Source organism: Lonchura striata, chromosome 5 (assembly GCF_046129695.1).
Source record: "Lonchura striata isolate bLonStr1 chromosome 5, bLonStr1.mat, whole genome shotgun sequence".
Lineage (NCBI taxonomy): Eukaryota > Metazoa > Chordata > Aves > Passeriformes > Estrildidae > Lonchura > Lonchura striata.
Window position 1 is genome coordinate 3,145,233 of NC_134607.1, and position 144,179 is coordinate 3,289,411.

Sequence of the window (144,179 nt, forward strand, 5' to 3'; positions counted from 1 at the left end):
TCACAGAAGAGGGGAGCTGGCATCATAAATGAGATGGAAATTGTAGAGTGAAATTGGGGTGCTTTTTGTTTTGTGCTCACATTCCTTGGAGACAGAGCAATAATATCACTGCGGGAAATGGAGCCATTATTTTATTTTAAAAAAACCCACCTGCAATCCTCTCCTGCAGGTGGTGGTGATCAATGGTATTTTAAAGGCTCTCTTCCTGAAAGGGCCTGAGTGGCAATCCAGCTGGCTCTGCTGTAAATTCCTGCCTAAATTTAGGGGAGAGAGCAGGTGAAGAAGAGGGTTGCCAGGAAGGCCAGAGCTGTGCTCTAGGGGCCTAGGATGCAGCCCTTAGTGATGACTTTGACCTAAAAAAATGCTTAGATAAAATTATCTGAGACTGATGCTTTTAGTAGACAGTAATTTCAACTTTCAAGAGTGCTCTTCATCCCAAGTATGGGCTAAAATACAGATGAAAGAATTTTATAAATATATTTGAAATCATACATTCATTTCCTAATTTTTAACTGGTGCTCATGCAAAATTTGATTAATTGCTTTAGCACTAGATTTTCCAATTACTCTTTAAGTAATATCTTTACTATGGAGTATTATTTAGCACAAACTGGCATTACAGAACATCAAGTTAATTCTTCCACAGTTTGTTTTTAGTACGTGAACATGGATGACACGTGACAAAGTAATTTTTATTAACACAGTTTAAAAAACCAATTTCTTATTTGTGGTTTCTCCTGCATATCCAGCTTGACATGAGGGAAAACAAACAAACAAAAAAAAAAGCTTGGATGGTCTGCTATGCTTCAGGCTGGCTTGACTGAAGGATGGTGCCCATGTAGGCAACCAAAAATCAAGCTCAGCTTCATACTGGAATGCAAGAGTCTCCCAAGTTTGCGTGGAAGATGTCATCTCTGAGCTGTCAGAGCTTCAGTGGCAGGCTTGCCTGGCTGCCAAGCTTTGTGTTTTACAGTCCCTCAGGACTCTTTTCATGGAGGGGAGATGAAGAAAAGTTTGGGAGAAGCAAGCTCTGCTGAGGCAATGGTGACAACTCAGGGGTGCTGTGCTTCCCCCACCACTCACCTTGGCAGCAGCTGATGGCTAATTAGCAAATCCTCTTGGTGCTTGCCTGCCAGCCCTTGTGACTTTCCTACTCATGCTCACAGGTTCCTTTTAATATATGCCATTCTTCACTTTTCACTCTTCATAAAATGAGTTAGGAGCTTGCCTCCTCTTGCCAAGCTTCTCTGCCGTGGCAGGAGCAGTGCACAATCAGCTGTGTGTCCCTGCCTTGGCACCCCTTCCCCTGGGCAAAGCCACAGCCCCAAAGGTTTGCTTCCTGAGCCAGCCATAAGAGGATGTTTGGAATATACTGAACCTCTCTGATGCCCACACAGCACTAACAGGGAATGGTTTCTTGCTTGCTTTATGAATTGTTTAATTTAAAAAGATGATAGGATGGTGCATCTGGGTGTATTGGTTCACCAGAGGCTGATGTAGTTGATTCTACTGAAAAAGATACAGGGAAATGTTGTTATTCTCCTTCAGGACTGTGCTGTTTTTTTTTTCTGGGATAGAGATTACATTCTTCATAGTAGCTAGTATGGGGCTTTGATTTAGATTTCTACTGGAAACTGTGTTGACAACAGTATTATAGAATTTCAGATGTAACTTTTATTTTTTTCATTTGCAGCTGATGTTTGAGGCTTTTGGTTCCTTAGTTGGTTGGGCTATTGGTTAAATTTCTGCTATTTGCAGTAGTCAGTCAATGAGTCATACACAGTTTTATAGCTGTGCTTGCCTTTTATTGTACTTGTACCACTTGGTTTTGATCCCTCTGACCAAGTGGTTTTGATGTGCTTTAGTTTAGGGAGTGGCTGTACTTGGGATTCTGCTGCTTGTTCCAGTTTTCTTTACTGGCAGAGATGAAAGAGGCTGGCCACCACCTTGTTGGAATTTTAAGATTACTACAGGCTGCTGAATTTAAAAAGTAACAATGGGAGGAGTACTACTGGCACAGAATGAACTGCTTCAATTCATATTCCACCGATTTGCAGAGTAGGTGGTTTCCAGCCATCTCAAAAATGAAGTTCAAGGGAGCTGGGGGCACAACACACAGCCCTGCCAATTGCTGAGGAAAAGGACTTGAAATCTAGGACAGAACTTTATAAATTTATACAAGTTATTTTACACCACAACAGAGTAACCTTGTGGCCCATCCATGCAGTATCATGTGTAAGCATTTTTGAGGGGCTGAAAAAGCAGACTGGTTTGCTGTTTGCATCATATTGATATTAATCCATGCTTTAGGCTCCAGATGGTTGCTTACTGAAACTAAAAAGGAATTAATTTTTCTTGGGCTATATTTTAACCAAGGAGATAGTGGTACTTGTGTGTCCTGCTCACTGTGACTCAGAGTGAAAGACATCACCACATTTGGAGACCAAAACCACAGCTTCCTCAGGTGAGACTGGCAAAAACTACACCAATTCCCTTCTGGCTTTCTGTACCAAAATGGAGTGTGGCTAGTCTATGTTGTTCTGTGCATTAAATCAAACATGTTCCTACTATTATAGACACTCAGGACCCTGGCAATGTTCTTGAGATTCCCTAATCTCCTTTACATCCATTCTTTATACATTGGTGGCTTTAATTTTCCTGGCTGTTGGCTGCCAGGCACTGGAGGAGCTGTTGTGCTGTGGTGGGTTGGATTCCAGCACCCACCAAAGCCCCTCTCTCACAGCCCTGCACAGCTGGGCAGGGGAAAGGAAATACAACCAAGGGTTCATGAGTTGAGATAAGGACTGGAGAGAGATCTCTCATCCAATACTGTCCTGGGCAAAACAAGCTTGAAGTAGAGATATTAATTGAATTTATTACACTGGCATAAGCAGAGCAGAATAATGAGAAGTAAAATGAAACCTTAGAAACACTTTCTCCCCCACCCCTCCCTCCTTTCCATCTCTTCCCCTAGTGGTGCAGGGAGACAGGGAATGGGATCTGGAATACTTAGCATTACAGATCTAGAGCTACACTAAGGATTTTTACAAGGGGCAAAAAGGTGACTGTGGAAGTCCAGATTCCCTCTGCTCTCGAAACACGACAATCTTTTTTTGTATAATCATATAATTGTATGATTTTCAAAAGGAAAACTCTACTGATTAACACAGAAACTTTCTGAAAAGCTTTGAGGCAGACACAGATGCAGAACAAGGATCTGACAAAGGAAAGAAATGCCAATGCATAAGGCTTGTCAGCTGTTGCTGATCTGCAGAACAGAAGTAATTAACTCTCCATGAATAGTTAAATTTGAGGAGTTAAGAAGTGACTGTGTTCCACAGCCAGCTTAGCAAAATAACTGCATCCTGTGGGCTTTGCCATGAATTTGGAAATTATATCTGAATTTGGAAAGCTGGTCCCATAGTTCTAGTCAAGCTGTGCAAATACTCTGAGCACATTTAATATATGTAAATTAAATTAATGTTAAATCACCGTGTCTCTCTGGTAGTGAATAATACAGAAAAAGCAAATGGGACACACAGCAAAAGGAAGTGATTCAGCTTTCAGACTGAGTGCATGAATATTTCCCCAAACTCTTTGAATGGAGAGATTACAAAAGTACAATTTTACTTTAAAGAGCAAATATTTCATAAATTTTAAAATGGTGGCATTTTTGTGTCTCTGCTTAATCCTGTACTGCTCCAGCTTTAATGTTAAAACTTGATAATTTAGTTTTCTAAAATTAGCCTGCCAGGATATGCCTTTACAATTTGCTATTTTATCAATACTTCTTTAGACGTTCCAGGCCATAAAAATCAGCCCCCAAACTTGCCCTGTAAAGCAAATATTGTTCTTCCATCGAGCAAATGAATTACTGATGGAGGTTGGACTATTTTGGTGCAGGAAGTTCCAAAGTTTTGCAACAAGGATTAGAATCTTGTATTATAATCTTGTATCTCCAAGGTCTTAGAGCAGGCAGGCAGGTATAAAACTGAGGAATTATAAATGTTATAATGCTGTCAAATCCCAGGTTAAGGGGAAGTGGGGAATTTCAGTCCCTCAGAGTTTGTTGCACAGGTCAAATTGGCTGCTGGGTGGGGGCTGCAGCTTTGCTCAGATTGCTTTCAGCACTAGAAAGTGGCTCAGTTTTTGGTTTTGGGTTTCTATCAGGCTTTATTTTCTTTTCTCTTTTTTTCTTAAAACCAGTGGCACCAACATTGACACTCATGGACTTTTAATAGGAGTGAGTTAAAAGACAAGACCATGAATAAAAATTATTCTCTTTGGCTGGTTCTTAGAGAAAGCACATTAAACTCATGTTGAATGAAAAAAGAAAGTTGAGTCTAGGATAATTTCTAAAATAATGTCTCTTATCAATATTTTACACAAATTATGGGATGGAATTATTGAAGTGTGCAAATGTTGTTCTAAGACAAGGGCCTCAATAATCAAGCACACTTCTTTCTCTAGAGACCTATTTTTGGTGGTATTATCTGTTTTAAAGAAAAATTGATTGGCAATAAAAAAAAACTAGATAAGAATAAAAAGCTTTTCAATAAATCATGGTGTTTAGTTTAAAAATTTCCATTAGTAGAAGGACACACTGTGAAGTGCAAACATTTATTATTAGAGGAAAATTTAGTGTCTTGTATTTCAGCACACAGAAAGGGAAAAATGGGGGCTCTATTTTCTCTTTATTCCATTTCCCACCTTCTGCCTCCATATTTTCCTTTCTCCAGCATGAACCCTGTCCTATCTCACAATGTCTTCTCTCTGCCTGAGCTTGTGCAGTATTTTCTCTTCAATCTTATCAAGTATGAAATGATTTTTTAAAATATTCTCCTACAGCAGTAACTGTAGTCTGCCATAGGAAACAAACCCCGAACCTGAGCAGAACCACCAGCCTGGGTACCAGGAGTCTCTTGTTGCTTGACAACTATTTATCAGGTATAATAATGTAATAATCAGGACCAATGAACACAGAGGAAGCATTTATGAAAACATATCCAGTCCAAATTTATGCTGGAATGGTTGATGTAACAATAATTGGCAAGGGGCTTGGATGGAGGTGGGAGCTCCCCTGAAGTCAAGTGCAACCTGAAAATCTAGCAGATGCCTCAGAGTGGTTTATTTAAATGGGTAAGAGATAATAGATGAGGGAAGAAAAGCTAAAATCAACTGTTTGATCTGGTAGCACAGCAGAGATTGTCAGAAGAGCTCTTTTCTCTCTGGAGGTGCAGCATCAAGAAGTTCAGGTTTCTGTGGTGATGCCTTGGCCATTGTCAGCAGGAACAGAGGAACTAATTCAAATGGTTCTGGCACATTTCCCTTTAATGTGCTTCCTAACATTCACCTTCTGTTCAGGAACAATCACACTGAAAATTCTTGGCATGCAACCATTGAATTACATGGAAATTTCTGTTCCACAAGGACATTCTGTGTATTTCAAACCTGACACTGAAAAACAAAATAGAATCTAAAATCTTCCACCTTTTCTCTTGGATTTTGAAACTTTTCTGCACACTGGGTTGCTGGTAAAACAAAAATATGAACCCAGGTCTTGCAAAGATTGGCCCTTCCCATGGGAACACAAAGGCTTTTAATGCTCAGCTTTGCAGAGTGCCCATCAGTCACTGCTGATGTCAGGCTGATGCAATTCTCTGTGCAAAATTGCCCTGCTCAGGTGTGCTGGGAGGCCATCCACTTCAGAAGGAAATGCTGTAGCATTCTTCTGGCTCTGGAACAAAAGGTCAGAGCACAAGACACCTGCCCACACTGAGGAAGGTGGTGCTGGTGCTGCTTCTGGCATTAACCTCTCCTGAAACTGGGAGATGGGTCTGGACCCGTTTCTGGCGTGGGGTAGAGGGAGAGGGGGAAAATCAGCATGTGTCACAGGAACTCTGCTGCTTCCTGGTCTTTGGCGTGGCAGTCTCCACAGTGTTGTGTGGCCTTAATAAATTAGATGGTAGGCAAATGGTGTTTGAGACTTTAAAAGTCAAAGTGAAAGTTTCTAGGTATTTCTTTTTATTTGCCTTTGTCTGAATAGTAAAATACCACTTTTATTTTTTTTTTCCCAAGCAATGAAAATATTTCCTTTTCCCTGGGGCCCATTCCTAGGTGGAGGTGCTGCAGGACTCCAGTGGGGGGGATGTCTTTTGCTCACCTGAATATCAGCAGCAGACCTGGAGGCAGCTTTCTCAATGCAGAGCTGCTCATGTGTCAGAGGGTGAGAGGCTTGAGGCACTTTTCCTTTCTCAGGCTTTAAGGTCAGTTTGTATGGGTGGAAAATAATTTATTTCCATGTGCTTCCACCACCTCCTTATCAAGCCCTCTCTGAGCCTCTTGCTCCATCTGAATTCAAGGGACCAAGAAGCCCCATGGGGTGGGTGCTGCCTTCCCTGGGAGATGCTGCTGAGACATTTTCTGTCTCACAGATCCCCTCTGTGGCTGTGGAGGGGAAATGTGTGGGGTATGAAGTGCTGATCTGGCTGCTAAGGACCCTTTGCTTCTAGCTAGTAATGGTCAAGAGACCTTGTTTTGGCACTCTTTTTGTTTAGGTGGAATGGAAAATGCTCTGGGGTTTGATTATTTTGTGGATTATACACAACATGAATGGGAAAGAAGTGAGATCCCAGGAGAACCCTCTTTCATAATGAATAAAGCAAAATAGACAAAATTTGAGGTGCTCTGTTACTTTTTTTTTTCCTTTCAGCTACCTAAGTATATATGCACCTGAAATAATTGCATGATATGAGGGCAAACAATGAATTCTTCCTTTCAGAAATGGGGGAAGATATTTCTTTATTTATGTAGCTGGGGCCAGATTCATTCCTTTGATCATGAATTGCAGCTTGTCTGTTACCAGCATTATTTCATACTTCATCTTTTCTCATGTAGTTTCTTTTCCTTTTGATCTCTGTCTGTTACTTCTGCCAGTTGTGCTACGTGAGGAGAATAAGCAAACTTAAGACCTGAATTTGCACTGGAAAAATCACATCCTTCTAGCTGGTAAATTGATCTTGTTGGATGCCTTGCAAGTTTGACCAGGAAGCAAAAGCTTAGTAGCTGTCCTGGGCAGTAAAATGAAGAGTTTGCCTGGCATCTATCTGGCACCACCTGCAGAGCGTGACCCTCGCCCTTGGCTCCTTGTGCTCTAGTGCAAACCAGGCACACAAACCTGCACTTTCCAAGCTCTCAGGAGCAAATCCCAGAGAAGACTGGCAAACTCAGCAGCCTTTTTTTCCATCAAGAGCTCTGGAATGCTAGAAGCTGCAATGTAGATTTGCTTTTAACTTAAAGGTTAGGGCAAAAAGCTAAAATGTACCCTGTGTGAAACCTGGGGGGCCAAGAAGCTACAGAGACTTCTCTTCCTCCAAGCTGCTGTGGCAGGTAAAGCGAAATACACTGATGTTCCATTGTTTTCCTATTTTTTTATGTCTGTGGCTGGCTGCATTGATGATTCAGATCCCATCTTTTAGCTGTTAAAAAGCTCCTTTTTAATCTTTTCCAATAAAGATGAATTCCAGAGCACAGAGCTACAAAGCCTTCCCAGCTGAATATGTAAGTGTACTGAACACATTGATTTTTAGAAATTTAAACCTCTTTTTTTTTTTTTTTTTTTTTTTTTACCTCAAAATCACTGAAAATCCTGTCTGGAGAAGACTTCTTTCCTTCCTACCAATTGTATTTTACCACTCTTAGTGACATCAGTAATTTCATTCTACCAAAGTGTCTTTGTTTTGGTCAGCTCATTGAAATGCAGCAATTACCCTGTGTCTGTTGTGAACTTCTGTCCCCTGCCCATGTCCCTTTGTCTCTACAGCTGTGTGATTCCCCCCTGGCTGCTGGGAATCTTGTGTGACAATATTTGTAACACAACATTGGGAAAACACTGACCATCATTGCAGCTGCAGGTGACCCTGAGGAGGCACCAGACTGTGACCAAAGTGGTCCAAGGGCCCTTGTGGGAAGCCTTCAAGAAATTTTTTCATTGGCATTTGGCCATTTTTTTACCTTCAAGCTCCAGGTTAGGCTTAGCTTCCAAGTAGCTTATTCCTAGCTTCCTATTTTTGTGCCTTTGAGAAAAATTCTGTATTGTTTGCCCTTTCTTGTGCATGTTTTATCTTCGTGGCCATCTCTTCTCTCTGTAATAATGACTTTCAGAGACATCTCCCACCCTGTAATGAGAATTGATGGACAGCACCAGGTCTGGGCAGCACAGTGGGGATGTGAGGAGTGGAGAGCTGTCTGGAAGAGTAGACCAGGTTGGCAGAGACAGCATCAGTCACCTGCAAATGGGTTCTCTGAAAATAGCAAGGCATTTGAATTGAGGCTCCTTTTTAATGTGAATTTATACTTTTAGACAAAACCAGTATGGGATGACATTTCCCAACCATTCCATTGATTATTTGGCTTGGCACAGATGTTGTTTGATGTCTGCTGGGAGAAGCTTCCAACCCCTATGCTGAATGTTTCCCTCCTGTTTGGTGACTGGCTGATAAACATGGATGGGTGGGTGAATTCTCTTCATCTGGGCAGAGGGATTAGGTGGCTTGAAAAGATGGGATGTGGCAGGATTTCACTTCTTGAAAGGTGAGTCCTGAGTGGCAGTTCAGTGATGTTTAAAAGCTGTTTAGTGAGATTTCATAAAGAGCCAGTTTTAGGTATGTAATATCTAATATATGAGACTATTGCTCTCTTTTTTCTGCACTGTTAACATCCTGAGTGAAAACACAACCAGTTCCTTGATGGTGAAGTGTCAGGCAGTGGCATTGTATCATCCCCAGATGGCAGGGAGATCAGCTTAGTGATGTTGTATAAAAAAAGAAGTGAGTTAGCTGTCCTTTTTCATCCCAGGTACAGAGCTGGGGAGTTGTAAACAAGTTTCTGAAGAATCTCACAGGCTCTAAAAAACATGCCTGGGCAGTGTGCTGGGCTGGGGGAGCACAGGAGCAGCTGCCCTTGGGGGATGGAGGCTTCTGACTCCTGTGTGGGTCAGGCCAGTCTGTTGGGCTGGCCTTGGTCCTGTCGTGTGCCCTGGGTATAGATGAGGTGACCCACCAAGGTTCCTGCCAGCACTGTGGCTCTGGAGCTGCCTGCATTTACACCTCAACTTGTCTGTTGCATAGGATGTATCTCAGTCCAAGGCACTGGCTTTATCTGTTCCAGTTTGCTTTCTATATGCTGGTGGAAAACTGAAAGAAAGGGATTTTTGTTTGTTTGCTTGTTTGCTTTCTTGTTCTTGTATTTATTTCCCTTTGGAAGTGAAATGCTATTTAAAGGTGATCTCCAGAGGTACTGTACCTCCATTAAGATTTTGGAAAGTATGGGCAGAACTGTGTTTGACCTTGGGCTATATTTAATAAATTACTCCATAGCCCCCATGAAGTTATGCTATTACAGCAAATCCTGAGCTGAGAACTCATTAATGCTCCAGGAAATCTGGGCATGCACAGTGGATGGACAGAGGGACAGAGCAGGGGGTTTTGTCTGTGCCCCTTTGGGTACAGAAGCTTGTCAGGCTCTGTGTTACAGTGGAAACAGAAGAAAGCAAACAGGCCACAATGGAGACATGAAATTCTCCTTTAAAAACCCGTCTTTTTTGGGTAAATGTTTTAGAAGCTGCAGCTGATCTGTATTTTGTCATTACTATTGTCATGAAGCAACAGTAATTGATTTAACTTCAGCCTGCTGCCTTGCCTTTCTTTATACATGTAATTTAATCTTTAAAGAGCTTTAAATATTGATGCAGTTACACATTTGAGAAAAGAAGGCAATAAAAGGAGGAAGAAGAAAAAGACTAAGTGAAAATAAACCAAAGTAAGTGAAAAATAAAGTGGGTAGCAAATAGTGATTACCATTTCCTAACACTGTCAGCAATCTGGTATGAAAAGATGAAGAAGCCAAGAAGGTGATGATGATAATGGAAATCCTGGAGCCACATGGAGAATGCTGGACAGCAGCAGACTGCAGGGCATCTCTGCATCTCTCCCAAGTTTTGGGAATCCCATTGATCTGGGGTGCTGCTTCCCACCCCAGTGATTCCAGTGTACTTCCATGCCACCAGTAAGCCCTTAGTGGCTAAATATGATGGAACCATACACTGTCAACTCTGATGATGTGCACTGTCTCAACCCCTTGCTTGCTTGCCAGCATCTCATTTTCACGATTTGTTATTTTAACTGTGCAAGTGAGCCACAGAAGGTTCTGTATGTTGCTGGGAAAAAAACCTGATAAAATGAGACAGACGCTGCCATAAATAATAAAGCAGGAAGTCTGTTAAATAGAATTTCACTTGAAGAAAATGTGAGTATCTCATGCAGCATATATTGAATTTTTCTGTGGTTTACTGTGTTTATTTTGACCTGTGAAGCTGCTGGAGCCTCAGCTGGGTGTGTGTGTTGCAGTGAGGTCGCATGTGCACCCAACTCTGAGAAACAGCAGAAGCTGAATTTTTCAAGCAATACTTCAACATCTGTACTCTGACTTTTTAGAGGAGCCACTTATTGAGTTTTCCATGCAAACAAAAACAGTTGAGGAGTATTTGTTTGAACTCAAAGGACCCCAAATATTTTTTTTTTTTTACATAGATGTATTTTAGGAGAACAAGTCTACTTCTTGCAGTCTGCTTCCTTGCAGAAAACCTGCCAAGACAAAATTGCTAGAAGATGTTGTGAGGAGTAGGCCAGTTGCAGGGGAGGGTGCTGCAATGGAAATCCCACAGCTTCAGGGTAGGCTCAGATGTCTTGAGGTAAGAAAAGATGAACCATCAGCTTGGAATCCTTCCTGAGGGTAAATTTTACAGCACTTCAGAAGGTGCAGAAGAGCCTTGACAGATTTGGGAGCAATGTCTTGAGAGAGGCTAGAAGATGATGAATACCTTTTTTTTTTTTTAGTGGTCTGGTAATTCTTGGCCAGACTTTGGCATTCCTGAGAAGACATTCAGTGATTTAATCTATATTAAACCCTCAGGTTTTTGGATACACATCAGATGTATCTGATATGTTGCTGAATTGCTGCACTCTCAAGCAAAAGCAACAGCAACTATTACTGAGCAGAAAAGGAGGAGGTAGAAGTGGTATTGTAGCAATGATCCAGGAATAGAAGCAATATCTGAACCTTTTTTCAACCTGGGTGTCTGTAAGAAGGGGTTTTTTATGTTTGCCTTTTGGTTCTTGGATTTATTTCCTTTTAGAAGTGAAATGCTGTTTAAAGGCATTTGATGCTTTCCACGTGCACAGTACCTGCAATGAAATTCAAACAATATCAGGTCACTACTAGTTTTAGCTGTGTTGACGTGTTAGTTTGTCCAAGACATTTACATTTTAAAGTCCTTCGCTCTGTTGTTGTTTTTATATATTTTTATTGGATTTTTTGGTACTGTCTAAACCATATCTGTTATCACTCAGCCCTAGTACCTTTACCAGGTCATTTGGAGATGCTTGGATATTGCAGTGCCCTGGCACATTTGGGAATGTTTTGCTCTCTGTGTACCATTTTTCAATTGTTCCTTAGGGCCGGTTGGTTTGGATTTGGCAAGGCTTGTGCTTTCACAGGAAAACACCACCAGGTCCCAGTGAAAGGAAGCAGATTCATGTTTTAGGGTTCCTCTGATAACTGTTTTTACACGTTACGGGAATATTCCCACAGCTTCTGTGAAGTTTGAATTTCTTATTCCTTGTCAGCCTTTATACCTCTTTAGAACTGATCATCCTGAAGAATTTTCCTTGTAAGCTGATGTCGAAAAAAATCTTCCTTTATTTAGAAAAAACACTACTAAAAGTTTTGTGGGTCATAACATTTAAGACTGATCTTTTGATGGCCCCAAAAGGAAGGTGATGGAAAATACTCATCCATCCTGATTCTTGCACTAGCTGCTGACATGAGGAACACCCAGCCTGAAAACTTGAGCTTCTTTTGCTCCAATTAAACTTCCCTCTTGCTGTAACAGATGCACATTTTCTGTGGATCACCAAAGACAAGGACTTTAGTAGCTAAAGTTATATATCTGCTTGCAGTGCTGATCAGAGAACAGCTTGGTTTACTCTGAAAAAAAAGCTGAGATCTGGAGAGAGCTCCTGCTCCTCACACCAAGTTATGTATCTGCAGAGATTGTGTGCAAGAATCTATTTTATTTCCATTTTAAGCTCTAGAGGAAAATTTAATGTGGAACATACAGCCTGAAAGATTGGAGGTTTCTTTTTTTATAAATCCATTTTGGAATTTGTCTTTCTGAAAAAATTGTGATAGAATAAGGGTCCAGCTTAATTTTCATGAGAGTCTTCCAATTTTGGTAGAATTGAAGCAGCATTTTTCTCTGAAAAAACTCTGTTAAAAAAGCTGAATTCTCTTTGGTCCCTATAGACTTGACCTTATCCCTTATCCCTTATCCCTACTACTCAGGCTGGCCAGCATTTCTGCACAGCTTTAATTTAACCTCTCAGCACACCACAGACTTTCTCCACTATTCTTTGGTGCTCCTCTGGAAAATTAACCTTGCCTCTGGCTGTGTTTTTTCCAAAGATCTGGAAATGAGTCCTTCATAATCTCAGAAAGAAAAACATCACAGGGCCTGTTTGCTGGTGGTTAATTAAATGTAGAGGAACAAGAAAGGTCTTTTAAAAAGCACAGTAGTTTTTTGTTTTGTTTTTGTAAGGAAGGCTGATACTTGCAGTGTCAGCTATGAAATGACAGCAATTTTGCCCTGAAAAAAATCCATATGATGCCTAAGTAAATGGAAAGCTACAAGTAAAAAATAGTGAGCCAGATATACACAAGCTGTGTTTGATAGTGTACCAAGGAATTGGAAGGTACCTTAAAAACTGAGGCCAGATCAAGGTATGCTCATTGGTGCAGTCATGGTCAGCTTTTTCTCTCTGCTCTGCTTACAGATGCTCAAACTGAACTTCTCAGCTTTGATAGGTGCTGTTCCATGTTGGTTTTTCTTTTGTGGTGTATTGGTGAAGAACTTTAGCAAAACTAGCTGCTAAGGGGGTCATAATCCATCAAGGACCCCCAAAGCAGCCCCCAGACTGATTCCTGAGGCCTTGCAGCAAGAGGCTGCACAGGATGCAGCAGATCTTGCAAGACAGTGTCAAACCTGACCCCCCAGGAGAGGTATCTGGGTGTTCCCACCTGGCCCAAATGTATATTAATCCACAAACTCTATAGTTTTTTGGGGGACCCTCACCACGAAGAAGACAAGATAGAGAGGATCTATGGGATGCTGTTGGGAGCCACAGAGTGGTGATATTTTCTACTTAATCTGTCTCTGTCACTATCTCTCTCTTCGTCCACCTCTTTTCTCGTTCTCTCTCTCAGATTTACTGCTAAATAAAATCCATACAATCCATACTATTGACTTTGTCAGATGGTCTCAGCACTAATTCAGGCAGAGGCATCTCTAAAAAGTTTAATAACTGGATCTTAACAGCTACACTGGGGCAAGCAATTGCCTAATTAACATCCTGTGCAGGAGAACAGGAATTGGTTGGGGCAACAAGGAGTGATTGAGCACATTGAAGTGAAGGTTGTATTCTTCTGCAGAAGATTTTAAGGGGTTTGCTGGTATGAGGTGAAACCATTGGTAGCCTATTTCCCCACTGGTGTTATCTCCACACAAACCATGCAGGCAGCCAGCAATTTGATACCCCCAGCTTTTAATCCCTTTAATCTCCTTGTCTTCTGAGCAATGCTATAAATTAGCAGTGTACCTTTTTTCACCCCATCTCAATTTTTTTCCCTTTAGAAAACAAATTCAATTGGCTTTATTCTTCCAGAATGAAAAGCAACGTTGTGGGAATTGTGTTTGAATTGGAATGTTCCTTTTCTTGCTAATATGTTATTGCCAATATTTGTTTATTTGTTTGCTGTGTGTTAATTTTTTTGATTAAACAGAAAAATCCAGAGACAGCTGGATATACATTAATCTTGGCTAAAAGCTTTTCAGCAGATTAACCCTGGAAGGCAAAAAGGATGTGAACACAGCTGGAATAATGATTGTTTTCTATTTCAAAGAACAAAGCTCTTTATTTTGGGGATTCACACTGAGAATTACAAAATTATCTCCTCCTACTTTTTTTCAGGCTTGCCTTTATAAGTGTCACAAGAGTAACTTACTGTATACCTCCATTTCTGTTGAGTTGATGAAATATACTGCCCAAATCCTTCCTGTCCATCTCCTGGACTACTATTGGTATCTCTATTTTTTTAGGCATTTTATCTGTTTATGGATAATTTTCTGGGAATTCATTAGGCCTAAGACTAAAATCAAGGAGTGTGGGACATATGTAGAGTTTGGTGTTTGTGCCACACAATGTTCTTGTTGTGTCCTGTGGTTTCCATCTATTACTGCTTGGTCCTGGAGCGCAGCCAAAGCCCTCATGGAGGTATGAGGGGTAACTACTGAGCATCCAGCACCTAAAGTATGAGAAAAACCAGTCAGAGTTTCATTCTTGAGGCAGAAACTGAAAAAAGGAAGAGTAAAGTGAGTAAAAAAAAAAAAACAACAACCTTTTCATTTTGGACTAGAGCAGTCTTTTGCTCTCATGGTGTTGTGCAGGTGTGCCAGCAGGAACTACCTTGGGCACAAATCCTTTGGGCATTTCACACTGCTGACTTTGGCACTGAAATTTGCAGCATGGCCAGGGCTAATAATAAGAAGAGCCATAATAATGTCTGGTGAATGACTTGCTTGAGTAAAATCCATGGGCATGAGGGAGTTTGCAGCTCTGCCATGACTGCACTGGGGACCTTTGCCGGCTCTTTTGCCTTTGAACCATGCCAGACAGGCCCCTGTGCTGCTCAAAAACCAAAGCAAAACCCCAAGGACACCCCCAAATCTGAACTTAAAAGCAAACAAGCCCCCTCTGCCCATTGCTTTGATCCTGAATATTTCCACCTCCTCTTTTATGTATTTGTGACTTGCACGCTTGGGTCAGCCTCCAGAGGAGCTCATTGCAGAGGAGGCTGCTGCAGCAATTCCAGCTGTCTAGAAAAGGCAATTTGCACATACCAGCTGAGGATTCCACCTTCCAGCTGCTGTGGTGCAAGCAAGGAGCAGTGTCTGCAGCGACTGATGGATGCAGCACAGGAATGTCACAGCTCTGCTTGGGGGATTTTAGCTGTGGAAAGGAAGGTGATGCTTGAAAAGGGTACATCAAATACAGAGGTGACTTAATGACTCCTTTTGAAACTTCCTGATGTAGTGCAAGGGACAGATGTGTATCCATAGTGTGTGGAAGAGAAGAATGGACAAACATATTTAAATTACTGCAATATTGTTTGTTTTTAAACCAGTGTTTGACTGCAAATCCATATGGACTCTTTCTCTGTCATCTTCATCAGAGCACTTGAAAGCTTCATAAAGGTTTCCAGGTTGTTTCCTTGCAATGTCAGACTTGGACATATGCCTCCTTTTAGGGGCCCATACTGGAGTTGGTTTCCTTCCCAGGGGCTGAACTGGGCTGTGGTTTGGATGTGTGCTGCACACAGGGCAGGTAACACAGAGGTGCTGCTGTTATTGCTGAGCAGGGATTACACAGGGCCAGGGCCTTTCCTGCCCCTCAAAGGCCACACTGGGGAGGGGCTGGGGGTGCCTGGGAGTCTGGGAGGAGACACAGCCAGAACAGGGACCCTAGGGATGCTCCAGACCCTGTGACATCATGCTCATATGTAAAGGGGAAGGAAGAAGGAGCAAGGGCGGGGACATTTGGGATGACTTTGTCTTCCCAAGTCACTCTTCCACAGGACACAGCCCTGCTCTCCTGGAGGTGCTGAACACCTGCCTGCCCATGGGAAGCAGGGAATTAACTCCTCATTTTGCTTTGCTTTTGTGTGTGGCTTTTGCTTTCCCTATTCAACTGCCTTTATTCCCACCCATGAGTATCCTGGCTTTTATCCTCCCAGTTCTGTCCCTGATCCCACTGGTGGCAGAGGCTCCATGGTGTTTGGTTGCTGGCTGGGGCTAGACCACAAGAGGACCTGAGATGGTGAGAGCTGAACTGTGCGGCCCAAAGGCTCAGAGAAAGCTTCTGGCGGCCAAAAACCCACACGACCTCCAGTTGTGGTCTGGCATTGGGGTCATAACATGTGTCTGGCACATTCTCGATGACAGATTGATTTCTCAGAACATATTGCCAGGCAGATTTGGAGTGAGTATATTTTAGGTAAAAGAAGAATTCTGAGATGACCATCCAGGGGTGTTCTGTAGCCTGTTTTTCAACAGTTCATTGAAACACAAAGGATAATGAAAAGAAGTGAAAAATTTTGCTGCCTGTATGACATTGTATTTCCTGTTGAGCTAAATGTTTTGGGGAGAAATATTGCAATTGAATTTTAACAGACTCTTTAGCATGTTTTGGTAGGGACTAACTGCTGCTAGCTGAGGCTGCATATGCCTGAGCTCCCACTGCTTTCTGCTGGAGCTGTGGCTGCAGAGACTGGTAGGGGAGGAAATGTTCCTCTGCTTGACAGACAGTTTATAAAAACTGGATAAGTTGCCACTGTTTTAGAAGTCTTCCCCATTGTTTCTCTATCACCATTATAAGAAATCACTTGAGCTCCCTGGGGAGGGGCATCTCCAAGACATTCCTGTAATAACGAGTTCACGGCAAAATTTTGGCTTTGGTTTCACCATAGGCATTTATTTCCTTTGTGTGCTTCAGTTTATGGGAAACAGGGAAGAAAAATTTAGACCATCCATTTTATTCTTTCCTGGGGTTTATTAATCACCAGACAGCAAGCAATACTTCCTGTAGAGTGTGGTTATTATTGCTTTGTTCTTGCTTCTAATATAAATATTTTTGAGATGTCCTCCTAACTGAATATGTTTGCGTTAAATCAGCAGTTCTGTTCTGTTTATTGAAACCAAACTTTTCCTTATTGAGTATTGTTGCAGAATTAATTACCAGCCTGTTGCTGAATTCCTTTCTCTTCCAACGAGGGAGGATTAAAGCAGCAGATGCTGGGAATGCATCAGCCACAGCAGTTTTCATAAAGCTTTCCCCAAGGACTTAAATCTGCTGTTCTGTTATGTATGTGTCTTGACCCAGAGATCAGATGAAGGCATTAGAAGAAACCCCTTGTATTTACACCCAGGAAGTCCCTACTAGGAGGGCCTGACGAGAAGATTGTGCAATGTTGTGCAGGCAGGGCAATTTTCTTGATGTCCCCTCTCTGATACAGTCCATGGCAAGAAATAGCCCAACCTTTTGCTTCATACTCTGTTCTCTGAAAGCCCAGCTGTGATAGCGACCTGCTAAGACCTGGCTGCCACCAACTGTATCCCACCCCACCTCTCTGATCTGTGCCTTGGAGCTACAAAGCACATGGAAACCTTGTTCATTACAGCCCTGTTTGCACATACCCAAGCAGCAGCCTCATACCTCAGCCAGGCTCCTTTCCCAGGCAAAGTCAAACATCCAGAGATCACCTCGGCTCAAAGGGAGCCGCCACTCACCCAGGGCGTGTGAGCACATACCAAAGATGTGTCTGCAAGCCTGAAGAATGCTCTGGCCCAGACCCAGAAAGTTTCAGCCTGCTTGGCTGAGACTCTGGCTCTCCTTGGCTGTGCCATATCCCAGCTCGAGCCGCTGGCCTGGCCATCCCCAAGTCTGTCTAAGTTACATCATTAATTCCTCCAGTGCTGCTGCAGGAAAATGAGCTCCAGCAAGGAATGTGTGTGTCTGCAAAATGCTGCTGGAAGCCTTAGTGCCTACAATCCTATGGTTGATAAGAAAGGAGTTTTCTTAACACCAGTGGTTTTCCCATGGCCTGTTTTCCTGTTGTCTGAACACTGAAGACTGTGAGGGGAAGTTGAAAGTGTGTTCAAGTATTCCCGTTTTATTTCTGTCCTGAATCAGCCTCCTGAAGGGAGGCTGTAGACAGGTGGGGTTGGTCTCTTCCACTGGGCAGCACTGACAGAACAAGAGGACACAGTCTCAAGCTACATCAGGGAAGGTTTAGGTTGGATATTAGGAAAAAAAAATTCACTGAAAGAATAATAAAATACTGGACTTGTCTTCCTAGGGAGGTGGTGGAATCACCATCTCTGGATATGTTTAAAAAAAGACTGGACTTGGCACTTGGTGCTATAGTCTAGCTGTGGTGTTAGGGCATAGGTTGGACTTGATGATCCTAGAGGTCTCTTCCAACCTCACTATTCTGTGATTCTGTGAACAGAACGTTTGTGGTTCCCCTTTTCTTGGTGTATTGCTGAAGGACCCGAGGCACAGGAGCAGGTCCCCAGCAGTCAGAGATGCCTTGGGTGGGCAGAGAGCTCCCTGCATAGACTGGGAGGGGCAGTGCTATAGAAGGTGAAGCTGTTGGTCCTTGCAGAGAAGTCTTTGCATGGCTGGGTCTCAGAGAGGGTGGGAGCACCTCCAGCAGAGCAAAAACATTGCCTGCCATGCTTGGAGTGCTCCTTGTCTATGGGCAGTGTGGGGAGAAGATGTGAAAGGAAGAATGATGAGTGCAGAGCACAAACAGAAGTCACATCCTGTGCCACTGAGCTACAGCCTAGAAACTCCATAAAAATGGGGCTTAAGCAGTGCCTTTTGTTCATGTGGCATTTCTGTGGGTAGTATAACAAAACAAAATCTATGAGACTCACAGTATTGCATGATTTCTTTCTTTAGGGTGTGGGGCTTTAAAGGTTTTTTATTAGCTGGAGATGATTTTTTAAACAAACATCCATGCAGCTAGCAAAGAAAAGAAGAGATTGTGAAATGTCTTTGAGCTCCTCTATCTGCATAATAATAGCAGATCCAGCACAGGGATGCCTTGTCTCCTTGCTAGATAAATTCCCAACTGGCTTTTTCTGGTGGCTGGGGAATAGGAGGTGGACTGTGTGGTTAAAATGATAATGGAGTTTATACAGCAAACCCCAGCTATCACTAACTCTCTGAAGGTGGCATTTCCTACTGTGCTCCCACCCACCCCAGCAGCATTTTGCAACTTAAATTCTTCCAACAGAAACCAGGCATGCTTGGAGAAGGTGGCTTTGCAGGGAACAGTTTGATACTGCACAGTAATAGTAGTAATGATGCAATATTCTTAATTCTCAGGACAGCAAATACTGGAGAGCAGAGGAGGTAGGCCTCATGCTGGGCAGCAAAAACCTTGAGGTAAAATGGAACACAGCTTTTCAGACAGTTTTCAGCTTTTTCAACAGTTTTCAGTAACCCTACCTGAAAAAAAAAAAATTAAGCAGTAACTATAAGGCAGTCAAAACAAATAAAACTCATGTAATTAACAAAAAAATGCCTTAAATTAAATCTCTCTAGCTGGCTAAGGGGAGGATATTCTTAAATGTTACTTAGATCAAGCTTTTTTTGTTTGTGTGTTATCCAAGCCAAGGATTTAAACCCAATTGTCACTGCTAATTCTCACTACAGACAAAGCAGCAGCAGTAGCTATTCATACCTAATGTATTGGTATGCTTCCCCCCCACCCCCCAAATAATGTTTCTTCATTTTCCAAATTAAATTCATTGTTGGTAATAGATTGGGTGAATGACAGGGTTTTGTTTTCTTGGCAGTGAAAATCAAATCTTAGCTCTCTTTTCTATTGTGTGAGCAACCAGCAGATCAATGAAGTCTTTGCTTTCTAGTAAGAATAAACAGTTTAAAGGAACTGGCTGTGATGCTCCTGTTTCTTTTTGACTTAGTGATAATGGCAGTCTGTAAGTCAATATCAGCATTTTAACATCTCCCATGGAAATTCCAGAGGTATTTAATTTGCTCCTTGGTATATAAAAGCTGTTCCTGGTGAGCATAATGTGCTGAATATAACCCTTACTCAGTTACTAGAAGCACATAATAAAAATTGTTGAAACTTGGTGAGGGAGCTGTAACACACCCCATCCATTGATTTATGTCCTTTGTCTCATATATTTAACTGTTTTCACAACTGCAGGTGCAGTTTGAGAAGGGGATTGGGTTGCAATTATTTGTAATTTTACACATTTATGTATTTTTAAAGCTGCTTTTTGTCCTCTTTCTTTCTGCAATACCTTCCATAAACTTTAGCACAATGGAGTGCAATTGTAGTCTCTTAAGAGCTGCAAAACCCCTAAGAATTACTGAAGTGTTGCTTTAATGAAAATGATCCTTTTCTACTTTAGAGCTCATGAGCTTTGTCACAGACACTCCAGAAATTCACTCTGGCACACGAAGTAAGTGACATTACAAAGGATTTCTCATCCTTCCTTTAAAATTTGGCTTTAAAATCTATTTTTGACGGTTTAGGTATATTCCCACAGCACAGCTTCTAGTCTGAGGCTAGTGATCTGATGCTGAAAGGATAATTTCTAATGGGGAAAGGTACCTGCTGTGTATAAATGGCAGGACTTCAGTCAGATATCAAGGATTTGGGATGGGCCAAAGAGGACAGCAAGTGCTGGACAGGAAAACACCTGAGGAAAACTAAAGCTTGGGGGCAGCAGGACAGGGCAAGAACTCTTTCTGTAAAAGGAAATAATCTGTCCCAAGAGGTGATGTTGTGAAAAATGCTCCCTTTTACTAATGGGAGAGTTGAAATTTCAGCTCAGAGCTCTCAGTATTTTGGGAACATTGGCAATGATACCTCCTAAACAAGAGGTGACAAAGAGACTTGAGAGAGTGTTTAGAAAATCTAAAACTTTCTGGGGAAACTGTCCAAATCCTCCAGCCTGGAAGCAAAGAACAAACTAAACTCTGTTTGCCTCGAGTAGTGGGAAGATTGTTTAATTCTTAGCAGTCTCTCTTCAGTGTCCCACACTTCCTTCTTAAATATCTGTTATTAACAACTGCTGGAAATGGTGAAGCAGGCTAAATGGAACATGTATTGATTAATGCAATAGCTTTAGTGGTTTGTTTTTGGTTTTGGTTTTTTTTTTTGGTGGTTTTTTGTGTGTGTGTGGTTTGGCTTCTTAGGGCCTCTTCCCCCCATCTCCAAGTCAATTTTTTGGGTTAAATACACTGTCTTCATTTTACCCTTGTACAGACCATGCAGTTGTGGTACCTGGGGATTTCCTGCACAGGGAAAGGAATCCTTGAATTTTGAAGCTATTGAAATACTCAGAAGCTCAAATCTCTACAGCTATTCCAGACAGCCTTTGAAACACTAAAGCAAGTTTTATTACAGAGATTAGTTTACGTTACACTCATTTATTAAAACCTAAAGACATTTTTATAAAAACTACTGTATATAAAGACAAGAGCAGTGCAATAGCAGTGTAAAACACATTTTTGGTTTGCTTGGCAATCACTTGAGAAAGACAACATGACTCATAATATGAAGTCAGAGAATGCTGCAAAAAAGAGGACAGGATTAGACCAGAAACTAGATTAGCAAATCACTGGACACTGTTGATTTCAAACATCAAGTGTTATGGAAACAGTATTATCATCAATGTATCAATAAAGAGAAATCACTGTAACCCTAGAATTTCTAGTTAGCTTAATTAGCCTAAAATAGTCTGCTGACTATCAAAATAGACTACTGTACTGTATATATATTATCTTCTTAGTAATTTACTACTTTTGTAAAAGGAGGACTAGAAGAAATGCCTGTCTTACAGAAGAGAACTTTTGAGGCTGAGAAAAGGTGTTTCTTCCCAGCAGTGGTTGAGGTTTTGTTTTTGTTGCTTTATTTTTCATACACAGTCACAGGTGGTGGAATAGATCTGACTTTAAAAAATCATTTTGACGTGTTAACTTCACTGCTTCTTCAAGTGGACAGTCATCATACAGAAATTACAGCTGTAGTAAAACCATAAAAAACAGGTGTCTAAAATAGCTGCTACAATATGCTGAATTATACATTAAGAGGCCAGATTATTTTCATTCTGTTTTTTGTAAAATCCATAACCAGGCACAAAAGATGGGTAAATTACAACACCAAGTCTTGCACAAGCTTTATAACTCATCTTTTTATGTCCTACATTATACACAGCAATTACTAAGAAGTTGGACACAGTTCTCAGTGAAACAGAAGAGAGGAAATTATTTGGACAGGGGAAGGGGTTTCTGGAGCAGGAAGGTCACTAATAGCCACTAAGATAGCTGCCATTGTCACATGGGAGGTATAATGTATGCACTTTTGTAAGTCTTAATTTCAGATCCTTTATTTTTCCATAGATATCAGGATGGATATAGAGGAAAATACAATTATTTTAGTCCAGATAATTTCTTTTAGAGAAGGATTCCATTTGAACCAGTCTCTCTGCAGAAATAACTGAAAAATTCACTGCAGTTTATCTGGCCCACCATAATTTTGATCAAGTAAATACAGGGGGATATCAGAGCACAGCTACAGAGGTGGCTGAGGTGTTCAGGTGGCAGTTTTGTAGCCAGTGCTTCTCTCCAGTGTCCCAACACCAAGGAAGAAGGGCTGATAGAAATGATGGTAGGGAAATATCTAGTGCACTATTTCCCTTTAATTTAAGGCCCAACTAGCATTAGTCTTATTCAGAATATTTTATTCTGCTAAAGTAGAGAGTCTATCAGGTGATTATAACAACACAATTGATGAAAAATTGTTCACCAGCTACGACATGGATTTATCCATAAATTAATTGGTAGGCAAAATCAGCCAGAGAGTATCTACCTTATATTTACTGGCCCTGTATAGAGAATAAAATAAAAGGAAACAAACAAACAAAAAGCACATCCATTACAAGGTATACGTGTACTAGAAGTAAAGCATAAAACTGCTCATTAATAACGCACAATTCCCAAAGGGAAAAAAACCCTTACAAAATACAGTAAGTCACACAAACCAGTATCTAATACAAATTCCTTTATGAACATAAGCTCTTTCCAAAGCTCTCTGTGGCGGTCATCACCTCACAATGAAAGTAGGTGCTGGGAGAAGGTGAAAGGACCAAGAAGTTACTGCAGGGTGCACTGGTTACTGTGGATACTTTTTTGGGTGTCTGCAGGGGTTATAGATCTTGGAGCCAACGAGGAAGTGTGGATGTTGGCATGGATGGCATCACCTCCAGCTACTCGCTTTGCTTTGCTTTGCTTTCCTTTCCTTGGAGTGTTCTTAATGTGTAAGAGAGGTGTAACACCCCAGGTGCACTGTGGCAGCTCCCTTAGGAGCTTAGCTCCCCCTCTACAAGCTGGGGGGTGTGCAGGAGCTTCTGTGAGTGAGAGTGGGCTGTCCAAGCTGTCCTGGGACAGGATGGAGTTTAATGGCTGCAGGGTGGCACTCCCACCTGTGAATTTGTTCTTTTAGGCACTGCCTGCCCTTACTCAGTGATACCCGGCATGTTTAGTTGGTTTACAGAGGAAAGGGGCACGTGCTTGCTGGCATTCTACTCACACTGGGCTTTATTTGAAGACTGGGCTTCCACTCCTGTGGTTTCCAGCCTTGTTGGGTCCTCCAACACTGTTTACTCCATGGTTTTAGTCATGTACCATCCTGGACTCCAGGATGTTGAGTTAGCTGTGAACTAACTTAAATCAGTGAGAAGAGTGTCCCCTCTGAGTTCAACAGAAGACTGAACTTCATTCAGCCAAGGAAGTACAAAAGGAACACTTGATTATTCATTAACAAGGTGTTGTGGTTACAGGGTAAATGCAAGGTTATTTTAAAATTACTGAAGTTTGCAGGACAAAATATTAGACATGAAGGATTAAACTGGCATTACCCTGGCTTTGTGTTATGATTTCCAGATGAACGCCTCTGTTTGCTTGTCATTGCCAGGTTCTCCATGCAAATATCTTAAAACTGAATTTCACAGGATTTGCTCACGTAATTGGTACTGTATGATTTTAAGATAACCCTGTCCTGTGAAAAGTTAAGTCAATCTATTGCAACCCAGTGATCAAGTGCTCCACATGCCTCTGTGGCAAAGTCATTGCCTTTTTGGCTTACAAAGGGATTCTGCTGAGACTTGTGTGGGGTAAACTCTGCAGCCAGGCAGTGGCTGAGGAATTGGACTATTGCCTTGGAAAGCAGGGACAGTGGTATTATTGCTTTTGAAATATAGTTTGTTGGGTTTTTTTCAGTTTTGCTTTCATCTTCAAGGAGTATGGGGGTGGAATGGTTTTGCATCCTAATAAAGTTGCCTTCTTCAAGAACCTGAATTTAAGATGGGCTTGGACGTCTTAGCAGAGTCATTGCCAGTGCTCTAAAAATGTGCATTATGGTTAAAGTTACCCTGCAGTCTGACTCAATGAAAGGGCTCTGCTTACCTTTGCAATGCATAGGACACTATGGTTAACAGTGATGTGGATTGCCAGCATCTACCCTATTGTGACAAAATGTTCACCAGAGAACTTTGGAAAAACTCACATTCAGGATTCTGACACTTAGGCTGAGATTAGGCTCAAGTGGCAATTGATGGATGGGGAGGCAAAGAAAAGTTATCTACCAAAGGTTTGTCTTGTGGTCGTTTTCCACCTTTGTGTGGATTTGCCAGAGCAACGTAATTTTCCTACTGAGCATTTTCACAAATAGGATGCTTCCTTTCAGAGATAATAGTGTCAGTCTAGCATTAAAATATTGCTTACAGACTACTTTCTCCTGGAGACTCTTTCTATATCATTTGCCTGTAGAAGTTGTTTGAATGGTGTCTGTCTTCAGGTGACTTGCTCAATTTTCCTCTTGTAGTAGTCTTTCTCTCTCCTGCTTATCCATAATTTTTTCAGCTCTTGTAATTTAGTTCATTTCCTTGAAAGCTGCTCCTTGAAGTCTGGTCTTACCTCTCCCATCTTGAGGCACATCAATATAATTTTCTGGAAGACATAAAGCACAAATGGTTTCCATAATGTTTTAGGAGTACCCAACACCAAAGTATTTCCTGTAAAGAAAAACCTATAGTATTCTCAGTTGCAGATTTAGCTTGTGGAGGCAAGAAAGAGGAAGAAAAAGCATAAGGAAGAAAGAGGAGGTCTTAAGAGGCCTCTACCTTCCCTAGTTAGGTGTGGTCTGGTATGATCTGTGTGTGCTATGGATGGCTGCATTCTCCTTCTTTTGTTTGATTCTGCAGCCAGAGTGGGAGGCTAAGCTGGTTTCTCCCTATTCATATTAAACTGGTCCTGACTGCTTACTCTGACCCCTGTTCCTTTCCTATGATGAGAACATGTGCTTCTATTTCCACACATACACGTGGGTAAATAATATATTTATGTGCTTTCCTTACACAAGTGTTCTAAGTATTACGAAGCTTTTTGCTTGCAGCACTTTCTGGGCATTACAGCTGCTTTAAATCTTGTGCAGAGTGTGCACCTGGCTGTGGGATCCATCCACATACAACTCTGGCAAGGTACAGGAGGTCCAGCTAGGGAATGTTTTGAGGCAGACTAAGATCACTAATCATAGTAACAAATTAAAGAAATACATCTCTTTGCTCAAGCAGGTAACAAGTGCAAGATGCTGGGCTCTGCAAGGTTGGGTATGCAGCCACCTGAGACACAGCACAACAGTGTTACCTTAATTCAGATTGAGGCATTTTTCAGTGCTGTCAGCCAGGGTGGACCTCGAGACAGAAATAAGAGATTTTCTTACAACTCTGAGGATTTAAGCCTTCACCCAAAACGCACTCACATGAGACCTGCCAAGGTCTGCCAGCTAATTCCTTTCTAATAATCAATTAAACAGCCTTATTCATGTTAGAAATACAAAAAAAAAAAAAAAAAAAAAAAAAAAAAAAAAAAAAAAGTTTTGTTCTGTCATTGTCCTTTTTTGATACAGGTAGAAATGCATATTAACACAATATGCAAACTTGCCTCTTGTAAGGCTGCACACAGATGAAGTTTAAAATCAGTTGTTCATATCCAGAAGAGAGTCTCAGGAGACTTAGCTATAACTAATTAAAAAAACACCTGGGGAGAAAGAAACTGCAGACTATGAGCACATATCATGGTTTGCAGGCACCTCTGTCCTTCCAGCACCTTGAGTTGTTTCATCTCACTCTTTTGTAGATTGCCACGTCTGCTTCCCGTCCTGTGAAACACTTTACTAATCTGCTATCTACATAATTTAAATCACTAGACTGTTTGACAGCATACAGTTTGTTTTATTTAATCTTTGCTTTTAAATAAATGTTTAGAGATGAAGCAGATAGAGCAGGCATTTGTGTGTCCCAGGACAGAGTGCAATTTTGAACATGTCAGATCTATCGACCAGTTACTTTTTTCCTCTGCCTGAGTTGTCCTCAAGTTGCTGCTGGCCAGGTCCTTCTTCAGGTTAAGGTAAAATCAAAGAGTGTCACCAAAGTGAGAGTTACTAGAGTTCCTGGACCCAAAGACCATAGCAAAGTTCACGAATATTTGTCTGCAGCACAGAAGCTAAAATACCACTGCTGTGAGTAGCTTGGATTTGAGTAGCTTTGCATTTTCCAAGCTGGATGAGTCTGAGCCAAATCCACAGCTTCTTCCTGAAACCAAAGCCTGACAGAACAGCTGCTAGGCTAAAAGGTCCTCTTCCCCTACAAAAAATGAAGTGGGTGGATGATTGATTGATTGACTGACTGGGGGCTGGACCAGTAAGGTTGAGTGAGAGGTACTGCTCACACCATTTTGCAGTAGCAGGATCCCATTAAAATACCTGCATTTTCCTGATGCAGAGAGGTGAATGCTAATTTCCATGTGCAAGAAGTGTTATATTCCAGTCCCACAACACAGCGTGCTTGGCAGCAGAAACCCTGTGTTTGTCACTTCTGGTCACTTCTGCAGGGTTTTAATGCACAAAGAGCTGCAGCCTGTGCTCTGGAGGTGGCTCAGGTTGCTCCTTTTCCCTGGTGGAGGTTATTATCACTGTACAGCACCCCAGGCTGCCCTTGCTGCTCACTGAACAGCACCAAGACAAACCACATCAGCAGCGGGGAACTTCAGATACTGGGAAGAAATTCTTTACCATGTGTGGCCAGCACATTCTTCTCTCTCTCTCAGGATTTTTTCGTAGAGGAGGACAGAGAGAAGAAAGAAAACAATTTCTATTTCTGCTCCTTGTTTTTCCCATGTGGAATGTGTTTGGAGAATTGTTTACCTGGGGTGATTGCTTGATTGGATTCAGGTGGGGATTGTTTGAGCCTGATGGCCAATCCAACCCACCTGGGGCTGGACTCTAGAGAGGGTCACAAGTTGTGAGGTAGATATGGTAGTTAGAAAAAGTAGGTTTGTAGTTTTAGTATCTCCTTTAAATAGTATATTAATGTATTATAGTATAGTTATAATAAAGAAATCATTCAGCCTTCTGAATTGAGTCAGATATCAGCATTTCTTCCCACTGGGTTCACCTGCATTTACAATAACCATGAGGGTGCTGAGGCCCTGGCACAGGTTTCCCAGAGCAGCTGCAGCTGCCCCATCCCTGGAAGTGTCCAAGGCCAGGCTGGACAGGGCTTGGAGCAGCCTGGGATAGTGGAAGGTGTCCCTGCCCATGCAGGGGGTGGAACTGGATAAGCTCCAACCCAAATCATTCTGTGATACTGTGATTTTTCACTGCCTGACAAGGCAGCAGCCAGCTCCTCATTATGAGGCCTCTGGTTAAGTTGGTGTTGACATAAAACACCACATTCCTTTCAGGACTCACACACACCCTGCATCCATGACTTACACAAGCTGTGGCTCACAGTTCACAGAAAAGCAACCAGGCTCTGCAGCTGTTCAGGTTTGACTCTGGCATAAAATGGCACTACACTGTGATCTGCATCTGCCTTCCAGCCTGCCCAGTGGGACTGGGAGGAAAGTTTTGTTCTCTCTGGTCACAGGCAGAGCTGGGATGCCAGGCTAACAAACAGCTTTCTGCAACAAGAAGCCCTTGGTGGCTACAGGAAACAGGAATGTGCCCTTCTTGCCCAGAAATGGAAGGACGAGGGAGGACAAAGCACAATGCACAAGACTTCATAAAAGCCTCAGATTGAAAGGGAGGATGAGAAATTAATTGCAGGACAAGCACTAAATGAAAAGCCATTCAGTTGTCTAAATATATTTCAAACCAGAAAGAAATAGAATATAATCTAATCCCTCTGCCTGTGGAGTCTGCCAAAGAGCAGGGAAATAAATTTCACCATTTGACATCTGTAGACTCCTATGGCCACGTTATACAGAGCATGCACCATAATATCCAAAATATATACTGAAAGGTTGTTTGGGTTACCAACACTAATTCTTGAAAGTTACAAAATTCCAGAATGAATGCTGCTTGTTCAATCTCAATTTGGCCATCTTGTTTGCATGAAAGAAGTGGAAAGTCTCAGACTTTTTAGATTGATCTCCTCATATATAAATTTTTTTTTTTTTTTTTGGAGAACATCAAAATAGCTGAATGATTCAGGTTTTTCCAATGCAGAAGAAAGTTCAACAAAAATAAAAATTTACTTTTGGTTGGCTCAATACCAAAGAGATTGAATGTTCAGGATCTTTTGAACTGACAGAGAACAACTCGGCATTAAGCAGTGGTCCTGGGTGTTACCATCTTGCCACAAAGGAGCATTGGATTTGCCCCTATTTTAATCCCCAGGCTGAATTATCTCACTTTTGATGGGTCACAAATTCTCCTCTGGTCTAGCTGTGAAAGGCATCCCAGCACCTGCATGAGGTTCAGACGGGAGGAGGACCTTAAGTGGTGGCAAATCAATTTTGTCACAGCCACTGCTAAAAATGACCACCATCACTGACAGCCTCTGCTAATATTTCTAAATAATAACTGGCTCAGGGAAGATAGAATTCTAGTGCTTAAGAGTTTACACAAAAGTCAAGCACTGGAAATGTTCAGCTTGAAAAACAGCCTGAAATTTCAACTCAAGTACTCTCCCTACCGTAGCTGACAATTCTGCAAAAATTGAGAGAAATGTCAAAATATGTTTGAAAGCAAATACCTCAGGATGGTATTAAGGTTTAAATAGAATAAATGTGCAATACATGCCTGATTCATCAGAGTTAAATGATGTTGCCTTGCAGGTGGGAAGAAAACATTTGGATTATTTAGATTTCCTTTGCATTATGCTTACAAGGAGTTAACATCAGCACACTGTGAGCTCGGACACAAGGTGTGAGTGTCACCTGTCAAGCTCTTCTCCCTTCCACCTAGGAAATGCAGGTGGCAACCAGGCATGTGCTTATTTCCACTGCTCTCTCCCAGCTGAATCGCTTGTCTGTGTAATGGGAGCTAATTACCACCTAAGGGTATCATGTGTTAAAAAGGTGATTGCTGTCACCTGTCTCAGACACCCCAGAGTGTTTACAATGGATTACTAGTAAAAAACCACCTTGTGAAGCAGCTTTAAAGACGTTCCCATCTGAATAGTTTGTTATGAGTGCTGGTAAGTCTGCTTTTTAAATTGCTCATCGCTATTATTATCGTGAGATATTTAATTACTAAACAATCATCACATCTAACAATTATATAATTTAACATGTACTAGCTATACAGGTGCAGTTCTAGCAAGGTACAAGGGCTTCATGTGTGGGAATCCAGGGCTTCCCTCTGGCTGCTCTGGCAGGTCTGGGACCCTGGCAGGGGTCAGGAACACCCCTGGACAGAGCCCCCAGAGACACTGTCTGTGATCTCTGGCCATGGAAAAGAGTTTTCAATCTTACAGCATGAATTACCAGCTCTGAGTGTTTGATATGAGTAATAATTAAGTGTGGCATGGGTGCAAAAGTAAAATTTTAGGATTCTAGATAAGGGGTTCAAAGGGGACAAGATGGAGGAAATTGGGTGTGCCTTGTCCTTTTTCTCCTTCTTCATGCCCTCCATGTGTCACTGTGGTGTTGGCATTTTTCTGTTGGTTCAGGCTGGGGACACACTGTCCAACGTAGGTGACAGATATTGGCATGTTATTGTAAATGCAGCCCAGGGAGTTTCTGGTATTTAATGTTTGTAACATCCCACTGAGGGCAGAGCCCCACACGGTGCCCTGCAGGACAGAGCTGCGGCAGGGCAGCAGAACATGTTAGAGATAAACAGAATAAACAACCTTGGAACCAGCACAGACCAATTATGGCTTCTGCTTTGGCAGTGGGGCTGACAGACAGAGACTTTCTGCAATCTCAGAATCATCAATATCCAAGATTCCAACATTCATGTACCTAGGGTATTTATTTTTTCTCAGGGCCTACTAAACTTAATTTTCCTTTTAACCCTAAATCCCCATGATTTTAAAACCCTTTTACTATCAACACCGGTAGGCTTACTGGTTTGGACTTGTGTCTAGGGCAGTGCTGTAATCTGGAAGACAAATTGCAACCAGTCAGGAACTGGTTTTGGTAGAGCGCTATGGTCACACTACCAAAGATCTGGCTGCTCTTTTAGGACGTGAGGCTCAGGATCTGCTGGGATCCAAGGCCTGCCCTACAAATATCCATTTGCAGGAGGAGGTTTGGCACTTGCAGTGAGGCTGGAGAGCTGCAGCAGGCGAAGACTGGCCTCGTCCAGCTCCTTCCCCTGAACTGCGGCTGTTAGAACAGCAGCTGGCTTAACTTCTGTTATTAATACAGCTGCCTGGCCAGCAGAGCAAAGCTAAGAGGGAGAACTGGTTTCCTGTAGAGTCTCTGGAATATCTATAATTGTACAAATTAAATACATCTTTTGTCCCATCAGCTGGGTTGGGTGGGAGAGGAATGAAACCACACAGGATCCGATTTTCTCTATTTTTTTTACTAATGGCCGTATTTTACAATACTCACTTGCAAAGAGCAGTGATGTGAAACCAGTTGGGTTGCTAACATAAATAAATATTACTTACTGTAAATAATGGTTTCTGAAATAATCCTATGCTTCTGTAAATCAAGTGTTTTTTGATTAGTAGTAGTGTTTTTCATTTGGTAGTTCCTGAATTGGTTGATACTCCTGAACACTGTTCTGGAAAGTAAAAACATCCAGGAGAATTTCTGAGGTTTGTTTTTATTTTAAATGGAAATATGAAGCATTCAGAGTTTGATTTACAAGTTTTGAATGGAGGAACAGATGAAGGTTTGAGCACATAAACTGAAAGATGATCACTGAAAAGCTGTGGTTTTGCTCACTGAAGAGCTGCAGTCTGACTCTTCATGATCTGAAATGTTTTCTCCCTCCTCTTAAGGTTATTTCAGAAAGATACTCAAAATGCCCCAGGCCTTCCTAAGTGTCTTAAAAGAGTGGATGGCCATTACATGTAAAACTGAAAATTAGTTGGACTTACTAATTTTCCAGATATTTATGAAACTCTTGTGTCACTACCAGGCTGTCCGAAACAGATGTGTGGCTTGAGGCTGAAATTCATCTGGTTGATGGTTGATTAATTTTCTTGCTAATATGTGGCAGTCCTTAAGCAGCCAATACACCTGAACCAAAATTTCTTTGTATGATAAAAAAAAAACAAAAACAAAAACCCAACCCTGCTTTTGCTAAGTAAACAGTTTGAGCTGCTTTCAAGTTTTTTCAAGACCCCAAGGCACCATAATGCCAAGCTGAATGTGGGCATAATGTGAGAAACTCCAGACTTATTATGTCACTTGAGACTGTGCTCATTTTCACATCTTTTTAATGTAACTGGAGTGACCAAATAGCTTTAATTGCACCCCTGTCATAAAAGAAGATATTTAAAAACAGAGGAGCTATTGCTAGAGACAAGAGAGTATTTTTTTGTCTGCTGATTTAAGGTCCATGAGTGTTGCTTTGGAAAGGAGACTTACTGCTGTGTGTAGTGTAATTTAATGGCATAGATACTCCGATGGGTTTAACCCCACCTAACTGCAGACATCAGAATGGTAAAATGGGGTAATTACTAGAGAGTCACCTCGAGGTCCTTTATTATCAATAGAAAGCAACTCTGCAGAGCTACTCTATTCCTCCTCAGACAGGCTCCAAAAGAAACTGATGGTGCAGGAACCTTAGAGTCCCAAACCTAACTTAGGAAATGAGCAGCCCCACTGGCCCCAAAAACTGAATTATAAAAATGTGCAGCAGTGGCACAGATTTCTCTTAATGCCATCTTCACCCTACACTGCCACATGCAAATATACAAATGTGCAGCTCTGATTTACAATCCAGTACCACTGATGGAAGGGTTTCTGCAGTCTTTGTGTTCTGCTCAGAAAACTTCTTCCCTCAAGTTTATTCATGACCAGATTTGATGAACGCATATAACAAACACCCTGAAATATTCTGATGGAAAACCCAAGGCCTGGTGGTATTTCCTCAAACACAGCTACCTCTGGAAAGAGAAGCAGATTCTTATCCCACATCTGCATGGGGGATTTTTTTCCCCCTGCTGTCTCACAAACTCAGTAGCAGGAAAGGTGAATCTCTGAGGCTCATGATATGCCAAGAGATGCTGCGTGTTCCTGTGGGTGGGGTAAGAGATGGGCATCTCTGGAGCAGGGCTTGCTCCTCAATTTGTCCTTGGTACTGCTGTAAAAGCTCTTTAAAAAAAAAATCTGTGAACTTGAATTATTTCTGCATCAGTGCTAAGGACCAAGCTATCTCTGATTTCAGCTCATCCCAATTTCCCAAAAGCTGATGTCACCAGCTTTCAAAATCTGTTCCTAGAGAGTGGCTCTGATATCCCTCAGACACTCAAATATTCTCCATGTGTGCTGAGCTCTTGTACAGGAGTGCCAAACCATTCTTCTTAGATCCAGGAGAGCACAGTGGAAAGTACAGGAGGCTTTACAAGAGTGTGCCCTTGTGTGTTGAAATTCAGGTACATGATAAGAGAAAAAAGCCTCCTTTTGTGCTGACAATTTGAATTTAACAGATCCTCTAGAAATTGAAAGTGAGGTTTAAAAAAAAAAAAGGCAGTAAAACTTGGCATGTGATTTATGATATGGCTTATTAGGACACTGCTTTTCTCTGCTTACAGTCTCCTGATGCACTGAAAATACTGACAGGGATTTTTAAAAACCTACAAACATTAAAACTTTGGTTTACCGGTATTGCTTGATTCAGAAAGAAGAGCACTTATAGACAAGTCTGGTAACTTTTAAAATTTTTAATCTATTTATTTTATAAATGAAAGACAATTTAAAAGGCTGTCTGTGCAAGCTATACTCAGTATAATTCACAGTATCTTTACTTATGGGGATGGTTAATTCGAAGTTTTGCAACAGGTTTTGCAAGTTACAGCTAAGGGTAAATGCAATTCAGTTATACAGAACAATGTGGTTTGTACCTTTGCATTAATTGAACAGAAACATTAGTGAGTAAAGGAGAAATGTGGCCAGATGTAAGGAATGCATGTGTTTATTTATGTATATATTTATCTGGCCCACAATCCCTGTATATAATCTCTGACATTTTTTATATAGGTGTAGCTTTGTTTCTGCGTAAAATTAAAGAATAATCTACTGAGCTAAATGACAGTTCAGGCCAGCCTACATCAGGTGAATATCCTGCTCTTTTTGCCCTAACATCTTGCCATCAGCAAAATTCAGTCTCTTAAAATTGCTGCCTAGCATGTCCTGATGTCCAGCTGAGGCTAAAACCCAACCACTTGCATGGAAATTGAACTGCTGAAACATGCTGCAAGGGAAAAGGGGTCAGCCAAACAATAGATTGGAATATTCTGGTACCATTTGCAGAGCTTTGAGGAGCTGACTTCTTCTGAGGCTCACAGAAGCCAAGAAAACTGAAAGCCACTGAGATTTCAGAGGACTTTTGTTAATGCAGGACAAGAGTTTGTCCAGATTCTGTTTGAAAGAATGTGGCAGTGCTGGTTTAGAAAGCAGATTAAATGAGAATATTGCTTGAACTGGATCCCAGCTGGATCACCAAGAAATCCTCTGCTGGGAGGGTGAGTGCTGCAGGGACAGGAGGCAGAGCAGGGGAGGAGGAGGAAGGTGCCCAATTCCTGTGCTGGCCTCCAACAGCCAGGGAGCCCCTGTGGCTGCTGGAATTGCTCCTCTGCACTTCATTTGGCTCAGGCAGCTGCCCCTCCTTTCTTTCTTCCATTTCCATTTCTCCTGAGCATGAAAAATCTTCTGAGACAAGATGCATGTGCTGTTTCCCTCTGCCTTTGCCAGAGGCTCAAATTGCTCCAGCTGCACAACCATGTATTTAGGAGGGAGGAATCTGTTTCAGCACTTGAGTTTTGAGCACCAAACCTGTGGTTTAGCCCAGAGCTGCATATTTAGTCCAAGTTAAATTAGCTTTTTTTATTTACTTCCGTACAATGCAGGAGATTCTGTCATTTCTGGAAATAAAATGCCTATTAATGACATGTGAGAAAAAAGTATTTTTTGAAATAGTTATTACTTGTGCCAAGAGCTTTATTTTCTGCTCTCACTTTTCAGTGTTAAGGGGGCTAGTCTTCTGAGTCACAGCTCAAGAGAAAATATGTAGTAATTGCTGTGTTGAGAGCTTTCATTGTAAGATTAAACCAGTTGTGTTTCCTGCAACTGTTCTTTCTGTGTATATTTTTCTTTTCACAACTGAATTTGTGTGGCTTTTCTAGCACCAGGAAAATTTAAATTATTTACTTTAAAATAAGTTTCTGAAGATACTTCAAAGAACAACACAGACCTGCTTTTTAACATTAACAAATGTATCATCAGCTCAAATCATTAGCAGTAAAGCCTGTGAAATTTAATTTGGTTCCTTTTTGGCTTCCTGTTGTAGATCTAGGATATGTTTCCTTGCACATAATCATCCAAGCAATAACTTTTAACTTCGTTTCTTTGGAGTTAGGAGCAGAAGGGCAACACCCACAACACCATCATTGCTTACAGCCCTACACACTGGAAGTGATGTTAGAGAGGCAATTTTATGCAGAAATGCTTCTTCCCTCTTTCCTCCCCGCCTTTCCCATGTAAAAAAGTGATAGGAGAAATTGAGGTGTGCTGTGATGTGGAAAGAGAAGAGACAAGGACCCCAGGCAATTTTAGCAGAGTGTGAAAGGCAAGAAAACAATTTTTCTTCTATGGTTATCTGAGCTGTATGGCTGGTTTTACACAGAAGCATGTTTTGACACCAGCACTGGAACTGTGGTTTATTATTTTTAAATTGTCTTGCAGCTGCATCTAGATATGGGTGTGCTGGGGCATCAAATGTCCTTTGGCTGCAGCAGGAACTTTCTCATCAGTGGCTGGCTATGATCCCTGCAGATTTCTTGAGTCACAGAGAAAGAAAACAGTGCTTAGTGTGTGTCACAGGACTGAGGAATTCCGCTTGGTATGGCGTGGTTTGAATGATAATTTACAAAGCATGGCAATTTTTTGTTGTGTACCATTATGACTGCCAGCTGGTGGTTTATTCTCCTTTTGTTCTAGGTTACTTTTTATTATATGCGCCCCCCCCCTTTTTTTTTCCCCCTCTTCTGTGCACATTTCATATTGTGGATCTATTGTACGCTCATTTTTTAATGACAGAAATTTAAACTTTTAGAGCTAACCTGTGATAGCTGTAGCTACCATATGTGCACCTTAATATTAGAGGAGAAGCAGAAAGGCTGTAAGAATTCAGGAGGATTAATTCCACAGCAGCTTTTACATGCATACACTGGAACGGAGCCCATTGCTGGCTGCTCTCGTGTCCACTTTAATCTCACAGCACTTCCACGTGAAAAGTTGGGAGCCTGTTACATGCAAAAATATTTTTCATCTCTTTAGTGAAAAGAGGTTCTCTGGTTCTCTGAGCCCACAGAACCTGAGAGATGAGGAAGGACTGGGCAGGTGGTGCTGGGATGAGGCTTTGCCCAGAGATTCCCATTCTCTGGAGTGATTATGCAATCCCTGCACAGTCCCACTGGCATCAGCAGCTATTATGCAGCAGCTGCACAATCAGGCATTTATTGGAAGAGGTAGGGAAGGAAGAAGGGCCACATTTGTCCCCTGAAGTCCTGAATGACAGAGGGTGATGCAACTGGAGAAAAGCATCCAGTGGGCTTTGATGTGCAGCTGTTGATTTGTGTTTTCTGACTGTTCAGTGAGCATGATGAGCTTGCCATGCTGGGAAAATGTGATGCTTGGGTCATGCCAACCCCCCTGCAACTCCAGGCTGGGCAGAGGGGCTGGAAAGCTGGGAAAGGCCCTGGGGGACCTTGTTGCTCTTTAACACTATGACTGAAAACAGGTGGGGTTCCATTTCTTCTCCCAGGATAAGAAGAAGCAGCCTCAAGTGGCATCAGGGGAGGTTTAGGTTGGACATTAGGAGAAATTTCTTCACTGAAAGAGCTGTCAAGCACTGGCAGAGGCCGTCCAGGGCAGTGGTGAAGTCTCCATCCCTTCATGGAGGGGTTTCAAAGCTGTGTGGATGTGGCACTTGGGGATGTGGGTTGACAGTGCTGGTGGAATGGTTGGACTCAATGACCTTAAGGGTCTTTTCCAGCCTAATGATTCTAAGAAAACTGATGTTGGTGTGAATCTTCTGGGAGTGCAGCCTCACCCATTCTCCAGAAAAATGAGATTTTGGAAGGGTTTTGTTTTTTTAGGGTCCTCAATTTGGCCAGCTGTGCAGACCTAGCTTCCCATTCTTCCCACTGTTGCTTATGTTCCACAAGCTCCCTTGCCAATTTTGAAATCACAAGTAATGGGTGTTCTGCTGCAGCTCAAGACATTTCCTTGATCAACTGCCAACGTTAAAAGAAATGCACATTTGGAGGAGATTAATCCCACTGGCAAATTTCAGCTGGATAAACGACTTCTATAAACTCATCTTCCACCATAATGTCAAAAAAATTAATCAAGCCAGAATTCCAAGCAATTTCATCCATCTTAAGATAGGTGGAATGAATAACCCTCTGGAAATGCCTCTTTCAATGTGTTAGTGAGGATAACTAGTAGATAAAGACTTTTAGATAGCTAAATTGAGTTTAATCCTGCTCTTTATCACCAGTAAAGATTTGTATAATTAGATCTTCCAGGTATTGGATATTTTTCTGTCTTTGTACAGTCCTCTGCTCTCTGAAATCTCCTGGCCGTGAAGAATTTACAGACCGAGCTCAAATTGCCTTTTAATGTTCTTTTAGCCTCAAGCTTATTAAACTTCTTAGTCTGACAAACTTCCCAGAAGTCAGATAAGTTCTGTAGCTCTTCCTGAATGTTTTCCCATCTGTCATTTGGGTTTTTCCTGCTGCAGGCTCTGGGGAAGGTGGTGTTTCCCTCTAGCAATCTCACACTGTTTGTGAGACAACACTTCTGTACTTCTAATTGACATCTCCTCTCCGTGAGCTCCAGAATTTCAAGTTTGCTTGTTTAGCCATCCAATTGCGTGGGGAACTGATGGTGGGGAGTTACCTGTTGTATCACTGGGTATTTCAAATCGTTCTAGGATATTCTCTATCTGCAACAGAGCACTGGGGAGGGAGCTGTACTGGGTTTGCTCCAGGACACTCCCCAAAGCATTACAAATTTTTACACAAATTAGAACAATGGCAGAATTGCCAAATATTTTCAGTGTGGCCCTCAGTACCCAGATAATTTTCAATTTCCTCTGTTAAATGGAAGCACCAGGAGCTGACTGACTCACCCAAGCACTGTGTGGACAAACACATCACAACCTGTAAGGACTCACAGATTCCTACAGTAACAGCACTAACTCCAGCTACAGCCAGCAGCCTCTGAGAAAGATAAATCCAGACAATCCCCTAGCCCATTTTTACTATTTTTTAAACATTCCAGATGTTTATTAATTAGAATAAAGGGGGAAAAATTAACTGAGACAGCTGTGGCCCTCACAGGTAAAATTTATTAGTGTAACAAACACTGGAAGATGAGGACTTGGAATGGGAGGACAGGATTATTCCTCACCACATTAATGCTTAACAAGATGTTTTTTTCCTATTATCTAACTTGTCTCTCACTCCTTCAAAACCTGCCCCTTGCATCTAAGTATGATTGTTGGACTGCTTCAGTTATTTCTACTTTTGCTTTATGTATTGCTAAGGAAAAGACAGGAAGAGTCAACCTGAGGCTGAACCAACCATTTTTTTTCCTTTTTTTTTTTTCTTTTTTTTTTTTTTTTTTTTTTTAATAACACCCACAAAAATGCATCCCCATTTTTGTCTTCTTTTTCTTGTTCATGCAAACACTTGGGCTCTTTTTAATTGGGATGCCTATTTTTGTTATGCTCTAAGAGGTTTCAGTGAATATTTAAAAAAATAAATTGAGTCAAGTCTCAGTCCATCATGTAATTTTCTTTAAAATGCAAATCAGGCAGGTGTTCTTCTGGCTGCCATTAACTTCAGCAGCTTGAGAGAAGTTTGGGAGGTTTTTGGTGAGTGAAAGGCTGATCTCTGGCTGCCTTCCAGTCACAGTTTCTTCAGAATGTTTTTGGTGAAGCTGTGCTGGGGATGAGCAGGTAACAGGTGCTGGCTTCAGCAGCTCCCTGTGACTCACCACTTTCCAAAGACTGTGAATGCAACAGAAAATTACTTTTCCTCCCCCCTCTGCGTGAGTGACTAAGATCTGTACCGCTAATCAATGCAGAATATAGTTAATGACTGTTTAATTAATTCACTGTAATTCCTGATGATGCTCACTGCAGCCCCTTTTCCATGTGAGAGCCAGCAGTGATTTCCAGCAGACAGGAGGCAGCCTGTGTGGTGTGTGCTCAGCTCAGGGATGTGATCAGCTCCCTAATACACACAATTCCTGTAAATAGGACAACTCTGATGTACCCCAGCATCAGTTCTTCAGGAAGGAAAATTGTGGGTGGAGCTTGCTCCCTTCCAGATTTGAGCCCCACAGTCATTTTTCTCCTGTGAACTGCTGTGCAAACACCTTTCCATCTCTGCCTTTAACATTTACAGTCAATAGCTCTCTCCCCCCAGCCATTCCACCTCTGAGGCTGTCTGGAGCCTAAGTAAAGGCTCCCACTATACAGAAACACCAGGAAACAGATAACCCTATTGGCAAGTGAAGTGAGGTAGCTTATTTCCACACATAATCACATTTACACACCTTTTTCACCTTCCTGTATATTATGATGGGTGCCAAGTTCCAGCCAATCATTCCTCTGCTGCTGCTCTGTAGTGTTGTGCTGATTCAACTCGTCTCCAAATTGTTTGAAGAGATGTGCCTCACTTGTTCTGTGTTGGGATCATGTCCCCTGAGGTGGGACTGAAATTAGCAGTGTTTCTAAGTGTGTTCCAGTGACATGTCATATTCCTGCCATTTCATGTCTTCAGCTGGTTTTAATCTCCTCAGTATTCTGAATTTCTAAGAAACTTTCTATGTGGATTTCAAACTCTTCTCAGAGGTGTTTCTTTTTCCTGCAGTGAATAATAGGTGTCTATGCATATTTATTTATGACAATGTTGATCATGTAACTTCCCCAAAAGCTTTCAAGTGCCTGAAATTTTTTTGCTGATTGACATCAGTGTTCTCTCATGTCTCAGTGAAGAGTATAATGACACATATTTCAATGCTTCTTGATCTATTTTGCTTTTGAGACTTAAACAGACAAGATATATCTGATACCTTGCTGATAATGAAGATATGTGTCTAATTTCTGCTTCTTTTCTTTTAAGTTCTTTTCTTGAACAGTCCCGTGAAACGTCATTATAAAATCAAGGTCATACAGACAGAAGTGTTTTAGCACTTCTCTGATGAAATTACTATTGTGGTTGTTTTCATCATGATCTCATCAGGGGACAGGGACAATGAAAGTAAGGATGTGGTAGATTCCTCAGCTCTCACTGAAAATAAGTGTCTGACACTGTTACTATTTACGGTCCTGCCTTCAACATTATCATGCAAGTTTCTGATTATTCTATTAATGTCTGGTATCCCATAACATGCCATCATTTCACACAGAAATTTTAGCTTACTTAAAAGATCTTCTGCTACCCCATAGAAGGATTATTTATTACATAGGGCTTTTTGCTTAATAATAACTCTGAAAATAATAAATAGGTCAGCACAGGATCTTCAGTACTCCTTGAGTTTAGGGAGTTACTTGTTTTTTGACATCCATAATATACATTGAGAGTTCCTTTTCCAAGGTGAAAGAAGTGGCATCTTACTTCAGAGGCTCTTACCTTGTTTGTTCTTCTTCCTTCTCACTTCTATTAAAAGCACCAAATGTACATAGACAGTTGTTCTGCAGGTATTTTAAATAGTTCTCTGCAGCATAAACTACTGAAGCCTGTCTGTATTTTTTTTTTTTTTGTTTGAAAAATGGTTTCTGTCAGTTCAGAACAATGAATTACACTAAATCTCCTACTTAGAAATCCTCTTGCCACTTTGCATAAAGTAAGGATTATCTGTTTAAATCATTAACTCTAGCTCCTCAACACCTCCCTTCTTATTATTTCTACTCCTGCAAATACCTTTGGCTGATGCTAAAGTTTCTCTGTCCTATTCAGAACCCAAGTGAGGATGTTATTTTATTTTTCTGTGCATTTTTAAAATGTGTGAAACATTACTCAATTACTATTGAGCATCTGGCACCTAAGAGGATGCCAGGGGTAGGACTTCTGTAACTACCAAGATATTTACAGAGTCTTTTAAATTTTGCTGGTTTTTCCTGTGACAGAGGAGATGGAATGAGTTGATACAGTTTGGGATGTCAAAATCCTTCCTGTGTGGTGCTACAGTGTTGTGACATTATGCAGTGTAATTGTGGGCTTAACTGGAGTGTTCTGAATTCACATATATTGTATTCTGCTATCTGCTACTTCAGTAGTGTCATTCCATATCTGTATCATGGGGATGAGGTAATTATCTCACTGCAAAAAATTCTATCCAGAATTGATGAGAAAATGTAAATATGGAAGATGTTCAGATCTGGTTTCCAGTAATTTGACTAGATTTTATTTCTCAGCATGAAGAGTTCATTCAGCAATAGTACTCAGATAACCTTTTAACCACTCACTTTTGAGTGAGTTACTAGTTACTGTTTTCTCACAATTCATTATCATATTTAAGTTAAACTGCTTCAACTGTACAGTCCCTTTAAAAGAAAGATTTCCTTGAAGCTGATGAATGCAATAGTCCCAAATCAATGAAAAGGCTGAGAAACGGCTGAAATAGGGAATATCAATCAGCTCATATGCCATGAATCTGAAGTAAAGAATGTAGAGAAATCAATATGGGGTCTATAATTTATGGAGCCAGAGGAAAAGGAGAATATGGCATGAAATGAACAATGTGTGTTGCATATGTATCAACAAAAGCTGCAGTTTGTGTATATCTAGGTACACAAAGACTTAGATTGAACTGGATAAAAACCTTGCATATTGGCTTAACTTCACATGCTAACAGTGAACTTCTAAACACAAGGAAGAAGGGAAGCAGCCACTCAGTAACTTGAATTATTTAAATGCAAATGATACAGAACCAAAATCTCCCATTTTTTTGCATGTTGTATTGAGGAAAGCAAACAGGACTCAGAGCACTGCAGATTTTGAGGTGTTTAGTTGCAAGCCCACTGTGTGTTTGTGCTGTTGGTTTCCTGCCCTGATGTGCTGGTTTGGGCTGGGGTAGAGCTAATTTCTATTTTTACAGTTATGCAGTTCCCAGCAAGCAAGGTAAGAATATTTAGAGGAAAATACATTCAGCATTATCTGTTATTCTAACCCAATATATTACAAAGGCATTGGAGGCCCACAGATAATGGTAGATAAAGCCTTACACACTTACCTAATCTTTGTAACCAAACAGATTTTCCAGATGATGGCAATACCCAAGCAGTTCTTTCAAAAAAAGCACAGTATAAATATTAAATTATTTTTCTATCTTTTTGAAAAAAACTAAGTACTTATGCTCTGACTTGCTATATTTAGTCTAGCACAGAAGTCTAGGTAGGGGCTCTAAATCAAAACTATGCTTGGCCCTGTGATGCAAAATTTTGCATCTTTAAAACAGCATCATCCTGTTCCTGTTCAGTGAAGTAATTCTGCCAATGTGAAGTTGAGCTCTTACTTACCTAAAATGGAAGGAGGCAGCTTTTTCCCCCCCCCTTGTTTACTGTAAATAACTTGTACCAAGAGCAGCCTCTGCACAAACTCCTCTGTCACCACAAAGATGATTTTGTGTGCCCAGTGAGCCACTGCAGCACTAATGGCCCCTGACACAGGCAAGGCTGCAGCTCCTACAAGTTGCAGAAGGAAACACTGCATCCTGCTTCAAAACCTGCTACCAAAGCAAATTCTTTCACACCAGCAAAATATTCATGTGGTTTTTGTGCCGTTGTGGAGGACATGCTCAGTTACCTGCTGGCTCCTAAACCCTGACAGTATTTTTATGGGTTTTATTCTCTCTGGTGCTTTGGTAGTCATCTGAAGAGGTGCCAAGTAGCAGGTGAATAGCAGCAGGCTAGAAACAATTCCATTTGTTGTCTGAAAGACAAAGTGCCTCAGAGATTCACAGCAAAAGCAGATTCTAGCCTTTAATAAGAGGAAGCAAAATAGACTTCCCTTTGCCTAATCCATTCCAGCTGTGGGGAGGAAATAACAGGGGCTAACCCTGCTGGGCTGCTCCTTTCCTGATTCTAGCCAAGCAGCAGGTTTCTGAAACTGAGAGCCAGGGAGCACGTGTGTGATCACAGACACTGCCTCTGCCTGCTGCCCTGCAGAAAGGCACAGAACACAGAAGCAAATGTTGCACTTCAGGACAGTATTTATTCCCTGTGATTTGCATCCTTGATGGAGGTGAGGAGGAGCTGAGGGATCAGGTCTCCCTCTCACATCCCGAACACAACACAGCCATGGAGGACCTGGAGGAATTCTGCCAGGCTGCCCTGGTTCACACATCTTAACATGATCTTCCTCTTTAGTCTATTTTAATTACTATTAATTAACAATATTCCCACAGTTGTGAGAACAAGTTGTTTCAGCAGTCAGGATTTCGATCCCCCAGCTGGCAATATTCCATTTTATCGCCTCCCTGGCTTTTACTTTGCTGAGCAGTAGAAACAATTTGCCCGCTGCTTGTCGCGGATCCATCTCCAGCTGCAAAAGCTTGCTCAGGTCACCAGGCTGCAGGTTCTCCATGGGGCCAGGGAGTGGGGAAGGGCCCAGCTCGTGCCCTGGAGGATCACCACGAGGTGTGTGAGCTGTGGGAGCTCAGTCACTGCGGGCTGTGCCACGCTGGGCTTGCAGAAGCTGCATCCACCCTGACCTTCAGCCCACACAGGCCCTGGGCAGCCCCCAGGTGGGTTTCATACTGAAGAAGAAATCAGCATTAGTTGGGCTGTAAAATCCCCATGTTACATTAGTGCAAATGGGGTTGGATGCTGCTGAGGTGAATGATTTTCCTTCCTATCCTGGCACAACGCTGCAAGAGCAGCCAGCAGCTTGCCTAATGGATTCCAGACCTCCTTACTTCTAATAATAGTATGGCTATACATGGTTCTCTTTGTCTCAAGTAAACAACAAAGTGATCCACTGTGACAAATGCTTAAACATCATAAGGATGGTTCACAGAATCACAGAATAATGAGGTTGGAAGAGACCTCTAAGATCATCAAGTCCAACCTATGCCCTCACACCACAACTAGACAACAAGTGCCAAGTCCAGTCTTTTTTTAAACATATCCAGAGATGGTCATTCCACCACCTCCCTAGGAAGATAATTCCAGTATTTTATTATTCTTTCAGTGAAAAATGCTTTCCTAATATCCAACCTAAACCTTCCCTGATGTAGCTTGAGACTGTGTCCTCTTGTTCTGCTGGTTGCTGCCCGGTGGAAGAGTCCGACCCCACCTGTCTACAGCCTCCCTTCAGGAAGTGTAGAGAGCAATAAGGTCACCTCTAAGCCTCCTTAAGTGGGTTCTACCCACTCTATACTAGAATTTGCTTGATTTTTCCTCTGAAATACTCAGTTCATTGCCAATTCATAGCACTTAAACTGGGGCAAGGAAAGAAATGCTGAAAAAAAACTAGTTACATCATTTTTTCAATCCAGAAAAATTCAAAAACTCCTTTACAAGCTATAGGTTAATCCTGACATAGTTCTTGGGACAGTTCCTTGCACTGTCAGTTCTCTGCAGTACTCAAGGGATTTGTGAAAATCATTTTCCTATTATCATCATGTAGTGTTTTCTAGAATGGGCATATTTTTAGCTGTGTTCAGATGAATGTAGAACAGGAAGTTAAAAACTTCAACATCTGTCATCACAAAAACGTGAAAACTGGTTTGGAAAATGTTTTTAATGGTATTTAAGTTTTTTATGCCTGGGGGTATATGCATACCTGTCAGGATTCAAAGATCTATTCTGCATTTTCAAAATGCTCATTTGTACACGGGAACCATTCTTAAGGTATGACATCACAAGTATATATATATATATATACACACACACACAGTGTGTTTGTGAGATGCTAAAGAAAAATGCTTGTTTTCCCTGCACACAGAAAAGCTGGGATAAGTTTAGAACACATTAAAATGGCAACATAAACTGAAAGGTTTTTTTTTTTTTTTTTTTTTTTTAGACTGGAAACCTGGTGTGTTACCAAAGCAGGTGTCATAATCTAGAATAATGGAAATTCAGGTAGAAAATTCAAAACAGGTCTTTTAATAGATTCAGTGATTTTAAAAATGGAGATGGAAATTACAAATCCAGCAAGTGTTCACTTCTTCACAGATAGTATGGTTACATTTTGAGAAACAGTACTGAGGTCATTCATCAAATATAGACTGCAGCAGAAAACTAGACTCTGAAACTAAGCTTAAATTCTGTAGGGCAAAATTACCATATTTTCATCTATATAACCTGCAGATTATCTAACAGAGAAATAAATAGCCAGGCTACCCACTCCCCACTGTTTTAGCAATTGCTGTAGTACACAAATCTGTCATTTTCTGAGGGAGCTGTTTACTCAAAATCCTCTTTTGCATGCTAAACATCTTGCCTGTGATCACCATTGCCTATTGCTATTTTTTCTTTATCCAACTCAGACTGAATCATCTGTGCTCTTGGTTCAGAGGCTCCAAGTTCCAAAAGTTGCAGGTTACAAGAATGAAAATATAGAAGCTAGTGTAGTGTTCTGCATGCTGAAATACAGGGGATAAATAGGGTTTTGATAAGGAAGCATCTGCTTATTTCTTCCACTGAGCAAGGAAAGGACTAGAGGGAAAAAAAGGAACAATTTTATGGGAGCTGAGGGGAGCACAAACAGCTCATTGGGGAAGAAGTGAGTGTTACTGGAGTGGCTTATCAATGCTCATTTCCTGCCACCACAGGACAAGGAGTATATGGGATGTGCTCACCTGATCCTAACACACGTTGCCTGCTTAACCCTTGGGAAAAGCAAAGAAACAGAACAGGAGTCAGTCATGAGAGGTGACCAGGAACCAAGCCTTCAAGAATATTGAATGGTTTCAATTTATAATGTTAGGGCAAACTAATAGTATGTAAATTTGCAGATGCAGTAATTTTTGAACATGTACACACACATATTAAGCCAGGATTACTGTACTACAAATGTAGTTCTTAACATACATGGGAATTTTAACTGGAGACTGTGAAAGCAATGTGCAAAAAAGCTGGAAGAATTAGAGGAAGGAAAAAGGAAAGAGGGAGGAAAGGAAGAGTACTCACAACAAAGCACAAACAATTCTCTCTCAAGTAGCAGACTCTTCTGTCTGGGCAGGCGCTGCTGGAATGGTCCTTCAGCCTGATCTGCACTGGATGCATCCAGTGCCAAGCAAACTCCTCTGTTACTGAACTGACCACCACTTCTTTCCCTATTGCAACAAATCTTCAGCTCTATTTGCTCTGGACTTACACTTAAAATTAGGGGCAAATGATGAAATCAAAGGCCCATCACTGTTACCATCCCATCTGCAACCCTGTGATACCCGAAGCTTTCAGACCAACATCAGAGCTGAGGCTTCATGTGCTCCACAGCTCCAGGAACTGCTGGCATCCTTTTCACCCTTAGATTGCTTTATTTTGCCAAAACTCAACACTCAGCCCGCTGCAACTCTTTTAAAATACAGTGGTGACTTGGTACTCTCTCTGCACCCTTCCAAGTACTAATGCTTTCTTGCCAAAAAAAAAAAAAAAAAAAAAAAAAAAAGTCCCTGCCTTTCTTGACACCTTTTCCAGAGAAATATTTTACTTAGGTCTCTCCCTTTGCTTTCATTTTCTTTGCAAAACCAGTCCAAAATAATTCTGTGGCATTTTGTCCTGTGGCTGTATTTTATTTTTTCTATTTATACTGCAAGTTCTGCTTGCTCCCATAGATCTGCCTCCCTTTTGGTCCGAGGGGTTTTTTTTGGAGGTTTTGTCTTGGCTTCATAGCATTTAACCTTACAGTAGCCTACTTGCGTCACTCTGTCAAATGAGATCAAGCAAAGCTTTTTTGGTTGTGCATATAAAAAAACTAACCTGGTTTTTATGTTGTTTCTGTGTCTCATGCCACAAATAGAGAGGATTTGTGACATCTCACTTTGAAGCTATCCCAACGTCTCTATTTATACAGTCTTTTAAAACCAGAGCAACAGATACACATGGCAATTAGTCTTTGAGACCAGATTCAAACTACTTTTGTAGTTGATGCAGATTTGTAGTTTATTTGCATGACACAGTAGTAAAACTGCTCAGCACTGAAAGATGGCAGCACCTGTTTCTCCAAGAAAAGGATTAAAAGATGACAATATATTTCAGAGTAAGACATTACTCCTATGCAGTAATTCAATAAGACAGGTCATGATATAAATAATTATGTGCTAGAAGTGGTGCTGCTCAGCCTGAATTCACAGGCATTTCCAAACACAGGGGATTCTTCACACTCCAAAATAGGAAAAGAATATATCTCAGTATGGCTTAGCTTACTTACCAGGCAGATGTACTCTGAAAAGACACCAGGGGTGGGCTTAAAGCATCTCCTTTTAAAGTGTGTACTGTCTGTGATGTTGGAGGCTGGGGCTGAGTTTGAGGCTGTGTCTCTGGCTGAGGCTGTGTCTGTCTTGGGTCCTGAGCAGGGTTAATCCATCGGCTCTGTCCCTGTGTCATCCACTTGCCATGGATTCCCCAGCGGGCCAGGTAAAATTTGCAAATATCATAGTTCATTGAAGAGTAATATAAAAGGTCCAGTATCAGCAAGATCACCACAAAAAAGCCATAGATCCACACTCCCAACAGTGCACTGTAGTTGCTGTGAAAGGAAGAAAAGGACCAACAAAAAAAGTTACCTCTCAGTAGTGGTCACTGTGTTAGTTCATCAAGGTTGGTTGTTTAATTATTTATACATGGCTGAAACAAAATATTGTTCCAAAGCACGTGTCTTTAAATTTGAACTATTTTTTTTCTATATGAATACTGCTATAAGCATGTTTTTTAGAAACTAAAGCCACCTGTCTTACAAAACTTTTTGTCCTTCTCATCTGTCCATAGGCTTTCCACAGTGGCTGCTAAAGACCTCTTAATATGGCTGGTAATAAATTTTAGGAAGGAAAAACATTGGCAAAATCAGGCTAGACAATGCACTTCAGAGGAAGGAAAATATGTAGAACACTGAGATGTGTATGTTGGTGTACTTTTAATGTGTATATATAGATAAAGGCCATGGCAATTATGTGGTGCAGAGAGCTGTAAAGCTGTGACAGATGACTAATGGTATTAAAAGAGATGGGGGAAAAACAGGAGGAAAAAGTGTAAGGGGTAAAAAATGTGGAGGTCAAAAAGGGGAAGAAGTGCTAATGCCCTGCTGGAGATGAAATATTATGAAAAGAAAAATGACTGTCAGGTGTAAATGCAGTTTGGATTGGAAACTGTGTGAGTGGGGAGAATGAGATCAGAACTGAGATGGAAATAAATGTATAAAAATGAGAGTGTTAGGTAGAAAGCAAAAGAAAGGCTGATCTAGACCCATGAGCTAATGTGGAAGTACATGTACTGGACACTGTAAAACCAAGAGGAAGCTGAAGGGATGTTAGTAAAAACTGTCATTAGGAAGGCAGTCTCAGAAAAATTATATCCAAGTCATAGGTGGGCAACCCAAATCTGCATGGAGCTGAACTCAAAACTGAACACACACTCAACCATGCTCTCCTTTCACATCCAGTCAGAGAAACTTGGAGGAAATCATATTTTTTTAGGACATTGATCAAAATGGAAGTGCTGTAAGAAGAAAAAAAAAGGATGAGAAGACATATTATACATGCAAACCAGAAGGATATTATGATATTTTAAAAACATGTCCTCCAGCCTTTCTGGATCAAAAGATCTCAAGTTTCTGCTTTGAACTTTTATTTCTATTTAAACTATTGTATGACTCTTCCATTTTATGCTTTTAAAAATTCAGGATTTGAAACAAGAAATCAGAATTTTACTTTCTGTGCTGCTATCTGTCAGCACTTCAACAGACTGACTCTTCCCTTTGGGGATTGATTTTTCACTACACAGCTATAATGCCCTTAGATTAAAATGAGGTTCCACTTTAAATGACTAAGGAACAAGAGGAAGGTCCAAGCTGTCAATGGCTCTCTTCCTGTAAAACTTTAGGACTACACAAGCCTAGAATTAAAATTAAAAAAAAAAAAAAGAAAAAAAAAAAAAAAGGAAAAAAAAAAAAAAAAAGAGAAATTAGAACATTTCCAGAAGGATTAGAAGTAGGCAAAGTTCAATGTTCTGAAAACCCTTAACTCCAGTCTTTGCCTCTGCTAAAGACTTACACATGCAAGCCTAACTTCACACAACAGAGGGCAGATCTCAGTAATGGACTAAAATCTGCAGTTCAGACCCCTGAAAGTAAAACAGGATCTGGTTAATCCAGGCTTCTCAGCAGTGCTGTTCTTGAGTTCCAGTAGATATAGTCCTACTGGGGCTAAATTCCTCTATATTCTTCTAACATAAATAAAAGGCAAGCAAAGTCTGGAAAAGTCAAGAAATGCACTTGGACAAATCCCATTTTTGCTCATCATTATTGCCAATAGGATCCATTTTGCATACAGGTGAGCTGTATTTGACTCACACTAAGGAAACATATTTGTTTTGGCAACAATGTAAGGAGGCAAAAACATTCCTTCTAGTTAACTCAAGAATTTTTTTTTTTTTTTGTATTTTAGATATTTAATTTCATCCACCAAAATTCTGACTAGTGAAAATTAGAGCTATTTTGAGTGTTCCAAATTAAAGCAGCATTTTAATAATAATGCCAATATGTAAGTTATTCATCTGCTCCTCCTAAAAATACATCTGTTTCTCACAAGTACAAAAAATGAAAGGCTGCTTTATATTAATTAACAGACAATGGGACAACAGCACTATCAAAAGGGCCTTGTTAAAATAATAAGTAGTATGTTTAGTATGCAGAAGAATGAAGAATGTATTCCATACATTGATATCTTCTGTTTCTTCAGTTATTAAGGTGGTAGAAAATGGTAATTTTTCTGATGGCTACTAATAAAAATTAAAACTGCTCTGCAAATCAAGAAGATGTCCTCATTAGAAAATAAACAATCTTATTTACATGGAATAACAGTAAGGCCAGAAATATAGAAGAGAACTTGGAATCCAAAAGCTTCTAGGACTTGCTTTCATTTCACTGACCTGAATGATTTAATTGTCAGTTTATCCTTGCAATCTGGTTTTCCTGTTCTTTTGAGCAGAAGTTTAATTTTTTACTAAAACTGAAGTGTGAACAGATTCTAAATTTGTTGAGATTCAGATTTTAGGGTTTGTTCCATTACAGGGTGTATATCAAGTTGCATCCATCTCATTCATTCACTTTTTGAGACAGATAACAAGCTGGTTATGACTAGCCTCTATCTTTTTTAGGAGATTTTCTTGGGTTTTATGTGCAGCACGTGAACAAAAAATAACTCATTTGGGAATTCAGGTTTGATAAAACCAACAAATCTGAACAATTGCAGGCTGAATTCTACAGCTGCAGAGTTTAAATGTGGGCAGATGGTCACAGAAATAGTTCCTTCCGCTGTTCTACTTAAAAAGGGTAGATCCTTGGATTAGTAACAATAAGGGTTGACCCTAGGAAATGCAAAAACCAGTGCAATTTTTGTATCTACACTTTAAATGAGACTTCACCCCTATTTTTCTTTTATAATTATCTCCAAGCCTTTGTCCAATCCTGGGTTTTCCTGAGGAACCTGTACCTGCCATACCTGAGAGGTCTTCCCTGCCAATTTACACATTTTTCAACACTTGGTAGTGGGATTGATGATTTTCTTTTTTTCTTTCTTTTAAATATGACTTTCTGAGTGCTATTTAAACAAATACCATTTCTGCAGGGGACATTCAGTACCTGGGGGAAGATGTTCCAGCTATTCTGCTCTCACACTGCTTTGGGTGCCAGTGTTGGAATGAGGTGTGCAAAAGCCATTCCACTCTGACAAACCAGACTGAGAGATAAGGAAAAGCATGGATACACTACAGACTGACAGAACATTGCTCCAGTAGCAGATTAAGGACCTCTCTCATAGCAGCACTACTGATAATCCACCAAAATATGCACAACAGAAAACCTGACTGTGAAAACTAGACAAACTAGATTCAAGTGGATACTATTTTTAAGTATAGTTAAACAATTTCTCAAATGGTTTTAAGGGAAAATACTTTAGATTTTAGCGCTTTCCCTTTCTGTTAGATGTAATTTTTATTTCTATATTTAATACTAAATGAATTATTCACATTCAAAAATATTATAGACTGATTAATTTGCATGATTGCAAAGATATAATACTCCCATATTTTTCTCTTAGAAAAAACATATAAATATTGTATTACAGTAATGGAAAATGTAAATAAATGTGGCTATAGTTGCATTGTGGGACTGGTGAAAACAAATGTGCCTTTTGAGCTGTTCATATCAAAGAAGTCACAAGTCACTTCATTAACTTTTTCCCTCAACTGTATTATAAAACAAGAAATTGGTTTTGGTGATCGCTAAGAATGGCTAAAGGGAAAAATAAACCAAACAATAATATTGAAATAAACCAAGCAATAATGTTGAATCACTCTTCCCTGAAAACTATAATCCATTTTTTTAAAGTTCATTGCTTTTCCCATATCTTAAATTATTCTCCCTTGCCACAGTAAAATAGGTTTCATCAGAGTTTTTTTCAGTGGTGTGTGAAATTAGATCTAAACAAAGAGCTGACTTTGTCACTGTAAACTGAAGCCTGGATGCATTAGAATCCAAATGATTGTGTATGATAGATAAAGTCAGAGTATTACTTAAGAAGCTTTTTGCAATGTTTTTAATGCTTTAAAAACATTCTGCTCCTTCTAAAAACACCAGGGAGTTTTCTACCATTATCACTGAGCTCAGAGTGAGGAGATCTCTCTCCTGTCTCCTTACCCCATGAGTAGAGTTTTAGGAAGGAAGCAGCATCTCTTAATTTTCCTGCTGCTGACAGATTCATCAGAAGTGATATTTGAGGAACAGGGCAAGACCAGTTCCATTCCTGCACTTCTCTACACTGCAGCTCCAGAGGCTTTTTTCCTGTATCCAGTAGGATGTCACACAGCTTTTCAAAAGTTCACACACAGCTGATGCCCCTAGGAAATCCTGCACTAGATGGTAAATAGTCTGCTGGTGGTTCTCAGCCTCAAATCTTACACAACAAAAACTACACATGTACCTCTTTCTCCATCACAGTTCAACAAAGTGATTTTTAAAAAATGGTTCTATACAAAAACTAATACTCTGCCTTTTGCTCTGAATATTTTCATCAAAATGAATGCTGTAGTTGACAGGATGGCAAACTAATATTTTTTTTTTTCCGAACTGCTTGCATACACAGCAGCTCTGTGATGTGAACACCCCTGGATTTATTTCTCTGGGGGTGTGAGCACATGTGTAGATGTGAGTAGGCAAACACTGGAGGCAAAGAAATGTTCTGTGTCCCAGGGCATCTTTTGCAATCAGCCTGGACCTGTTGTGGTGAAAGTTGCTGGATTGTCTGGGCTGCACAAAAGGTGGAGAAAGTGGATGGTCTTTAGTGGGCTTGGTACTACAGCATGTTCCCAGTGTCATCTGTTCTCATGATCCCAGATGCACCACAAAGCCAAGACAAGGAAATTTCACCTGAAGGACATAACTGCACATGAAGTAACACAACAGTGTAGCTCCACACTGATTTAAAGATATTTTATATGGGTATAGTCTATTTTTGTCTGTCTTTGCAGGTGATTGACACTTGAACAACCAAAAAATTTAGAGAATACAACTTCCACATCTATGCAAGACTGACATTTCTCTGGGCAGCTCTGTGTGAGGAGTGTTTGTTAAGGAAGGTGATGCTTTGCTGACTCCACGAGCTCAGCACAGCTGCACACAGTGAGTTAGACCAGCCAGGGGTGAATACAACACACCAATTGACTGGCACCACAGAAAACCCCAAAATCCTATTGTAAACAGCCACCCATACACTGTGATTTCACCTGCCTTTAATCTGTCCCTTCCTTTTCCTGGAGGGGCTGAATACCAGAATAAAATGGCAGGGAAAGCAGATTGATCAGAATTCGATCTTGGGGATTACACCAAGGGAAATCACAGCAGATCAGTGTGGCCACAATGTCAATACTAAATAGAAAACTGACCACAAGGGACGACTTTGTTCCTGTAAATAGGTATTCAGTAACAAAGATCTATTTGCTACTTCCTACTTCTTTAAAAATAAAAAACTTACTGACATTTATTCTGGGGGACAGCTCTCAGCAGAACATGGAAGTATGCCAGGTAACAGGCAAGGAGACCACACAATGCTGGTTTAAAAGCAAATACATTCTGTTCCCCAAGGCTAGTGATTTGTTACAAGAAATTAAGACTCAAAAGCATCAGGGGTTCCAAATAGGGCATTTAGGTTGATATGGAAAATGTCAGCTCACTTCCTCTCTCTCACCTAAGAACAGCTTTGGGGTTTATTTTTACTGATGCACATTTAAACACAGTTTGGATTAAATTAGGGTCAGGGAAAAGACCTTTCTAATTTTTATATATAACTTTTTATTTGTCACATTTATATGCAGCTTTTACTCTCCTTGCAATGTTTATAGCCCATGTCAAAGTGAAGAAAGCAAAGCTGAAATACTTTCTTTAAGGAGCTATGCAACAACAAAAAACCTTTTAGTAATGATTTTCTGTATATGTAATTATTATAATTGCTTCCATCATTAAGTGCACCTCAGACTCTGTTATTAGACCAGGAACAGTTTGGTGAAGAGTACTTTAAAACTCATTTACTTACTTATGCATATATCCATCTGCATTCCCCGTTAAGTTCATTTGCATAACAGTCTGGAATTCTGTCTCATTGCAGCAATATTTAAACACTGTGTTGTTATGGTGACAGCAAAAGATGTAAGATTTATTGTCAGAAAGACGGGGGCAGTGAAAACCAAAGTGGTAGCGACCTTTGTAGTCCGTGTACGGCTCGCAGACCCGAAAATGCGCAGACAACACTGGAAAACAAAAACAACATTGGCTTTGTTGGTCACTTCTGTTATCTATATGTTGTTGACTCCAAAATCAACCTAATTGTTGGTTGATTTCTGAAAAACATCAGTAGTTCAGAACTTTCAATGTTTTAACATTTAGTATTTAAAGGTAACAGTGTTTAGACTTCTGTTGTATTTTGAATTTTGTTCCTTCTATGTTTTTGATTACCATTGTTTGCTTTAAGGGAAGGAAAGTAATGCCCTCCATGTTAAGAGGCACAAAAGTATTCAGGGAAATGTTTTCATACTACTGTTCTAGTTATAGGGATACCCATATCATAACACACAACAATGTTCATGCCTGATTCTCCTGGGATGACTTAATAAAAACAAAAAGTCTATGTAGAAATTGCAAAAAAAGTTTGAAGGCACTTGGTTTACTTGTTTCCTGATTTCTTTTCTTCTCTAAAGGTCAATCTTTGATATGGAATATTCTATCAGAAACTGTCATTACAAACAGTATAACAAATCTGAACAACTCTGAATTTAGAAATAGACAGAACTAATAAAATACAGGTGTTCTGGGAGTTCTTACATTTCTTCCTTAACAAGTTCTCATGTAAAGTGTTTATAACAGCTCTGAGAGCATTTTTCTTTTTTACAGTCGTGTGTCACACTGATTTCACTAGCACTTTTGCTGGGGGAAAACAGAAGCTGTCCATTGATACTCTTTTATCATCTTAATTTCCCTGAGCTTTTCAACTGTGCAGAGGGGCTGGGTAGAGATCTCTTTCAAAATGCTTGTAAGCAACCATATGCAGCTTCTTGGAGGACTTTCAGGAGTCAGTGTTTGGTTCCACACTCGCAGTTTGTGTTATGGTAGGCCTTACAGCATCATTTAAGAGTACAAGTACCCTACAGACACCCCAAAGGGCTTAAGCTCTGAGGAAAGTGAAATGTGGAAGCCAAGGCTGAATCCTCACAGCCTGTCTGATATCAGCACTGCTTTGGTCACCAGCCCAAAACACAGCCTTGACCCCATCCCAGCCAGACCCAGCACACAGAGAAAACACTTTCTTCATTTATTGTAATCTGTATCATTTCAGTTGCTGTCTTTGCTTCTCTGTGGATCAGAGAGACAATAATAAACAAAGTGGGATTTATTTTCATCCAATTTATCTTCTTCTTTTCTTCTTTATTATTTTTTTTTCCTTTGCTTAAATCCCCAGGTTTAAAGACCTTATTTCTATGGAAATACTTCAGATAAAAGCATTGCACCTGTAAAAGCCTTAAGTTTTTTGTTGCAAAGGTGCAGTTGTGTCTGGAGTTGCAAGTGCTAATTTTCAGGCTATTTTTGAAAACAGTTATTGAACAGTTGACACAGATGCTCCTCTCTCTGCTCCAGCTGGTATCTAGAGAATGGTCTGTCATGCTTCATCATCACAAGACTTACCTACTTCACCTTAAAAACTACACAGCCAGCAAATGTCGAACTTCTTTATCTGGTCACAGCTAGAGATCTGCCTAATTAACATTTTTAATTTAGATACTAAATTATTAAAGCCCCAAGACTCTCTGGATGGCTGGTGTTTATCAGCTTTCCATATGGAACCACAGAAATACTCACATGTATGCATTTTACCACATGTTAAATTGCTGTGTGGATATTAATTTCCTACTTCAAAGAAAAAAATGCTGTAATGTGCAAATAATCTGACGAGTTTTGCTTGTTAATATAAACCTTGTTGTCAGCACTGATTCTATAGGTGTGTTTCAGTCCTTTAAATGAGTAAGCACCAACATTTGCAAAGCCAATCTAAGAGTTAGTGGTCAGAAAATCAACTTCATAGCATGACTGCATGGTGCTCCTCCCTTTATTATGCATTCCTTGTGTGCCCAGTAAAACCAGTGAGTGTTCACCACCCCTAAAAAGTCACTGTGATCTTGCTAGTACTGAAATAAAATACCTCAGGTTTCAGTATTCTCAACTCAGAAATTGATTACAAAGATTGCTAATCTTAGTATACCAAAGACTTGGAAGTAAAGCAATATCTTACAGATGGAAGTCTCTAAATCTAGGGCACTCAAAGGGAGTCTTGCCATTAGATTTTCATTGCAGCTCAGGTTAAAAATGAGGTTGATGTAATTCCAGTGAGAGTAGCATCCTTTCTCCTCCACCCTCCCTATCATTCACTGCATAAAGCCAGTAGTTTTCCTTTATGGAAACTGATTTGTCTTGGACAAAAAAGAAAACATTGGCTGGCTGAAAAATAATAATACATTCCCTCCTGTAAAATGTGAGTTACCAATGACCTAAACCCCTTCCTGCAGATGACAGTGGCAAAATTCCACGAGGCAGGAGCAGAGTTTGGCTGTCATAAAAGACTTGTGATGATTTCAAATTAAGCTTGGACTCTACATGCTAATATAGGACATCAGATAATAAAACACCAATAGCCAAGGAGCAACAAAATGATAAGGAACACATTTACAAAGCCAATAGTTAACAAGGATAATAGCTAAGTTATGTAAGAAGTAAAAGATGTGTGTAATTGGTTTCAAATAAAAACATTGCACTTCACAAGCAGTACTTCTAAGGGAGGAAAAAAAAAAAAAAGTCTGGCTTTGAGGGAATGAGGGCTGGGAATACACCAGTGGCTGAATACAGCAAATTGCATACACAGTGAAGTCACAGTGTCCCACTCAGCTCCAACACAGGAATTTGTATCAGGAATTTGAGGAAATGGGCTGCAGGAGTGGGATCTCAGGACAGCTCTACTAGAAGACCCCTATAAAGAGTGGCAAAGGTATAAAAACTTAAAAATTGACAGAAAATACTGGAGCAGCTGGAACAGTTTTGTGATGTTTGATCTCTCTTTGACCACTTTTATTGAAGATTTGATAATTGAGTTCACTTCTACACCAGGGAAGTGGATTTTTGAAATTTCTTTAGCCTAGAGGAAGACAAGCAGCTCCAGCCCCTGTGCCTGATCCCAGTCCATCAGAGGAGGACTGTTCCATAATTAGGAAGTTCCATACATGGGGATTCCAGGAGAAGGGTTCTAAAGGAAAACAGTGATTTAATGTGAGCAGAGGAATGCTCTAATTGATAATATTATAACTTTGTTAGCAAAAGGGCTGTGTCAGAGCTAAATAATGAACTATCATTAGCAAGAATCAACTTGAACACTGCAAACAAGCAATGAGACTGTGGGAAACAAAACACATGCTTGCACTGACTGGTGAGGATCTGAGTATTAATATTTTATAAATGTTAAAGACACAGACTCAGTAGTAACAATTTTGACTGGAGCACCAGAATACTTTAAGAAACAGGGTGTCTGGTAAAGTTTTAACTCTGGTGGTTGGGGATGTGATGCACCAAAAAAGAATAAGGAGCAGCAATCGAAAAAAAAAGTCTTTTGTATTAAAAACTCCCTCAAGAGTGGAGGACAGAAGATACTGAACTAAAAACCTGTAAGATCAAATCTATTTGGACTGAAAACCTTTTAAAATTTTATTTTAAATATTCAGTCATGATTACAAAAAACCCCTAATGCCATAAATGACTTCTGATGAACGAATACAACCAATAATCAGAGCACTCCACTAATTCTCAGTCTAATGGCACATTTCCACACAAACCCTTTTTGTGTGCTAATAGCAAACATCTAGAGCAGAACTACCAAGCATCAGGAGAAACATCCGTGGTCCAGCCAATTCTGTAGATTCAGGGAAATTGGACAGATTCCAAGTCCAATCCTCCAGGTGCTTTACATTCTCTGGTGTGCACACAGAAAAAACACACACCTGGAACCTGGCTTGCTCTGCTTCCAGTGGATGGTTGTTTAGCAAAATGGATGTGTTTTATGGTGGTATAGAAATTATTCTTTTCTTTTAGGTGAGCTGAAAAAAATAGCATATCCAAAGAAATAAAGCTACTCTTTCAACTTTCCAGTCTGCTTTGTTCTTGAAGTGAAATTTCAATTCCATTTGAAATTCCAGTTTCCAGTTCTTAAATACAAAGAGGCTTCATTTATATTGGACCTAGATGATCTTGAAGGTCTCTTCCAGTCCTAGCCATTCTATGATTCTATGACTTATTTATTAGGCAATTAACAATCATTTAGTCTTGTTTATTTTGTAGGAAGCCAGTATTAAATTGCAATTATTTTTTCACTGTGTCACTCATCAGTAAAAGATAAATTACAAAAGTTACCTGCTGACAAGAGTAATGAGAGCAGAACCATCAGCACATTCAGGGACTGTTGACCACAACTTGTCATCGTTGGCTTTCATTGGTCCATTAGAGAATTACCTGTTGGACAAGATGCAACATCATGATTAAATGTCTGTTTTGTCTCCTTTCATTGTTCAAATGTTCACTTCCCCACAAAGCTTTGGTAAAATGAGATGGCTTCACACAGTAGGGAATATAAAATCAATTTTTTTTCTGGCATTTTTTTCCACAGCTTTTAAAAGGGAAATAAATTCTTCTTTCTATGATTAAAACTCCTTTCTCATTTCACCGTGGATATATACAGCTGTTTACATACTTTCCATTAACCCAGAGTAGAGATGAATCATATGAAGTTTTTACTGAATATTCATGTGTCCCCTGTAATCTACATCCAGCAGCACTGTGTTTGTTTTACTGTCACAAGAACAGGCTGTTGTGTTATATGTGTAGGGGCCAGAAAGGAATAAACAATAGAAAAATAAATTGGCTGCTTTGAAAGTCAATCTGTTTTACCCCATTAGAGGGTGCAGTCGCTCAGAAAGTGGGTCAGGGAACTGAGATGGTTGGAAACACTTCAAAAAATGTCTTTTCATTAGCATCAGAGCCTTTCATAGGATTGTTATTTGCTGTTTTCCAGGGACACAGGGTGAGGAGTTGTGGCAAGCACATTTCTCTCCCTCTCAGGATTTTTCATAGAGGTGCACAGAGAGAAATGAAAGAGAAAACAATTTCTATTTCTGCTCCTTGTTTTTCCCATGTGGAATGTGTTTGGAGAATTGGTTACCTGGAGTGAGTGCTTGATTGGATTCAGGTGAGGATTGTTTGAGCCTGATGGCCAATCCAACCCACCTGGGGCTGGGCTCTCAGAGAGGGTCATCAGTTGTGGGAGAGTCAGAGAAAGTAGTATGTAGTTTTAGTATCCTCCTTTTATATAGCATATTAATGTATTTTAGCATAGTTATAACAAAGAAATAATTCAGCCTTCTGAATTGAGTCAGACATCAGCATTTCTTCTCCTCGGATTTGCCTGCATTTACAGCAAGGAGTGATGCAGCCTGCCAAGGCTCTCCCTGGTGTTTCCCAGACTTTGGGTGAGTCCAAACTCCTTCTCTCCACCTTGATTCAGCACCAGCAGCTGCAGCAGGGACTGTCCCCGGTGTCACCACCGAGGGGAGCAGGGGTTGATGGCACTTTTCAGTGCCATCACTGATAAATCCATCTAACTCTGGGTCTCAGAGGTTGAGGTTTGCAGCATCCCAGACTCACGCTGACATGGCTGAGCATGAGTTTAAACTGCTTCTGCACAGAGGTGTCACATACAACAGGCAGAAGCCTTGAGCCATTCAAGTGCACAGAAGATGCAATCCTGTTAAGGACATGTTCTGGTTTGAAAGCAAAACCAGGGAGAGGCTCCAATTCAGAAATACAATTTATTAGGAAAAGGGAAAAGAAACAAAATACAAAAGGAAAACCACTGACAGTCAGAACACAACCTGACACCCTTTTTGGCCAGGGTGTTAGTAGCCATCCAAATTGGAGTGGCTGCAGTCCTGCTGGAGTGGCAGGTGTGGTTCTGCTGGAGAACTGATCCTGTAGAAGGATGGAGTCTCTCTCCATGTGGGAGGATCCAGTGGAAAACCCCAGCAGTTGCTCTTGGGCACAGCACAAGAGGTCAGTTGTGCCTCTGTGCATGACCCTTGTGTACACTGGGGCAGCAGGCAGGATGCTGCAGCAAGCTGCTGTGGGGAATGCAACTCCTGAGCTGCTAAAATTGTTCTGAGGTGTTTACAATGGAGCAGCTTGGGGAAAAAAAGAAAGGGAATGGCAATTTCTGTAAAAATTACGCTGCTCCCGACACCTCAAGAGACACATTTTGCCAAATGCTTATGAAATGAGCTGTATAGGAATATGCTGTAGCCTATAAATACTGCATGGTTTACTAGCTGGTGTCTGCTCCAACCCACTGAATCAAATGAAAAGGCCCAAACAATTGCACCTGCACATACCAAAAATGGGGAGGGGGTGAAAATGAACACACCACGAGCAACTGAGCTCTGAGTCACAGCCGTGGGCACCCCAGGGGAGACATGGAGCTACCTACGATGTGCTGAGAGGCAAAAGGCTCCTCAGCAACACAAAATGCTGTGTGTGGCACAAGCAGAGTCACCTCAGCATATGGATCACGAACCTAAAAATCAGTGTAATGTCTTGTGGTGGTTTCAGTTTGAAACTGGGCAGAAGCACCATGCTAGGCCTTGAAAACAAGTCCTTTAGAAACATAATACCCATAAAACGATGAAATCAAACAGAACTCATTTCAAAAACAACCTTATCAACACCTGGGCTAGGGAACATGACATTAAATAAGTATACCATATCCCCTGCTACAAACAAAATAAAGAAATACAATAGACTATTAAAAACCATCTTTAAGACATTAAGTAAAAAGCTTTCAAAAATTAGAAACAACATCTAACAAAAAGCACCTCATTAGTTTACACCCAAGACTCTACCAACTGAATAAACCCTACCCAATCTAAACACTGACATACAATAAACAGAAACAAAATCCCAGCTGTACATATCAGAGGTTTAGTAAGGAAAACAATTTAAATCAATTCTACCTTGAATACAGACAAACCCATTCATAAGGTGGTCTTTACTCAGGGACCAAATTATAGATAGTAGATAATACAGAAAAATAACACAATATAAACCTCAAGAAGATCTGATTATTAAGCACAAACTGTAAATAAATATCACTATTTCCTAAATATTTCTACCATTATCTGTGTGTAACTACATGTTGTATGTATATTCTGCACAAGAAATCATACCAATTTACAATGCTTGCTGCAAGCATGATTAACATCCAAACCACTGTATTTCTACCTTTAAAATAAACTAGTTCCTCTGGAGGAAAACAGTTTGAAACTTTAACATTGTAAAAAGAAAGTAAAAGTGTAATAAACTAGGAATGCTAAGTAGGAATATTTATCATGAATACTGAAAAAATGCATCCCATTCTTTCAGTAGGAATATCATATTAATTAGAAAACTAAGCAGACTTAAATTTGGAACTGTTATAAGAAAAAGAATAATAATGAATATAAGCCAGGGGTTGAGAATGGAGGCATTTAATAATGAAAAACAGCTACAAAGAACAAGCTATTGCCAATATTGATAAGAATAAAAGGAATTTGATATTTTCCTGAGTAAACCAAAGCTGCAGGAATTCTGGTAGTGATTCATTACTAAGGGAAACCTTGGCCTTCATAACAGTTAATTAAAAAGCGATCAATAAGCACTCCTGTTGTGTATCTGGGATGACAAAGATGTTTGGTATAGCTGAGACTATTAAATATTTCCATATCAGGAATAATTCAGGATGACATTAATGAGTTTATACTAAGGTTTATAATTTGATATTTGCATTTCTGTATAATTTGTACCTACTTATTTCAGCAGAGCTGGCTGGGGGACACATATATATTTTTTTCAGTTTGTTGGGAAACAGTGGCAAGTTTCAGAGGACCTGAAGAAATGTAAGAACATTTTCAAAAGTAAATTACATAATCCAGACAATCAAAAGCTTGTGAGCGTGATGTCAATCCAGAAAAAATTAATGGCATGGTTAATATGCATTCCAATTAACAAATAATTAGGGAGATAAATATAATTAACATGATCACCATAGGCTTATGGCAAAGTTAATTTTATTTCTCTCAGGGCTGTTGACTAAAGTAGCTTAGAGATAGTTATAATGTAGGAGATGCCTGTAAAATATCTCACTTTAGTATCATGCAACTTGACCAGGCGGTGAGAATGATAAAAAAAAGCTTTTTATCAATTGTGGAAGAATAACTCAGTCTGAAATCAGGTGCATGTCTTGGAAGGTACAATCTCTTAATAACTGAGTATAGCCTCACTGCTAATTTCTTAAACAGCACTGCAGGTGTGAATCTAGAAGCTTTTCAGGGAGGGAAAATTTATTCAATTATACCCAACAGAATGGGCAACATGAAATTGGCATTTTAATCCAACTCATGCAATGCTTGTATTTTATTGAGTGTTACCTGGGAGGATCAGAGTGGGGACCAGACAGTGAGAGCTGGACATCAAGAGCCAGCAGAGTGACAGATTCTGTGTAAATGAATACATACATAGGTATATATTTGTGGCAGTAGGGAAATGCTCAAATTTTATAACTTAATAAGCAATAATTTTATCGCTTCGGCGATCATTACACGGAATAAGACCTTTTTTGGAGGTCAGAAATACAAATAACTTCATTCCTTGACTATTTTGAGTTTTTTCATGCTGCTGTCTGGCTAAAGCCATCGTGTTTCATGCAGTACCACATCAGGTCACATCTCTGAGCTATCAGAGATCCACTCAGCCACTGGAAGAGATGTGCAGGACAACAAGTGATGTGCTACAAGGAAGAGCCTAAATCATACTCATTGTAGGAACCCAAATGTGCTTTAATTTATCTGCTTTATCCTGCAGATAAAACCTTTGCAGGATTTCCTGATGTCAGGACACACAATATAGGGGGCAGAAACATGGTAATTAGCAGTGATAAATAAATTATTATTTATTGGATAAATAAATTATTATTTATTACTGTTATTAATGAAAGGCTGATGGCATTTTAAAGTGAGAGCATTACATCTGAAGGACCGAGGAAAGGAAGATTTAGTTGTAATCTCTTTTTTGTTGTTCTTTGAGTAGAATTTGAGGGCCTGGAGGCTGTGTGATTATGTTTTCCTTCTAGTTCAGAAAGGCAGCAGTGAGAAGAGTTGTCTAACACACCAGTTTTCATTTTTAATGCACCATTCCAACCTTATTTGTGGTCACTGTGGAGGTAAGGATGATGCCCATCCTTTTCCTCCTCCTTTAAGACTCATACCCTCACACCACCTCCTCCCTTATGCTGGCAATCACAAGTATCTCTGCAGCTACCCCAGAAAGTAGACTAAAGAAATGGCTGAAAAAAATCACATTTTTAGAGGCTTTTTTCACTGTTTGTCCACCTCTTGTCCTTATTCCCCTCTCTCTACTATTATTATTATTATTATTATGCAAGCAGCTGCATGGGACTTAGTTGCAGGCTGGGGTTAAACCATGACACATGTCTAATCTGGAACAGAAGAAATGGTCCTCACTCATGATTTTTGAATAAGGATTCTGTCCAGAATCTTGTTTTCCCTCGCAGAAGATGGAGCCATGCATGATCCAAAGAGAGCACCATCCAAAGGAAAGGTGCTGCAATGTTATGATCATAGAAATGCATGAGCTCATTATGCCAGATTTTACTTTTCTGTGACATTTTAGCTCTCACTTTGTTCCTACCTACACTGCTTTGGTTATCCTCGTAGTTTTATCTCGCTGTCTTTTCTTGAAAGGAATCAGTGAATCACTGCAAAGAAAAGCTGCCAAGAGAAACAACCATTTCATGAGGGAAGATTCTGATGAAGGTATTATTTTCCCCTGACTTTGAGGGAAAGGAAAAGTTATGTTTAGAAGAGATGCCTGAAAAACAATGCACATTTTGCATTTTTCTGGTTATTAGGAAGAACAAAAGGAGCTAGAGCAAGAGAATTTATTGAACACATCAGCACTGCCTCACAAGTTTTCTCTCTGCCTAGGACAGAAAGTAGGGCAAGTCAGGAGACCATTTAATTCCTTTTTCTTGCCATAGGATTAAGAACATCTAAACCATTCTTATCAGAAGTTCACAGGATTCCCACCACCTTTTCTAACCTTCTCAGGCAATTCTCTGGAGTGTCTCTCTACCCTAAAAAGTTTTTCCTATGCCCAACTTGCAGCTCTTTTGCTTTGCTTTAGGCTCTATCAGCAGAGAATGATTTACCTACAGACATACTGGTTCTACCTCTTTGTATCAATCTTTTAATTAATACATACAAGAAGTGCTATCATATCTTCCTTTTCTTAGGCTGACAGCTTACACCTCTTGCAATCTTTCCTTAAAAAACATCTTTGTTGCACCTTCTATGTCCTTTCTTTGATCTGCCTCTATCCTTTACAGCAAGGTTGTGCAAGTAACTTCAGCATCCTTTTGTATTCAGTAGTTTGCATTTTCTTAGTGCCCTGAAAGTCCCAATAAACATCCCAAGAGCTGCCAGTTCTTCCAAGAGAAATAAAAACACAGCATTGCCAAAGTGCAGAGAGCCATGGAGCTTCTGCTAATTCTCAGTTACTCCCAGGACACACGGGTAAATCCTTATTAAATGAAGGGAGGCACATCTACACACAGGCAAAAGCACATGGGTAAAAATGCATCAGGACTACATGAGAGACAATGCTGGTGCATTGTGGCAGCAGGAAGGGGATGAGTAACACAACCAGTGGTTGAGAAAGCTGTTTAGAATTAGATGGAAAAGAAAAGGCTGTGATCCAAACCTAACCCCTAGCCCGGCCCTGCTCACTTCTCACATTAAAGAGGGCTTAAAAATACATCCAGTGTGTGCTCGTGGATGCCACTGCAATGAAATTACAGACTTATTACAAAGGAAGCACTGTAACTAGCATGAAAGAAAGCCTGATTATTAAGAAAACATGTGGTTTCACACTGCAGCAACCTCAACAAAATGTTTATGAGAAACAGATAGGTGTCAATTGGCAGCTGCCTTACTTGAAACAACCTATGAAAAGGAGCTGCTGGTAGAAAACCTTCTGGATTATGACACAGCTCTAGCATTAGCCAGTGCCTCTTCCCCAAAAACATCTCACTGACATATGCTGGAAGCTAAGCACATGAGTCTCTACCCAGCTGCAGATAAAAAAACCTTTGCAGTCAGAGCTTTAGTACTGCCAAAAGTGAGCAAATGTACATTACACTACCTAGGCCACAAAGTTCCTCCCCCTTATTTTACGAATTTTCTAATTGAAAATATAGACTGCTTTGTTTTATTCCACACTCCTGTGTTTATTATTTCCCACACTTGTTCTCCAAACAGTTATAAAGAGACAACATGCATGAATCCTAAAAAAATAAAGCTCTGAAATACAGCCTGAAGGCTAACCTGTGAACTTCAAGCTGTTATTAACAGGATGAGGCCAAGAAACCTGCACATGCCACAGTGTCACCTGTAAAAGCCACCCTTTCCTCCTCTTTTCTCCTTTTCACCAACACTATAGATGTTGTTTAACTTGCTGCACCTATTTTTTCACTTTTAGGAACTACCCCACAGCCCACATCATAAACATCCAAGCTGGAAATGGATTTTTGCAGTTCCCACTGTAAGCACAATGCACAGCAGAATCTGATATAGAAGTTAAAGGCTTCCTTTATTACAAGAGAATTAATTTTAGAGAGTCAGTGGTGCATTCAGACCTTATAATCACAAAATACTTCTGATGAGAAAGTTCCCCAAGACAGCACAAACTCTTTATTTACAGCCAATTTCTTAACTGTCTCCATAGCACTTGTGAAGATATTAAAGATAATACCATAATGTAGCTGCAGTGCAAATAAGCGATTCATTACATACTTGCATTTGGTAAAATAATTGTTTAATATCCTAGATTTATTTCTGATAAAGGTCAGAAAATCTTAGACTGTTGTCTGTCCTACAGCTGGCCTCACACTGTATACATTAGACCTCATTTTGGGGAAAAATACCTAAATACTTGGTGGAGACATTCAGATTTGTGAAAAGCACAGCTGCAGCTGATGATTTACTGATACTGGTAACTTAACTTCAGCTACAAATTAGTGGCAACTTTCTTACTTGTCATTAAGCAAGATTCATTCTGCAGCCAAGAGCTGCAACCTTCCCTAATGGTCTGAAACCGCTGAGATTAAAATAATTGTATTTTCTCATTTGCATGTACTTTATCAGCCTGAGCACAGGCAGCTGATAAAGGTTTGCTGTACCTTCTTTTTAGTGAAATAACTCAGTTCAGCTGTACACCTGGAATATTGAGTCAGCTGAGGGGATTTTGGACAACCCAACATCTCCAACCTGTGGGGGCTCAGCTGAGTGCTTTGCAAATGAATTCATAAATCTGCCAGGGTAAGACTAGCAAGCTGTGCATGGAACAAAGCAAGCTGAGAACACTGAATTTTCACCCTGAAATTATGAATGGTCTTGGTCTCCCATGAGGTAGGAATGATAAGGAAATAAACACAGTTGTGTAATAATATTCTAAGAGAGTTTAAGAAAGGGACAGGATACCTTTTTAACAAATCTGTATTGTTTATCAAGTTTCAGTTTTTAAAGAAAAGCAAGGCTCTTCTCTAGGGAAACTTCTGCTTGTGTTTTTTGAGTTACTTTCAGTACAGAACAAAAGCAAATGTGCTTTAATTTAAAATATTACCAAGTCTTAAATTAATAATACAATTTTCAGTAGTTTATGTGAAACAGTTTGTCCAAGTAATTCTAAGGATATTACTAAGAAATAAAAAGAGTTTTGATGGTAAGATTAGAGGTTTTATAACAGCCAGATTCTGCTTTGGAGCACAGCTCTAAAATTTATAAATGTGTGTACCTGTAAAGAGGGCAGTAAACCTGGCTGGTGTATTTTTAATATCCATTTGAGAAAAAAGCAATATATTAGCAGTCTATCTAGTGAAAAATGTGAGCACATTTTTGTTTTCCCCAATATGCTGTCAGCTGTATATATACAGAAAGCAAAAACTACCTATAGTGTCTCTGGGAACATTTTTTGACATGTTTTCCTTTCAAAATGGCCTCTTCTGAAAAATAAACCTTCCAGTGCAAAGTCAGTGACATCTAGATTTTCTTTCATTGCCAGTTTTTCAGCATCAATTATCAACATCTGTATTTAATCAGTTGGGTTTCTAACCTTCTGTCAACTCTGGGTCTGTAGACATTTTCAAATGTTATTTTGTTAAAAAGTGAAAAAATAGGTGCAGCAAGTTAAACAGAAATTGAAGTCAACTTAGAAAAGCATTAATTTGATCATATCAAATGCGAAGGAAATCAAAATTCTCATAAATGCTTTTTCCTCTTTCCATCAGCTTTAGAAAGGATGTTTCCTTTTACAAATACAAATTATTACTCCATTCCTTTACAATCTAATTAAACATTTCAAAATTCAAAAAAACCACTTTTTTTTTCCCTCATGAGGATCATTTAACCATGCCAACACAAATTGGAGCTTATGTGACATAGATGGATCTGCACTTCAAGTATTTTGACAGCATTATTCCAACTTTCCTAATGGCAACACCTCAATGTGCAAAAGGCAGGTGTTCTTAATTTTTAAAACCTGATACTAGTCCCTTAAGAAGAAAATAACTCTGAATTCCTGCAAACATTTTGGTCAAATCTTCCTCACTCTGTTGTTAAAGAAAATGATGAAAAACACCCACTGGAGTAAGCTGAGAAATCAGAGAATCGAGATGAAAGGCACCCGCAAGCATCAGCAAGTTCAAAAGAATTTGCCTCTCCTCTTACTTAAGACATCTGCAAATGTTTCACATACTGAAATGTTTCTCAGTAACATCACAAATGAAGGTTGCTCCTAGAGCAGACTCCAGCTAAGGAAAAAGGAAACTGTGTGGGAGCCTTAACTAAGGATTGTTGGAAAAGAAAAAAAAAAATGCACAATAGAAGGTGGGAGTAACTTCCTTTTCACCTGTTCTTTTGCCTCATTCTGACTGAACAGCCAGCCTCACCCTGCAGGAGAAAATGCCATTTTTCAATGCTGCACACATAAAAACATCAAAAAGCTGGTTTTAAGGGCAGTACATGGCTGTACTAGTGCAACCATCCTAGCTCACAGCGATGCTAATTAAAACCCCTGAATTTTCAACTCCAAGAACACTGGATTGTTAGCAAAAACTTAATTTTGAAAGTAACAAGGCAGAGAAACCAAGGAAAATGCTAGTGAATCCTTTGTCCTCTCCTCTTAAGCAGAAATACCTGCAGGACAAAAGAAAGGACAATTTTTAGTAGTGAGAACAGCAGGTGTGGAGGTTGCCAAGCAGAAGGAGATAAAGCATGCAGAGCAACAGAAAAGTGGCTTTCAACAATTTATCTTTTTCTTCTTCTTCTTTTTAAGCATGCAATCTTTGGAACTGAAAAACCAGGTAAAACAAAGCTGCACTGCTGCTGGTGACATCACATGGCCCCAAGCTTTGTTTCACACCCTTTGTTTCACAAGATGTAAAAACTTATTTTGTGCCTCGCTTGGGGTGTCTGCAGATTTTATACTGTGCACAGAGGTGGGTGCTAGAGGAGCTGCATCTAAAGGCTTGTAGAGAATTCCACAGAAATTTAGATTATTGGCCTGCTGTGGATCAAGCATCAAACTCCTCACTGAGCCCAGTGCAGCTGAGCAAAATGGAATGCACCAGAAGCATCAGCTGCAGACTGCAGCCTCAGTTGTTTAATATTTATTTATACATGCTCAGTGGGCAGCTTTACATCCCTCACACACATAATCATAATCCAGGGTATTCCAGCATCATCCAGGGTGTTCCAGCTACTACAATCAACACCACATTTTGGATCCAAACAGCTCCATCTGAAACACTTCCTATTGATAGGTGAACAACTGCAGCAACACACAGAGAACAGTTTGCCAGAACTTTCTGAAATGCTTCTTCTGAAAGGGAAAAGTGGCATGAATTTCCCATTTTCCTTAGAGACCAGTATATAGAACAGCACCAGGGGAACCTCTCAAATCCAAATGTTTGGTAAGTAAGGATGAAAGTGCAGCATTCAGCCCAGCAAAGCTATTTACCAGCAAGCAATACTGCAGTCATGCAGAGTCTGTTCCTTCTGACAGATATTTTGGAGTCCAAACAAATAAAAAATTAAAAAAGACAAGTGGAGGGGTGGCACTATTTCTAGTCACAGTCATAAAGGAGGAATACAATAGATTTGAGGCCTGTACATCAAGTTTGTAGACCTAATGCTTTAAACAGGAAACACCGATTTAAAAAGCCACGTGGAAAACAATAAGGGTAGGAGAAAAGAACTTCACCTATGAGAATACAAAATCACTTGATGTTTCAAAGATTTTCATGAAGTTTGTGTACAGAAGAGAGCATGGCTTGGGAATTCTGCTGCACCCAATTCAGTAATGGTCAACTCTCAAGTTATGTGCAGTGATGGCTCCTGGACTGATAAAGCTTAGATGTGCTCACAGGTTGATTACAACTTCCTGACAGGAACCAGATGCCAGCCACTGCATCTTTGAGATGCACTTTTACAAAGTCTCTGGCCCAAAGAACTGATAGTTTAATTAAGCCCCGGTATAATTAAATACACACCTCAACTTAATCAAAGATTGTGATGAAAGGATACAGGGATACCAACATCACTTTAAACCATCCTTGCTCATAACAAGCTTAGATATCTTTGAAGGATCACACCTAATCTCCACATTCAGACAGTGAAAAAAACAGCTCAAAATTAGGCAAAGATGCAAAATAAGACTGTAGAGTTTTAAATAACAAGAAGTATTTTAAAAATCAGATGCTTTGTTTCTGGAAATTTTAGCTGAACAACTGCTTTTCCTCTGCAATAATACTACATGTAATACAATTACATGCATTACTTCGTGAAAGTTGACATAAAAAAGCTCTTACTCAGACAGAGAACAGTTTCTTACATTCTCCTAATGACCTTTAGGGTATTTTACCAACATGAAATTAGTTACATTTGGTAAGCAGCAATTTTATTACCATATAAGACAGTTTTTAGCTATTTCCCTTAAATGGGGAACACAAAGCTGATCATAAAACATATTTAAAAAACAAAAAAAAACCAAAAAAAACCCACAAAAAACAAACAAAAACCCAACCAACTAAACAAAAAAAAGCTGGAATTACAGCATCCAAGGCAGGGAGGGCCCAACATGCTTGCAAATTTTATGAGCAGAGTGTTATTTTAATCCTGGTATCTCAAGGCATTTTCAAGGTCTCTTCCCAAAATGTTATGCCTATTGTAACAATACTTCTTTTGTCTTCTTGTCTAATAAAAATCTCATCTTTTTGGCAGCTGCCACAGATGGTCATTCTGCAATAATTTTCTTTTCACCATCCATAAGGCCTTTGATGCCCACTTGGTAATATACTTATCAGTATGGATCAAGTCACATAGCCCAGACAACCAATTTTGTGTCTTGGTACAGTAAACTACATCCAAAATATCCTGAATGGTGAAATCAGACCTTTGATATGACTGAACTGAATCTAATGGGGTCTCTGAAGAGCAGAGAGACCTTTTAAATTTAAAATTAACCCATTTCAGGTACAGGTAACAAACCAGAATTCCCCACAGGAAGAGGCCTGATATGGAGAAAGAAGGACTGAAATCTGCCTTCTTTATTTTATTTGGAATGATGACTCACAGAGACATCTCTGGACAACTCTGGGGAAAGGCAGCTATTATTTTAAGAAGCAAATTATAGAAATATTTAATTTCTAGCACATATAAATGAGACAGAAACTGAATGACAGCATAATGGGAAACAGAATTGTCCAAGTAAGGGAATGGTAGCCAGATAACCTGATTCTATTCCTTCCCATCTTCTACTTCTTTCAGCAGCTTAAATCATTATTTATTCCCTCCAGCAAAAATGGTGAATAGAAATTATCAGATCTGAAAATCCCTTTCCATTCTTGAATTTTATTCTGAATAATTATTTTACTAAAAATCAAAGTCAGCAGTCAATTCCTCAGCTTCCTTGGCAATCACTTGTCTTCTACACTAATAAACCTATTGCTCTGGTTTGTGGCATTTCAGCAAAGGTCCTGTGTCACTCTCTTTTCTCCTTGTGCTATTTTTTTTTTCTCTTCAAACAAATCCTTATATTGGGTAAACCATTTATCCATGAGTCCTCATGTTTTAATATCTGGGCTTTGATATCAGGTAAAAGGGTAGGCACAGACTGCAGCATGGTTTTGCTGTCATGTAATCACCATCTAGGATTACTAGGATTATATGGTTCCTTTTTTTCAGGAACCATAACACTGGCAAAGGAGGTTTTCTGAGGGCTCTTGAGGAGTCACTGCCTCAGCTGCTGGAGCTACTGTAGATCCTAAGTGTAACCTCAAGTCAAACAAACTTCTGGATACTCTGTCAGTAAATTCTACTTTAGGAACATAATCTGGATTTGTAATTTCAGAAAAGTGTAGCAAATTAACACAGCCCTCCTAAGAAGGCTTGCCCAATCCAAGGTCTTCCATGCAAAGACATAATTCATTTTTATTTAGCATCTTATCTATTCTGCACTAGCACAATGCAGAAATGTGATTGTCCTGGCCACAATAGTGAAAGCTTAGGGAAAAGCATTGTAAACTTACCAATTAAAGGACTTCATCTGCCCAAAAAATGGTTTACATAGTTTTCAAAGGCCAGAATAACATCTTATTCCACATACACATGGCTCAAATCATTGGACTAATCACTAAAATTGCAACAGGGCTTTTTTTGGTTGGCAGAATTACACCTTACAACTGCTAGAATTTTATTTTGTCATCCTGGTTTTCTGCTGACTGGTAGAACTATCAGATGGCTGTACTCTGGTTCAGTAGGTTAGGAGACCATATCAGTCCAGTCTTCTTCCTGCATTCTTCCAGACATGTGGGCATGAAGAGAAGCTTGTTTTAGACATGATTTTTTTCTATATTCCCCTAATGAGGCTATAAGTGTTTTGAAGGGAAAGTTAATTCCTGAAAAATCTTCATGTAATTATCATAGCAATAAATTATTTCATTGCTTATATAAATGTCTGCTTTTCTACAGAGTTCTTATCAGCATGGACATCTTTTACTTCAATGACTTCTATTGATCAGCTCTAAATAAATAGTAAATGCTACTGGACCAGATTAACATTCTCTTATTCTTGCTTTACAAAAAGGCTGATTTGCCCTCGCTGTATCACTGCTTTTGCACTGCACTTCCCAAAAAAGTTTCATTTCTCAGTATCCTCCCTCTTTGGACAAGTTTTGTGTCACTTGTCCTGTGAGAAATATGGGAGAAACTCTTAATAGTCTTTGATAAGGAAAGTAAGCATGGATAATAATCCTTATTTCAAAGAAGCACTTAGAAAATGAAATATTGAAACATCAATTAATTTCAAGAAGGAATTATTGTACATTAGACTGGTATTTAAACATAGGTTAAAAATAGTGTTTTCTTTGCAAAGGAATATCACACTAGGTCAGAAACCTTATCAACTAGAAACACCATCCAGTGAGTAAGAAATTCAATTAAAAGGAGGCCTTGTTCTTAACCTGATGCATTTCTAGCTAAGAAATCTTGCACGATGCTTCTCTGACATACCTTCTTTCCCCCCCAGCTGTTGTCTTTACTTCAGCTGTGTACTGAAAATGCCAAACCAAAGGGCAAACCTGCAATTTCATCATTCTCCTAAGCTCTAAGCATAGCAGCTTCTGAAGGCCATTTTGAACAATGCATTTCCAAAGCAAGTAATGCAATTAATCATTTTCCTTGTATGACAAGGTCATTAACAGTAATTGGGAAGGCCGTTCTAAATTACAGAAATATCTCTCAGTCTAAGAAGAAAACTCACCTTGAAGCACACCATTGATTAAAAAAGAATTCAAGGAAAATCACACTAAGGGAAACACTTCTCAGTTAATCAGGCCTTCAGCTTGAAACTGCAATATTGTAGGCACCAAAATCCACATTACTCCTCCCAGCAAGGTTCATAACCAGGTTTGGCATCTGCACTGTGCTTGCCTTCCAAATGCTCTCCTTGTCAAAAAGGGGCTTTTCAAATGGAGAGGGATGGAAAATATGCTCAGAGAGGAGAGCAAGATTCATGTGGAGAGGTGGTAACCTTCCTCAGGGAAGTCAAGAGGTGGCAACCATAGCTGAAATATCAGAGTGTGCTAAGAATCCCTGCTGCCTATGAAAGGGTGAGCCAGTTTGTTTCTCTGGCATGAAAACACCTGGAATCTTCAAACAGATGAAGCAAGCCATCCAGAAATGCAGAAGGCATTGTTTCCTTAAACAAGCAGAAAGGAAAACTGGCTAGGAATGAAGAGAAGTAAGATAATTAAAGGTGACTTGGTGGATGCTGCTGGGCAGGGCTGGCACAGCATCCAACATTCCCTCAGCAGTGGGCTGGGGATGGGCAAGGTCCCACCAGGGGACATAGCCAGGCCAGTGACCCAAGCTGACCACAGGGATGTTCCACACCACGTGACATTGATTCAAACAAAACCCAAGAAAAGGAAAAGGAAGTGGGAGCATTTTTCATTTACCATGTTTGCCCTCCAGAGCCACACTAGAGCTGTGCTTCCCTTGGATGTTGCTTGCTGATGGGAAGTAGAGAATAAAATCTTTGGGCTTTTTCCTTTGCTTGTGGAAATCCAGTCTTGGCTTTTGCTTTAATGAACTGCTTTATCTCATCCTCCTTGCTTTCCATCACATCTTCTCTACCCTGTCCAGATGAGGAGTGAGAGCAGCTTGGTGAGCATCCACCATGCAGATATTGGGTTTGCCTGCCAAAGTTCTGGCAGTGGAGGGAGCTTCTCACAGAGCCTCCCCCATGTCCAGCAGAGCCAATGCCACACCTGCCACTGGTCAAGGCCAAGCCCTTGGTAGCAATGCCTTGGGGATAATGGATTTAAGAATGAAAAAAAAAGGTTCTTGTGCAGCTGTAATTGGGTACAGAGAAGAGTGGGCTGAGATGTGATGAACTGACCTCAACCCCCATTCCCACCTCCCTGTGCTGCTGGCAGGGGAATTAGGGAGAGAATCAGGATTAATGCTGGGAAGAGGGGAGTGGTGGGGGGTAGGTGTTTTCAGTATTGGTTTTACTTCTCATTATCTCGTTCTTTCTTCATAAATTCAATCCATTTCCCTACGTGGAGTCTAGTTCTCCTGTGACAGTGATGGAGGAGGGATCTCTCCTTGCCCCTCTGTCACCTCCAAAGCCTTTCTACTCTGTCCAGCTAAGAGAGGCAGTGATAGAGACTCTTTGATGGGTGCCTGGCATCCAGACAGGTAAAACTGACCACACAGCTGACAGCAATACATTGACTTTTGAAGGTCTCTGACTGGCTGCTAAATGCCTGAAATACAAGACAAAGTAGATGCCCTTAAAAAGAGACCTGTGGGGATATCAGCCCAATGAACTAGAAACAGGCATTTTGAATTAAACCATCTCAATTGCAGCTGTGTAACACACTCAGCTCAGCACAACGTCCCCGTGAAGGACAAACAAAGCATCTGCAACCAAAACAGGAATTTTAAAAATTCAGGGCAGTTCTATCGGTGTGACCACCCACAGGCATCTTCAAACTTACTGGGAAAAGAGTGATCAGCGTGTTTTTGAAAGCAAATATTGCTATTAAAAAGGGAGATCTCCCACTGAAGGAGAGGTTTCAGAGCGTAGCAGTGCTTGAAAGTGGTGCCAGCCAACCTGAGTAAAGTGTTTATTTTGTTGTTTGTCTTAGAGGTGGAGAGGAACAAGAGCCAACTGAGTTCAGCCTTCCTCCAAACAGGAGCACATCAGTGGCTCCCTGAGGCTACTCAGGTGGAGCAAACAGCAGAACCACCAGGAACACCTTAGCAGAAACTTCCATTTTGGTATCACAAGCAGGGAAAAGCATCTAGATTATCCAGCTTTTCTCCAGTCAGGAAAGCAATGGCATTGTATTTCAATTTGCCTTTGTATTTGGAGCAGGAGGAACATTCTGGAGAGGTTTGTTGTGCCCAAAGGGGAAGAAATAATCATAAGCATTAAGTATTTATATTGCACTATATATATATTAATGCCACCTATTTTTACCACTAAAAGCCAGACTAAAGGGTTTTTTTGCTTTTAACAAAATTTGTTATTGAAAATAAAACCAATTTGTACGTTCCGTATAATTCATATTGTTCTACCATGCAAACATATGGCTCAGATTGCTCATTCGTATGAAGATAAATATGTTTATTCTCCCACTGACTCAGTGCTATGAGAAACTTAATTCATTCGAAAGTTACCCATAATATAACTAAAAAAATGAGTATTTAAATCCTTCAGAGCCTTCTTACTGGGAAAAGGTAATCCAATAATTAAAAACAGCAGCTTTTCATCAGGAAAATCACAAAAAATAAGTACTGATACAAATATTAGTATTTTCTTTGCTGTTACAAATGAGATTCAATTTGAAAGTGTGCACACAGGTAATTTCCATGTATTTAAGCCCAGTCTGCAGACAGCACCCAACAGCCTGGAGTGGAGCTTTATTATTCAGCCATGCACTGGCTAAAAATTCTATCCAGCTGCTCAGCACTCCAAAAGCAACCAACAATTTGGGTCTAAAGTGTGCTAATCAGTGTAACAGATTTATCTAGTAACTAGCAGAGTGCTGACATGCCACTGCAGGCACACCCTCCTTCCCTGGACAAGCACAGGACTGCAATCCTTGAGCATCAATGCAATCCCCTCTGCTCTTGGCAGAGTAAGAGCCAGAATGCAAAACAAAACAAAACAAAAAAAATCAAAGAGCCTCTTTGATTATTTGAGTGGACTTGGACCTCTTTGATGTCTCACTCTTCTAAACTGAAGCTTTTTAAAGATTAAAATTACTCAGTCAATAATTTCAAGCAGTATGACTTGTGCTCAAACACAAGTTTTACATCTGGAGAACAAGTGATGTAAAAGTGATTTCCTTTGTAACTTGAGAGATTTCTGTAGTGTTTGCAGACATGCCAGGTATTTTTAGGCATTCATCTTAAGCAAGAAGAAATATTCTTGGATATTCTATTTTCCTTGGAAGTATTTCTGAATTTAAAAAACTGACAGGTAAATTCAGAGTGCCTTAACAAAAAGACTCCCTGTGTACAGCAGCTTGACTTTCACCCTTTGGATTTTGCAAAGTTATCACTGTGTTAGTCCTTTTGGTCAACCCAGAAGGATTCTGTATAGGACAAAGTTATAATACTTCATGGGAGCAACACCTGGGAACAGAAACTGATTCCAAAGGTTTGGAAACATTCCCGGGTTTAACTCAATTACAGAAAACTTTCCTCTGAAAATTTCTTCCTCCACTGAACTACACACTAAAATGGAAATGGCATTTTAGACTTTTCTGCTTTACCTGTCCTCATTTATTTGTGCAAAAGTGACTGAAAAGGATGTGATACATGTGATAAATGTGACACAATACACAGGATTTGATACCTGTGACACATGTCACATGGCCCATATTACATCATATCATATGACATGTGATATATGACATGACAATATGATTACAAAAATAATATATTATATAATAATTTATGGCAAATACAATATGTGATACATATACAATATATGTGGTAAATATGAAACATTGTTATTAATGACACATGTATAATATATATATATGGCATATATAAATGAGATATAACAGGACTTGTTTTGGTTTTTTGAGAGATCCTCCTAAGAACAGACTAAGCTCACCTGTTTTTTGAATTTTTTGTGCATTTGAAGAAGAAGCAGGTTTACCAAAAGGATATGAGTCACAACCTTGTACAATCCTGAACCCTGAATCCTGATCAGGAAAGCAATGATTTTCATTACCACAATACACACTTCAGGTTCAGTGAAAACTTTAAATATCACATAAATTCTCCACTTAATAGCTGGATTTCCTGCTGTCTGCCTGGCTTAAGCTACATTGTCTCAAGACATTAAACGTGACAAAGCTCATTTTTAAACCTGCTACAATGAGTTTTAAAAGCTATTCCAAAAGCCCTTTTAGTGCCTCTCAGTAAAAATCCCCTATTAACTATGCTGAATCACGGCACACTATATAAATGGAAGCAAGACTCTAATAAAAGATGGGATATTAATAAAAATGAAGAGTGGGAAGATGGATCAACAACTGAGAAAGCCGCTTAGCAACGATAAGGGTGCAGAAAGCACACAGGAAGCAAATTTATGCAAAACACAGGCTGGAGTACAATTGAACAAGAATCTGCCTTTGAGTAATATAAGAGCATTTATTTCACATGTTTAGGAAACGTACTTAGTTTAAAAACATTAGCAATTACTACTGGTAACTGGACTGCAGCTATGGGGCAGGTGTTTTTGTGCACTGTCATGGTTAAAAAGAGTATTCTGCCCTAAATGCACTTTGAAATTAAAACCAGTCATGCAGAATGAAAATTCAAAGCCTGTTCCAATTATTTGAAGACTCATTGTAGCTGAAGAAGAACGTAACTGAAAACAGGAGAAACTGTGGTATTTTTTATTTCCATAGCAATCATAATGTAATACTTCATAACTGAGAAAAGTTTTAAATCGATTTACAAATGCCTTAGAAAGAATTCCTTGAGCACTTGGAACAGGGTCAGTTTTGCTGTCCAGAGTCTCAGATACAAACAACTGATGTCTGCTTTGTTTTAGCCCACATCTGTTCAATTGGTACCACACAATGGACACCCTCGTGTGATTTTTACCAATATATCCCCTGTCCCCCTTCTCTCTCCCCCAGAGAACCCAAAGGTTAAACAGCCATGACCAATCAATGGCAGCAAGTAAGAGATTTTAAGAAACTTAAAATAACAAACCAAACTATTAATATATGTAATTAATTACTAGTTAAACAATGCTGCACATACCTGTGCAGGGCCTTATTTGAAATGCCAGCCTTGCTGTTGTCAGGCATCAGTGAATACACAAGGCTTGAGTTTTCTGGGCACTAGAACCCTGCTGTCTCATTTTCTTTCCTTCTCCAAGATCAACTTCATCAAAAGGGTGGGCTGGGTATTTATCCAATTATTGGCACTAATAAGAGAGGGATGGTGGGAACAAGACTTTGGATAAACTCATCTAAATGAGGAGCTGCCTGCTGGCCCGTGCTGATGGACTGGTCACATCTGGTCACTCTTGTTTCCCATCTCTAGGACCCAGCTCTGGGGGACAGACTCCTGTGCTTCACTTCCAAAACCAAGCACAGAATGGTATTCTAGGAAGAGAAACAAAGCTAGCCAAACCACACCAAAATTACACCAGGACAAGGAATCTGCTGTCCACTAAACGCCTCTTGTAGAAGAGAGGTGAATTAAGGGTCCCTAAGCAGAACTCCCCAGGCAGATATTCAGACATTCCTGGGACACCTCTCACCTATCTTTAGCAGCACACAGATCTGTATCTATACTCAGTTCAGCGGAGAGGGGCTTTCCATATGCAAATCAATATGAACATCTCAATTTGGAAGACAAAGAAGGTACTGCTGACTCCACTGGGTGGAGAGAACTCAATTGTGCATGAATACATCAAGTCCAAAGATTCACATCTAATCTACCATCACTGGGCACTAGCTAAGGGTGAGACAGCTTTAGGAAACTTTATTTTTGGAGGCAGTTGATTGTCTTTTAGTCAAATGTGACAGAGAGGGACAACTACGGGTTGGGGTCATCATTAAAAATAAATAAGGAATACAGCACTGAAAAGAGACCAGGGAAACACAAGAAGAGCACTGGAAGATGCAGCCTTGAAGTTTCTCGAGGAAATGAGGATGTGACAAGTGAAAACCCAACTATACATAGCAGACAGAAAGGATGCAAACTGCAAAGAACCCAGACTGTTACAAGCAAAAGGCATCTGATGCTGAAAGTTGCCCGTGGATCTCTGGCAAACTGAGAGCACAATAACTTCCTGCCTTGTGAAGGGCAGATGCAGGGACTACAAGAGGATTACTTCACTTAATAAAAGCACATAAGAACCAGAGCTTGCATAACACATCACTGAGAACCATGTCAGTAGGAGAATTAATTTGAAAGTATTCTGCTTCAGAGTTACGTACCAGGTTTTAGGAGAAGATAAGCAAGACTATCAGCCTGAAATTAAACAGGCTGCTTATTACATTTATGTTTGGCATACCCAAGTCAGCATAGTTAGCTAAATCATGATCTCCAAACTTAAAGAAAAAGCACTTCACAGAAGGAAGTTAAACTTCCTTCAAGAGCTTCAAGAGCTCTTTGCTTTTGGCATGGCAGAAAACAGAATAAAAAGCTTAAGTAAAAGAACTGAGAAAGGTGTAGCTCATAATGGAGGAGGAATTACCCATCACTGAGATTAACTGGTTGCTCATTAGCCATGCTATTCCTGCATATATAAAATTACTAGATAGCGTCCAAGGACAATATTAACATGGTAACAGAACAAATCTCAAAAATTCAATCACTCAGCAGTCTGTGCCTTAAGACGCAGAGCAGGGATTTTTCTCTTACATAGCTGTTGGAATAACCTGTACAAGCAGAGCATGAATGCCCCTACAGCAGAAAAGGAGGTAGAACTTCGATACTGACTGAAATGAATCAATCAAATATGTAAAAAGAGAATGATGGGGGGAAAATATGAAGAGATAAATGACTTCATGTGTTCCCTGTATCTTAAGGCAGCACAAGCTTATTGTGGAAAGTAAGAATACCTTTATGGTACCCATTAAAGAAATGTATTCTGTAGATTACTTTCCCAGCAAAGAAGGCAAATAAAGGAAAAGCATAAGTATTGTGGTGATATAAAAGGTCAATGCTAGTAAAGCTTAAGTCTTAATCTAAAAGAAATAGCATGGCTAAACGTGAGTCTCAACAGCTCTAGAAAGGACTAGAATTCACAGTGTAAAACAAAGAAAGAAGGTAAATTCCCTAGAAATAAAAAGAACATTAATACCACATTTGCAAATGGAGGCACCTCAGATTGTTCAGGTGACCACAAAGATGCTACAACAAAGGGCTATTGCAAAAACAACTCAATTTCCTTCAACATCCCATCCGAGCTGCAGTTGTTTGTTGTTCATAATGTTCAGTGATTGCTCTGTCTCCTCGAGACAAACTCACATGAGGACTTTTATCTGGACAGCAGCCTTCATAAGTACTTTGGCTAAGCACACTCTGTGAAACCACCACAAACCAAATCCTTTTGCAACACCAGAAACTGAAACTTGTTTGCCCAAAGAGGTGCTGACTGCCTGTCCTCTAGTCAAGGTAAAGACACTAGGAGGCAAAATCCCACAACTCTGGTGGCTCACTGAAAACAAGGATAGTTTCCACATGGATAAAACTTGGACTTTATAGGGGAAGATTTTACAACCTCAGAGGTTTTTCTTCTTGTCTGGCGAGGAGACACATCTTAAGAATCCTTTCTATGAGGAACTGCATCCCTGAGAACACAGAGTTTTAAAGCAGTCTGAAAAAACACTGGGAATATGATCGTGTTGAAGGCCCCTTCTCTCACCACCAGAGCCCAATTCCTACTGCTGACCAAAACACTGCACACGGAGCAAAAACCAAGAGCCATTTCTGCCACAGAAACTTTAAATCTCTACAAGAAACACAGCACAACACCGTAGTGGGAAAGAGCTTTAGTGCTGCCACCTGAGAAAAGCCAAACATCTGCAGAACCCTGATGATCAGAGTGCACGCAGAGTATCAATGCCTCTGCTGTCAGTGGATCACAAACCAGATGCTGTGTCTAAGTTAAGGGATTTCCAGTGAAAACCAACCTCTAGCTCTTTTTTTTGTGATTTCAGGTCTCTTTTCCTCTCCCACTGCTGCCCTTGATGCTAAGAACTAGTAAAGCAAGGCTTCCACATTCCCACTGTTACTCTGTCAAGCTTTGCCCGCTCAGTCCTTCAAGGACTCTGCCACAAGGCAAAGAACTGCACAGGCTTAACAGAATTTCTTGACCAAATTTATTTCAGAGAATTTAGGAGCTCCAATTCCTCAAAACTACAACAAATCCCAAGACACACTTTCCCTTACACTGAGCTGACTCCCTCCTCAAAGCATCCACAGCTTGGGGAACACTCATTTGCCTTCACCCAGAAATCATTCTAGCAGGATCCATCGCTCACTGAGGAACTGGGGGGATAAAATGGTAAATGAAATTCATGCTGGTAAATGCAAAGTAATGCAGGGAGGAAATCCCTTTCCCTCAGCACTGGGCGGGCTACTGCATCTTAGAGAGATAGGAAAGCTATAATGAAATTATGCACATCAGTTCTATGCAGATAGTGATTTAGTACTCAGTAGCAGATAGAATTTCAGAAGCTGATGAGGAAAAAAAAAGGGTGGGGAAAGAAAATCTCATTCTATCATGGTATGATTTTTCTACATCTCCAGAGCTGGCAAGGGATCAGGAATGACAAGGATAGTAAGAGCTTTAAAATGTTTTCTGTGTGCAAAGCATTTGAACAGACTAGGAAGATTCAGCTGGGAAGGAGTTTGATAAAAGTCTACAAAAATTTACAAGAAGTGCTGACAAACTGAACAGCAATCCTGCATCACTTCTCATAATACCAGAATTATCAGATAGCACTTTGAAAAACAACAAAAGGAGGTGGTTTTCCCACACAGCATGAAGTTTAATTGTTCTCTTTAGGACAAAAACATGCTTATCTTTCAAGAATAATTAGGCAAATTCTATGGATAAAAACTCTCACCAACAGCTATTAAACACCAAACTGCCTCTGCTGCCAGACAGAATGTACCTATGAGGCAGCCAGCCAGAAGCTGAGAGGGTATATCTGGAGAAATGCAATTTCCCTATACTTAGATAGTAAAATAGCTGGCCCATGCAATAGTAACAAGCTAGAAGGATGCTTAACCTGATCCAAACATCCACTCTTACACCCTTCTTCTGTGTCATGTGCCCAACCCAAGAGTCACACCAGTCATTAAATTGTTTCTAGGAAAGCAGCTATTCCCTTTTGCTGTCACAATGAAACAGAAATGAAACCTCACTTTTATTTTCTTTTTAAAGAACCTAATATTGTATAGTTATTTATACCTTACTGCGTCCTGCTGATCACCTGTGTTTTGATAGCTTTACTTTCTGTTGTATTGTGCTTTATATGGTGCAAAAGAAGGGTTTGTGTTCTAGTGACTTTTAGCTTTGACCAAAAGATGCCACATCCACATCACCAAAAAAGCCAGACCATGCAGAATACTTTATTTTTAAAATTTTAAGTGGCACTTTACTACTTCTGTGTTAAAGCAATGTGTTCTTCAGACATTGTTTCATCCTTCTGATGTGCCAGAACTCCTCATATCATTACATTTGCAGAGATCATTCACTCCTATGACAGAAACTTCAGGTTTAGGTGCTCATTTATGTATGTTAAGGCATTGTCCTTTCTGCTTAGCTTGTTGGAAATTCTGGATCCCATTCACAGGGGAAGGAAGGCCAGAGGAACTGCCATCCCAATTAATTCCCATTGCATCTGTTGTCATTTGGTACCTCAAAATTCAGGCTCTGAACTTTTGAATTCTTGCTATGAATTCTTGCTGGATCACTGTTAGTTTTTGATGTAGCATTACATTTGTTAGCAGCAGCAAGCAGTAGAACACATGGTTCACTTTCCTGGGTCTGCTTTGCTACTCATAGCTAGAAAACTCAATTTTGTTTAAATCCTTCTTCCTGCTCCCCCAAATGAATAAAACCATCATTCTGATGGATTGCACTCAGCTTGGATACAGAAACAACATGAGAGATAATTCCACCTTACAGCCCAAGAGGTATTTGTCACAAAATACTCTTTGCACTTACTGAAAGAGGATTTAAAAAATTGTGATTCTATCATAAACCATAAGCCATTATATGGACTTAGGAACTGAAGATACCAAATTCCTTGGGGACCATGTATTAGCTTTGTTTTCAAGAAAAGGACATAGGTAATCCACTCCCTTCAACAACGCTTTGGGTTTTTTTTTAGTGGCTTCCTAAACTGTTCAAACTCTAAGTCTCTGGCTGTTTAATCATGGAAAATGCTCACAAGAGGATAGCATTTCTGAGGGCTTGCAATGATGATGGCTGTGGAAACAAACTCATCATATCTGTGCTCAGCATCTCAATTCACAGGAAAAATCATGTTCTTGTGGAGGGCCCCTCTGTGCCAGATACAAATTCTCCATAAGGACCATGCAACTGACAGGCGTTTTTTGTTGTTTTGGCAGCTGAACTGGAAGAAAATTAGAAAAGAAATTTATGTTTAAATGGGCTAAACATTTGTTTGGTTTTGATGCTTGAAACTGAAACACCAGAACAGTCACTTCATACTAGGCAGAAGGGAAAGGAAAAGGAAAGGAAACAGGAAAATGATTTTCCAAGTTCCCATCAGTACTGCCTGAAATAAAACCATTGTTACTGGCCCCAGCACCACTTCCCATGGATGGCACAAAGAGGAAGAAGACCCCAACAAATACTTTTGAGATAGAATCTTGGCTCGTTTTGGAAGTTTGTTGGCAGCTGCTGGGCAGCCAGCCCATGGCAGCAGAAAACTGCAAAACACAGTCAATCCCAACCTTGGTAACGAAAGCAAATTACAAGGTTCCAATTTGCCTGCCTAAGCCCATCCGAAAATGGATACAGGGCTGACAACACTGAACAGGGAAGGCAGAGCAAATTCAGAAGCTAAGGAGAAATCATAGCTTTGATGATGGTGAGCGATCACACTACAGTTTCATTTACATGATTTATTTCATACAGGGTTTTTAATTGTTGAAATAGGCAGGAGATAGCAAAAACAATGCTTGCCTTCTGTGCCTAATTATCAAAAAAGACAGTAACATAAACACATCCTGCTTAAGAAAAGTGTTGACTTCCTTGAGAATATTGCTCCTCTTTTATCTTTCCTTGAAAAACAACTGGCACCAAGAGCTGTGACTGGGGTTTTCTATGACACAGGCACAGTAGAGAGTGCTCCTGAAAACCATGGTGGGAGCTCTGGTTTGAGGCTTTAAGTTTGCTCTATAATAACCATTGAATTAAGACTACTGGATTAAATTTCAGTGATCAAAAATGAAAAATAATGCCTTAAATGTTTCAAACTGTGAAGCCTTGTGAACTTGTTTGTTCTGTATTTCATTTCCATCACTGCAGTGAGTTTGGAGCAATGTTATTTATATTCAACACCTAGGAATAAATTGCATTATTAATAGTTCTCAGTCACTTGAACTTATGTTCATGCTACTGAGTATTTCCCACTGCAGTCCAAACTCAAAAGGTTTAGGGAGAAGCTAGGTGGAGTTAGGGAATAGTAGTCAAGGTTAAAAACTGAATCAAAATTTGCCATAAGCATTAGCCTGCTTGCAGCTCTCATCACAGAGAGCAGACTAAAATGACCATATGTAATGCGAATTAATTTTATGGAGAGCTATGTGTGCATGTAAATCCATACTAACATCTCTCTTGTCCAATAGATTCTAGAAAAGAAAAAAAAAAAGCAGCAAACTTCTGATTCTGGCCTTGGGGCTTAAGTGAGTAATGATGGATGGAATCTCTGCTATTTCTCTGCTATTAACATGTTGCTATGAGAAAGAAGAGACTGTCTAACAAAGACTGAATTAGCACCTTGCCTTGCTGCCCTGGCTTTCCTAGAAGGAATGCCACCATCCATGATGCATTGCCACCACCTCTCTGTGCCTGCAATGAGATCATGGCCCCACTGTTAAAGAGGAGAAAGGCAAAAAGCAGCACCACTGCTGCCAATTCCCTTCCTCATTAATTTCTCCTTGTTGTATTTAGCTTACTGCCCAGGAGTGCATCCCAATTCCAGCAGGGGGGACTCAGCAAAGGTTTACTTTCAAAATAGCAGCTCTCAGGCACATGGGGCTTGACCCTGCTCCCATTCAAATAAACAGGATTTTGGCAATGGACTTGCAACAGTAGGATACCTGTCTTGAGAACAGTTATTTCTTACTAAAGAAATATAAGAGCCCTGTTCAGTAACTCTTTACTTGTGCCCTTCTACTCTAAAATAAAGGCGAAAAGTTGCAAGACAAGCTTGTAATTTACCAGTATAGTTCTGTGTATGAGGCTCCTAAAAAGCAATTATCACCAGCAATATATAACATGAGCTTGTTTTTATGTAAAATCTGTTTCTGAGGTAAAAAAAAAAAACAACCTGGAGTTTCAAGGAGCTGCCTTTGACCCACCCTAGCTGGGAGATGAAGAGTGAAAAGGGGGAAGGGAGATGAGATGAGAAGAGGGACAGGGCCTGATCTCTGCAGCAGAGGTGAGCACAGTGATTTGGGCACCCTGGTGCTCTTCCAGCAGAAGAACTACTTGTGAAAAACCAAGTTTTTGACAAGTAACTTGGGTGTTACTTGTCAGCAAGTAACGGGGTGGAAGCAGAACAGCACCAAGGGACACTTCCCATTCAGCACCTGCCCTGCAGGGGCTGTGGGGCAGGACGTGGCTCAGTGCCACTGCCCTGCACTACATCAATCCCTCTGCCAGCCCCTTACAGGATTTCCCACAAGAATGGACAGACTGGCCCAAACAGGGCTGAGAGGGGCTGCAGCACAAAGCAATAATTAACAAATCTCCAAAGTGTGTCTATAGAATCTCCTCGCAAAGCTGGCTCCACTGATTGTTCACTTCCTGGCTGGAGCCCAGGTTTCTAAATCCCTGCCAATAGTATTTCTAAAAATGAATTTCCAGCAATATCTTCATCAACAAAACGTTGCCACATCACAACACTTCACAGCAGAATCACAATGTATTACTCTTAAAACTCCACACAATTAAAAAGGGTAATGAGCATTAAACTGAGCTTCCCTCTGAGAAGTGGTTTCAGTAGTGAGAGCAGCCACTCACTGATTTCTGCCATGACTTTTGCATTCCAGCCCAAGAAGCCAGATACTGAACCAGTGTTTTATTCATGTCAGGGCTCCTTCACCACTAAGGGGAATTTAACTGACAATATGAGTATTACAAGAATTAATGTCTTGATTTCACGACAAAACAGAAATGAAACACATTCATTTCCATTTACACATGCTTGACAACTCCCTGCTTAGGGGTAAAAAGTTCTTCAGGAAATAAATATATGTGGATTATATTCCTTGTAAAGTTTCAATGAGAATATCTAAACATTTACTGTTTGTATTGTATTCTTTATGGTGCAGAAAAAATACTAAGCCCACACCATTCTCCTTGTCTGCCCAGAAATTTTGGGCTGCAGCTTTCAAATAAATCATTTGAGCAGTCTGCATTTTGGGATACTTGTACCTTTAGAAATAGAAATGTTTTGTATCTTGAGGACAGGAAGCTTGGTCTATGATCTTAGCAGCTTTCTGTTCAATGATATGCAGTGGCCATACTGAAACAAGACATGAACAAAGAACCGTAACTTAACTCTGGAGTTTAATGCATATTGAACACTTCTATTTGCCACTCAAAATAAAGTGTCTAAAGTGGATGCAATTTCCTTGGAAAATTTCATCTCTCAAGACTTTTGTCGATATTTTCAAATGTTAAAATAGTAATTGCCTGAAAAGTGACATAAAGGGGAAAGCAGATATGTTACATGCTTTACAAGACAAAGCTTTTTAAAATTTTTATAAATATACTAACTATTGGGCAGTAAGTAAAGAAGAATTTAACAAATGTTGATGCTGTTAAGACACCACAAGAGGAAAAAATGCATTTCCCCACATGTTCACCACAAAAACAACCCAGTCCAAGATGGGAGATAACCAGAGAAAATTATACTCTGACTACCACAAACTGAAAATTGTGTGAAAAAGCAGCCCTGAGGCTCTCATGTATGGGAATACAACACAGATGGCAAAAGCACCAATCTATATCTTCCCACCCTTCCCACTTCCTTGCACCCTGACAGCTCTATTTGGACAGAGCAGTCCCTTTCTAGTGGCAAAATTAATGGAATATATGGATTTGGGACAGAAAGGAATCACAGATATCCATGAGTTACATTTGGAAACCCTTGCCTGTAGGTGATTCATTTGAACCCCTCTTAAAGAAAAAGCCTGCAACTTGGAAAGGATTCATTGTTGTGAAACAGCAACACAGGAATGTCAGTAAAATGAGGGCTGGATCATCTCCACCTTAAAAAAAAAAAAAAAAATCCAAATAAAGAAGAAGAAGAAAAAGTTTTAGTTAGGAATTAGTCTAGCTAGAGTAGACAACTAGAGCAGCAGAATTGCATTCCAAAGTTTTCCTTGGTAACTTCCAAGTGTCTCCCACACCAGCATGGGAGAGGGCATTTTGTTTCTTCAGGTGAATTGAAATCCTGCTGCCTTTTCTGCTTGACGTAGCAAATCCTTGGTGCAACAGCCACTACATCACACCTCACTGCTCGCTCCTGGGACCACCCAAGGGGCTCAAATGGCATCCATTAGAACAAATAAGGTTTTATCAGTAACCTGCTGAAGCCTCAGTTGTTTCTCTGGGCAGAATGAGAGTGAATAATCCTTGACAGTGCTGCCAGGAATGCCCTGAGATTTGCTGCTTGCAGTGCTTGGTCTGCAGCCCTGCTTCTGCTAAGAGCTCTGAAGCGAAGCTCAGAACAAAGCTTCATGCTCTGTGTTATGTGAGCTTGGTTCTTTATTAGGAAGTTTCTTTCTAGCTACTGAAGTATGTTTAGGAATACATCTTGTTCCTATGGAAATCAGTGAGAATTCTGCCCTTGCCTCCAAATAGAGCAGGAACAGACTCCCTGGCTGCAACATTAGAGATCTTGGCATGAAGTGTGAAAATTGGGAGGGCCTGCTAAGCTTCACTGGTGTGGAAAGGTCACCCTGCAAATCCATGGATTCCCACAGAAGCAGGAGGGCTGCAGCACATGCAGAGGGGAGGCCTCTCCCTGCCTTATCCCCAGAGAAAATCCCAATTTCACTCCCTGGCTCCTTCCCCCTGCCAGCCCATCCTGGCAGCTGAAAAGGCACAACAGCCGCAGCATCTCATGGCTGAGATGCTGCTGAGCCCAGCACTCTGAGCAATACAGGTATGGGAGGAACTTGAATTTCAAAGTAATTTGAGCTGACATCTCTATTTTACAAGTAGAAAACACACCCAGGTCCAAAACTTCCAAAATGACTTGAGAGTTTGAGCATGTGAGTAGTAATCAGGCATCTCAGAGACAGGGGAGAGGCATCCCTCCAGAATGCATTTTTTAAAACACAGATTTCTTTGGGTTGTTTCAAACTTGGGCCTTAAAAGCCAAAGTAGTTTTGAAATTATTATACATGGTTCATTAAAATTATGGTGAGTGAAAGGTCAGAAAGGAGCTTTTTTATATCTTCATGTTTAAGAAGGTTCATTTTTTAAAGAATAAAATGAAAGAAACAGGAGAGTTTTACATTACCACTGGTATGTAAAAATACAGTCTTTGTTTTAGCTTAAGTTTGGCCATTACAATCTAATGAAAAGCATAAGTCAATCTACCATATAGAAGAGACATCACTTTAAAAGTCACGTTTTCATCTGCAAACCTTCCATATGAAACAATCCTGCCTCAATCTAAAAGACTGGTTTATCAGAAGTATTGATTATTAGGGTGATTTTGAAACGAAGACCAAACTAAAAACCCTATAGCTAAATCAAGTACACCACCATTTGAAGTATAAACACTTTACAATAGCTTTTGAAGAATATAATTGAGCTGCCAACTCGAATTACAGAAACATCTCTCATACCTTCCTAACACCATTACTTGCTCCTGTTAAATGATGTTGTGCATTTTATAAACTCGGAAAGTATACCTGGAAACTCACCTGCCCAACCCTCTCCTAAAAACAGGAAAGAAAAAAAAAAAAACAAAAAAACCACACACACAGAAAATTCACTTTGGATGTTGAGGGCTGATCTCTGCCCTTCACAAGCCCCTTGCTGCCAATATGTCTATGTTAATTTCATAATGGTCTTATTTTTCCATCCAGAAAACCAGTGCATCCAACCTGACAGCAAAGAGGAAAAGCAGTGATGAGCCATTCTTTATTTTCAAGTCCTTGGAGCACAGATCTGTGAACTTTTTCTTTGAAATCTTTTCCCATCAAATCTAATCAGCAAAATGAATGTTAAGGAACTAGCCCTGGAAGTAATTCCTCCACAACACCTTCACTGATCTCCAACAATCTCACTGGTGTACAGATGCCAGCAACCAAGGACTTAGACAGGAAAAATGTTGGCTACAATTTGTCATTGTGCTGCACTAACATTTTGCTTCTTCCCCAGAGATCTCTCTAGGCACAATAAATGCACACAGCAAAACTCTACACTCCACAGAAGCAACCCTGAATGATGATGATTAATGGGGGTAGGGAAAAATTGTAATAGAGGGTTACAGTGGCTTGTCCAGAGTAGTTCAGTTGCAGAGAAAGGAGCTCAGTACTTCTTCATCCCAGGTGCAGGACTTCCAACACCAGAGAAACAAAGAATATCAAGTCTATTTCCACATGACAGCAAAGTTTGAGGCTGGTTGAGCCATTTGAGGTATCTTGAACACCATTAGGAGCATTTTTGTTTCTAAAAACCAGTGTACATTATAACCAAGTTACTTTGGTGTAATGTTGAGTAAAACACAATGCAAACCAATATCATTATCCATATTTATAGTCTTAGCCTTCATGTCTATGTACTTTTTTCTCACTCCCTCAAACAAAACCCCTTTATCAGTAACAGCTTTACATACTCAGATGCCTTCTCACAATCTTAAGTGATTATTGTTCTGAAAGTATCTATAAAAATAATAAGAGCTAGTTACAAATTACCTTTCTTGCTGCCTCTTATCAGTCTTGAAAAGTAAAGCTAAGATTGTTTTCACCCCTTTGTGGCATATAGGGTCTGAAAAATCAACTGCAATATCTGTGGCCCTTACTACCACCAATAATAAAAGACTGAGCTTTAGAGATTTAAAGCACAGAGTAAAATTTCTCACTTTGTCTCTACTTGTAATGCCTGTGCAGCACTAAGTAGTAAAAAATGTAATTATTCAGCATGGAAATGTAAGTCAATGACATCCAAAGGAGACAAGATGACAACTAAGATTTTTGTTGTTTTCTTTCTTTCTGTTCACAGGATTGTCATTAAGTTACTTCACTGGTAACTAGGGGCTGGTGATGGTCCTCAACTCACAAGAAATATTTTCAGACAGGTGTCTCACTACTGAGTTGCTAAAAAACAGAATACGAAAGTGAAGGTCACAGGCCTTAGGGGTATTTCAGTAAAAATACCTTTAGGGTATTTCAGTAAAAGCTTGAAGTGTGATTTGCCTACTCAAATGCATTTGGAATGATGTTTTAGCACTTTGCTGGACCCAGCTGAGGATAGACTCACAACATGAAAGAGACAGTCATTTTATAAGTTTCTTCACTAAGAAGGGGTGGATGCATGCTTCATACAGAAGTTCCCCTACTATTCTAACTTTCCACTCCTGTAATCTGAAACACTCAACAATTGAACGTCTCTCAGGCAGTGTCTCAGAACTGAATATTCTAAAACATTCCTTACGCACTCCCAATGCTTCTCAACATAACACTACTTATTAAACTGTCTCTTGCAAAACTATGAATATTTGCAGGAGAGTTTCAGATGTTTAACCTAACATATAGTTAAAAGTGCGTGTTTTCTCATTCTCTCTACAAAAATCTTTTCAGTCCCTCTCAGGTTGCAATGCTAAGGCAAGTGATCAAGACTGTCATTCAGTTTCACAGCACATCCTTTCCTTACTCTTGCATCTTCTCACTGGAGGTGAACTCTTTGTAACAGTGGATATTCCACAAATTTCAGAATGCTCTGTGACTCAGACTCTCATTTTTACCCGATTCTGAAGATGCTAACCCAGGAAAGCATTTAAAATAGCCTTAGAACCACTGTTTACAGCTGGATGTAAACAGTTAACATCTTTTGAAGACCATGGGGACTGTGCTATGTTAAATAAAGACTGGAGTTAAAAAGGAGGATTTTTGCCACTACCATTAGGGAAAAGGAACATATAATATATGCTCACTCCTTGTAACAGGGCAATACACTCATATACTCGGTTTTAACACTATTCCATCTTAGATAAAGCGTTTTGCTTGATTAGCTCAGAGCACAGGTACAAGTAAGAGACATTTTCTTTTGTTGAGCAGAGTGGGGTAGGAAGAACCTATAAAGACCTGTCAAGGTCACACCACAGCACGACAAAGTTACAGAAGTCACACTGATTTCCAGCTCATCTGTAGCAGACTGCAACACGAAGCTCCTCAAAGGGGTCTGTGCTGCCAAATGACACACAAGCAGAAAGATAAGTAACATCAACAGTGTTTAGCACTAACACGTCTCAGGAGTACTTTGAATACAAGTCAGACCGCATCTCAGTTTGAGCTTTACAGCTAAACGAGGTAATGCAGCAGAACAAGTACTCAGAAACCTTCTATGATTCTCACACTTCCTTAATCCCATCCGCGTATCGTTAATTAAGTCTGGGGAAATCGTGCAGCGTCGGAGAAAAAGCGAAGAGGGAGCCACAGGGTTTATTTGCTTGTTTTTGTCCCCCGTGACAAAACACGGTCCTAATACGAATATGAAAGGAGAGAAAACCGGGCAAACAGACAACCCCGAAGGCTCCGAGGGGTCCCGTCGTCATGGAAACCACTCGCCGCTAATGAGCTTTCCACGGCGTGAGTGATTAATACCCGAGCCCTGTAAATAAATATTGATGCCGAACGCAGCCGGGCGCGCCGGCAGCCGCTGGCTCGGGGGCGAGCAGCGGCGCAGCGCGGCTCCCCGCGCACCAAGGGGAGCGCACAAAGTTTCCCGAGCGCTGCTGCCACCGCGCTGCGCGGGGAGCGGCGGCGGCCACCGGGCAGCGCCGGGCGGGCCGGGCCGGGAGCGCTGCCCCGCTCCTGGTGCCCGCACGGAGCAGCGCACCCCGGCCCCGCACAGACAGACACACGGACACGCCAGCCCTCACCTCGCGCACAGCCACTTTTCCCGACAGCTGCGCGGCGGATCCACGGAAGAACGCGCGGCTCCGGCGTGCGGCAGCCGTGGCACCTCCGACCTCGGCGGGCAGAGCGCGGCGCTTCAGCCGGCGAGCGGGGGGACGAGGCAGCGATGCACAGAAGCTGCCGCCGCCTCCTTCCCCGGCTCCCCCATCTCCTCCTGTCCCCGCCCGCTTCTCCACCTTCTCTCTTCCTCCCCCCGCCCCCGCTCCAACCAGCTGCTGTCGCTCCACCTGGGCCAGCTCTCCAGATGTCGCCCTGTTCCCGCACGCGTCCCCTGCCGCAGCTGGAGCTCCGGGGCGGCCGCTCCGCCTCTCGCCGCGCTGGCCCCGCTGTCCCGCACGGAAACTTCCGCGGCTGCCGGTGCTGCTGTCTGTGCGGAGCGGGCTGCTGGCCTCGGCCGGGGACCGGCAGAGCTGCCCGGAGGTGGCCGCTCACCTCAGCACAGCCCGGCGCCGCTCTGCCGGGATGGAGGTGGACGCGGCGCTGGCGGCATCGCCGGTGGAGGTGATGCGGGCGCTCCCCTCGCCCTCTCCCTGTCCTGCTGGCCCCGCGGGGCTCCCGGGGAGGGACGGGACGCGGCGCTGCCGGCACTGCCGGGCCGCCGCTGCGGTGCCGCCGCCGCCCTCCCGAGCTGCGGGAGGATGGACGAGGGAAGGGGTGCGGCCGGAGCGGAGCGCTCTGCGGTGCACAAGGATCGGCTTCCCCCGGGCAGGCTGGGCTCTGTCACCACTGAGCCCAGGAGGCGACAGTGCGGCTTCCAGCCAGGCGCTGGTCCCTGCCCGGCTCAGACACGGGCTCCCTCCCCTCTTCTTCTTCTTCTTCTTCCCCCTTCCCGCACGCCGCCCTCCCCTCCCAGTCGTTACGAGGGCACTGGGGATTAAGTGTACGTTCGATTTTAAGAGCATTATATGACTAAATAGCGATTCGGTGATTTTCAATTACTCTGCGCGCATCCATCCGGACGCTTCTGTTAGGAAGCAATCCCCTCCCTCCAGGCACGGTTTAATCGGAGGGATCAGAGCGCTGGCGCCGCGTCCTCTGCTGCCTCCGGCGGGGCTTGCCCGGGGAGCCGCGGCCGAACGCCGTGGGGCTCCTTAGGAAAATTCCTTACCGGAGAGCCCTGCCCGGCCCGGGAAGGCGGTTCACCCCGGCCTCCGCTTGGGAACACACCGAGAGTTTGTCCCACGTCTCGCTAGAGACTAAACCAGCCCGGGCTAGGCAGGGCTTGGCCGTGCAGCCGGAGTTTAGGCGCTGGGGGAAGCGCGCATCCTTAGAGCAGCGGGAATGTGGCTGTCACACCCTCCGGGCTGCTCGGAGCGATGCTCCAGCTCACCTGCGGCCCCTCGCTGCTGCCACAGCGGTCCCGCGGCCCCGAGACACAGACTAACGCAGCTCCGAGATGGGGAGAGGAGGATAGGCACAGATTCGAGGGCTCAGCCCTCAAAGGACGGCTAAAGCTTCCCTTTCTCCCCCTCCTTCCTTTTGCATCACACCTCCGGAGCCCCACAGGTGGTTGTGACCTCAGAGAAGTTCTGAGCTAATCTAAGTAATGTCTATAAATGACCTCTCGCATGAATTCACATTATAAGAAAGAAAGATTTTTTCATTTACATTTTAATGCATAAATCATGCAAAGTAGGGAGCTCCAGACACTGTTGCAAGAGTGATGACTCATGCCCACCACATGTACATTATTTATTGTCTGAGGATGGGACCGTGTTTAAATTAGGCTGCTTGATAACCTAATCTGGATGTTCTGAACTGCTTCCCCATAATTATGTTCTGGGGAAAGTAAAGCATCATTTCTTAACTCTAGTCTCTCTCCCTGACACATTTTAATTCAGAGACTTGTGTGGAACTACACGTTTTGAATTCCCTAGCAGGTGGAGTGCTCTTTCTGCACAGACACTGCACGTGGAAAGGAATGATCACAGATGTACTTCTCAGATCAGGCAGAAATGTAAACTGTGGCTTTCTGCACATTAGCAGATAAAAACTGTAAGTTCAACAATTTCAAACAGAAATTAAGATACCCTTGTCAGCTTGTGCCAGTTTCTCAGACTGGAATGTCTCATTACATGGCTGTGTTAAACTAGGCTTCGCCATCCCATTGGGACTAATTCTGTTCAAGACACCAAAAAAAAAACCTCCTTATGGCTAGGTGGGCTGCTGTTATTTTTTCATAAAATAATTACAGAGCAAAGAAATAGTGGACCACCAGTTAATCTCTCTGTTCCCTTCTCACAGGCCTGTACTATTGCTGATTCCTCCATTTTATTAAACCCTGAGAGTATAAGGGCAAAAACTGTTATGTTCCCTGCTCTTCATTTGTTTTTCCTTCTTTTCAAGCAGATGGTATCAAGGAAGCTCTTCCCACACATGCACAAAGATTCAAAGCCATTCCTGTGAGGAACTCAGGCTTCAGCTACTCCTTTTGTTCTGTTCTCTTTCTGTGAGAGTGACACACTCACCCTCGTCCATTTAATTGTTGTGAGTGGCCAAAGGAAAAGCTATGGCCAGAGTCTCCTCTAAATATGACATAAACAACTCTGTACTCATGCCTATTTTGTGAGGAGCAGACATTTTCCAGTGGATAAATACGTAAGGGGAAAGATCAGGATGGCAGGGTGTTTATTTTTACTCGATATTTTGGAGGAAAGAGAGAAATGCTGGACTTTCAATGGTTTGAGCTTTCAGTTGGCTTTTGGTCAGATCCCAAACCCACAAGGCTGAAACACAGCAAACAGTAATAGGGAAATGAAAATTAGGACAAGAAATTAAAATAAAATCCCAATCAATGATTCTGTCATCTCATACTAGTGCCAGATGCAGCAGCCAAATGCTTGTGTCCCAACAGCCTCATCATCATCTGCTTGATGTTGTGTGGCTCTTTTTGCAGTAAATATAAAACAAAACCAATCTTATATTGCAGAGAGTTGGTAGACACTTTCTATTTTCTAAAATATCTACAAGTCTTCCCGCTCTATCACTCCTGTCTCACAAAAGCTGTTTAAAATCATGGCTTCTGTCATGGTGCAAACTTCAAGTACCTGTCTTGGTGTGGAAGGTGACACCAAAGAGAGGATGGGGGATTTAACTACCACTCTTGCCCAAACCAGTGCTAGAATTGGTGTCAGGATTCAATGACACTGAGTGTGGCCATATTCTCAATCAAGCCTGTACTGCTTCAAGGTTTTGAAGTTAAATCTCTATATAAAAATACAGAAGATGGTTAGTATCCAAGAAGTGATCGTTTGCTTAATGTGGTATAAAGAAACCTTAAATGGGAACCTCATTTGGGCCTTGGGACGATATCACAGTAAAGAGTAAAATATTGAAAAATAGCATAAAGCTGTTCAAACAATTTTTTTATTTCTCTCTTCTGAAGTTAAAGAAAGGCCCTATTTTAAAGTTCTTGTCATCTGGGCAGGTAATTTTCTATTTTATCCCTTACAGGCCAGCTCTGCTGGCTCACATAAACTCACTTTGCTCCCAGGGAACGTCCCAGTGACTGCAGCAAGGACAAGTTCACATCCCAGGCTTTACAGCACAGATTCTGTGCTGCAACCACTGTGTCAGGGGCCAAATGCTGCAATGAGCTGCAGGCATGAGTTACACATGGAGATAAGCGTGTGTCTAAGCCTTTGTGGGTCTGACCCCAAGTTTCTCAAGAACTCATCACTAAAGATGGAAAGCCCAAAGCCCTATTGTTTCATCCTGGGAATTCCATGCAATTTCATCCTCTGTATGAGGATGAAAAACTTCATGTTTAACATAAAGTTTTTCCCTGGCAACATCAGGAGCTCTTGATAATGCATTATATGCACAGAAGTACAGCATGCCAGTGTCAGATTCATTTTTGAAAAGGCTAATTCATCTTCTAGCATTCTTAATAGTTTTCATTGGACTATTATGACATGAAATGCACTGTTTCCACACAGTGTTTGGAAAATACTATGAGTAACAGAGTGTTTCAAATACTGTTTCAGTCATCTTTGATAACTCATCTTTAGAGATCACCTTGGAGGAACCTGAATGGGTTTTATTTTTTGAGGGACTTGCATGCTGACAAAGGTGCATTAGATCCTTCCAGATGAGAAGTGATGGTATCTGGAGTGAATTAACAATCAAAGTGCTGACTGCGAAAAGGGCAGTCCAAACTCAGGTGTTTTGGACGCAGCCCTGGCTACCACATGGTCATTGAAGATTGCCAAAGATGGTTTTTCAAAGCTAAATGTCAAAGAAATTACTCAAGGACAGGCCTGACTGTTGCTGGCTGTATTTGTGTATATAAATGTATGCATGTACGTTTCATTTTCGGGAAAATATATATTTAAAAAGTGAATCAGAACCAAAACCCTGGCATATACATCTATAAGTATTCTTGAAGCTGTGAGTTTGAAAAGGACTACCTTTAACATAAATATTTAGGTATTGTTTCAATTAGCTGGGGTTTCCAAAAAAAAAAAAAAAAAAGGAAAATAACAGAGGCAAAACAGTAGTTAATTATAATAGTGTAAAGACATTTATCTGTGTGCTTTGTGCATGCATCTAGGCATGCATATAGACATAAATATACATTTTCAAGCCCACCTTCAGGGAAGTAGAGTGGGTCAGAACATTGCACAGTGCAGATGCCACTCCATGCTAGCTGGTGGAAAGGGCTTATAGATGGGTGATAGATGCACCCCAGAGCACACACACAAATGTGTGGGATTGGCATTAATCCTGTTATCCCAGAGTGAAGGACGTTCCTTCCTCCTCCCACAGAGCAGCCCACCATGAATTCACAAAGTTCTTTCCTCCACTTGATTCCTAAGAAAACCAGCACCTCTCTCCTTCTTATATGCAGTTGCTGCTCAGAAGAGCAAGAGAGGAAGGGAGCTGTTTTTGTGTCAGCTTGCTTCTGTGTGTAGACAGTGGGTTCTGCTACAGTGGCTGACATTTAAAACATGTTCACACTTGTCACAGAAATAATACACTGAGTGTGGATTGTCCCTCCCTAGCTCTGCAAGGCCATCACTCTCCCCACTCTCCTTTAGATGCTTTTTGCTCTTTGTATCTGATTGCCAAGGAGAAAAATGTGTGATTGCTCCCAGAAGTTACCACACCTGTGCTGATAGGCTGTGTTACCTTCTGCTTTCACTCATGAAGCAGAGAGGGGAGAGCTGGAGTAGCCTCCCAGTCTGACATTAATAGCAAAGGTGCCTCTGCAGCTCTCTGCAAAAAGAGAAACCATCCCTCTGAGTCATCCTGCACCCAGCAGAGGAGATATCAGTTCCAAAAGAGTCTGAGCTGGATGGGACTGGATAGCTTTGTATTGGTGAAGAGAGGAGGGAGGAAATGGAAAGAAAGAAAGAAAAGAAAAGAAAATAAGAGGATTTCGCTCTTCAAAATGCAAGTAGATCTTTGTCCAGCCAAAGCCTCCAGTTATGAAAGAAAGAGATGCAGCTCAATGCAGTATTTGGACTTGGATGTGGAATCTTTAACAAGAGAAACAAGGGGTGGAAGAACAATTGCAATGTAAGTAGATTTATGCAAACCAAATGGGAAGTGTGAAGAGAAAACAGAGCTAATTCTGGGGCAAGTTTTATGTTCTCCACAATCTAAAGTTTAAATTATTGTACAAATGCATATCAGCTAATAGTTTTTCCACAAGTTCAGTTTTGTCACTGTTCACTTTCTGTCAGGGATTATTACACAGGGTTGGATTGTTGAACAGTAGCTACATTTCATTCCAAATATGGCTGCACTTCAGGGGAGGGATTGTTATTGCTGAATTGTGTCAATTTTTAAAGGAGTCTGAGATCTTTGATATGGAAAAAACAATGCAGATGTGTGATGACTGTATTTTACTGGAAGATATTAACCAAAGAAGGGAGGAGAGCCAGCAGGTGGGCTTTCATATACTTACAGCAGAAGGTTCTTGGGAATCTTCTTTTTTTTTCCCCTTCTTGGGTCTTTGACAAGGGGAGCATGTTTTGGTTTAGCTATCTACCATATAAACACAAAAATATCTGGTCTCCCAGACGTGCTGCAGAACATATTGTTTGTCAAGTATTTTAAGGTTTTCCAAATGAGCAGGAATTTGTATTGTTGTGTTTTGCTTACTAGAAACCATCAGGAACTTGTCCATGGCCAACTCTGTCACCACTGGCTCACACTGGGGGGTTTTGCAGGGTGCTACACAAGAGACACATGGGACTGACTCATGTTCATGTTTGTCAGCATAAATGACCTTTCCAGGACACATTGGTTGGAAGTTTGCTGAGAATATAGGTTAGCTTTGGGTTCCCTGGTCTCTTGGAGTTCTCTTACAGGATATTTAAGGATGCAATGAGGGAGAAAAGGAATGCTGCTTCTCAATGAGTCAGAAAAGGCTTTATTTTGATGGGCCCACAAAATGAGATTTCTCTCTAATCCTCTGTGTAATTCATTGGCGTAATCTCTCTGTAGGCACATCATATTAATCCTTGTTATTACAGAGAGGACCTCAAACATGGAAAGTTTCAAAACATGCCCCTGAATGGAAAAGGCCAAGATGTTGGGTCTCCCTACTCTTTATACTACAATTAAGATTTACATCATTTATGCCTTAGTAGTTCACTGGAAATAGTCCTTAAAGTATAGTATGCACAGGAAAAAAAAAAAAAGACAGGGGGAAAAGGAATAAAAATGAGAGAAAGCATTTGAATTGAGAAACATGCTGTGTAATGTTGGGATTTTTCTCCTGTGTGGAAATGAACAGCAAAAGTTTGGTGAAAGGGTCTTGATGTCAGTGAAACTCAGAGATTGAAGCCTAGTTTATAGTTGTTTATGATTCCCTTTATATCCATGGGTTCTGTCACTGCAGAACAGATCCACAAGAGAAAATAACCTATAAAACCACAATGTAAATAGATTTCTCTTGCACAATATTCTGTGGCCACAGGTTTTAGATTGCCAACCTTGGTTTAGGATTTGCAGAGAGTAAATGTGCCTTTATTGTTGTATGGGCATGGCTTATAATCAAACTCCCCTCTATATTAATAAGTGATTACATCCAGAGCAGTATTCCATCCTCCTGCTTAGGATTTTTTTCCTGATGGACTGGAAAAGGAAATTTTTAACTTCACTGGAAATTTTTTTCTCCTGCCTGAAATGGGAGCTGGGATAGCCACTTCCCCCATGATGGCATGCTCCTCCCTTCTACACTTTACTCCTTTGCAAAAACCAACACACAAACCCTGGGCAGATTGGAGAACACAAATTACATGTCCTTGCTAAACCATCTCTGTCCATACCCATAAAGTTATTTAAGCATCAGAGTAACACTGCTCCATATCCTTGAGGATCTGGGTCAGAGATTTATTAGAAAATGTTATCTTCACTTTGAAGTCCAGCTTTAGTACAAATCTGCTTGCTTCCTGCTGCTCCTTCTCTTCCTGTTTATTCATACCAGAAACCTTTTTGTGAGTGAAAGAAACAGAAATAGGTTACTTGGTATCTCAGTCCCTTAACCATGAATTTTTGGGCCACTCTTTATCCTGGGAAAAAATATTTTTTCAGGGATGGCACACCTATGTTAAGACACCAAAAATCACTGACAGAAAATGAAGGGATTATAAGTGAGACTTCTAAAATGAAGGTGTTTTTCTGTTCAACACAAACCTAATAGGGTGTTGTGGTTCTGCTGTGCCTTGCTAAAGGATGGTTGCAAACCTGTGGTGTCCTGTGAGTCATGGCTGGTGGAATTCCTTTTCAGGATGAAACACATTAAACAATATCACTGTCTGTAACTAGTAGGCACCAGCCATTTGATGTCATAATATTAAGCTTGCAATTCCATAATCTTCATAAAAATGGAAGACTGTTCTGGGTGCTGCTTCTTGGGGAAATTTTGCTTTTCCTTGGACAAAGTATTTATTTTTTCCTTTTCAACAAATAACAAATAGTGGAATTGTAAAGGGTGAAACAGAAACCAGTAGTTTGTGGAATCACAGGATCATTTAAGCTGGAAAAGACCTCAAAGACCATTGGGTCCAACTTTGAGCCATCACCCCCTTGTGTCATGTTAAAAGGGGGTATTTCCTTGATCCTTGGTGTTTAATTTGTCTGTCAGTGCCCAGGAAAGCTGAGACCCTTTGTGCCTGACCAGTCCAGTCCCATTTTGGGGACCTTTTTCCCTGAATAGTCCTGCTGGATCAGAGGGTGCTTGGACTGAATTATTCAGGGACACACACCAAGAGCATCCCCTTCAGCAGGTGCTGTGGATGCACTTTGTGGCTGTGGGAATCATTGTGGAAGAGCTTTTGAGCATTCCAACAACATTCCATGCAGGAAGCAGAAGCTCTATATTTTACCCTACAATTTCTGTACTGTTTCAGGCTGTGTGAGGATGTGAGCAGAGCTTTTCAGCTTCCTCTGACTTTACCTCCTGCCACCTTTTCACACCTCATCAACCAGCCCAGAGCACTGAGTGCCATCTCCAGTTGTTCCTTGAGCATCTTCAGGGATGGGGACCCAAACACCTCCCGGGGCAGCCCCTGCCAGTCCTTGACAATCTTTTCAGTAAAGAAATTCCTCCTGATGTCCAACCTGAACCTCCCCTGGCACAACTTGAGGCTGTGTCCTCTTGTCCTGTGCTGGTTATAAGGATCTCTGGGCTCCTGTGTCATTTATGTGCTGGAATTCTTTTCTGCCAGTCATGGTGACAGTGGCCAGGGTTGCCTCTTACCCAAATGCTTGGTGGCAATTACATTTCCAGATCCTGTTGACAGGACTCTCACACTGAAGCCCTTTCAGGGCAGCCAGGGAATGCTACCAGCCTTACTGGTTGGTCACTCCCACAGGAATTCTGGACAGTCTCTTGGGACAAAAAAAATTGCAAAGAAAAGGAGTAAATAAAAAGAAGTAATGAGTATTTTCACAGCTATTTCTATTTGAAGGTAATACTCAAGAATATTTCCTCTTCCCTTTTCCCACATGTCAGGGCTTTGTCCCAGTCTCCTGAGAATCAGAAATTAAAGTGGGAGGAATTACAAAGAGTCCAGGTGGAACATAATATTATTATTTAATACTACTACTACTACTTATTGTTATTATTAGCACCATCATTATTATATTTTTGTCGTTATTTTACATAGTTCCAATAATTTTTCTGATTCCTGTATTTAAAAGGATATTGTTTAATCAGAAGCTGTCAGGCTTTCATTATAATAGCAATATTTGCTCTACAAAGCTATGTAAATAACATACTCGTGTTCTAATCTAGTGTTTCCACATCCCATCTATTTGCAGTATTCTTAAGAATCTTGTAAGAGCTGTTTAAACTGCCTCTGGTCTCCTCTGCAGAAAAACCACATTTGGCTGGATTTCTGCTGCAGTGGAAGCCAGCCTGGCCACCTTCTCTTTGTTTAGAGATGGGAACTGTATCTACCTGTTCATTTTTGCTTCACAATGGTAGGTTAAGAAATAATCACACGTAATTTCGTGCTTTTTCCTCCGCGGCCAAGACTTGCCCAGAGTTTGAATAGAGAGGGCAGAGCTGCTAATAGAAATACAGACTCAGACAGGAATGCCTGCTGTGGTTGGAATCAGACAGGGAAGAGCCTGAATTTGTTCAAGTGGCAAACAAGAAGATAAGTCTTCATAGCAGATTCTAAGAAAAGTGCACACGACCAGACTCCACATACCCAATTGTTGCCACCTTTTAAGCACATGCAGTCGGGGCAAATCTTGCAGTCTTCACACAGAGAAAATCCCCACTAGAATTAACAGGAATTTGTGTGAACAAGGATTGAATAAGTGCGGACTCACAGCCCAGACCAACAAGTCTTTTCTCATGACAGCATCCAATTAAAATTAATGAAGTAACTTGTTCAAGGATCACCCAGGGAAATGATGGGAGAGGCAGGGGTAGAACACAGATTACATGAGTCACTGCCAAGTTCCCTGATGTTAAAAAGTCAAAAATACTTAGAAGACAGAAATGCTGAAGAACAGTGAGAAATGAGAACCATTAGTTGAAGTGGCTCCCAGGCAATCTGTCTGGGGTGATCAATTTACATATTTATCCCTACCAAGATATAAACCCTGCAATATTTCTCACATCTCTACCATCTAATTGGGTATTATGGTCAAAATGTGAGACTATCTTATCTATTGTAAAGGGAAATAATTATGTTTTAACATCCCCGGTGGACTTCATCTCTATTTTCTTCAACTACCCAAATTTCAGCTCACACTTGACTTTTCAGAGCAACACAGACATTTCAAATGCAGCTGGCTGTGCCTAATTTTGCCCCTTACCCAGCTCAAACCAGAAAATTATATTGTGTCTGTGACCACCCCTCCTCCTTTCTCTAGCTCACCCTCTTCACTGGAAGCAGCTGAAGAGAGGTAACATCCCTTTGCAGGCTGGCTGAGAAAGCAGCTCTTAAATAAATTTATCATCACCTGTGATGTTAGATTGGCATGAGGGGAATGGGAAGGGTGTAAGCATTTGGCCTGGTCCTTATAAAATAAACAAGTTTTCTTGCTTGTCTTGCAAGTGCCACATGGGAGTCAGTAGAAAAGGGAAGAGTTTCAGAAATCTAATTTGCTTTTCATTGTGTATGCTGTTTGATTACCTTGTACTGTTCTTTCAGTTTGCAATAAAAACGGTGACTTCCCTGTCATTTTCACTTTAGGTCTCTCTCTGGCATCTCATGCACCAATATAACATTTGAATTGCAAATACTGGAAGAATTTATTAAAGATAGTCGCTTCCTCTGGATTTTATGTGTATATGTGTCTATATCTTCCTAATGTTTTCAGTTGCTGTGAGGGCTTATTCTGTTTTTCAGGTGCCTTTTTACTAGCTCTGTGTCCATGAGCGAGGAAGAAAGGAGGGAGCAGTACATTTAATGTACTTCCCTGGAAAGCTGTTCAATCTTAGTTTTTGAAAGAAACATCTGAATATTGTGCAAGAGCTCCGGTGTGTTCTCAAAGAGAGTTCCCCTTGACTGGGCACTCAAAGCAACCCTGTCTGACACCCATGCGATTTAAATTATTAAGTGAATTCAAGAGGAAGATCCTATAATGAAATTGCATCCTCTCCTATTTTTCCAGCTGCCTGCCTTTCTCCCAGCGTGCCTAACTCAAAATGAGGAGATTGCCTGCTGTGGTCCATTACACTCCAGAAAGAACAAGAAAGAGTGTCTGAATGAAAAGTATAAACCATGTCAACACAAGTCCACAAACCCCATCCGAGTCCCTGAAACCCAGAGTGCAATATCCTTTCTCCAGCTTCCAGCTACTCATGGGAATGGTACAAAAGGAGCAACAGCCACAACAAAAACCTCCCCAACATGCAGAGAACAAATTCACACTGATAAAAGTGAAAAATGGGTAAGTCCCACATGGGAAAAACAGTTTTCCCAAGCTTCTTCCAGGGAGAGTGTGAAGCATTTTCCCATTGGTGCAAGCACTGTTAAAATTTCTGGAAAAGGAACAAAGGCCACATTGGGATTTCAGTCCCTTGAGCTGAAGTTGAAGGACCCTAGATGGCTGCACAGGTGCTAAAGATGGAAAAGGTACCCTTGAATCATTTTGAAACATCATATGAAAGAAATAAGACCTAACAGTCTTAGCTTTATGCTCAGCTTTATGACCAGCATTTCAAAACAACCTGATACCAACGTAAGTAACTGGAATAATGTCCTTTAATTGCTTTCCATTTCTGCATTTTCCCTCTACTCCTTTGACAAAAAAGGAGGTTCCAGCTACTTTTTTCCCCTAAGTTAATTGATGGAATATTGGTATCTTATGTTTGGTGAGCTTGAAACTTAAGAAGGAAGGCATAAAGAAACCAGATTTTGTCTTTGTCTGTCTGGATCTGTGTGTCTGAGTGACACAACGTGACCAGAGCTGCAGACTAAAGTGAGCAGATTATTCTGCTGTCATAAAGTCAATGCATGCAGCACGTCACATTGCCACTTTTGATTGCATCTGGCTGTATTTAGGGGATGTGGCATGACAGTGCACGGATCATGAAGCCAAACCAAATATCAGGTTCCTCCATTTCCTGACAAGTGGAATTTGAGCAGTAGGATTCCCCCATTCTCCCCCTCCCTCACTGCATTCATAATCTGAAATCAGTATTCTGATTTCAGACTAAATTATGATAGATATTTTAATTTTGAGGTTTCCAGATTGAATGTAGTCATTAACAGGATTTTTTTTTGTTCTTTGTCTCCCCTAAATGATGTTCCTGTTTTCCCTTCATGATAAGTTCCCCTAACTACATTTTCAATAACACCAGAAAGAAGGAGGTTTCTATCCTGTATTACAGAATGTATTTTTCAGGTTCATTTCTTTCATTGTTATAGAAGATACACATACAAAACTGTTTCAGAGCAGCACCAGCTGAAATACTATTTGAGTATGGAAAGATTCAATTACTAATGTAGAAGCAGCAGGAAGACCTAGAGCCTATACAAAATCATTATTTTTTACAAGTCATATTCATAGTTCTGTGAGTCTGGTGTTTATCTCTAGGAGAGACTTAACACCATGTGCTTCATCTAGAGGCAAATCTTGTTACTGATCTCATTCCTTTTGCTCTTGGCAGTAGCTTAAATTGGCATTACAATGAAAACTCAGATGGGAATTCATCAAAAAGCCATGGCTAGTGCTGGACCTTTCCTTCTCTGAAGAACATCCGTGTTGTTCATGCTAAATTCAAGTTTATAATTCACTTGGACTACCCAGAGCAAAAAGCTGCAGCGGTGTCCAATTCCTTCCTTCATCAGGAAAAAAAATAGCTGCTTTGCCAAATTGTCAAACCTGGTACAGACTGGGAGAAAAGTATTGGCAGGCAAATAGAAACCTCAGTGGCAGTCAAAGGAGAGGGAACAGAGAAATGTGGGGGTTTTGAGACCACCAGGTGGGCAGGCAGTATTTCAAATCATTCCATTTTTGTTGTCCCACATTGCACCGCTCGGCGAGGGGAGAGAGGGACAGTGGTAGGCTGGGTTGGTGATGCTCCAGTGTGCAAGGAGTGACTTTCCTCCTCTTGCAGAGGCAAAATAACCTCATTGCCTTTCATTTATGTAAGATGCAGGTGCACAGCTGCTCAGACTCTGTCAGCAACAGGATGGTTTATGAGAGAGCATCTTTGGTGTGTCATTGTCACGGCACAAGGGACATTATTACCTTAAGGCACACAAAATGAGGTCTTTGTTCTTGCCTAGGAAATCAGAAAGGTGTCCTGGGAGAATCATCCCTCTGGCCTTCCTCCCTTCTCTACAACTTTCCTGCAGTTTCTGCTGAGCAGCATTCAGTCCTGTCTCCTACCTGAGGATCAGTGCGAGCCATTGAAATGTGTGGGATCTTTTTGGCAGTAGAAATGGTTCACTTTTAGGCAAAAAAATGACCCGAGTCTGCTAAATTTGCCTCTATGACCTGAAACACCAGGCACTGTCAAAAATAATTAATGACTCAGAAAGAGAAGTACTAAATAAAATAGGAACGTGAAAATATCCTGGTATTACCACATTGTCTTTTATAAGGAACATGATACCATGATAAATGATAATCCAATTAATCTTTGATACAGAAGAAAAAAAGAAAGTTGAAATCATCCACTGAGTCAAAAATCTAGACAGTAACACAGTTCCTTTTACATCCTGAGACACTCTGTTGTTTATTTGAGAAAATTGACTCTGTTCTTGACATTTGCTCTTATATTCATGGCACTAAAGCTCTGGAAATCTGGAGAGACAGTTTCTTAGTTGTTTGGCTTATGAAAAAAAATTACATGGACATCCAGCCAGCTGTACAGTCCAACCAAGAAACAATGCCAAATTTATTGCTAATTGCCTGTTCTAAGCCAGATGAGCTCAATATATGCTACCTGACATTTTCACTGGGATAAAGTCAACTTTTTTTTCTTTTTTTTTTCCAGTAGCACAGGTTGTAAATGGAATAATTCAGAATTACTGAATATTTTAGTTGACCAGAAGAGAAGTGCTATCTTTAATTCTTTAATCCCCTCTGTTAAAAAAAAAAAAAAGGTTGGCAGCTTCATGCTGATTTTGAAGGCAAAAGTTGAAATATCTTGTTTGAGTTTAGCATATTTATATTTATAACATCATTTCCATTTTTAAACCATCAGCCAAATCAGTGAAGAACTCTGATTGTCCAACATTTTTGGTATATAAATAATTAGTAAAATTTATGAGCCTGATTCACTCCACTCTAGATATAGTTTGTCACAGTTTTCTAAGATCATTCTTTGTTTAGAAATATGGCTGACTTTCATCTGTTTGTAAAGCCCTGGTGCAGATCTAACCTTGAATTACATAAGCAACTGATTAATAGTCACTAATATTTCCACAACTGCTGCTACAGTACCTCCCCACTGATATGAGGCTCCCACTGGAATAAATTTTGGGCACATAAAGCTAATCTCCCTGTTTAGAATCCCTCAAAATAAGAGTGCTTTAAAAAGATGAGAGTAAAAGAAGAAAACACCAAACCCTGCTTTGTCAGAAGTTTAGTGCTGAAACAAAGGCAGAGCGAATTATTTTCTCACATTTTGCAAGAAATCTATGTAAAAAGATCAGAAACTGAACCAGCTCCTCCCAAAGGTCTCTGCAGTGCCTTTCTAACAGGAAAATCCTTCCTGGTAAGGAAAGGCAAACCTCTTTTATTCCATCCTGTCCCAGCTCCCAGGGTATGAAAGCTGCTGAGCCAAGGGTCACCCCTGTCCCCATGGGTGCTGATTTTGGAGGCTGCTGCAGGACAAGGACAACACAGCCCAAATGAAACAGCACGTTGAGGAAAGAGTTCATGATTTAAACACTGCTGGTACCTCCCCAGAGTGCTTAAATTGCAGCTGAAATCTGGAGTGTATAGCAATGACACATCATTATTTTTATAAATAATGGCAGGCTCAGAAGCATATGAGGATCTGAGTTATAATATTCTGATGAAAGGGTCTGTATTTATATTCTCATAAAAAAGAGAAATCTCTTTGGAAGGCATTTATCATAATAAGTTGTTTTTTTTTTTTTTTTTTCTTTCCTGTTTGTAATGTTATGTTCTTTGGGAGATTTCAAGTATTGATGCACTATAAAATTTCCAGGAAGAAAGTCACCAAGGGAGAAAAATATATTTTCAGAAAGAGAAATTACATGGAAATATGAGAGAAAGATAATTTATTTTTCTTCTATCTGTCATGCAAATAGAATGAATATCATTGTTTTTAAGAATATTTATCTGATGAAAGTAATCCAGCTGTTTACCAGGAAAGAAAAAGTGAGAGATCATGAGGAAAAAAGAAAGGGAAGGAGATTTAGTTAAACTTTTACCTTTCATTTTAATTAACAAGAAAATAATCTGGTAAGATAATGGTCTTTGAATTGCAGGTCTAAGGACTGTGCCCCACTCCCTCCAAAAGGTAGCTGAAATTTCTGCTGTCTGTAAAGACTGTGTGTAAATAAGTTTTAACTACAACATATTTCTCTCTTCCTTAAGCAAGCTTTTACTCTCTACACTAACTTTTGCTCTCTATTTATGGTCTCTGCTTGATGATAATGAGCTGAGCCATATCACATACAGAGTGACACAGAGAAAGTGTGTGAAAAGCTGTTTCAAGGAGGCAGATACTGCTCTTTTAGGCAGCATCTCATGCCTTATGCAGCAACTTGCTCATGCACCTCCCTAACAGAACCAGACCTGCAGCATGAGACCCATTTCACTCACCAAGAGACTTTTCCCAGGAAGAAGCAGGAGTCTGGTCTGGTTAATTAATATTTGACACTACTGATCAATTTTGCTTCCAGTATTTTCAGTGCTTTGTGCAAAGTTCTGTACTCATTGAGTATTACAATAGCAGTAGAACCTTAGGAAATGCTCCAGAACAGCCAGGGTCTGAAAGAGTTTTTTGAAGATCCTTGGAGCTTCTGGTAAAACCCCCGATTTTGGCCATTCTAAAACAGAAATATGTGACCAGCAGTATTTGTAGGAAGACCTGTGCTGGTTGGTATTTTGTGACCATCTCAAGAGAAAGGGACAATAATGCTGAAGAAACAGGGATGAGCCTCAGTGTGGACATTTGAGGATGCTCAGACAGGAATATTCTCATCTGTGAAATGATACTTGAAACTTCCAAACAAAGGAAGCATGAAAGCCTCACTCAGAAAAATCCCTTTTGGATAAACCCCCTCTGAAAACATGAAGTATATATGAATCATCCCTCCATCAAATGAAAGCTGAACTGTAAAATCTTGAGAGACGACATTTAACTCTCACACTGTTTGTGTAGACACTGCCAAAACTGAAGACTCAAAACTGCTCTTACTCATCTAATGAAATTCTTGAGGAGAAAACTAAAAATCATAGCAATGTTTTGTAGAGTTTTGCTGCCTGTGGTAGAATAATTTTTTGTAAGTTCTTGCGTGCTTCCAGAAGGAAAGCTGAGATAACCATAGCAGTACTCTGTATTACAAATAAGAATTGTTAAGTGCTCATTTTTAAGAATCCTATTCCATTAGATTTCTTACAGAAAACATCATTTATGCATCTGCACTTTTTTTTCCCTAGGAAAGTGCAAAATTAAGTCATCATGACAACATTTCATTGTATGCAAAATTAGCTCAATTACTAAATCAGACAAGAATTCCAATAGAAACAGATATAACAATAGTTTGGCAAATAAAATCCTGATGGTTCCTTCTTCCCCTACTTAGAAAATGAAGATTGGCTACATGTTGTGGCAGGTCTTGCACTGTGGGCTGTAGAGTGCAAAATTGTGGATTTAAAGAGGAATTAAATATCTCCATTCTGCCTATTAAACTTGCTCTGTTTCAACCCTGATAATATTCTTTGTATATGAAAAGTATCTGGAAATGGAGGATCCCAAGCATCTATCCTTCATTTTTATTTATCACAGATTTTGATTTTACACAGATTTTGATTTTATATGGTTTCTTTGTATTAGAAATTAGAAAGAGCTGATAACTTCCAGGACAAATGAGAATAATAAATCTCTGAAAAGATAGAAAATACAAGGGTAGTAAATTCTTTTCCTACCTAACTTGAGGCCCTGACAAGCTAGACATTTAGCTGATGTGCTTAAATTAGAAACAAGGTCAGGTTAGGTTTCCCACATAGTTAATTCATGTTTCCTGAGGGAGGTGCAGCCCACCTCAGAAATGAATCACCCACTGGAGGTTCACTGACTGCAAGGGCACCCTCCTAGTGACCTCGATCCAGCTATAGATTCTTCAGCCAGGTACTTGAAATTAGTTTAAAGGGATCCAGGATTCTCTAGGTAGATAGACAAGTTTAGATTAAAGAGGAAAAAAAAAGGCAAGATGAAATGGGAAGTCATGCTGCGTTTAAAGAACCCAAGCACACTTGGTGTTTGAAGTCTTGATAAGAAGAAAAAGCAGGCACCTCAAAGAAGAACTTTGGTCCCTCATTCTTTGTGTCCCATTTTGGCCTCTGACCTTCCATTCTAGAAGAGAACCCAAGCCAAAAGTAAAACCCCCCACCCTCCAGCTCTGGTTAGGGTGGTTCCTTGCTCAGGAATCTAAGTGCACTTCTCCTGGGTCAGACCAAAGGTCTTCAACAACAGCCAGAATTACCTCCCTGTGCTGGAGCACAAGTTTGGAAAATTCTGCAATATTCTCCCAATGTCTGACAGTCTGTGCCTCGTGAGCATCCCTTGTAGTTAACAACCTGCAGCTGTATTTCTCTTGCGCTGGTTTTCCAAATGCCCTCTTTAAACTCTGTCCACCCTTGTCACCCAGGCTTTCCTGGGCAGAGGAGCTGCACTGCTGAGCTGCACATTCAGCCTTCCCTTTGCCCCTTCTGATTTTGTGGTGTTTTCTGTCCCTGATCCTTCTGCCATCAGCACCAAGAAGCCTTGATGGCCCTTCCCTACTTCAAAACTGCTGAAGGGTGCAGAGGTAACTCTTTGGTGCAAGCTCTGGAGCGACTGAAAGGCTTTGGGAATGGTGCCACATTTTTCTCTCTTTCCAGGCTCAAGAGGACACAATTGCCTGGCTCGGAGGGAGGAGCTGCTAAAACACAAAAGGCTCATAAACACCAGTACCGGGGAAGAATGACATGGAAGGGAGAACACTGATGATGGATTAAGGACAAGATCTTTGTAAGTAGCTGAAAATTTCAATTTGTTTTTGATTTGTTAAATACAACATACTGGAGAACTTCAAGAGAGGTCATTCTGTGACTGCCAGAGTTCCTGAAAGGGCAGATAAAGGCAGCCTCTCAAACTACACCTCTCCCCACTGCATGAGGAAGTTTTTACCGCATTTGATAAAAATAGAAATAGTTTTGGTGAGTTACTCTCTTCTAAACCAGCAGTGAACTGTAAACCTCCAGAACTGATTGGAACATTTTTCAAATTCCCCTTAAAAAAAACAGAGAACGCAGTTAGTCTGTGTTAAAAAAAGAAATTATGTTAGGGAACACAGTGTATTAAGACAATTATTTTTAAAAATTTAGGCACAAGACAAGCAAGAAAACAGCTCAGATTTTCCAGGAGATATGCTAAGCAGGAAAGACTGTGTTTCTCAATGAACTTTTCAGCCCAGCTGCAATTCCAGCTCAAAGTACATCCTTTGCAGAAACCAGAAAAAAAATCTTTAAATATTTGTACAGGTTTGTTTGATTTTGTTTCCCACCAAGCTCCTTTTAGTTGTTACAGTTGCCTACTCTACTTGTATATAAATGCTTAACCAGTGGCCGTGACTAACTCATCTAAAAACCTTCCTCCCTCCAAACACACACTTCAACCATCTCCTGGAATGGGTATAGCAAGTTGGGATGTGAAATGGTGCAGCAGGAGAGAAAAGGCAAATTCCTCAGGGTTTTTCCTGAGGGAATGGGATCGTGGCCAGAAGGATGCTTTGACACGCTGCTATCGGGTTTCAGGTTCCTGCAGCCCTGGCAGGGAGTTAATGACATGTTGGCAGGCACACCTAAGCGGGCAGATCAATAGAGATAATTTGTTTGCAGATAGTGCGCTCTTATCTCCACACTAAAGTGCACCGAAGAGATGCTTTCCCTGCAGGGAAGCACTCACTTTGCTTTAGAAGAGGAGTGACTGCAGAAAAGCCTGCTGTCCCACCCTGTCTTCTTGCTGAGTCCATGTTCTGGGCTCATCCAAGCCAGCTGCTCTTGCAGAATGGCACCAGGTGATGCATGAATAACCTGAGTGATGCACTGATGGGAGGGCTGAAAGGAAATAAAGATAAGAAAAGGGTACTGAGCTATGGGGTACTGTGATTCCCACCCATCTACAGTTTTTCTTTTTCTTTATTACCTTATATTTAATTTCAGTCTCAGATGCTCCCATTTTGCTCCTGTCCATCCTTCTTTTTTCACAGGCTCAGACCCTTCCTTCCCCTGTTTTCCCACTTCCTCTCACCTAGAATGTGAGATTCTCTGTCCCTATTTTGTAGTCAGAGCTCCTCAAAAACCCTCAGACCTTGAGCAGAACAACATGGCACAAGACAGGAATCTTAGTATGAAAGTTCATGATTCATGGCAATAGGCTTGCTTAAATTCTGTTATTTCTCTCTGCCTTTCTGATGGGAAAGAAATAATCTCTGCATGTGAAGTGTCTTAGTGAGGATACAGAGCTCCCACAGTTTCAAATGCCTGTCTCTGTTAAAAGCACTTATGTGCTGCATTTGGTAAACTTATTAAATAAATAATAGATGGGAATAATTTGACATCAGCTAAAACCCACCAAGCTTTCAAAATTTCAGTTTCCCAGGTCCCTCCTAAGTACTTGCTCTCCTAGGAGAAATGGGAAGGTATTGGGTGTTGGTAAAGCTCCTGACCAGGACATCATAACTGGTCACCATATCCCAGCCCTGCCTCCACCTCAAATAATGAGTAAGAAAAAAAAAAAAATATATATATATACATATACATTTATGATGTATAGGCCTTTCCAGTGTTTTGCATTTCAACTGACTTTTTAAATATCTATACCTTCAATTACATACATGGCTATTGTGATTGCTTTAGTGCTTTGATTCCTTTCTGGATACATCTGACCCCAAAGTCATAAACCAGCTGAAACTACAGCTGTGCTGGAATTGTGTTGCAAGATGTACAGGTAAGTAATACCTGGAAGTCCATATATCCTGCCCATGTAGATTATCTGTCCTTTTCCCATTTTCTAGGTTCTGTACTTGTGCTTTGCTGTACCTTGTTGATTTTCCCTGTCTCTTCTGTTGCCACGATTGGTTCCTGTGATTGAGCATCTGCAACCCTCTGAATGGAAACATGTGCAAGGAACAGACACTGGGGATTTCTGCTAGAGAGATACTTCAAAAATTTTACAGAGGAAAAAGAACTTGCCAGTGAAAACTAAACAAGCATTATTCCCCCCATCCTTTCAACATATGAGACAGAAACTACCAGATATATCCTAGTAAAAAGTTAAATTATCATAGAGAAATGTTAGGAGTCCTTAAGAAACTAAAGCAAATTACTCTTCTGTCTGTCATTGCAGGTTCTATTTCCAGATATGTAGCAAGCTCTGGCTAATAGTAATGTGATTTCAAAAAGTACATTAATGTCAGGCTCAATTCCTCTTTTATGGACAGGCATTATTTCTGGGAATTAGCTGGAAAAGCAGGCATTTCTCATCTGATTATGGTTGAAAGGCATGATTAAACATCCCTTTTGGGTAGAACAGTAGCCCTCTATAATAAGACATGGTAAATTATTAGCATCATCCAAAGATTTCTGAGGAAATTGAAGAATTTTTTTCCAGTTCTCAAAACAGGAGGACCTGCTGGATAGGAGCACACAGCACGGGCACTTCCACCATGAGAAGGAAGGTAAGAATTTGAAAGCAGGGGAAGCCTGGAGGACAAATCCTGTCACAGGAATCCACGTAGCATTCCTTGAACTTATTTTTTTAAGAGGTGCTTGGAATTATTTTTGAGGAGTGAGGCTGAGGAAAGCCCTGGGTGGAGGAGGGATGCTGTGCTGTGACTTCAGCCTGGAATCTCTTCTCAGCAGTGTTAGCAAGCAGCTGGTTAGAAACTGATATAGACACCATGAACCTGAAAATGCTTTTGAGCTTAATTTTGCCTCCAAGTCCAATTGGATTTGTTCAAAACTTCCACAACCCTTAGAACTTATTTGTACCACTGCATGCAATCCAGTGGTCAATGTGGCTTCCACAGAGAAAAGGGGATTTATCCTCCACCATCTACAAACTTCAGTGTTTCAGTCTGTGCTTAGTTCCAGCATTCAGGTCTTGTACTGTCTCACCAGCTTCTCTCATCATGAGCTAAAGAGTCTCTGACACTTCCATTATCTTCAGAGGCATTAAACCATCATCACATTATTCCTTTCAATTTGCTGCTGAAGCACAAACTTTGAGACTTCCCCTAGACAGCAGATATTTCAGTCACCCACTGGGGCATGAATTAATACATATACTATACCCCAGGACATGTATAACCAGCTCTACAAATCAGAAATTCAGTCTTATTGTCGCTTCAGTCCCAAAACAAGTCAATATTTGAGTCTGAAATTAATGGGGGGAAAATGTGAATTTTTGGAAATCTTCCAGCAGTCATGCAATGGAGAGTGTCTGTCAAAGGAATCTCCACAGGGAAATGAATGTAATTAAGGACCAAGGTAATAAACTGTCAAGAAATTTTAACTAGTTAGAAAAGCCTTATTTAAACCCTGAGTTCTCCCAGTGAGGTGAACAGGGAGTGTCATCTGCCTCTGAGCTGCTGCAGAAAGAATTTTAAGTACAAAAATTAATATTCTGCATAAATACCTCTGTATTTTCTGTTGCCTCTCCATATCCTACCATATTAAGAATAAATTAATAACATTTGTAGAGGACTCCTAGGCAGTTCTGGTTAGCACCCTGTCTATTGTTCAAAGAAATCCAAATTATTACAGGTGAAGTAGAATGTGTTCTACTTTCCCCAGTGCTAAACACTGCTCTGAATTGCTGCCTGCACTCTTGCAGCAATAATTAAAATTAAGAAATTAGATCAGATACCTCTGGACAGTCAGAGGGCCCAGAAGGCCCTACAACACTTTGCTAATGAAGAAAGAGCCTGAGGCTCTCTGTGGAAGGAGGTCACCCCATGAAAGGGTCCTGGTAGCAGAGCATGCTGTAATAAGAGATGTTTTTGTGGTTCCCTAATGGCTTTGCACAAAAATATAAATATCAATTTTATCAGACACAGTAAGGAGTTTGAGCTGGCAGAGGCCTTTTTCTCCAGTGCCCGAGAGTGCCATAATAAAGGAAATAGGGCAGTGGTTAAGTTCTGCCTGGGACTGTCCAGCAGTCAGGCAGCTGAAGGAGCAGAGGGAGGCACAAAAATTAAAATGGTCTTTAGGAGAAAAATATCTGTGAACAAATCCCATTTGCTTTGTTTATTTGCTGAACTGCATTAAACAGGTCAACATGGCTCTGGATTTTAAGAACTGCAGGGATCACGCCTGCATGAAGAGGATGATTTTACAGGAAACTGAGAAATAAGCTTGAGCCCAGAATAGAAAAATGGGGTGTTTGTCTGGGGAGGGAGCAGCTTTCCAGCCTAGAGAGCAATGAGACAAATTCAAACCCACTTGGAGCGTGCAGCTCCACACAATTGTTTAAGAACTGCTGGGGCTGAGGAAGGAATTTGAGCCCTTCACTTCCCCCTCTGCCCTCCTTCACTCCTTTCCCTATTATGCACATCTCGTCTTACTTTAGAACTGGAACACTCACTCTAATTGTGTTATGTCTATGCTGCATTGTCTGGCCTCATATTGTCTGCAGCTTTGACAAGCTTTAAAATTGCCTGATTGCAAAGTTCTAACTCAGATCCAAATTGTGCAGCGTTTGGGAAAGTGGGGTGGGGTGGGGGGGGAAATTGGTACTTCTTATTTGTCTCTCTGAAACAATTTAAAAGGCTTCCCCAAATATGCTAGAAGTTCTTCAAAGAGAACGGGATAAACCTTGTTTATCAGTAAAAAAAAACCCACTGTATGATTTTACACTGCCATCACACAGGAGTTCTTTGCTTCTGCTGAAAGTGATGGGAGCAGCAGCATAAAAAAACAAGGGTCGGGGCCAGATCAGTGAGGGGATCTCAGCTGGGATTCAGGAGGAGAACCTGTACCAGGAGGGAGCTGGATTTGCAGGAACAAAAGGAAGAATACTCTGAAAAGCAAAAGGAAAAGACAAGGAAAAGATGGATGTGCCTGGGAGCAGTGGGATAAATGCCAGGTAGAGACTAAAGACAATAGTAGGAACTGAGAAGCTGCTAGCTTGGAAATAGGGTCACGGGAGAAAGGAGTTTTTGGGAAGACAATGCTCTGGAAAATGTGGGACTGGATGAAGGCTGGGAGTGTGGCAGCCAGGACCATGCAGAGAGTGACACACAAAGCCCCCATGTAAAAATAGATGGGTTTGGGGAACAGAAATAGAATTGATGCATGCATGAAAGATGAAGCCAGGCCAAAATGCACAGTTAAGGAATTCATAAAAGATTTTGCCAACCCAACGGGTTATAAATCTGAGACTGAAAGAAAGTCTTTCTACATACTCAAAAGTCACATATGTGGCAAGAAAAAGTTTATTGTCAAATTAACCATGGAAACAGTCTCTGGAGCAGTAGTTCCTAAGTCTGCTGCTCAGTAAAGCCTTTCAACCATCTGAATTCCTTGTGGGTCACCATCTGAATCAAAAACATACTTTATCTGAAAATTAAATTATTTCCTAGACTATTTACCATTGCCTCATAGACCAATGGCTTGAGAATCAAACCATTTTTGGAGACATTTTTAGAGGGCACAAGACTGAAGGAAAAGGTGGCAGCAGGAGCTGGGCAGGAGCATCCCTATCTTGGGAGTTCTGCCAGGTGTCCCTGTGGTCTGTAAATTCTGTCTTTGTGTCCATTTTCACTGGACCTTCTTCTTCCAAAGCTTTGTCAGCCTCTGCCTGGGCTGAGATCATTGAAGCATGTCCAGCCCTAAACCTTAACAAGGCAGTTCTACCCACAAGTATTCTGTATTTTTTAGCACCTGGGCATCACTTGCAGATTGCTGGAACTCTCTGTGTTTCACCAATTACATTTCCACTCTTGTTGTTTAGGCTTGAAAGTCTCAATCGACAAAGAACATCCTGTCTTAAGAAAATTTTACATGTTCAGCACCATTAGAGGAAAGTTAAGACAAGAAACATAGGAAAGGAAGATGAAAAGAGGACAATAATTTGATTTGAGAGACTAAGCTGATAGGAAAAAAAGACAAGGAATAAGGGATGAGGAAGGCTGAGTCTCAGTGAGAAAGAGGCAGAAAAACATCAAAATAAGGGAAGGCTGTCTCCAGAGGATATAGATGCCAACAAGCAAGACACTCTGACCTTCCACGTTTGGTAATGCAACATGTCAAATCGGGTTATTTATTCTCCTGGTTGCATTCTGTCTTTATATGGATATTTTATTGAAGATAACTGTACCAGTACAGGTTTTAAATATTTGCAGAAAATCCAAGGTGGTTTTCTAAAATTTCCCCCTTAAAAATCTCCAAGCATTTGGATGTTTGGGGTAGTGTTATACTGAGAACAGTGCTGGGAATAGCAGCCCTGAGAGGGCTCTGCCTGGAAGAGAGGTTTGCCCTTGGTACATCTTCAGTGGGTTTTCTTTCCAGGTCTGTGCTTTTATTGAAGTTCCCTTCAGAGTGCCTACAGAAAACACAACTCAGAACAAACAAGAAGAGTCCATTACAGAGAAGAGGCAAATAATTCCTTCCATATCGCAGAAAATATTCATTAGGCTCTGGCACTGGGAAATCTGGTATTGCCCTGCAGTGCAGGTAGGAAATAATGAGCATGTACAAAATTAATGCTGTTAGATGTATACATTATTCCAGGTCAAATGGGTGTGAAAGGCACACCACTACTAATTTCTCATTATCCTACTGAATTTCTGATTCCTGTGCAGGACATGTGATGGGGATGAGCACAACACCAACAGAAGTGTGACCGTAGCTGGAATTGTCTTTTATCAGAATAGCAGTCGTATTGTGGGGGAAATAAAATTATAGACAAAGCCATAGAGACTTTTAATGTATATGTTTGTCATGGCTGTATATTTGTGATTTTCATATAGGACATAAGGAATTGGGGTTGTTCAGGTCTGAACTTTTTCTTTCCTGCTGCCTTTTGAAGGTGTTCACCAAAATGAGTCATTTGTAGAAGAAATACCATGAATTCTGGATAGGAACACAAATACCAGTTCACTAAGGGATAGATACATGTACAAGGATGATTATTCTTTACGCAGTTTCCAGAATTACAAAAAGTGGGAGCTTTAATTAGAATTAATGTTTTTTAATGAGGAACAAACTGAAGATCGCCATCATTAGAAGCTATAAATTAATGGAAGCATCAATTTCCTCAATACAAAGGAAACCCTACCAGAACATCCTGGCTAGAAAATACATGGACAATTTTTCTGACTGAATATAAAGTTTTCCTTGCTTGTATTCATAAATCAAACTGAAAGCCCAGGCAATTTCATTAAGAACATAACTGCTGATGTGAAGAGCCCATGAAACTACTGACAGCACAAAAACATAGGGTGAAATCCTGTTTGGATTAAATTAATCAGCTTACTCTACAACAAAAAAATCCCAACCCATTTGGCAAGACAAATGCATGGGTTAAATCTCACTGAGGGAGAAGCATGGCTTCATACAAAAAAACTTCTTCAAAATCCATAACAAGAGCAAGAATTCAGGTTGATGTTCAGCACTTCAGTTCTGCTGGCTATTCAGTACATTTGCCAGAAGAGTTCTAATTCCAAATAAATTAACATAATATAGGTTTTGCCTGCAAAGGAAAGTGACAGTGGTTTCAGTTGTATTTTTTTCTTTTAGATCACTATCATTAAACATCAAGCAAATCCATGTATGGACACAGCTAAATTGATTTACAGCTAGCTTATGTTGGTCTAGCTTAATTAAAAGGGTGGAGTTTTATATGGCAGCTACATTAAGTGCATCTGCACAAGACCGAGATTGTTCATTTAAACTGACTGAAAATAAGGCTTCAGTTAAGCCACTTTTGCAACACTTTAAATAGCAGGTTAGCTTTTACTAAGTAAATACTCACTGAAAATGTTGACACTTTTCAGAAAACAGGAGATTCAAACCAATTTGAGTTCAATTTTAAGGAACAGACATGAGGCTTTCTATTTGTACAAAACCACCAAGAATTGACTCAGGTGCTGACCTGAAAATTTTATTTTTCGACTCATAATTGCATGATAAAATGAACCATACTTTTAAAGGTATTTGATAAATTTAATCTTTCATGAATCCTCTTTTTCTTTTTTGTCTTTATCAACTTAATTTTTACATGCACTTTCAACATTATCCATTGCCACAATGTCTGTTTGCTCATACTTAGAAAAGATATATTAAATATTCCAGCAGTGTTGATCATCTGAACCTGTGAAGGACATATAAAACCCACAAGTGCTGATTATCAGGAAGATTTCTTGCAGTGCACAGAAGAGAAAAAAAAAATGAGTTTTTGAGATTTTGGTAAGAAACTGAATAACTTCCCTTATAGGGATGTTCAAGTCATGCTTCAAGATCCAGTGGTTCCAGAGGGACCAGGATTTCACCCTGAACCTTCTCTGTGCTTAGTTTAATGTTCAGTGTGCCATCAGTGACAAATTTGACTTGTTTGGTGAAAGCAGAATCATGGTACAACAATTTCTCTGTGTATTAGCTTTAATAATAGAAAGTTGTTGTCACCTCCCTGTCACGAACAGTGAAAAAAGGCCACCAACCTGCAGTCATTTTATGGGTGAAAATGGTCTTCATTTTGATGGTGTTCTTCATAATTCCACTTGGCACTTTAGACATGAGGGGTAGGGGGCTTTATCTGGGAATCCAGAATGTTCATGTTCTTAGGTAATATTGGATTCCTTTTGGTGGTAATTTTAAGGCGTCATATAATCTCATTTTTCTTGTTTCTTAAAACCCAAAATGTTTTAATGTAATGCATGTCAGGAGGCAAAACATTTTGATAGCCTCGGAGATAAGTCATCTTTCATAGTCATGATTAAATGATACTTGAAAAGGGGCTGACCTTTGAGACAAGGCAATTTCCAGTTATAAAATGGAAATTTTAACAAGATGCCCTAGTGAGGCCCCTTCCAGCACTTTTGTGGAGAAGGCTCCTCATATCATTTTCAGTCCCTCAAGGTAAACCACTTGTGCACTAAAGAGGCTGATGCAGAGCAGGTTTGAGCTGCCAGACATGGCACAGTGCTGTGCCTGCCCCTTCGTGGGTCTTGGATGACCTCAGGGGTGCTCAGACTCCACATCCAAACAGAAAAAGAACAACATACTTGATGTCTGCTCAACAGAAAAAACGTCTGTGAACAGTAAAGTGGTGCATGGAGCCTGCCTAATACAGATAAGAAACTAAATGCTAGATGGGAAGGCTACAGTGAAAAAAAAAAAAACTGACAAAAAAGAGAGGGAAAGCAAAACTAACAAGAGCAGAGTATGTCAGATTTCTGTCAATCTTCTGTGGAGTATAAGGTTGTAAGTATATCAAACCCCAAAATAATAAAATGTAATTCCTGATTCCATTGAAGTTGATGATAAAACTCCCACTAACCTGAACAAAAGTGGAATTTCTCTCAGAGTGTACTTGTCACTGTGCAATGTGCTGGTCACTATTATATTCTGCTGTAGTCACCAATAAAATGTGATTGAGCCTGGGATTATTTTGCTGCTCCCCTTCTTACTTTCACTGGTTTCCAGAGGTGTGGTTCCACTTCCCAGAGCAGCAGACATATTTAATTTTTTTCAGACTAAGGCAGTAAAGATATCCTGGAAAATCAAAAGACACAATAATTTCTGGCTTAATATTATACACTATTTTCCAGACTTTAGCTGAGAATAGTTTCAGGATGTGGCTGACTATAAACACAGTAAAACCAAACAAAATAAAAGAGTAACTTTAGAGTAGCCATTTCTATCTGTGGCCTACAAACTGCTATAACACTATGAAATATTTCTAAAAGCCTAGAAAAGGCAATGAAATTAAGCATTTCTTTTGCCAGTCAATGAAATTCACTCTGCCAACACCTGCAATGAGAGTTTTTGAGAATCAAAAAATTCAAAGATATTGAAAAATCAAATGTGTTAAAACAGCGATATTGCTAAACTTGATAACAAGGTGTCATAATTGGATGTAGAAAATGAGAATGATCAATATTTATGCAAAATACTGCTTATAACAAAACCAAAGAAAGAGTAGCAAAGCATTTTAACAAGGGTCTAGGATTTGGATGAAAACCTATTAATTCAAGGTACCTTCCTCAGGGTGAAATTCATGTACTTTTGATAGACTGGAAACATGCATATGAATGGATTCTTTGGGGTTACTAAGACTGACTAGCAAGACTGCTTCCTTAAGGAAAAGAGGGTGTTTTAGACATAGCTTTTGAGTACTTGTTTATCTTACCTTTTCACCAGTAGCTTCTGAGGAGTCCAAGTTCAGCAAAACTTGAGCAATAACTAAGTTCCTACAAGTTTTTTAAGCACAGTGAGGAAAAAAGAAGAAGAGAGTATGAACCTCTTGGCAAGGGAGAGAAGCTGCAGTGTGACTTTTACTTTGCTTGATGACAGAGGATTGACACAGAAAGCAAACCCACTAAGTGCCATTGTCTTCAGTCAGACCTCAAAACCACTGCAGGACACTAAGCCATAAAAGAATGTAGTTTTTATTACCTCTGGCAGCCCTAGAATTATTTGGTCTGAGAATAGATACGACAATGGATTCCATTAAATATTAGAAGTTTTGCTGCTGTCTCAAGGGTAATCAGCACCTGAACCTTCCACACAGAGGGCAAACTCTGCAGGGTACATGCCTCATAAAGAGTAGATGATGGAGCTCAAAATTCTTCATCTGTAATCAGGCTGGAGTGACAAGAGTACACAGCCTTGCATTTTTAATGATTGTAAGACTTGATTTACCAAAGGTTGCAAGTCCCCCAATAGCCTTGGCTTTGATTGGGATGCCAGGCTGAAAAAATCTGTGATAATATTGGAAAATCTCAGGCTCAGTTCTGGGAAGAATAACTGTAGTGACTGAATAGGTGTTCACCCTGCTTCAGCCTTGTGGGATGTCAAGATATATGTTAACTTACTACAATAGTACCTTAAAATTATAAAGGCAATCAGCTCATCTCAAGTAGGAGTGATCAGTTTAAACATCTGCAATGATTGGATGTTAACAGAATAAACTGGTCTTACTGTGGAAATTTTCGGCTGGGAATAATTTTTAAGCAGCTGGAGTTAAATGATAAAAATGAAATTGCTAAATTATTTTTGTTTGGTGAGCTCGCTTGGACTGGGGGATCAGAGAGCTAAATTTTCTGAGCATTTCTGCTGAACCTGAGGCATCCTGTGGCAGAAGTGCCTGGTGGCAGAGCTGATGCTGGGGCCCAGTGATGTTGCTTAGCAACTTCCCAGGGATGGCTCTGACAATTAACTCTCTTGTGTGTCGGGTGTGTGCTGAGCACAGGGAAAAACACAGCAATCAGCCCTCCAGAAGAGACCCCAGGAAAGCTGTGTGTGCCCATCTGCAGCAGGACTCCAGCCAAAGGAGCCCTTGTGCTGTAGTTGTTTCTTAAGCAGCAGCTTTTTTGGATGCCCTCATTCCTTCCACACAAAATACAGCACAATTTCCAAGTGGATTAATCAATCCCAAGATGTGCACACCTGGTACAGAACAAGAACACCTACATGGGCATTGCTTCAAAAAAATGATCTTTTCCATTTGTGTTCACACTCAAATCTGAAGTTACTTTCAAGTGTGGAAAGCCCATATTTAACCTGAGGCATTGGCCCAACCACAAAACCATTTCATTTTGCCCACCACATATTATTTTTGCTCTTCATCTGAAGCCACACAAAACTGTGCCTTAGTCTGAGCCAAGGTGTCCCAAAACACTGAGAAAGAATTAAGAAAATGATGAGTTCTCATCTTCAAGATGTACAGGGATGCTCTAGAGCTGAGCCACAGTCACTGTCCTCTTCCTGCTTTCCCTCTCTCCCTTCTCAGGGAAAACCACCTGTGTCCCAGTCTGTTAAAAAAGACCCCCAAAACAGTCACTGATCTTCTATAAGCAAGAAAAACAGCATTTCCTGTGTGCTTCGCAATATGGTCTCTTAAGAATGCTGAAAGCAAACATTTTGCAGGAAATTCCAGCAAAGGAAAACTTGGAAGTAAATTTACATTTTTGTAGTTTTAGGAAAAATAATGTCTGAAAGACAACCTTTCTTCCTGCAATAGTTAAAAGAAGCTACAGTTCCCTTTCAATCAGGATGCAACAGTTTTAATATACTTTACACATGAACTGTGGAAAGAATTTGATAATACACCTGAAAAAAACTCAACCAGCTTGTTTTGTAGCAGTCAAAAATAGTTTTTCTGCAATTCAAAATTCAGTCATTTAAAATGTTACAGAGCTCTTGTCTTCTGACTTTCCAATCAGGAATGATGCCTTATTATTGCAACTGCTTCTTTTGTCTGTTGAGTCATGTCATTAGAAAAAGTGATTTCTTGGTGGAAAAATTGCCCTAATGACAATGAATATAATTTTGAAAATTATTTCATTGCATGAAGGATTTGACATAGTTTATACACTGACTAATTTTTAACATGGCAGTGATTTATGATCTAGCAAAGAAAACACCCAGCAAATGAAAATGCTCTGCAGAGCCTGTGCATTTACATAATGAGTTTACATTTAATCAGGAGCTGAATATGCATCAGCACAGCCTGTTTCACAGGCTGAGCTGTGCCCACGTATGTCAGCTGTCATGGCACTCCAGACACTCCATTTCCATGTCCCCTATCCAGGGGTTCCATGGCTCCCAGGCCATGGACACTGCTGGAAAGCAGCACTGCCCAGCACCCCAGGAGCACACCTGGAAATCCTTTTACTTTGGGAGAGAGGAGAAAATACACAGACCTAAACTACAGTTGATGTGATTATTGGTATCAGGAAAGAACAATCTGATTATTGGTATCAGGAAAGAACAGAGCAGCTATGAGAGGTGAGGTATAAGTTGGAAACATCCTGCCTGTCTGGAGCTTCCCACCACCAGTACCAGGCTGAGAGAATTCCCACAGCCTTCATTTCCTTACTTCTGTACTGGTTATTTCCTTGGTAAACATAACTGGGGTTTTCTTCCTCATCTTTGATGGTGAAATTTTGTCCTCTATTAGAAATAAATAGGCCAAAAATATCCAATGTTTCTTGTGGAAATTTCAGCTATTGAGGAAGAGGTGAGTGCCAAGAAGAAGATCCCTCTGTGGATATTCACTTTCATTTTCCAGGCTGTGGCATCAAAGACACAAATTCCCACCAGCTTTGGGCTGCAGATATTAGATCCAAGCTATGTTGAACAAGGCTGATTTTGAAGTTAGTTTTTCAAGCTGTTATTAGTGTCCTTGTTCTCTGAAATATTACTTGAAACAGATATGAAAACCTATGTCAATGCCACATATCCATTCTCACACTCACACACTGTCTATCAAGGTATGTTGTCTGGCTGAAAATTGAGTTAATTCCCAGGCTGAATGAAGCTCATAAAACTTCCAGCAAAACTGGGCTGGATTTTATGAGCATGTTACAGCTTGGGAATGAGATCAGGGCAAGCTCAGTTTCACAGGAAATGCTGTACATTCTTCTGTGTCTTGCTTTGAATTGATTAATTTCCTCAAATTCTACATTAAATATAAGGTGACAACTTGCTTGAATTCAGTAGGAGAACAACACACCCATGAGATACTCCCCAGTTCCTTATAGCCTCATGTACACTCAGGATCCAACTGAGATTTTATCTCAAGCTGTTGATTTCAATAAAAATGCTCCAGGTGTCTTAAAGAGTTTTCTTCACCTCTGCTGGTCAGAGTGGGAGGTGTGTAATTTAGTTAGAGTTCTTGCTAAGATGGAAGATTGAAGACCTTTTCTCAAGTATGGATGGAATAAGGAACTGGAAACCTGTTTTCTTTAAATGTATTTGCTGGAAGGGAGAACAGGGATGTTTTTCAGGGATTCTACAACACCACATGGAATTACAGGAGAGAAACCCAGGCACATGCCATTTAAAATCTGTTGTGAAATGAATGTTTCAGTCTCTCTAAGATCATAGTGCAGACCAAGCAGGAGGGGGATGCACCACCATGAAACCTAACAAAGGACCACACTAAGGGAAAGAGCAAACTATTTTTCTAGGCTTCTCAAACAGTAAAAATACTCAGTACTGCAGTTAGGATACATGCAAAATATTTACTCTCCCAGCAAAGTCACCCTTTGGGTGTGAAATGCAGTGCATTAGCAAGAGAAGGAAGAGCTCCTACTGTCTCTACTTGTGCACCATGTTACTCCTCCATGGAAGAGAGTTTGGTTTGCACAGCCATCAGTTTGGCAGGCTCCTCACATAGAAAACCCTGCTGTACTGCCTGCAGAAGAGAATCTTTTTTTTTTTTATTGCTTTCAATAGCTACCAGGCCCAATTCCTGCAAAATAAACCCAGGAATCAATAGAGTCTCTGAAGCAGCTTTCACCTCTGACTGCGTCGTGCCGTGTGTCAGGGGCTCTCAAACTGTGGCATACAAACCATTTCAAGTGCTGTGCCCATGTGATGCTGCAGCTGTGGTAGCTGCAATTGAATCCCAATTCATTCAACAATGAATTTTCACAAATTGAAAAGCAAGAAGTGCTCAGGCAGCTTGGTGAGGCTGCACATCCCTGCAAGAGGCATCCTGGAAAGAGCAAAGTGTGCCATGAATCAGGGCTGGGGTGGGTCTCAGCTCCAGGTTATGCCCAAACACAGACTTCAGGATAAAAAGGTTTCATCTGCTCATCTTGTGCAGCTGCTGCTACTGCTGGCAGTGGTACCTGTCACTGCCAGGGATGACAAAATCCAGTAAAAGAAAGTTTGGTCAGAATGACTTCTGACCACAGATACAAAACGGAGGCAGCAGGGAAGAGTGAGAAATTAATGGAAAGTCTTTATGAATTTCCACTGAGCACCCTTCATCTCATGAATCACACATTAATACGGTGTTTAAAAATTTATTTCTTTAAGTCAGTAATAGAAAAATTAAATTGTACATTATTAATAAAGTAGCATGCAGAGAGGCTTCCAAAAAAGGTGAACAGTTTCCAGAGGAGATATGAAGAAGTTGAGACGGTGATGTTAAACAAGGAGGAAAGTATTTGGGAACCTTTCAAATGTGTTTCTGGACACTCTCGGGATTTGCTGGTGGGATAAAGCTGGTGGGAGAATAGAACTGGGGATAAAGTTGCCTTGCTGTTCAGAACTGGTCAGTGGTCACCCCAGTCCCAGTGTGTTAGGTGGGGACATGGCTTATCTGGTAACTTCTAGGTGAAAGAGCATTCTCTGGGATTCATTGGTGTGAAGACAATTAAACATCATAAAAACCACACAAAGCATGGGTTGCTATTACAGCCATGGAGACCTGCAATAGCTCCACCAGCACAAAACTGCTAAAGCAGATCTAAACCTCTGCTCACATAATCCAAAGCAAATCCAAAGAAATTTATGTTACTGCACATCACCTGGGCACCATGGTAATTCATAGCCCTTTTTTACCTATGCTGAGAGCCTAATTTCTTTAAACTGATTTTCCTTCTTGGATGGATTAATAAAAAGTTCATGAACACAGATGCAAATAGAAGTTTGCAAAGCTGTGGTAATTTAGCAATTGCAAGTCATAAAGCAATATCCCACTTTTCTTATCCTGTCAGGGCTGGGGTGAGGTGCCATTGGTGCCAAAGAAAGAAGATTACTTTTGCAGCTTTTCTGGGATAGGGACAGGGCCTTGCAGTGAGGTATATACCAAGTCAAACAAAATCATCTCTTCTGCTTTACTGCACCAATAAACAATGGCTGAATTAAAACAGAGAAGAGCATTTACCCAGGATCTTGAGAAAGATTATTTTAATATGGAGCAGAGTACTGTTAAAGCAATTAAATAATTTGTATAAGACCCCAAAATTCAGCATCTGAAGGTCAGCAAATCTATCAATACTACTTTTTCTGCCATGCCTTAATACTCCTTTCTCCCACAGAACTGTGTTCACTCTGCCTACCACAGCAAAAGTTTATTCTGGATGGCTGCTGCCCAAGTCCCTTCATACCCTGCCACACACATTGAACTCTGCTCCAGCTCAGAGATGGTTCTTCTTGAGCAGGAATGGAGGAGAAGAATAGAAATGTGTGGCAGAGGTTTGGGAGAAAGGGAAGCTTCTCTGTAAATCATGACACGGGAAGTATAAAAATGATTTCAAAGTGGCAAACCAAGAATCCAACTCAGCCAGTGTCAAAATCCTGAAATAAGGCATTATACAGTCTGAATGCAACAAAAATATACCTTGATTTTGTGCTAGAAAGGCCTTAATTTGCTTATTAGCATTAGAAGCCTCTGATACTGAATTTCCTTTACTCTATGGGATACACATCCTCTCACATGAGCTACATAATGGAAAACATTTGTGGATATTTTTCAGTATATATTGTGAAACTTCAATTTTTTTCCCCCTAAATATTGCATATTTGGGTGAGATAACAAGAGATTACTTCACGACCTGCATATAGAACATTCATTCCAGCTGAGTCTTTACAGCTTCCCAAATATAGGAGGCAGAAGGGATGCTCTGTTCTTTTTCTTTCTTTCTTCGTTGTATCTATTTGGCATCTTGCTGAGGGTTAGTTAATAATCCAACGTAGGTAAATCAGATATTTCCAAAGAGGTGACAAGAGAGCTGATCTCCCCTCAGGTGGATTTGGTACCCATGTTCAATTTCTACAAAGACACAGGTTCTACAGGTGATCTGAGATTGCCAGCATCCTTCTAATTAAATTTCAAAAGCTCTGAAAAGCTACTGCTGCTTACAAGATTCACTTCTAAACCCTGGCTGTTTGCTCTACTTAACTGTCTCCTCAATTACACATTTTTAGTGAATTATGCTGCTAATGATGGGATTAATATTAAGCCATTTCACTATAAATGGGTTGGAAGTTCTGCTACTATCTTGACTTAATCTGCATTTGGCAAGCACATCTCTGCCCTTGTCCTTCTTCTCAAAAGAAATTTAGAAGGACAAAAATAAAATGTCTTCAAGGTAAACCTGTCAGGCAGGACTGAATGCTTTTTGTAAGAAGGGAAACTAAGCACACTTTCCAGAAAACACATGAATTAGACAAAGCTACAGTGGGTTTTCTGTTTTCTTGGTTTTCTCCCACTTTCCAGTAACTTGAGCAGTTGCTTTAATTCTCAGAGCTCAGTAAAAGGGTGAAGTTTCACAAATTTTAGGCTTATCAAATCCAGTGGCTGTTGGCCACTGCTCCAGCTCAGAGCCCAGAGACCTGGTGACACTCCTGGGTGTGTTCCCACCTCTCAGCCTGCCACGTGCAGCAGAGCTCCATCTGAACCAAATCTGCCTGAACCAAATTCCTGTTTTGCTTTCTGAAAAGCGGTCAGAGAATTGGGCAGCACTAAAATGAGGGAGGGAAAAGACTTCTGGAATCATCTACCCCTTTGCCACAGAGCCTGGAGGCATCTGGAGTGGGATCCTGTGTTGCATGAGGGAGCAGATGGAGATGCTGAAGGGATAAAACCTGATTCTTCCAAGGAAGAAATTCACCCTCTGAGGGGAGATCAGGGACAGGATGGTTGCCATGACTCACCTTTTGAAAATGGTTCAAAAGCAGCATTTGGGGAGCTGTTATGGACCGTGTTATTGGCCACATAAATCAACAAGGGTTTCTAGAAGAGCTGAGGGCCTGACCTGTTGCAGCAGGCAATACACTGCCTGAACAGGGGCACAGGAGTTAAGGGACATTACTTCTTAGCTTTGAAGTGAACTGTGGCAAAAAAGAAGGGAAGAGAAAAAAAAAGTGAGAGAAGAAAAAAAAAGACTGATTTTACTTTTGGCAAATATTTGGCCACCAGGATCTACTCACCTGTCATTTGTCTTGCCTTGAGAATTGGCCTTTGCAGAACGAAACAAACAAACACTGCTACACCATGTGGCATTTTGCAGTGACATATAAGCCTCACTGAGGATAACAGACATTTATAGAGCAATTCATATGACTTTAAAATTATCCACCTTTGCTTTCTCACTGTTTAATCTACTAGTTTGCATTTGTTGTTTGAAATGTATGCAGAGAGGTTGTGCTGCTGATAGCTATGTGGAAAGCTTGCCATGTGTTAAGACTCATTATTTGTGTGTGTTCTAGCATCCCCTCCAGAGGACAGGTTTTCCCATGGACAATTAAAAGCAGACTGCCTTCCTTCCCTGTTCCTTAGGAGGTGCAGAGAATGGCTGCACCCACACAGATTGCCCAAAAGATGCAAATAATTCCCTAGAAGAACCATATACACGACAGTGCAATCTTCCACTGCATGGGGCAGGCTGAAAATAGAAAATATAAACTGCTCTGATTGTAGCTACCCTGCTCCTGCTCCCCTGGGGGCTCACTGCCTGTTGCCAAAGGTTGGCGTGATGCTGCAGCATCAAATAAAGCTGTTATGTGGACAGGCAAAATCCAGGGACATGAAGGCAGCCCACTCACACCAAACTCCTTGACAGCTCATCCTTCACATTTCCTGCCACCCACTCACACACAACACTCCCTGCCTTGCCAGCACAAACATGGTGAGACGGGGAATTGGGCTTTAGTTGCCAGAAGTCTTATCCCCTGCTACTTTCTGGGAGATAACAACTTCTCAGCCAACACCTGTGAAGCACAGCGAGGATTTGATCACCAGAAAGAGAGAAAAATTCCTGTATTCTGTTGGAGTAATTCAATTCTTGGTGAGTTTTCAGCTAAAGTTCATTATTCTTTAGGAAGAGTGAATATAGAAAATTAATGTCTGTATTCTCATCTTCACCCTCCCATGTCTTGCCTTGCTTCAGTAGCACAAAACAAATAAATGGATAATTTGATTTCCTAACTGACAACATGCAAAAGAAAACTCCAGGAATAGAGAGTTATTTATGCCTGAATGTAGGGCTGGCATTCATATTTATGTAGCTGGATAAGCATTCTGACTATCAGGGTTATTATCACATCATGATTTTTAAAGGCAGCTGATCCAAATAACTTCTACAGGGATGTCATTCAATCCCAGCTCTCCTATCTTCTCCTGGGGTCCAGGAAGACTTCAGCAAGAAGATGATGTGCACCTTTGTGTGAGCTAAACTCTGAGAAATTTAGTTTGACACCGAAGCAGCATGTTTTACTGGCAACCAAAGATTCACAAAGGAAAAATTACTATTTTCACATGAGTTGTAGGCTTATCTCCAGCTTCTGAAGTGCATTAAAAGTCCGTGCAAATATGGGAACGTGCTGACAAGCAGAGCCTCATGACCATACCCCACAATTCTATTGTTACATCGCTCACACTTGCTGGTCAAGGTTCCAAAGAGAAAACCTTGAGTCCTGGAGTGAGAACAAGCTCAGGTTTACAGCCAGGACTTTGTGAAAGCTGCACATGTCCCTGCTGCCAGGTAGGTTTTTTGTGAGAGTCTGTGGTGACTTCCACCCCCTGTGGGGAAACACAAGCCAGCAATGCCACACTGAAGATGGAACCAGGGTTCTTTGGCTTCCACCAGCCCTTTTCATGAAAGACAGAACAGTTGTTTTAGTTTAATGATGACAGATTTTTTAAATAGATAAATATTTTTTGTATATTCTTATATTTTTGTATACTTTCGGTAAATATGTAAATAGCTCTAACACTACTTTACGAGCAATTTAGTTTTTTTCCTCAGGGTGAGAGGGCCTTCTATCTGAGGGCACAGATGTGATTGCTCTAAGGACAGGGAGGAAGGGAATGTCCTTCAGGGAATGTCTTGGTCTTCCTTGGAAGCATCAGACAGCAGCAGTGCCTGAGATGAGATACCTGACTAAGTGGGCCAGGGGCTTGATGAGAAAGAACAAAGCTGAGATCAGGAATGTACCTGAGGATTTTTCCTTGGCAATCAGTGAAAGGATGAGAGGACAGGGCCTCAAGCTGTACCAGGGGAGGTTCAGGTTGGACATCAGGAAGAATTTCCTCATGGAAAGGGTGGTCAGGCATTGGAAGGGGCTGCCCAGGGAGGTGTTGCAGTCCCCATCTCTGGAGGTGCCAAGGAATGACTGGAGTGGCACTCACTGCTGTGGCCTGGGTGACAAGGTGAGGATTGGTCACAGGCTGGACTCAGTGACCTGAGAGGTCTTTTCCAACCTCAGTGATTCTGTGCTTATGTGAGAATTTTGTTTTCAGGCAATGTTAGATGGATTCCACCCTATGTCAGTGCCAACAAGGGGTATAAAAACGAGACTAAAAGCTTTTCAGCACAGAATTCGGAGGTGGAAAGCACAGGCTTTAAATCTGGACACAACTGAGCACAAATGTGACTGAGCAGACTTCTGTGTGCTGGGATGGATATGTTAATTGTTTAGACAATTAAATAAAAGGCAGTTGGAACCTAAGCAGTGACATCAAGACATGTTGAGCTGGGTAAGGCTGTCCAGGGAGGGACAAGGCAGGGAGACCACCAGTGGCAACTCATGGCCCTCCTGAGCCAGGCTTCAAGCAGCAGTGCTTCCTTTCCCGTGCTGAGATACTGTGGGTGCTGGAGATCCAAGGATTAAAGCATGTGATATTTTTTTCACAGCACAGAGCTTCAAAACAGCAGGCTCTGAAATCACCAAGTGTCCAAACAGCTTTCCTTGCGCCTCTCATCCATTCCCCACGAAGTAAGAGCGGCGGGGGGAAGAAGCTGCCTCCGTGCATGAAACCAGAATAGCAGAGCACCTGCTGGGGCAGGAGCTGTACTTGTGAGGTGCATAAATGAGCTGACAACAGGAGGACCTTGCAGCTGGTCCTGCAGCACAAGCTCTGCTAACACAACTAACACAGCCCTCCCAAGATTCTGATAACAGCCGAAACCTGGCTATTAAGGAAGGACGCAAAATGGGTTGTGCACAAGGGGTACAAAATGCTGGAAAACTGGCCCCTGTCTCAGGGAGAACCAATAAAAAAGGTGAAAGCAACAATTTTAGAGTATCCAGAAGGCCTAGGAGACTTGCAGATGTCCATCTATAGGAGCTATACTAAGTGCCCAAACCTGTGAAGACCATCCAGTCCCAGCTTTTCCCAGCCAAGGTCTGGTGGTTTATTTTACCCAGGTGTGTGGGGTTAGGTACCTGGGAGGAGAATGCAGGGTCAGGTGAGCAGTGTCTCCACCAGCACCTCCCTGTTCCTCTTCCCAAATGCTGGAATTAGAGAATGTCCCAGATTGAAAGGCAAGATTTATTCCATTACCATCTCTATGGCAGTTGTCTTCTGTTAAGTGGGCAGTTTTTCCTTATCTCTTTCACAACCAATTCTCCCTCTGGGGAGATATCTGCTGATAATAGGACATTGAATGTCACAGCATGACTGACAAGAACCATAACATCCCATTGGGAGATGCTGTGTCCAGAGGGAGGAGCCAAGCATTCCCACCTGGATATAATCTTGAATTTCTGGAACACCAGCACAGCTTTTTCTGCACTGGATTTCCCAGAGGAACAGCTGCCTCTTCAGAGGAAGACTGCACCCTTTTCTACAGGATCACTGCTCCAACAGAACCACACCTGGCACTGCAGGAGGACTGCAGCCACAATTCCCACTTGGACTGCTGCCATCACCCTGTCCAGTAGGGTGTCAGGTTGTATTCTGACTCTGTCAGTGTTGTTTTATTTCACTGCATTGTTTATTTTATCTTTTTGTTTTCTTCCCTAATAAAAAATTGTTATTCCTGCTCCCATATTTTTGCCTGAGAGCCCCCATTAATTTCAAATTTATAACAATTTGGAGTGAGGGGATTTACATTTTTTTTTTTCCATTTCAGGGGAGGCTCCTGCCTTCCTTAGCAGACACCTGTCTTTCCAAACCGAGACAGAAAATGAGTGAGGGAGAGGATGAGATGCCTCACCCAGCTCTGAATCAGGAGCAGTAGAGCCATATTAACAAAATATTCCTTTTCAGGGCTCATTCCACTCCCACCCCCTGGGTTAGATTAATCTTTGCCTGATCCTTTATCCTGTCAAAATGTGCCCTGAGATCTGCTGACCTCCTGAATTTCTCCATGATACTGTCAAACAACCTGTTTTGAATTCTGTTAATGACATTGCAAAGTTACTGCCTGATTTCCGCTGTGTTTTTCCCCCTGAAGAGAACATGTAAAGCCTTTATATCTAGAAGTTAGATATTTTTAATATACTGTAAACACATTGCCTCCACAGGGAATTAATGTTATTTTGGTGGGATTACTGAAGGAAATAATACTTATCCAGTGGAAGTAAGCATGGTTTTGACAATTAGTTTCAAAATGATTAAATGAAAAAAATCAAGTGATGGATCATATCAGCAAGATACAAGATACATATCAGCATATCAACAAAATGCTGCAGGATTTTATTTGCCAGAAGTAATTTTTGGTTCCAGCTGACTTTTTCCCCATCTTGCAATTTTTTTTTTTTTTTTTTTTGTGAATGTGAACTGGTATATTTATAATGAAAAGGGTCATTAGTCCTTTTCTAGGACATTCTTCAATTAAACTAAATGTAGCCATAAAGTCCTCTGTTAGATAAGTTAATAGAGCACTGCAGCAACTATTAACAAGATCATTTAACTTCTTGAGAGCATCAGAGGGGCTGGGACCTTTAAACCCTTCAAGGACAGTTATATATATATGGTCCAAATTAAAAGTGAGGCAAGAGTGATATAAAAGTATATGGTGCAACACCTGCACAAGCATTTAAAGGTGAATATATTTCAGGTGTGGCTTTTGAAAGCATAATGCTGATGAACAAATTTGTTTTGTTACTGCTTGTATAGTGCTGAAATTATTTTTGTTTGTGCCGGTAGATTCCTGATTTGAGTTAAATGTTTGATTTAGATCACAGGAGATGCTGATTGTTTGCCTTTGGAAAAGTGTGAGCGTGGCTGACCAGACATTTTTTTCCTTGGGAATAGACCCAGATATGGTGGTGGAGCAGAGGGAGTGGGTGAACTCACAGCTCTCAGACTATTATTAAAGCCTTGTCTGCTCAGCCAATGTTTCCTGTTGAACATTATAATTACACTGTTGTCATTGTATGGAATGATGCAGTATGTACACAAAATAGCCTGCACACAGCCTATTCATGCAGTCACAAGCACAGCATGAAAATGGCAAAAGGAGAAAAAAAAAGAAAAAAGAGGAAGAGAGAGAAAAAAGGAAAAAACTGAAAGGGGAAATGGAAGGGAGAGTAATGTTCCAGCACAGTGAGGATTACAGAGGTATGTCCCTACTGGCTGTGTGTTTCTGAGCAGGCAAGAGTGAAGGCAGGTGTAGTTCATTGGGGGCAATGATCAGTCCTGTCACTTGGCTGGACAGGGAAACACGTTCCCTCCCTTATCAATTCCAGCAGTATTTTAAGCCCCCAGCCTAATTTGTCCCAGTGCAGCTTCATCCAGACCAGTCCTGGACTGACAAACTCTGTCACTGGGATGAATTTGGGTAGGAAGCTTCTAACCCAGGAGGCAGAGCAGGCAAAAAGATTCAACACTGAGAATATAAAATTCTCCACCTTCTGAAAAGATGCCAGCTGACTGTGAAGCATTTCTTCCTCCAACACTGAAGAGTTTGACTTGGTGGCTGCCACTGCCACACATGGATGAACTTTTGAGTCGGAATGGTCAGAACCTGATATTCCAGATACCATGGGAGAAGATGGGAATGCTGCAGAGGTGAGCAGAGAAATTTGGGAAGAAGCTTACACAACCTGAGTGCTCAGGACATTTGCCAGCAGATTGAATGGGGGTGTGTGGATGGGTGTAGGAACAGAGAATGGATTGTGGTGCTTAGCTTGGAAAAAAACTCACTAAACTCATGGCTGTACCAACTTTTCTTTTTGCATTTGGATTGTTGCACTTATCTGGGCTCCCAAACAGGTAACTCTACATGTAAACAGGAAGGACAGTAGTAAGCTTTGTCTACAGAAGAAACAAGGAGAAGGTGGAGTACCTGGATATACATGGGATGAGCCAGTACAACAATTTGTGTAGCTGTGCTCTGCTATGCTGACAGATAAATGAGAGGCTTCAGCCTACTCACAGTTACTGCTATTATAGAATATACCACCTGCAAAGTGGCCTTCCTTTCATTTGGAAATTTGGAAATTCAGCTGCAATCCCTCCCTTCATGGGGAAAGTTGGATGAAGCAATGTGGGAGTGTTGGGTGTGCAACAGATGATTTATTTGGTAGCACTTTACTGTTTGTGGGCATAAGCTTATTCTGGGATGGGACTGCAGGTTGAACAAGCTGGAATACCTTTCTGGAGTGCATGGATCAAGTGCATCACCCTTGATTTATAGTCCACAGGGCCAGCACTTGCATTGCCCCTGTGTGCCAAGGGTCATATTTGGCCATATCTGCACAGTGTGGGCAGCACCCCAGTCTGGAATCACATCTCTAAAATTCTTTAAACAATGAGGTGGCTTTTTTTTCCTAGAAAGGGTAATGTGTAAAGATGAAGTACAGGTGTGTCAGAGATGTCGGGAAGAGGATGTGAGGAAGAGGAGCTGGAACAAAACAAGGATGAGGGATGGAAGAACAGGATGGCTGTGGGCTGCTGTGTCTGGCCAGTTTAAAACTAGAAAGCCTGAAGCACTCTAGCAATTCTCCTTGGAGAACCTTCCTTCACTGGGTCTATATGGCCAGGGAAACCTCCCCACATCAAAGAAACCTTCATAGGGGGGCTGTAATGGCACAAAAGGACACCTTTGCCACCACCACTGTGGCCAGAAAAGGGGACTCTGCAGGCCTCACCTCTATTTGGTTTGGAAGTGCTTTGCCTCAGGGCTGTGACTTCAGGAACAGCTGCCCAAAGGCCTTTTAGGTGTTGATTGTCTAATGCTGGTTCTTCCCAGACTTTGGACACAACATGAGTCCTGCAGGTATCTTACTGGAGAATATATCACACCATGCATATGACAGATTTAAATTGCCTTCTTATAAAAATAAACCATTATATGTACAGTAGGGTTCAATTGTCTTGACTGAATGTCGGTCTCCTCATTTATTTGAATTTTGAGAAATCACACTTAGACACATTCCTGGCCTTTAACAGCCTTTGCAACACTTTAGATAGAAATTGCAATGAAACAGTCCTCAATTGTTATGTCATTGTCATTAAAAATAACAATGCCAATTTATGAATGCACTAAATGGTTACAAAGAGAGATGTGTACTATTTACAAAGCATTTTTGTAGATGTCTGATAGTTCAAGATACTAAAACACTTGAGTGTCTCTGGGAAGTAAAATTTAATTCAGTTTCTTGGCACGTGCAATTAGCTGGTTGCCTTAGCTACTCTTCAGATGAATCTGTTATATCCAAATTAAGCTGAACCAACACACTGGCATTGAATTGTTGGTTAAAAAGGAGATGGAGAGGCCTGCACATGTTTGGGTTTAAGCAAGATGAAAAAAATCCAGTAATTGTACTTACTTACTTTGTTTGGGTTAGTGAGAACATTATAATTGTGCTTAATACATTCAGCAGTATGAAAACTTCACTCTTCAGTGTTATTTGCACTCAGGGGTATCACTTTTTTTTTTTTTTTGATGATCTATTACAAATGGATTTTTAAATGTGGGATATATTGAACACACGTGCTTGGACAGATTAAGGGATGCCAATTCACCCCATCCAAAGCAGTTTAAAGCTTATAGTGGAGAGCCTATTTCAAAGATTATGTTAAAAGAATGGGAGATTGCGCTTTTAAAATTCAATCTACTGTTGAAATACAGGAAGTTTAACCCAATGAAGTTCTTGGATTGCCCTCAGACCACCTGCCTCGGCACCAGCTGCCACCCCAGAAGAGTTCCTGAAATTATGATGTTCCAGGCAGCCTAGGGCATCACAAAGGCACCAGGGGATTGGGATGACACATGCCTTTTCCCCTTTTTTGACATATCTGTAGCTTTGCATATTTTAATTTATAGCTATATAGCTTCTAACTTTTTGTTGCTTTAGCATAGCAGGTGCACATTCTGTTAATGTTATGCTATCTTTTGGAATTCTGTTTAGTTGTGGTTTTTAGCCAGCAAGGACACTTTATTTTCCATCATAAATCATAGACATAATAAAATGTAGGGCTAAGATGTAGGGGGGGTGAGCGCTCCAATGGAAAATTACCTAAATTACTCCAGAAATTACCCAACCAACTGCTCTCCTAACTGGACAGTATTTGCCAGATATGCTAATTAATTCACAATGTAAAAACTGTATGAACCTGAGACTGTCCTCAGAAGTGTGGGTGACTCTCCCCAGTTTAATGCGGGTCCTGTGTTCTAAATTTTGCCATATGCATGGCTTGGCTGCTCTGCTGGAAAACAAGTGTGAGCTGCATTTCTCTCCTGACTCACCCCCCTGAAATCTGCAGGTCCTTGCCCATACTGCCTGTGCTCTCAGCTGGCTTCAGTGATGCAGAAAGACCTGTCTGTAACTGAGAATGAGGCTCAGATTTCTGCTGCTAATGTGATAAAAGAGGTACAATTTATATGTGGGCCTTTGTACCACTTCAGTTACCACACTTTATAAACTGTATATAATATATTTTAATAAATGCTTACATGTGCAAGGGTAGATAGAACAGCAGGAAAATATTAGGGCTTCAACTGACACTACTTATTTAAGTACACTTATCAATTTTATCAATAGAAATGCATTCATTTTAAAACACAGAGTAAATGTCTTGAATTATATGGTAGGAAAAGAAAGGTATTTAAAGTGACGCAAAAATTACACATAATTGTGGTCTAAAACAAGACAGGATTCAAATGAGTCTGAATGGCAGAACTCTTCCATCAGATCATGACTTTTCCCAAAGTCACCTCTCGGAATAAAATTGTACTTTAAGTACTCTTCAACCCACTTAGGTTTCACAGTTGTAAAACGCCTCTTATTTTTGTGAAGTTTTTTTTGTTGCTGTTTGTTTTATTGTATAAACATTTTTGTGCCTTCCAGCTTACATTACTCCTTGACAGGCTGAACTTAAATAAAAAAACCCAGATGCTTTTGTTTTTCTTTGGGAATCTTAGCAGTAATGTGTGCTTGTTTCTTAAGCTCTGCCTCTGACAATTACTGGCAAAAAAAACCCAGGAAAATGTTGACTAGACCAAAGCTCTTTTTCAAAACTACTGTTTGCAGTCAAGAGGTAATTAACTCCCTCTCTGGATTCAGAGCTCCTGGGTAGAGGGTGGGAAATTAAGTTATCAGTAAGGCTGTTAATGCAGATTTCTAATTTACCAGCATTGCTTGCTAAGAAGGACTGCATACTATTAGAGATCTGAAAAATATTTTGCCTATAAATTTGAAATATCTTTATTTAGCTTTGGCTTTAATGGCTCCTTAAATCTTAGCTGTACTATGAATATGCAAATAGGAAAGGAAGCTTATATAAGCAGTGACCACGATTTATACTAGGAATATAGGAATATTTTCCTATAGGAAATAGGAATAGGAATATTTTCCAGTAGGAACAACTGGATTTGTTAGAATTAAAAAAATAAGGTAAGTGGAGGTAAGGAAAGGAAGCCAGCAGGAAGAGGATATATTATAGTATTTTGAATATGTAGGGTTGAATATTCTGAAGTGATGAACAGCATAAAAGCTTTTTAAGAAACCACCCTGGAAGTTTCTCTGTCAGTTTAGGATTCTCCAGATTAATCTCTTTGCTGTCTCATGGATAGAGGCCTGCTCAGAAACAACTGGAATTTACATGTTCCTACTTATTGAGAGGTCCAGAACCTCTTTACTGACCCTGAGCTTCTAGAACACCATTTTGGTGAATGCCTGAAGTCTTAGTTAAGGCAAGGTCTTGCAGAAGCATGTAGGGCAAATTTAAATTTAGTTGCTGAAATGAGTGTCACTCATTGTGGTGAGAACTTTTGCTTTCCTATTAAACTCCGTGACTTTACACAGCAAAGGTAAATTTGTTATAACACATAACAGATAACAGACTGAAAGAAGCATTTCTTCTACTTCTCTAAACCCTGTTTAATATAAAAAACAAACGCTGGATGAAACCAAGAAACCTCAGGAGTCACATAATTATTGTGTGTCTGAACACTAGACTGCCACAGCACTTAGCACTTTGAGGAATAAAATACTTCCCAGATTTGGGGTAACTCTAAAAGAACTCATTTGAGAAAGCTGTAGCTGAAATCATTGTTTTTTTTGGTGTCCAGACCCCCATTGCTGTGCTGGGATGCTGTGGGAGGCTCAGGGCATATTGGAGTGTCCCATTTGATGAAGCACTCACGGTGTTGGTTCTGCTGAGATGTAATCTTGGGTCTGAGCTCCTGACTCAGAGCACATTAAATGATCTGGAAATCATGAAAAAGCCTTCCTGAACTTGTCACAGAATTTCCAAGTCATGAGACAGACAGATTTTTGCTCTTCGAAACACAGAAATGGCTTTTCATTGAAAAGAAATTCTTCATTATGCTTAAAATATGTCTCAACACTATCCAGTTTCCTTTATTCTGAATAAGTACTGATATAAGAAAAATATGGAGGAGCAGTATATCTACAAGGAATAGAAAGCAGTCATAAATTGTGCTGTGTCAAAACAGAATGCAAGTCATCTATATCACTTAAAAAATATTTTTCAGTGAAGTACCACATTAAAAAAAAAGTGGCAAAGGAAATAACCCAAATAAAAAGATGGACTGATCCTCTCATATGCATGTTTCTGCTCACCCCTATCATGTTCTTTTGATCCTTTTCCTCATCTGACACATCCCAGACTTTGTCCTCTGTTCTGCCTTCCCAAAGCATTGCTTTTCCTTGCCATAATGAGAAACAATTTAATCCATGTGGCCTGAGTCCCTGGAGAGGGAAGGGAGATCCCCTGGAGTTTGTTTCATCTGCTGCAGTTTGAATTTTCTCCCTTTTCTTAATGGTATCAAAGCTTTTGCAGGTTTGAGTCCTCATAACTTCTCCCAACAATTTTTTCTAAACTTTTATACAACAAATAAATAATTTATTACATACTTCTGCCAAGAATGACCTGCCAAAGATTTTACATTTGTAACATTTATTCCTCCTTTCTCTTATCCTTCTCCCTTTTCTAAGTGTAAAAAATAGAGGTGGGGAAGGAAGAAACTGTTAAAAAGCAAAGCATTGAAAGCCAGACAAGGAAAATAATTTTTGTCACTTGTGTAGGAAAATGAAAAATGGTTACAAGGCTCCATTGAATGACACTGAATGCTTCAGTTAAAGTGCAGTTACCATTTGTCAAAAGCTCTGGCTTAGAAGTGTGGGGGTTTGTTTTGTTTTGTTTTTTTCTATATGAACTGCAAAGATATTAATTTAAATAATATGAAAATTTCTAAGCAATGACAACAGAAGATTGAGTAAAAATTTAAAATTTGAAATCCATCATTTTGCTGAGCATCATGCTGGTAGCTCACTTTTGATTCTGGCCAGTGACCATTGGTGCTTTGCTTTTGCAGATTTTCTGGTGTTATGAGACACTTGCTGCCCCAAGGAGGGCTGGACTCATCACAAACAGGGTGTGGAAAATTGCTTTGCTGTGCTGAGCTGGCCAGAGAGGGAACAGGTACAAAGCATTGCTCCCCTGTAAAGAAAACAGTGATTTATTAGGTGAAGTATTGGCTTATTCTGCTGACAGCAAGCACCTCAGGGACTGCAGGCAGGGGAGAAAGCATTCATCATCAGGACAACGAGGTGCAGGCGTTTGCAGCTCTTGTGTACACAAAGGCAGAAGGTTTTGGCCAGGTACTGATTGGAGAAAACAGTCAGTTGTAGTTCTTGGCCTCCTGTCTTTTAGTTTAGCTGAGCTTCATGAAAAAAAACAAAAAAAAACAACAACAACAAAAAAAAAAACCCAAAAAACCAAACCAAAACAAAACAAAAATTCAAGTTTGGCCACTGTTTTAGGAAGTGCTGTTCCATGAAGTCATTTCAGCTCACTGATACAGCCACTGTAAATGAGATGCTGAGATACCAATCCAGCAGGTAAAAGCCCCTTGCTGATGGCCATTTCACATTTTTTTGATCTCTCCCACTTGGTTCAGTTCCTCAGAGCATAAGCAGAAGGTATGTCTGTCTTTCCTGTGGGGCTCCTTAACTGCATAAGATGGATCAACAGCACCAAATGAGATCACAGAATCATTAAGGTAGGAAAAGACCTCCAAGACCATCAAGCCTGAACAAACAACACCATGCTCACTGTGTAATATAGAGGGAAGAGGCTTTCTGAAGGGTGTCAGTCACAGATAATGCAAAGGTTTAAATGTAAACATGAACTCTGCCATTGGGGGATCAATCCCCACCTCCTTAAAGAAATCACTGTGAAATACTGATAAAGAAGTGATGAGAAGGTGGGAAGCTTTGGGAGTGAAGCATATGGCTAATGTAAACACACTTGTTATTTAACCCTGCTCATGATAAACAACATTAAGTAGATAACAAGGGTTATCTTCTGCATGTAAGCAAAGCCTACTGTTCCTAGAGTGTTATCTCTGAACATTCTGCAGGGGGGGAACATATAAACGTTTCCATTTTAGAGACAGGAATGGGCACCTGGTGAGATGTATTTGTGCATCAAGCTGCTCAGCAGACAAGGAATTAGAGTTCATTCTTCTTAAGGTCAATTCAGCTTTATATCCACAAGGTATTTTATTTACCATTAAAATACATTTCTCTGTAAAACATATATTATAGAAAAAAAATCTGTATTAGGTCAGAATTCTGAACTAAGGGAAAACACTGTTAGGGGTGATATTGCTTCTTCTGCCACTTAATATACTGGAACTGCAATAAGCTTGTGAGGCACAGCATATATGTAAATGCCAATGGTTTTCATTAAACCCAGGCTCTGAGAGGCAGAGCCACAGCCCACCAAAATGTGTAGAAAAGGAAATTTTTGATTTTCACGGGCTTCTGAGGGGAGCTGGTCAGGCACAATCTCCTTTCTTCTCTGGCTGATGCACAGAGAGATCTGAGCTGAGGGGAACCACCGACATCATGAAGTCGTATCAGGCAAAGCATCATAAGGAACCAGGCAGAGCAGCCATGCCTGAAAGATTTCTTTTCCAACTATGAACCTTATTTCATTTGTGGAACTCGGTGTTTGCCTGTGCACAAAAATTATTCTAAAGGAAACACACAGCAAAGAGCAGGTGTGGCTTATGAGAAACCATTCCTGCAGTTCCTGTGTCTGATGTGATGAACTTTGCTTTAGGGGTTTGAAAATGCCCAGCTGCCACTGCTGCTTTGGTTTAAGCTGTGTAACCTGTGTCCTGCTCCGTCGGGTTATTTTGCTGCGAGGCAGATGCTTCAATACAAGGGCATTCTGCAAAAGGCTCCTTACCTCAGCATGGAGCAAAACTCTGTCCTCAGCAGTTCACTGCTCATAGCTCCTGCCAAGGGCAGAGGAAAAGCAGCTGCTGGATCAGGTTGCTCTGGCACAGTCCATCAGGGGTGGAGAGGCAGCACAACACTCATCATTTGGGTGTTACAGACCCGTTGCTGTTTCGTAGGAAATAAGAGATTTTTTTTCCTCCCTTGTGAGGGTTAAGAGGGGGATATGCATCAAAAGTACCCCAATGTTGGAGTCTGAGGTATTGATGATTCCGAGGTTGTAGAAATTCTCTGTCTGTCAGCCCCGCTGCCAAAGCAGAAGCCATAATTGGTCTGTGCTGGTTCCGAGGTTGTTTATTCTGTTTATCTCCAACATGTTCTGCTGCCCTGCCCAGCTCTGTCCTGCAGGGCAGCGTGTGGGGCTCTGCCCTCAGTGGGATGTTACAAACATTAAATACCAGAAACTCCCTGGGCTGGATTTACAATAACGTGCCAATATCTGTCACCTACGTTGGACAGTGTGTCCCCAGCCTGAACCAACAGGAAAATGCCAACACCACAGTGAGACATGGAGGGCATGAAGAAGGAGAAAAAGGACAGAACACACCCAATTTCCTCCATCTTGTCCCCTTTGGACCCCTCATATAGAATCCTAAAATTTTACTTTTGCACCTGTGCCACGCTTAATTATGACTTATATCAAACACTCAGAGCTGGTAATTCATGCTGTAAGATTGAAGACTCTTTTCCATGGACAGAGATCACAGACAGTGTCTCTGGGGGCTCTGTCCAGGGGGTTTCCTGACCCCTGCCAGGGTCCCAGACCTGCCAGGGTAGCCAGAGGGAAGCCCTGGATTCCCACACCCCCAGTCTGGTTACTGCTGAATGTCTTCAGAACAAGTCAAGCAGACATCCTGGCTGTAGCAATGTGGTGCCACTACAAAAGGCTGTAGGTATTTATGAACAAAAGAGAAAAGGGAGGCGGTTTCTGCACGGCAGACAGGTGACAATTAAATACTTTTAAACGCTACCTTAATGTGCTAGGGGAAGGCTAGAAGGCAGTTACCATGCTATTCCTACCATGCTAAATACTAATTAAAGACTTTTATCTCATATGGTTGTCTCATCCTGCAGCACTTCAGTGTTTTCAGTTTTTCAACAAAAAATTTAACACCCTCTCACCAAGCTGTGGAAAATGATCTTCCACTGCAGCATCTGCTCCCAAGCTTGCTCTGTGTTTGTGGTATTAAAGCCATGCCTTTGTGCCCTGCTTTGTCAGGAGCTAAAGGACTCTGAGATCTCCCCTTTCCTCACCAGTTTTCAAATGAGAGGTGCTTGGTTGAGATAAATGTATGTTTGCAATATTTTAAAGAGAAACCCCAGGGTAACAGTCCTCACTTGGCTCCTTGCAGGGAACACCATCCTTGGCTGCATGGAGGAGAATGAGAGCATGTGTTTATTCTGAGAGGGAAAAAATTTCAGCAGAAGAGCAGTGAGGTCCTTTTGCTTGCAGTTCTAATTTATTGTGCATGATATTCTGCTCTTCACTCACACTGATGTGTGAACATTTTGCTGAGGATACTTTTCAATTAGAGCTCTAAAACCAGGGCTGTATGCTCCACCTTAAATACTTTTTAAGCCTGGAATATCATCTCCCCGAAGTAACTAATAATGTTAGGTGTCCATCTGTTAGTGCCTTGAAAGAACATATTTTTTCCAAGGCTAGCAAGTCAGACTGTATTGGGATTGGCAGAGCTCCTGATCAGCTGTTTTTTTCTCAGAGCACACAAACAAACCAGATGCACCTGTGGCTCCCGAGGAGGAACACCCACAGGAATGCTGTCAGAACATCTATTTATCCTCAGATAAGGAGCCTCACACTGACAAAGGGCTGAGCTGTGGCTTTCAGGTGAGATTAAAGGTTTTTTGTGTCCCCAGGGTGCACTCCAGGCCACTTTCACTTTCTGAGGCTCTCTTGAATAATTTCTTATTTCTTCTAATCATAGAGGTCTTCTAATCAGAGAGATCTCTCTCTGAAAGGAAGCCTGTCTTGATCTATTTTGCTGTTAATTTCTGCAAATCTTACTATGTATGACCTCCTAAAAGAAAACTGTTGCATGTTAGGGAGATGTTTAATTGGGATTGAATGAACTATTCCTATGCTAATCAAGAAGTGCCCTAGCCAAGGGCAATGGCAGGAGTCAAAGCTTTTATGTGAAATTGCATCTGGATTTTGTAAGTCTGAGGTAGGATGGCCTTAACAACAACTGTGGCATTGTGGTCAACATTCCATGGATTTAATTTTTTAGCCTTTTTTAAACAAGGATGGCAAAAAAAGAGAGATAACTAAACTTCACACTATGCTTTCTATTAAATCTATATAAAATAGCTCACAGAGACCCTGTTCCTTCAAGAGAATTTCACGTGTAGATGATCTTGTAATAAATGATGTCCCATTATGAAGTTATTTTCTATATCTCTAGTCATTAGTAAAACACAGCTCTAAACAAATTAGAACTCTTTGTGCAAGCTTGAATGCTTCAATTAGAGAATTTCAATTTTGCAAAAGATAGATAAAAATCCTTAAATATTTTAAAACAAAATACCTTGGTGAGTAGTGAGTATCTGGTGAGCTGAAAGCAAAACTTCTGGAAACTCTGTCGCTTAAAAGAATTTATATTTTTTGTCTTTTCTTTCATCAGTTCAGGAAGTTGATGATTTATTTGTTTCTCAAAGACTTGCATTTTGATTCAAGATGTAATTCCAGAATTTTTCATCATCTTTAGTTTCAAGAGACCTCTTATGATTGGCTGATTTTCTTTACTCAGGATTTTATATAGTATTATTCATGTTGTTAAAAAAAATACTGAAAGCTGCTCACAAAAAATCATTCTTCCCAAGATTTAGGGGTGTTTATAATATTCTCTACTTTCAAGTTCACTTTCAGGTTCACGTAACTGCCCAATTATACTAATTTCATTTACATTATAGCATTGTTCCTATGTTATGAAAACCTATTATTATATTTCATGATCTCATTTTAAAACTATTCCATATATCTTTGCAGTTCTGTGTTGCTACCATGAATATGCTGCACCTGCAGCCTGTGATTAGCTCTTTTATACTCCTCATCATATTAAGAAGGTGATACAGAAATTTATATCACAAGAAAGCTTATGCCTCTAACATACATATGATTTTATTTTTAAGTTTATACATGTTTATGATTTAATGCATTTATAGCCTCTGTGGCTATAAAATTCCCTTGGTTTTGGGAATCCCACTAAGCTACCCTGAGTATTTGGAGTCTGGTTTCATACATCATCCAGAGCACTCAGGGTGGGTGAGGACCTTGATGATCAGAAGACATGGCACCTATGGGAGAGCTGCAGTTCTCCCTGTCTCCTCAGATGGTTTTTCCAATAGGAATTTTGGGGCACCCATGGGAAGCATAGGTCATGCAGGTGCAGTTTGTGCTCACCTGACCATCCCAGGCATGTAATTCCACAACAA

The 144,179-nt window shown here is 40.7% G+C and overlaps 1 protein-coding gene and 1 long non-coding RNA gene across 4 annotated transcripts; one reads left to right on the forward strand and one right to left on the reverse strand.

The window, feature by feature from the left end:
• Positions 1 to 18,264: 18,264 nt before the first annotated feature.
• Positions 18,265 to 91,693, reverse strand: SHISAL1 (shisa like 1). Of its 3 annotated transcripts, XR_002465836.2 has the most exons (6): positions 91,109 to 91,286; positions 57,421 to 57,519; positions 53,012 to 53,225; positions 46,639 to 46,956; positions 24,500 to 24,724; positions 18,265 to 19,186 (listed from the first exon to the last, which is right to left on the reverse strand). XR_002465836.2 is itself a non-coding variant. In XM_021535513.3 (5 exons), coding segments are annotated over exons 2-5 (600 nt in total). In that variant the 5' UTR covers positions 57,488 to 57,519; positions 91,578 to 91,693; the 3' UTR covers positions 21,130 to 24,723. The 3 variants fall into 3 exon arrangements, 2 of the variants coding, with proteins under 2 accessions (XP_021391188.2, XP_021391187.2); XM_021535513.3 differs by lacking the exons at positions 18,265 to 19,186; positions 91,109 to 91,286 and adding an exon at positions 91,578 to 91,693 and having other exon boundaries at positions 21,130 to 24,724; XM_021535512.2 differs by lacking the exon at positions 18,265 to 19,186 and having other exon boundaries at positions 21,130 to 24,724.
• A 17,444-nt stretch (positions 91,694 to 109,137) lies between these two features.
• LOC116183136 (uncharacterized) lies at positions 109,138 to 115,971 on the forward strand. The gene is made up of 3 exons (XR_013339924.1): positions 109,138 to 109,284; positions 111,928 to 111,994; positions 115,827 to 115,971. It is a non-coding gene; the product is annotated as an uncharacterized LOC116183136 (long non-coding RNA).
• The last annotated feature ends 28,208 nt before the right edge of the window (positions 115,972 to 144,179 follow it).

Excerpts from the sequence above, each read along its gene's own strand:
- SHISAL1 (XM_021535513.3), bottom strand. The coding sequence starts at position 57,487 with ATGACAAGTTGTGGTCAACAGTCCCTGAATGTGCTGATGGTTCTGCTC. Across the intron at positions 53,226-57,420 it reads CTCATTACTCTTGTCAGCAG|TGTTGTCTGCGCATTTTCGG; the intron begins GTAACTTTTGTA and ends TTTGTTTTCCAG. Across the intron at positions 46,957-53,011 it reads GCAGATGGATATATGCATAA|CAACTACAGTGCACTGTTGG; the intron begins GTAAGTAAATGA and ends TTCCTTTCACAG.